The 144179-nt window shown below is 39.7% G+C and overlaps 3 protein-coding genes and 1 non-coding gene across 5 annotated transcripts; 3 read left to right on the forward strand and 1 right to left on the reverse strand.

The window, feature by feature from the left end:
- Positions 1–15207: 15207 nt before the first annotated feature.
- On the reverse strand, positions 15208–24049 carry LOC116661445 (collagen alpha-2(I) chain-like). Its single transcript, XM_032473579.1, has 3 exons — positions 23970–24049; positions 22405–23136; positions 15208–15351 (listed from the first exon to the last, which is right to left on the reverse strand). The coding sequence occupies exons 1-3, from the start codon at positions 24047–24049 to the stop codon at positions 15327–15329; spliced, it is 837 nt and encodes a 278-aa protein (XP_032329470.1). The 3' UTR covers positions 15208–15326.
- On the forward strand, positions 22945–97345 carry WAC (WW domain containing adaptor with coiled-coil). Its single transcript, XM_032473845.1, is given in 15 exon segments — positions 22945–23075; positions 24077–24113; positions 25632–25827; positions 66306–66412; positions 72352–72467; positions 73017–73129; positions 77371–77679; positions 87967–88212; positions 89631–89753; positions 90609–90757; positions 91719–91837; positions 93267–93369; positions 93371–93454; positions 94202–94329; positions 95888–97345. Coding segments are annotated over 13 exon segments (1806 nt in total). The 5' UTR covers positions 22945–23075; positions 24077–24113; positions 25632–25688; the 3' UTR covers positions 95958–97345.
- A 28036-nt stretch (positions 97346–125381) lies between these two features.
- Positions 125382–132477, forward strand: BAMBI (BMP and activin membrane bound inhibitor). 2 transcript variants are annotated; one of them, XM_032473619.1, is made up of 3 exons: positions 126050–126377; positions 129678–129965; positions 130391–132477. In XM_032473619.1, the coding sequence occupies exons 1-3, from the start codon at positions 126302–126304 to the stop codon at positions 130807–130809; spliced, it is 783 nt and encodes a 260-aa protein (XP_032329510.1). In that variant the 5' UTR covers positions 126050–126301; the 3' UTR covers positions 130810–132477. The 2 variants fall into 2 exon arrangements, with proteins under 2 accessions (XP_032329509.1, XP_032329510.1); XM_032473618.1 differs by lacking the exon at positions 130391–132477 and having other exon boundaries at positions 125382–126377; positions 129678–129886.
- On the forward strand, positions 131656–131727 carry TRNAA-GGC. The gene has a single exon. It is a non-coding gene; the product is annotated as a tRNA-Ala (tRNA).
- Positions 132478–144179: the final 11702 nt, after the last annotated feature.

Below are 144179 nucleotides of genomic sequence, written 5' to 3' on the forward strand. Positions count from 1 at the left end.
CAACATTCTTGTACTACAATATATTTTTCACAGAAGTATGTCTTATAATCCTACTGCAACCCCCCCTCCAAATCTGATCTATTAATTCATTCATTTCAGGCTTGTTCTACAAAAGATGCAAAGTGATTATATTTCAACTAGATCCTATATATTAAAGGGTTTAGCTAAAGGAGATATTATACAGAGAAAGTCTGATAACTTTCTGGAATTATCCTTAGTATGAACTACTGGATGGTTTTGACTAAAATAACACATATATTCAATAAAAATTTGTTAACCAAAGCAATACATTTGTACTGGGAAATTTACTAACAAAAATATGAATTTTATATTTTACATTTATTTTTGTCAAAAAACAAAATATTTGCTTCAAAACAAGTAAAAGGTGTATTTTTAGAAAAACCACCAAATTCACTTCTTTAATCCTCTATTATTATGAAATGTATAATACTGAAAAGTACATAAACATATGTACAGTTTAATGACTAATTATAAAGCAACTATATATGCAACCACCATCTAGGTCAAGCAATAAAATATTTTCAGCACTCTAGAAGCAGTTGTCTTCAACACAAAGTTCACTCACTATTAGTTCAACATTAATCTTCTGAAATCATAAGAATATGAATTTTCCACAATTGTATTGACTCAAGAATTGAAAATGAATATGGGGGGAGGGTAACAGCTCAAGTGGTTAGCACCTTCTTACCATGCATGAGGTCCTGGGTTCAATCCCCAGTACCTCCTTTAAGAATAAAGAAATAAACCTAATTAGTTCCTCCACTAAAAAAAAAAAAAAAAAAAAAAAAAAAAAAAGAGTGTGGCTGAGGGGCCAATTAAAAAAAAAGAAAATGAATATGGAATTTGTTTTTTAGCAGATTTAAACCCATAGCAAGTTATTTGCTTTTGATAATCTATTTCCACTTGTCAAGACGTTATTCTTCTGAAGGAAGTGAACATCATGTTGAAGGTACTGATGTCCTCAGAAGGAGAAACTGACGTGACCTGTATGATTATTAACTTTGTTTTTTTTACTACATGAACATCATTCAGGTTTGAATTGCTTCAGTAAAAGGAGATGCCACGATTAGCCCAAATTAAACAATTTAAAGCACAGTATGACGTATGTTCAAAAGAAGAGACTTTATTTCCGTATTTGAGAGCTGGATTAGACTTAGCTATGAGTAACAACAAATACAAAATGACAGTGGCTTACCAAAATAGCAGATTAGTTTCTCTCTCACATAAAAATTTGGAGGTCGTTTCTCTAGGGCCGCTATGCCTGTCCCCGGTGCCAGGAAACCATACTGCTAACTTTTGATCTATGATCCTCAGCACATGGCTTCCGCCTCACAGTGCAAGATGGCCATTCAAGCCCCAGCTGTCACATTCATGTTGTGGCAGAGGAAAGACAAAGGCAGAACGGCCCTTTCTGTTTAAGGATATTTCCTGGAAGTTCCGTGCACTATTTCTGCTAACATCCTAATAGACATGATCTGGTCACATGGCCACATCAAGCCACAGGGAAGTGAGGAAATACAGTCTTCTAGACAGAGATGAGCCCCACTAAAAACCAAGTGGTCTACTAAGAAAGAAAAGAAGAAAAGGTATTGGCAGAAAGTGTCTTTGCCACAGAGGGCTTTTATATTTGTAGTGTTGCATAAGTACATTTATTCACTACATAAACAAGTCAATATTCCTTTGAACAGGAAAATGACATTCATGTAGAAAAACATCAAGAATCTATTTTAGAATTTTGCAAATGAAATCTAATTTTTCTAGATGTTGACTTAAGATGGCCTTTTTTTTTGAAATCTTTATATTTCTGATGAATATTCCTTTTTCTAGAAGTATGCTTTGTGATGTAAGAAAGAATGAAAGCCAGGTGGAAAACAGCATTTTAAAAGGAGGGAACTCAGACCCCACAGTTGCATACTACCTGGCAAGCAGTCAACACTAAGGTAAGTTTGGAACCCTGTGGGTGGGGTCATATGTCCCTACTGGGCTGGGCTGCAAGGACACGTACCTGCTTGTCTGTGCGAAGGGTGCTCCCTACTGCAGTGTGTTTAATGCAGTGGCCTAAATGCACATAATACAGGTCAATGGTGAGCTTAAAAGAATATTCCTCCATAAGTCATATCATCTTGAAATGAATTAATTAAGAGATAATAGACATTTACATGAGTGAAATTATCATAACATTTCCTTAAACACTGCATGAAAAACTGGGTACCATGTTAATTCTATCAGAGGTTGGATTACATCACATATCTTATGACTTCCTTGATCTAACTTCCAGGGATTCAAAATCTGGACAAAATACCTGAAAATGCGTATTTGGAAGACTTTGCAGAAGTGGATCCTATGATGTTCTGATGGCGCCTTAGAATCTGTCAGGAGAGGGTGTTGACAAGGGGGTATTGGTTCCTAGCAGCAGGAGCCAGAGAAACCCTACTTTAACAAGAAATCATTGCAAAAAGTATTAGAAGTCCCTAGAGTTCACCACATTCTTATAAGCAAAGTTTGCTTTACCAAAGACCCCTGAATTATGTAATTGTTCTAAAATTTAGGAGACTGGGGGGAGGGTATAGCTCAGTGGCAGAGTACGTGGGTTCACACACAAGGTCCTGGGTTCAATTCTAGTACCTGCTTAAAATAAATAGATGGATAAGCAAACAAACAAACTAACCAACCAAACTAATTACCTCCCCCCCAAAAATAAAATAAAATTTAGGAGACTATAAAAGGGCCCCTGAAAAACCACTTAAAGGCTTTTCCTCTGCTTTGATTCAATAGCTGGAGGATAATACAGAAGCCTCTGAGATGGTGATAAACTTTCTTTTTTTTTTTTTTTTTGAGAAATGTTGCTATTTTCTGTAGTTCTTAACATTCTAAAAAATTTAAAAAAAAACCATTCATTCGCAAGAAAAGTGTAATGGGTAAGAAATAGACAAAATGATGAACAGTTTTCAAAATAAGAATCAGCTTTCCCATTAGAAAAAAGCTGCTTACCATTCTCTTAGTGTTTTATACTGTTTTGCAAAAAGAAGTTGGCAGAGGAAAGTTTGCATTGCAAAATAATCTGGGTAAACCAGAGATCTGAATAGGTAAAGCCTGGGCAAGTGTTACCACAGCACTTTCACTCCCTGGCCGAGGGGAGTTGCCTCATACATTCATTGGATAACTGGTTGCTTCTGTTTGAGGGGAGCTTCCTGGCACAACAGAATGCTTCATCTTGGATCCAGCCTCTATGGTAATATTACCAAGGTCGCAGAAGAAAGTAAAGCCTAAAATGCGGGCCTAGAAGCAATTGTCCATCAGACTAAGATTTTAATCTGTGTGTAAATGAGCATACACAGAAGTAGGCAGTGCGATGCAAATTGCACTGAGTATCGTGGTTTTGAGAGCAGGGATTGGTTAGTATCTTGGTACGTTAGTCATCTGTGCTGTATGTCTTATTATCCATTTCACACGAGACATATGGTATTATAATTCAGATTGTACTTTCAGTTATGTGGATAACAATTCCTCATGTAATGTTTTTTCCAATTGTGGTAAAATTTACATAACAAAATTTGTCATTCAAACCGCTTTTCAGTGTAGTTCTGGGGCACTAAGTGCATTCACATTGTTGTGCAACCGTCACCACCATCCACCTCCAGGTTTTCATCATCCCATACTGAAACTCTGTACCCATTAAAACACAACTCTCCATTACCCCCTCTCCTCAGCCACCGTTAACCTCTATTCTACTTTTGGCCTCCATGAATTTGACTATAATAGGTACCTCATATAGTGAAATCATACAAAATTTGCCCTTCTGTAACTGGCTTATCTCACTTAGCATAATGTCTTCAAGGTTCTTGCATGTTGTAGCCTGTGTCAGAATTTCCTTCCTCTTTAACACTGAATAATATTCCATTGTGTGTGTGTAGAAAATATATTCTTAATCCATGTATCAGAATAGACACTGAGTTGCTTCCATCTTTTGGCTTTGGGGATAATGCTTCTATGAATATTGGCGAACAAGTATGTTTCTTCTGGGCATAAACCCAGAAGTGGAATTGCTGGATCAGATGGTAATTCTATTTATAGTTTTTTGAGGAATCTCCATACTGTTCTTCACAGTGGCTGTACCATTTTACTTTCCTACCAGCGATGCACAAGTGCTCCAGTTTCTCCATATCCCCAACAATGTTGTTGTTTTTAAACAACAGCCATCCTAGTGGGTGTGAGGGAGTATTTTATTACAGTTTTGATTTGCATTTCTATAATGGTTAGTCACGTTGAGCACATTTCCATGTGCTTATTTGCAATTTGTACATCTTCTTTGGAGAAATGTCTATTCAAGTCCTTTGTCCATTTTTTAATCAGATTTCTTTTTTGTTGCTGAGTTGTAGGGAGTTCTTTATATATTTATTCTAGATATCAACCCCTTATCAGAGATATGACATCACGTAAGGTTTTCAGGGGTAATTAAGTCTGCAATAATGGCTGAGTAGCAGTAGAAGGCTCACTGGGGGTGAACAAAAGCTTTGTGTAAGTGAATGAAACAAACTAATAATCAGGTTTCATTGTGGGAAGAAATAGTACAGGTTAGAAATCTTCAAATGCCCAAGTAAAGTGGTTGGGTTTTTCACTTTTTTTAAAAAAAATTTTTCACTCTGTTTTGTTGTTGTTAGGGGAGGTAATAAATTAGATTTATTTATTATTATTATTTATTTAATGGAGGTACTGGGGATTGAACCCATGACCTCCTGCATGCTAATCATGTGCTCTACCACTGAGCTATACCCTCCCCTCTGGATTTTTCACTCTTAAAGCGGAGTTCTTTTCCCTTTTTTAGAGTACAGGTGTAAAGTTACCTCAGGTTTTGCCCTATTTTTCTCAGATATCGACAACCATATCAAAGACCCTCCTGAGACAGATCAGTGATTCGTAGTAGACCAGTGTTTCTCAAATTCCTTTACTCAAGAACTTCACCATATTCACATAATATCTAATTTTTCTTTATTGTCCTGTTCATATAATATGTAACTTTTTAAATTGCTTTTCTTTAAATCAATTCAATTTTTTAAATGAAATTGATCTTAAAAGGAAACTTTAAAAGTCAGTATTGTAAGTGGAAAACCAGAATCAGGTGCCCTTCTGGCCATGGCAGATTTCTGCTTTGTCGTCTGGGACATCCCTTGCTGGTGGCCCTAGGTGAGCCGCTCTCTCCCTGGCAGGGGGTCCAGTTACCACAGCCAGTGTGCTGAGGTGGGGCTCCTTGCTGAACACAAGGTGCTGCTCAGTGGATGGTTCACCCTTGTACACCTTAGTGCCCAGGGAGAAGAAATGGGCGATGGTGGAATAGTATTATCTCAAATGATTTTCTGTACCACACTTTGGTAAACATTGCCCTAGTCTAGAAAACAGTTCTTAAGATTTTATTCTTGAGGGAGAAGCCACAGATTCCCCCATGGAATCTCTTCTGTTTATGTGAGGGAAAGAGAAAGGGGGGTTAGAGGCCCAACTGACCCGGCTGTCTGTTGTCTGAAAGTAATTCTTTATTTTGGTAGTTTGCAAAGTTTGTGGTTTCAGGACTCCTTTACATCCCTAAAAATTATTGAGGGCTCCCAAGAGCTTTTGTTTATGTGGGCTTTATCTATTGATATTTACCATATTAGAAATTAAAACCGAGAAAATTTTAAAATGTTTATTAATTAAAATAATAATAAACATGTTTACATAAATACTTTTATGAAAAATAACTAAATTGTTCAAAACAGAGTGGCTTTGTTTGCTTTTTTGTAAATCTCCTTAATAGCCAGCTTAACAGAACTCAGCTGTATTCTCCTATCTGCTTCTGCAGTCTTTCGCAACATCACGCACCGTGTAGCCACAGGAAGACTGCGCTGTACACTCAGAAACGAGAGTGGAAAAGTCAAATGACGTTTTATTATTATGAAAGTTTTGACTTCACATATCTTTTGAAAGGATCTTGCCCACTCTCAGATCACACTTGAAAACTCTGCTTTAATTCATTTCAAGGTAGAGTGGTGGGCTGGTTGAGAGGGTAGATCCCAGAGTCAAAGTGCCCCAGCTCTGTCGCTTTTATTATCTGTGTGACTTTGGCCAACTAATTGAACTGCTTTGTGCCCTAGTTTTCTTATCTGTGAAATGAAGATAATAATAAGGTGATAAAGATAATGATGCAATTAGGAAAATAAAATGTAACCTTGAAAGAGACGTACACGTAGGTGCTCAGTCAAGAACTGGAAGTTCATTATTTTTATTTCTTAGTTTATATGTGAGATTGAACATTTTTAGTGTATCAGCCATTTGTATTTCTTCTGACTCATCTATTATTTACCTTTCTTGAGTTGTCACTCTTTTTACTAATATTAGTTCTTTACATTGTATACATGTATTGATTATTTTATGTATTGCAATTATTTTCTCCAATCCATAATTTCTTTTTTTATATTTTAAAATTTATTCATGTTTTTTTTTAACATTTTTTACTGATTTATAATCATTTTACAATGTTGTGTCAAATTCCAGTGTTCAGCACAAATTTTGAGTCATTCATGGACATATACACACTCATTGTCACATTTTTTTCTCTGTGAGTTATCATAACATTTTGTGTATATTTCCCTGTGCTATACAGTGTAATCTTGTTTATCTATTCTACAATTTTGAAATCCCAGTCTATCCCTTCCCACCCTCCACCCCCCTGGTAACCACAAGTCTGTATTCTCTGTCTGTGAGTCTATTTCAGTCCTGTATTTATGCTTTGTTTTTGTTTGTTTTTTTGTTTTTGTTTTTTAGATTCCACATATGAGTGATCTCATATGGTATTTTTCTTTCTCTTTCTGGCTTACTTCACTTAGAATGACATTCTCCAGGAGCATCCATGTTGCTGCAAAGGGCATTATGTTGTCGGTTTTTATGGCTGAGTAGTATTCCATTGTATAAATATACCACATCTTCTTTATTCAGTCACCTATTGATGGACATTTAGGCTGTTCCCACATAATTTCTTTTAACTTTATTTGTGATACATTTTTCATCATTAAGTTTTAAATACGTACTTGTCAAATCTATCAGTCTTTTTCTCCATAACTTCTGAGTTTCATATCCTGTTAATCCTAGGGGAAAACTATTCCATATTTTAGCAGTTTGTCCTTTAATTTTTAACATTCAGAGATGTAATACAGTAAGAATCCATTCTGGGGTAGGATATGAAGAGGGAATCTAATTTTCTTTCCTTCAAGATGTGTAACTAATTGTTTCAACATTTTTTGAATATTCCATCACTTCGCTATCGATTTCAAATGTCTCCTCTATAATACCATGATTTGTTACAACCACGTGGATCTACTTCTGGCTATTTCATTCCATATAGTATTTGTCTTTTCCAGTATCCATAATGTACATTTTAAAATTACTTTTGCTTTTTGGTAAATTTTAATGTATGTTATGAAATGCTCCCCCTAATCATTCTCCTTTCTCATGATTTTGAGTTTTTTATGAATTCATTTATTAAGATAAATTTTGCTATGAATTTGCCAAATACAACATTCACTTCCCCAAAGTTGTGATTGTGATTGAAATTGCATTACATTTATGTATTAATTTGGAAGCACCGTCTGACCCTATACAATATTAAGTTTTCCCATACAGGAAATTAAACAGCTTTCAATTTAGTCAGATTGTTTTATGTTCTTCAGTAAACCCTTAAGATGTTCTCAGTACAGGACTTGGTACTTCTTTTAAACATATTCTTGGGTATAAAATAGGATATTCTATAAAGATCTGTCTGTAATTACCAACCTCAATCAGAATAAAACTGTAAGACAGATGTAAGACTATGCTTGTGAATTTTCTTCTGTACAATATTTTCATCTTGCCTCATCTTGAAAAACAGAAGGTATTCAACATTTACATCCATCAAGAATTAGATCATTTTACATTGGTTAACATGGATGATAAACCTATCGGATCGATTAAATTTGTCTCCCTAAGCAAGATAAAGTATTTTAGTCAAAAGAAAACTTTACCCGAAAAAAAAAAAAAATTAATTAAAAAAAAAAAGGCTCTACCCACTCTCGCCACCTTTATTCAGCATACTTTTGGAAGTCCTTGCCACAGCAGTCAGAGAAGAAAAAGATATAAAAGAGAACCAAATAGGAAAAGAAGGAGTAAAACTGTCATTGTTTGCAGATGACATACTATACATAGAAAATCCTAAAGATGCTACCAGAAAACTACTAGAGCTCATCGATGAAGTTGGTAAAGTTGCAGGATACAAAATTAATACACAGAAATCTGTTGCATTTCTATACACTAGCAATGAAATATCAGAAAAAGAAATTAAGGAAACAATATCACTTACCATCGCATCAAAAAGAATAAAATACCTAGGAATAAACTTACCTAGGGAGGCAAAAAACCTGTACTCTGAAAACTGTGACAGTGATGAAAGAAACTGAACATGACACAAACAGATGGAAAGATACACTGTGTTTTTGGATTGGAAGAATCAATATTGTTAAAATGGCCATACTACCCAAGGCAATCCCCAGATTCAATGCAATCCCTATCAAATTACCAAGGGAATTTTTCACAGAACTGGAACAAAAATTGTTTTAATTTGTATGGAAACACAAAAGACCCCAAATAGCCAAAACAATCTTGAGAAAGAAGAATGAAACTAGAGGAATCAGGCTATACTGATCCCTGATTTCAGACTACAGTAAACAAAACAATATGGTATTGGCACAAAAAAACAGACATATAGATCAATGGAACAGGATAGAATGTCCAGAAATAAATCCATGCACTTATGGTCAATTAATCTATGACAAAGGAGGCAAGAATATACAATGGAGAAAAGACAGTCCCTTCAATAAGTGGTGCTGGGAACATTAGACAGCTACAGGTAAAAGAATGAAATGAGAACATTTTCTAACACCATATACAAAAGTAAACTCAAAATGGATTAAAGACCTAAATGTAAGACTAGATATTATAAAACTCCTAGAGGAAAACATAGGCAGAACACTCTCTAACATAAATCATAGCAATATTGTTTTAGATTCATCTCCTAGAAGAACAGAAATAAAAACAAAAAGAAATAAATGGGACCTAATTAAATTTAAAAGCTTTTGCACAGCAAAGAAAACCATAAACAAAATGAAAAGACAACCTATTGAATGGGAGAAAATATTTGCGAACAATGCAACCAACAAAGAATTAATTTCCAAAATATACAAAAGTTCATACAGCTCAATATCAAAAAAACAAACAATCCAATCAAAAAATGATCAGAAGATCTAAATAGACAGTTCTTCAAAGAAAACATACATGTGGCCAACAGGCACATGAAAAGATGCTCAACATCACTAATTATTAGAGAAATGCAAATCAAAACTACAATGAGGTGTCACCTCACACTAGTCAGAATAGCCATCATCAAAAAGTCTACAAACAATAAATGCTGGAGATATGTGGAGAAAAAGGAACCCTCCTACACTGTTGGTGAGAATGTAAATTGGTACAGCCACTATGGAGGTTACTTAAAAAACTAAAAATAGACTTAAAATATTATCCAGCAATCCCATTCTTGGGGATATATCTGGAGAAAAGTCTAATTTGAAAAGACACATGCACTCCAATGTTCATAGCAGGACTATTTACAGTAGCCAAGACATGGAAACAACCTAAATGTTCACTGACAGATGACTGGATAAAGAAGATGTGGTGCGTGCGTGCGTGCGTGCGTGCGTGTGTGTGTGTAAAATGGAATATTACTCAACCATAAAAAGGGATGAAATAATGTCATTTACAGCAACATGGATGGACCTAGAGACCATCATGCTAAATGAAGTAAGCCAGACAGACACAGACAAATACATGATATCATTTATATGTGGACTCCAAAAAGAAAAGATACAAATGAACTTATTTACAAAACAGAAACAGACTCACAGACATAGAAAACAAACTTACGGTTACCAAAGGGAAAAGGAGGAGGTGGGATAAATTAGGAGTTTGGGACTGACATATATAAATAGATAACCAACAAGGGCCTACTGTATAGCACAGTGAATTATATTCAGTATTTTGTAATAACCTATAATGGAAAAGAATCTAAGAAAAGAACAGATTTATACATAAGTATAATTGAATGACTTTGCTGTAACCTGAAATATTGTAGATCAACTATACATCAATTTAAAAAAATGAAAAAAAAAATTAGGCTCTAATCTTCTACCTGGATCTGGAAAGAAGTAAGAAATAAACTCCCTGATTCTAATACATTGAATCTCAACTGTGTGCATCATCAATCACTTGGAGGCCCTATTAAAACAGAATTTGCATTCTAACAAGTTCCCACGTGGTGCTGATGCTATTAGCCCAATGACTACACTTTGAGAACTATTGTTCTGATGCAATAACCTTGGGAGAGAAAGTCCAGTAGCCACACTGAGATGGACATAAGAAGTGATGGTAGAGAAGGCACAAGTCAGATCTCTGATCACAGTAAGATTTTTGTTTGGCCTTATATTCCTTTAAAGCTATGACATTTTCTTCTGCATTTAAGTTTTGTTCATATCTCATATATTTTCATATGAAGTGTTCTAGTTTTTCAATCTGTATACCATTTGTAATCTGTACAAAATTTGACTTCTGCTATGATCCAATAATTGTGCAGTAGATTGCTTGGAAAATTAGTAAGCAACTTAAAAAAATTATTTGTTCATCTACGTCAAATATTTATTGAGCATCAACTACAAGCCATATGCTTGGGATACATCAGTGAGCAATGGAGACAAAGCGGGCAAGAGATACGCAAAAAATATAGTAAGTAAATTGTATAGCATGCTGGGATGTGATAGGTGTTATAGGTAAAACAAAAACAGCACAGAAAGGGGAATGATAGGTGCAGGTAAGGCGGCTGTAATTTTAAATATGTTGATTAAATTAAGCTCCACTGAAATGAAATTTGAGCAACAACTTAGAGGAGGATATGGAGTGGAGTAGAAGAGCTTGTGCAAAAGCCCTTAGGTAGTAGTATGCCAGAGTATCTGAAGACTGAGGGGGGCACTGGAGCAAGTAGCGGTAGAGAATTGGAGATGAGGTTAGAGGGGTAAGGAGGGCATATTCATGTAGGGCCTTCAGAGGCCACTGTTATGACTTTAGGTTTCATTATGAGTGAAATGGGGAGCTACTGAAGAATTCTGAGTGACACAATATGGTATATATTTTTTAAAGCATCACTGGCTGTTATGTTGAGCATAGACTACAGGAATCAAGGGTAGAAACAGAAATCAAGAAGTAGGCAGCTGAGCAGCCATCCAGGCGAAGGATGATTGTTATCTTGCTTCGGGGGTGACAATGGAGAACTGAGAAGTAATTAAACTGGTTCTATTTCAAAGGTAAAGCCAACAGAATTTCTTGATAGAATGGACACGTAATGTAAAGGAGGGAAATCAAGAATGACTAAAATTGACACATGAAGGAGAGAATTAGCATCAGTGAAATGAGGATGACTACTGAATTAAGTTTAGGGTTGAAGATCAGGAATTTGGTTTTGGATATAAAGTTTCAGGTGTCCATTTGACTTCCAAATGGAAACATTGAGCAGGCAGTTAGATATAGGAAACTGGATCTCAGAAGTCAAGGTTAGTTATAAATTTGGGAGTTGTCAGCAAATAAATGGTTTTGAAAGCCGTGAAACAAGATAGGACTACCAAGACATACAAATGGAGAATGGACTGAGCCCTCTGGCACTCCAACGTGAGGATATCAGGGTGAAGCACCAGACCAGTAAAGGAGACACTGGTACTGCCGGGAGAAAACAGTGTGGTGTCCTGGAAATCAAGTGAAGAAAGTGTATCGTGGAGGGAGTGAGCCACTGTGGCAGATGTTGCTGTTAGGTCAAATAATATTAGGATTGAAGACTAACCACTGGAGTTGGCATATAGGGGGTATTAGGGACCTTGGCAAGAGCAGTTTTGGTGATGGGGTGAAAGCTTGGTTGGAGCAGGTTCAAGTGAGAATTAGAAGGGAGGAATCTGAGACCAGTGTAGACTATTATTTCAAGAAGCTGTGTCGCAGAGGAGAACAAAAAAATGGGACAGTAACTGGCAAGGGAAGTGGGGTCCAGTTTTGTACTTTTTTTTTTTTAAAGGAGAGAAATAACAGAATGCCTGAATAGTGGCGGAAATAATCTTGTATGGAAGCAAAAACTTGTTAATGTGGGAGTGAAAAGGGAGAATTTTTTAATCAGTGTTGCTGAGTAGGTGAGAGAGAATGGGATTTTTAGTACAGGAATCAGAAAACTCTTTCTATAAAGGACCAGTGAATTTTTTAGACTTTGTGAGCCACACATGATCTCTGTTGTATATTCTTTCCCACTTCCCAACCATTTAAAAATATAAAAACAAGGAACAGTATTTGGCTTAAAGGCTATAGTTTGCTTATCCCTGATCTAGTACCCAAAGATATTGATTTTAGATAAGAGTGGAGACAATGTGTAGTTTTTGTAGAGTAATAGGCTGGAAAGCAGAGTACATGAGTTCAAATGCTGATGGGTAGATATAGTGGCAGGAGTTCTTTTTTGACTGTTTCAATTTTCTCCAGGAAATAAACAGGAATAGTTATCACTGAGGACAATACTAGGAGTAGAAAGTACCAAATATCCAAAGAGGAGAATTGTATAAACTAGTTGTGCAAAAAAAAAGGGATAAGTGAATAAATTTTGGAGCAAATATAATTTGATTGCCTGGCAGCATTTTCGGATCACCTGCGGTTTGTGTTCACAAGTTAAAGTGAGAACTCTTAACATGCTTTCATTTTTCTTCAGTCATGTTCAGCTACATGGAGCCAGAATGAAGTAAATGAACATTGATTTGAGTTATGGTTTTGCCAGGTGAGTATGATGAATCAAGAAAAGAAAAGAAAAACCCAAGGGAGTGATCAATAACTATGGAATTTAAATGGGGTAAAGAAGGGAAAGAAGGGTGAGGGGCAGTGCAACAGCGATAGGATCAATATACTGGAATTCTCAATGAGTTTGAAGAATTGTTGAGAACCAGATATCTAGAGGGGGTGAGCTGGAAAAACAGGAGGTGATGGGTTAGAGAAGGGGATGTGTGATGTTGAGAACATGGAGGGTTTAGTTACTGGTAATAAAAAGCCCAACTAGGGAAACATCAAGGGAGTGACTTAGGTAGATGAAGAGAAGAGATGTTGAAAAAGAATGGAGCCAAAGTATTAGAAACAGCATCAATGTGCATATTAAAATCACCAAGAATTAAGGCAGGAGCATTGGAGATACTGACAACGAGCCAGAAGTTAAAATCAAGAAATGAAAGTAGCCTTGGTCAACTTCAAATTTTATTGCACTGAGATCTTAAGAAGAGCTTTTAAGATTACTAGCCTTTGAAGTTCACTGAGGTTTTCTATGTGGCCAAACTTGTTTCATATTTGGAAATGCTCCATGGGCATAAGATAATATGAATTCCCTACTTGGAAGATACAAAATTATATTTATAATTACGTTTCATTAGGTTGTTCTCAGTGAATATGGAGAGGTCAATTAGGAGGCCATTGTATAGACAAAAGATGGTGGCTTGGATGAGGCTGGTAGCAGCAGAGATAAAAGGAACAGGACAGAGTGAGAAATAGCTAGGAAATCAAATTACTAATGATGAATTGCATATAGCATATAACAGAAAAAAATGACAAGGATGCCTTCTAGGATTCTATACAAAATGTGGATGATGATCTAGCAGTATCATTAAGAACATAGACTTGACAGAAAACAAACTTATTGTTACCAGCTGGGACAGGGGGTGGGGAGGGATGAATTGGGAGTTTGGGATTTGTAGATACTACTGTATATGAGATAGATAAATAGCAAGGACCTAATGCATGGCACAGGGAAATATACTCAATACCTTGTAATGGCCTATAATGAAAAGGAATATGTAGGTATAAACGAATCACTATGCTGTAGACCAGAAATTAACACAACATTGTAAATTGACTATACTTCAATTGAAAAAAAACAAAACAAAACACAGATTTGAGAAGTCAGGACACCTTTGCTCAGAGTTAGCCTTACTTACATGGTATGTGATAGCCACGAGTTATTCGACCTCTCAATTTTCTCAGCATGAAAAGATAATATGTGAGGTTCTTATGAGGATTAAATGAGTTGATGAATGTAAGGCACTTATTTAGCCCTAATGGTGCTGAGCTCTCAGTGAGTGTGAGCTATTCTTAGCCTTTGTTGATAGGAAACATTCAAAGATGACCCAGTTTGAAAGGTGAGTGAACGAGCTGAGTTTTGTACATTTCAAAGATGCATTTGAGGCATTCACATGCAGGTGTGAGGTAAGTGAGCAGTTGGATATTCAGGTCTGGAACTCAGGAAAAATATCTGGGCTAGAGATACAATTTAGTGAGTCATTTGTGTATAGGTGGTAACTGTATACAGAAACCATAAGAGTAGATAAGAGTGCCTGGAAAAAAAATAGGAGAGAGACTGATTCTCTTTTTTGAATTGAGATAACATTTACAGCATAAAATTCACCATTTTAGTGTAGGATTTAGTGACTTCCAGTACATTCACAATGTTTAAATTTGAACATTTTCATCACGCAACAAAGAAACTCTATCAAGCAGTAACTCCCCAACTTTAACATCTCCCTAGTCCCTGGCAACTAATAATCCATCTCTATGGCTCACTTATTCTAGACATTTCACATAATTCCAATCAAAATGTTAATGTGATTGGTGTCTGGCTCCTTTCAATTGGCATGGTTTTCAAGGTTGATCCATGTTGTACCATGTATTTTTTGAGAAAAAAAATGGGTAGTCACCTCTCTGCCTTGGCAGAGTTCCAAGTTAAGCAAAATAAAGGCAAGCCCTTTGCACTAGTCCTTCAGGGAACCACCAGACAGGTCAAAATAAACTACCACAATAATTTGAGAACAAAATCCAATCTGCTCCCTCTGTGACCAAGAACCTACTCTAGAAATGCAGACTGTTGTCTTCAAAACTGCCACTGAGCTGGGGATGAGAAAACGGGACCAGGACAAGTTTAAACGACACAAATTTTTCTACTGAGATTAAATCACCTTTTTCTTGATTAAGTGTTTTCCTAGTTATTTCAAATGTTTGACTCGTTTCCATAGTTCACATAAATTTGATTCTGACAGGTTGTGCTAATTTATTTGCTGTTTATACGAAGGGATGGGTCCTTGGGAGTTCTGTATTCACCATTTTTGCTGATTCACCTCCAAGGGACTGATTCTTGAAGAACATCAACATCTGGTAGTGAAGATGAGTCTGTAACAAGGAATGAGAGGAGATGTCAGAGAAGAAGCAAACAAGAAATGTGATATACTACAGAAGCCAAGAGACAATGGTAATGCAGAGAGTAGCAGCTATCATTGTCAAATATTCTGAGATCAAGTAAGAAAAAGACCGAAAAATGTTCACTGGACACAGGTACACAGAAGTCATTTGTGACCTTAAGACTATTTTCCAATGGGGCGCTACTGGTATTTTGAGTAGGACAATTCTTAAATGTGAGGGATTGTCCTACACATTGCAGTGTGTTAGGCAACTCTGACAACTAAACACCAAAAGCACTCCTGGCCCCCGCCCCCAAGTCATAACCAAACATATACAAGTGAAAACCAAAAACCAAAAACAACTGCTCCAGGAATCCCGCTTCTGGGCTTATATCCAGAAGGAACCCTACTTCAAAAAGACACCTGCACCCCAATGTTCATAGCAGCACTATTTACAATAGCCAAGACATGGAAACAGCCTAAATGTCCATCAACAGATGACTGGATAAAGAAGATGTGGTATATTTATACAATGGAATACTATTCAGCCATAAAAACCGACAACATAATGCCATTTGCAGCAACATGGATGCTCCTGGAGAATGTCATTCTAAGTGAAGTAAGCCAGGAAGAGAAAGAAAAATACCATACGAGATGGCTCATATGTGGAATCTAAAAAATAAATAAATAAATAAAAACAAAACAGAAACAGAGTCATAGACATAGAATACAAAATTATGGTTGCCAAGAGAGCAGGGAATGGGAAGGGACAGACTGGGATTTCAAAATGTAGAATAGATAAACAAGATTATACTGTATAGCACAGGGAAATATATACAAGATCTTATGGTAGCTCACAGCGAAAAAAAATATGACAGTGAATGTATGTATGTTCATGTATAACTGAAAAATTGTGCTCTACAGTGGAATTTGACACAACATTGTAAAATGACTATAACTCAATAAAAAAAAGTTAAAAAACAACAACAACAACAACAACTGCCATACATTTCCAAGTGCCCCCTGGAGAATTAGCACTACCTGTTGATGAACCACTACATCAGGAAAATGTATTTCGGTGATGTTATGAGTGGAGACGTTAGACTGCCTGAAATACGAATAGAGGAATGACAAATGAAACCACTGAGGTGCCAGAGACAAGTCTCACTGGAAGTTTGGCTAAAGAGGTGTGAGAGAGCATTAAGTGGGATCAAGGAATGGTTTTTTTTTTTTTTTTGATATAGGATTGACATATTTAAAAAGCAATCAAACTAATCCAGATGAAAGGAAGAGTCTGAGTATACAAGAAAGGGACAATTGTTTAAGTATAAAGTAACTGCAAGGGTGAAAGGAAAGCCTATGCGAAGGAAATGGCCTTAGAGATAAGGCTTAACCCCTGTTTTGAAACGGTGACTTAAGGGCAATGCGGTGTATCCTAACTTGTTCTCTCCCTTCCTTGCCGTAGAGACTATTCCTAACACAGTAGCCAGTGTCACTTCTCTGCTCCTAACTCTCCAGTGTCTTCTCATCTGTCTCAGAGTAAAAGCCAGCCTTCTTAAAATGGCCTATTAGATCCTTCATGACCTGCTACCCCAGCCCGTCCTTTAACCTACTTGACTTCATTTCCTAATACTTTCCCCTTCAGTTGCTACGTTTCACCTGCACAGCTTTCCTTACCATTCTTGAACACAGCAGACATACTCTTGCCTCAGGGCATTTGCTTTCTACTGTTCCTTTGCCAGGAACACTCCTCTCCCTTATGACCTTTAAGTCTTTGCTTAAATGTCATCTCAAACACCACTCTATTTAAAATACTACTCCTAATCCAGTACTTCCAATCACCCTCCACTTCTCTCCATAGCACTTACTATTTTCTAAATTACCATATCACTTATTTATGTCTGTCTCTTCCCACTAGAATATAAGCTCCAGGACGGTAGATATTTTTGTTTGTACTGTTCAGTTACGTATCCCCAACACATAGTGGGTTCTCAATAAATTGCTGAGAAAATAGAAGGGTAAGTTGAGTGTATGTATATCTGCATATTTGGAGGCAGGAAAAAATTTCCATTTGGTGGCTTCAGTTTAGGAGGAAGGAGGTGTTATTTTCTGAAAGTGAAGGGGAGGTAGTAAAGTGAGAGGGACAGGTTTGAGGAGAGTGGAAGTTTGAGAAAAATTTTGGAGGAGATGAGAAAGCTGAAGAGAGAAATGTAAGACTGCCTGGCTGTACTAAGGGTCCATTTGATTTGGTGATCATGAGATTTTAGTGGAATCAGTGTATTCTGAAGTCCACTCAACAGTCTTCAGCAGAGTGCAATTGCTTCCAGGTACTGAAGAAAGTGAATTGTTGGGTAATCTCAGGCTGAAGTTTTGCCAGAGGCCAAGGGTTTAGGGTATAGTTTTCAATCTTGGCTGCATTTTATCATGTATCACTCAGAGAAATTAAAAAAAAAAAAAAAAGAAAAAGAAACAGACAGTCCAGTTTGTCAATCCAGATCTTAGCTCTACTGCCAATACACGAGTCAATAAGAATCCCAGGACCTGCTGATCATACTATTTACATTATTATCCCAGCTTACAAGGATACACCATACATTGAGATATGGTGCTCTCCTGAAGGTTTTTACTCCCCCTTTCTAAACCATAATTCTTGTTGCAGTTTTCCTATTTTTCCACATGGTTGAATGAAAGCCACACATCACAAATCTGAGAACACAAAGGGTCACCTTTTAGTTATGTGCTGCAGTTACCAAAAATTAAAACTCCATAGGAGCAGAGACCAAGTTAATTTGCTTAGTACTATGTTCCTAAGACATGATACACGGAAAGTCAGCAATGCTGTTTTTGAATGGATGAATGATATTCACCAGCAGTGGAGCACGTATGTGCCATGTACTGCTAAATTATTTACATAATTTCATTTGCTTTTTACAAACAGTCCTATACCCTATCAAGCCAATTTTAAGAGATAAGGAAGCATAATCTCTGAGATTTCAGTAAAATGCCCAAGTTCACACTGCTAGTCAGTCAATGATGTAGCCAGAGCTTTGTATTAGGTCATTCTGATTCCCAAACCCATGCTTTTAATTACTATTACTTTGCAAAGTTTAGAGAAAGGCAAGGACAGAGGGAAAAAAAAAAAAGATAGAAATGAAAAGAGGTTGATAAAATTTCAGGGAATACATTTTTATTTTGTGACCCCTTAAAAATTCCAGCAAAACCACTTGAGGATGCCACTTTTTGATTCTTCCTCCACCAATAGGATCACATTAAAATTAGTCACCTACAGCTTCCGGGCTGATAGTTCTCCCCTGTATTGGCTATGTTAATTTACTGGTTGAAATATGGGTCTTTTGCACATTTACAAACTTGAGGTCTCTCATTAGAAAGATGTAAAAGTCTGCATAAGATTTGCTATAATGCAAATTTATATAAAATTTCAAATGTTATATTTTACCTGTATTAGGAATAATCCAGTGTTTTGCCATTTCATTTCTGACAGCAGGACTGGATTTATAATTCTATTGTTCTTTTAGAGACCAAGCAAAAATGAACCCATATGCCTTTTCCTCTTGAGAATTACAGTATTTTGCTATTTTCTTTGTATATATTTTTGTAGGCAAACGTCCTTTCACTCAACAAATATTTATCTGATTGTCACATAGAGCTTTCATTCTAGTGGGAGACAACCAATAAACAAAACACATTATATGGCAAACAGTATGAGAAAAGTTTAGCAGGGTGAGAGAGATAGTGGTGAGGTGCTGTTTACATAGTTCTCACAGTAAAAACCCTTCTGATGAGACTTGAGAAGAAATGATAATATGAGCCAAGTAGGTATCCAGTGGAAGAGCAGTCAGGCAGAAGAGCACTAGTGCAAAGGTCCTGAGACAGACATGCTTGGTGTATTGGAGAAAAAGGGAGGACAGAGTGGTGGGAAAAGAATGAGTAAGAAAAAAGTCTCTGGATATGAAACCAGAGGTCATGTGGGTGGGAGCGGTTCACACAGGGCCTTGTAGACAACGCTAAGAACTCTGGCTTTCATTCTGAGTGAGATGGGATGCCATTACTGGGCTTTAAGACAGGAATGATTTTGACTAGCAAAGGGATCACTCTGACTGCTGTGTGACTGAGTAAACAAAGTGGAACAAAGTATATGAGTGGTAGATCCATTAGGAGGCCTTTGCTACAGTCTAGGTATAAGATGGGGGCCTGGACCAGAGTCAATCTGACAGAGGTGGTGAGCAGAGATTGGATTCTGGGTAGATTCTGAAGAGAGTATTGGTGGGATTTCCTGATGGAGTGGATGTGAGGTACAAAAGAATCAAGGAAGACTCCAAAGTTTTTAGTCTGGAAGAATGGAGTTGCCATTTCATGAAATAGGGAACACTCGATCAGGATTTGTTTGGGGAGAAAAATTAAGAGTTTGGTTTACCATATACTAAATTTGCAATGCTCACTAGACATTCAAACAGCGCTGTGAGTGAGTCCAGAGTTTCGGGGAAAGGTGTGGGCTGGAGATTCAAATATGTGTTTCATTTAGCCAGAGTTCTGGATGGGATTGCCTAGGGAGAAAGAACAGAGAGAAGCAATCCAGGTTGTGAGATTTGAATTCCGGGGTACTCTAGTGTTCAGAGCCTGGAAAACAAGGAACGAAAGTCATCAGCTGTGTCAAATGCAGGTTGAGCGAGATGAAGCCAAAATAAAACTAGATTTAAGAACACGGAGGCTATTGAAAGGCCTAAGCTTCAGTTTCAGTGGAGTATTGGGATCAAGTCTGATCTGTAGGTTCAAGACAGAGTAGAAGTGGAGATAAAGTTTTTCTGTACAGGGGGGCAGATCAGAGCAATGGGGTAGTATCTGCAGGGAAAAATGGTCTTTTTTTTTTTTAAACATGGTAGCTATTAAAATATGTTTGTAAGTTGACAAAAGTGATCAAATTGAGAGGGTGAAAATTTTATAAGGAAAGAGGACAATTCCAAGAGTAAAATGGATCTCAATGGAAAAGTGGCAATTTTGGTCTTAAAGAGGAATTTTGACAATCTAGCCCCAATTATTGGAGGCTAGCAGTGTACTCAGATGGAGGAAGGTTGATAGGTGCAAGGGTGGGAGTAGGCTGGACTTGGTACTGATTTCTGATTCCTTTTATTTTCTCAGAGAAACAAGAGCCAAAATAGGAGGACTGGGATGTACTGTCAGCTTTCGAAGATGGTAAACAGCTATTTAAAGGGGCAGGGTAAAGGGATCAGGGAAATCAGCCTCAGGGGGTGAGGACACCAGAAGCTCATTTCAGCGTTTAGCGTGGCTGTTATGTTTTTCTCAAGCATGCAGCGAATTGTGCAGGGTGTGGTTCTGTGAGATAATGGAGAAAGAGAGAAGGGAAGGATCAAAGGTATTTCCAAAGGATTCTTAAGGACAGAAAATGGAATCTGAGGCAATGAGATGAGATTTTAAAAATGGGTGTAGCCCTTAGACGTGACCTTTAGTAAATAGTCAATTCTCATTATCTGAAGCAGCTGTGTTCTACAAAGTTGCCTTCAACACAGAACTGCTCCTAGGTGGATAAACACAGGGTTAGTTTCCTAAGATACTGTGGTCACAGTTTCGTCAACTGATCAATACAGAACTTTATGTCTGTTTCTGTTTAGACATCTTATTTAATATATAGTTGATTCATTAGCCCTGAACTCATCATGGCCAAGAGCACTAATGAGAAACCTAAACGAACCTGAGGTAAGACATGTTTTCTCCACAAAGAACATCACAGCCTTCTTGTTCTTTGAGATACTATGTAACACTTCAGCACTATGCTTGAGGAGCACTTAAAACAGGAAAACCACCAATAAAAAGTATAAAGAAAAAAAAAAAGCTTAAAATATGACAGTGCATATGGTGAAAAGCACACTTGTTCACTGAGTTGAAATAATAACGCAGGGCTTTGCCTTCTTTAACCTCAGCAGGGCCTGTTAAATTTTTCAGTGCATGTCCATGAATGCTGTGGATATTGATTTTGGGATTACAAGTAAATTTCAGTGAGTAGGTGAATTCACAAATATGGAATCTGGAAATAAGGACTGGCTATAGGACAAGTTGAGCCGACATCTAATTATTAAACTCTAATTATTAAACAAGAAATTAGTAATACATTTTGCTGCTAGCTTTCAAAAAGTTTTGCATGAGACTTACATATTACTTTTTGTACTCTTTCAATCTGATGTTTTGTCCTCAATGTATTTGTTACAAAAGTGTTGGAAATTGCACTTAAAAGACTATAGGTGTTTGGGTTTTTTTTTCTTAGTTACTGACAGCTTCGGTAAGCCTTTGCTGGTTCTCGCCAACAGCAATCATCTTAACATTTGGTAGGTGGATGTGACAATTAAGGCTACACAATTTTTTTTTTTTTTAAATCTTTTTCAATCAGTTGTGATTTCACGGCCTTTCCCCCTCATCATTCCATCTCTTCAGTAGGGCAACAATAATGTAACTGGTTGGATACTAAATAAATCCGTTTTTATACTGTTTTTTTGGAGGCATCTTATTTCTTCTGATTTCTTTCCTATTTTGCCTTTTTCTCCTAAGTAAATGGCTATATACCTCATAGTTTATTACAATCCTTTTCATTCAGTGTTGCCTTACAAGGATTTTAGAGCAAAGAGAAAACCACCTGAATACCACCATCCTCAAGTAAAGCTGAATTCTGGGGGGTGTATTTGTCGTCCCCCCCCCCCCCAATGTGCCAGTGTTGCTGTCCCTGTAGTAATCTAGAAAACTGAACTGGCAGCAGTTTCCTTTAGCATTCCCTGTGCCTTTTTTCACATGCAGGGCCTCCAGATGACTGGATTTGAGCGAAGAGGAACCAGGAGACAGAAAGATGTGAAATAAAGGAGAGGGTGGGGAGGTCGCGGGTGGGGGTGAAAAACATTTAACGAGGATGAGGCGCTTCAACATTTTTTCCAAGTAACCCACCCCCTCCGTCTCCAGGCTCATCAGATGTTTTAAATCACTGGCCCAGGCGGCGCTCCCCCTTGAATCTAGGGCTCCCCACCTTGCGGGGGCGCAGGCACAGGGCCTGCTGGCATTCCGCACAACCAGCCTCCGACGCACACTCGTCCCTCCCCGCAGGGGAAGCTCGCGGTCCCGCGGCGACCGGCGGCGCGACTTACTTCTAAAGGCCGAGCCGAGCTCCGGGCAGCCCAGCCCGCCCGAGGCCGGCCGCGCGCTCAGCGTCCGGCTTGAGGCAGGCGCCGAGGCCCGGCTTCCGGCTCCTAGGAGCGGGCCTGAGGGGGCAGCTCCCATCGCGGCTCCCGGAGGAAGCTCCCTGGCCACCGCCTGCAGGCCCGTCGTCCAACGAGGGGGCTCCCGACCACCCGGCCCGAGCCCGCTGGAGCGGGGGCGGCGGCCGGCGAGCTTCCCCGAGGCCGCCAGCCCGTCCCCGCGCCTCCGGGCGCACGCGCAGCAGCCTCCGTCTTCCTTATTTAGCCCGCGATGGCTCCTCGCGCGCGCCGCCGTCCTGCTCCCGCAGACGCCTCCCTCCCCGCGCGTCCCGGGGCCCTTGGGACCAGCCTCGGGCGGTTGCCAGAGCCGGACTGTCCCTAAACTGGAACGGCGGCGACCGGACGCGCGCGTGAGGACCAGCAGCGGCAACCGGAAAGGGCTGCCGGGTCGCGAGGAGGCGAGGCAGGCCTCGGAGGAAGAGGAAGGCCGGGGCGAGTCGAGGTTTGCCGAAGGCGGCGTTCCGGAGCCGCGCGAGGGTGGGAGAGGAGGGGCGCGGCGGAAACTGCCGAGGGTTGCCGAAGGCCGCCGCGGCCGAGTAGCCCGGATGTAGTTGGTGGAGCGGCGGCATCAGCGGCGGCGGCGGCGGCAGGAGGAGGAGGAGAAGGACCCGGGGCGGCGGCGGCGGCGGCGGCGGCGGGGGGAGGAGGGGAGGCAGGGAGGAGGCGGCGGAGCAGGAGGAGAAGGAGGCCTAGGAAACAGTAGCTCTCCGCCGGGCTGAGCCGGACGCGTCTTCTTGCCCCCCTCCCCCCGTTTCGCCGCTGCCCGGGCTTGAGAGTGAGCGTGGTGTCGGCCGAGGGAGATGGCCCGGGAGCGCCGGCGCCAGTAACGGGGAGGTGCTGAGCGTCGCCGAGGGCGCGCTGGGCCCTGGTGCCGGTGCTGCCGCCCGCCCACCGCCTGCGCTCCCGCCGGCCCGCCCGCCCGCTCTAGCGGCCGCTCTCCCCCCTCCCCGACACACGCTCACAGGCCGGGCATTGATGGTAATGTATGCGAGGAAACAGCAGAGACTCAGTGATGGGTAAATTGTCTTTTCGTTTCGGGCCGGGCGGCGCGGGCGGGCGGGCGGGGGGCGGCGGCGGCGGGGTGGGGGGGCTGTTCCTCCTTATCGGGAGCTGGCCGCGCCGCCATTTTTGTTGTTAACCCTGATCCGGATCGCACTGGGGAGGAGCGGCGGCCGCGCAAGCCGGCGGCGGGCGGGCGAGCGAGGGGCCCGGAGCGGGGCCGGCGGCGGGGCGGCGGCCTCTCGGCGCGCCCGGGAGCCGGTGAGGCGGGCGCGGGCGTGTGTGTGTGTGTGTGTGTGTGTGTGTGTGTGTGTGTGTGTGGGCTCATGGCCGGGACGTTTGCTGGGGCTCCCGCGGGGAGGGGCGCTGGGGGGGGCGCCCGTAGGCTCCCTCGCCGCCCGCCGCGGGATGTCTCATGTCGCCGTCTCTCTTCCTGTTTTTCAGCTGTCACGACCGGAGGGGGGACTCGCAGCCTTACCAGGTACCAGCCGAGGCCGGGGCGGAGGGGCGGATGGGGGCCGGCGGGGGAAGGGAGGAACTGCTACTCGAGCGCAGGCTTCAGAAGTCGCTGCAGGCCCTTCGGTGCCACAGATCCGAAACTAGCACCGTGGGGCCGCGGCAGCCCCGGGATCGGGCTCCCGAGGCGCTCTCCAGCGAGGCTTAGTGACTTATTTTGACAGGTGATTGGAGGAGGTTCAGGATTTTGTTTGTTTTGTTTTGTTGTTTTTTGGAAAAAAGGCATTCTCAGCCAGAAAGGACCTGGCTCTATTATTTGGGTGCGAAGGGATCGTTGGGTGAGGTGGTAGGTGACTCTTGAACCATGTTTCTTTATCGTGTTGGGGAACCAGAAGTTAACGTAAAGGTATTAAAATGAGTTGGACGGCCTGGGAGGAAACCAGTAATTGATTTGCCATTCTCAAGCGTGTTGTAAGTCACTGTCCCTTCCCGATTTGTTTTTGGTGCAAATAATTGCCGTACTAGGGGGCTTTTTTTTTTCCTGTAGGAATTGAGATCTTTGGAAACTTGGCTAATTGAATCTCATGTAGATGGTTCTAGGTATGTGGGTTCCTTTTTTTGTTACTGCAGTGGCTGCCTGTAAAGTTTTAAGAAATTATGATAGAAGTGGCCCCTGTTTTCCAGAGGGGGAAAAGTCTCATAAATGGTTCGTTAACTTGCAGATAACACTAGAAGTAAGTACTTTATACAGCTAATCATTTAGAGGATAGGAGAGCAGGTTTCTAAGTTGATAGTTCCGTTACTGGCCAGCACCAGTTGTTAAAGCTCAAGTTAAAAACCCTAGGTCTTGGGATGTGTAAAAGGTTGTTCATTACGTTTGGGTAAGTCAAAAGATTAAAACCTATTGAATCACACCTTCTAAAACATGATTAATGCATTTTAAAAGAATACTATATCATGGTTCTCTTAAATGTGTTAAAATGTCTTTGTTAAATTATTTTGAGGGAGTTGCATTATGATAGGGTAGAAGCATCAGCCAACGTTTTTATACCAAAAATTTGTTTCCCGCATCTGCAGAAATAGTTGTTAGGTCTAAAATCCTTTATTTGAATCAAAGAATTGTAGAAGCTAGTGCTTTCCTTTTTTTTGTAGGTTTGCAGAATCATGTTTATGCTTACTTATAGTTTTATATAGCACATCAGTTGTAGAGCAGAAATGTAGACTAAACTCTTTAATTCTCAGAAAAATTTTTTGAGGAATTAATGTATTAACTGTTCGATTTCTTCTGTTTACAAGATTATTAATATAGGAAATTTTCTTAACATGATACTATGATTTGTACAAGGAGCCTTACAGTAACTTAAATGTTTGGGTTTTGTCTGAATGACTTAAAGGCAGAATTGAAAAAGGAAATTTTAATTTTATTGATAGAAATTCATAAAACTTAATGAAGTCAGTATACTGAGTTTTATGCTAAAATTAACTTTAGGAAGTTTAAAGTTTCAATTCTTTCTCTCTTTTTTGGGGGGGTGATGTTTTACAGGCACTTAAGTATTCATCGAAGAGTCACCCCAGTAGCGGTGATCACAGACATGAAAAAATGCGAGACGCCGCAGATCCTTCACCACCAAATAAAATGTTGCGGAGATCTGATAGTCCTGAAAACAAATATAGTGACAGCACAGGTCACAGTAAGGCCAAAAATGTGCATATTCACAGAGTTAGAGAGAGGGATGGTGGTGAGTAGCTTTTTTGTTGAAACTTTCACATGTTTATTTTAAACAATAATTCTGTATAAGAATAAAAGGTGGCAGTATTATTTCCAACTTGTGGAAATTACTATATGGTTGTCAACAGAATATTAGTTTATTTGATTCCTAAACAAATTACTATAGGAATAAGATGCTGATCTGAGCATCTAAAAATGGACTTCAGTGACTGATAGAGAATGCCTTTATGAATGTAGTTTGCCAGTGCTTTACTAATGTTGAGAGAAATCAGAACATTTTTCCAAGAAAGGAACTTCAGTCTTTTCAATTAGAGATTTCAGTTTATTTGGTTTTATTTTGAGAACCTTGTTTCTGCTTGAATTTTTTAAGGAGTTCAGATGTGTTTCCTAATGGTAAGTTATAGATTTAAAAACTTAGTAGGATTTTTGAGATAGTTTACAAGTTAAAAGAAGTCATATATTCTTCAAGACCATATCAATGTAATTTCTATATTATTTATTTAAATATTCACGTTTTTAAAAGTTTAGCCTCATTTCTTTTGCATTCCGCTGTTATCTTCAGCTGATAACTTACCTCAGGTTCTTTGTGGTGTGAGGCTGAGGAAGAGTAAACTCTTAATTTTTTTCGGGTTTAATGTGCCCAAAATTTTCCAAAATACTGGATTTCATGTCTGAAGCATGCATTGAGAGACAAACCAATCTCAGTAAGGTGATTAAGAATCTATATTTTTTCCCACTATAAGATCTTAAATTGCTAAATAAGTAACGTATCAACATAAGTGTACCATGATTGACTGTGCTCTTGTAAGCTTCTAAGGAAGTTCAGATTTTCTCAGGCTTTCTATCCCTGATTTTCAACTAGCTTCTGAATACTTTGATTACTTAAAAAAAAAAAAAATCCCACATCTTCTGGTTCTCTTTTCTGCCCCCTAGGATAGAAATCAGCTATATTAAGTATGACGAGATATTGAGAAACTTTGGTCTCCTTTGTATATAATTACTGGATTGAGGAAATTAATAGTGATCAGAAGATTGTATTGAGATGGAATAATTTAGATGGGTTATTGAATGGGAGCGAAATACAGTTCTATTGAATACAGCATAGCTTTGTCCTACTTATGCAGGTAAAACTATTTTTGTTTCTAAATAACAGCAGGTGGGTTTGGTTGTTAGAAGTTTTTTGGCAAAATTAAACTATTAGTATACTCAATTTTGTGGGTAAACTTTCCATAGTGTTATGATTCTATTACCAACCACTCTTGAAATGAAATGCACTACACAAATGTTACCTCTTAAAGGCAGGTACTGTTTGTACTGTATTGTGCCTTATTTTTAAGATTTTGGTGATTGTGACAAAATAGGATGTGACACTTCATCTTGTAGATAAGTATTTCAGATTCTCTTCGTAATTATGATCTGGTTACTCTTATCATCTGCACCCAAACCTGGGAAGAGGTCAGTTTAGGTACTCTAGGAAACTTCTGAAAGTGCTGTCATACATTTACAGGGAACCATGCCTGATAAATTCTTTTACAGGTGAGGTAATCTCAAGAACATTCTGTTGCTTATTCATTCAGCAAACATTGGGCATCTGCTCTGTGTTAACAGCCTTGTGGTATTCCTGGAAGTAATGCTAAAATGTCATCCTGGCCTTGAAGCTGTTCTTAAAGGCTTTGACTCTGGAGAGCTAGTGATGTTTTAGCTGCCTACTTTTTCTGTTCTGTTTTATCTTCCTTTTGATTTTAATTTTACTTCCTGTGTGTACATCAGATACCTTTTGTTGGCTTTTAGTTTCCTTTTTGTTTGCATCTGCTTGCTGATGTTTCTTTAGCTCCTTCTGTAAGAAACATTTTTCTGATCTGATCTAGTCATTTGCAATGTTAAGCCCCACTTTCTAGTTTGCTTTTTAGCTGCTTGCTTGTCTTCCCCTGGACCCTTTCAATGCTAATGCCATCCCTGTCTGTATCATCTCTAATATACCTGGCTGACGTGTTCCCTGACACTATGTAGGAATAGTAATGAATACCGTAAAAAATAAGGAGAATCTCCATTCTTGAGTTCAGAGTGCATCTTCGATGTTAATTCTTTTTAAAAATGTAAAGTGGTGATTCTTCCCTCAATTAACACATAGATATTTAGTCATTGTGCTTTTTGATTCCAGATGTTTTCTTGTATTGCTAATAAGTGTTTGCAACTAAGATTTTAAAGTGCATATGTATAATTTTATTACAGGCACTTGAATTCCTTAGAGTTTTATCTTTAAATAAATATGAATTCAGATACACGTATAGATATACATTCACCTAACGGTCAAACCCATTGTCCAAAGTCAAATGCAAGTGAATTGGATTATCTGTGTCCTCTCTGCGTGTGTAAGTAACAACTTAATGTAAGAACAAGTCACTATATTTTTGAACTAATTTCAAAATGATTTTTATTTTAGGATTTTAAAAAATATGGTTTAAATAAATTGAGGATCTATGTGCTATGATTCGTAACTTGCATTTTACAAAGCAAGTTAAACAACTGTGAGATGTGCTCCCCCCAACCCCTGCCCAGAATCGGTCTTTACTGGCATCTTTCCACATCACAGCATTTTTTTTTTCCAAATAAATTCTAGATTTTTTTCCATGGCATGTTGGATTTCCTTGAAAAGTGCCAATTCAGAGTAATACATAAAAGGACTTCAAGGTAATACTATAAGAAGTCAGAAAGCAGGGATTGAGAAGCATTGTCACTCCCAGAAATCTACAGTTAAGAAGGATTTATTCCAACATAGTATGTACAGTTTAGAGAATTAGAGATTTTATCCCTTAGGATTTATGGAAGGGAATGTAGATTATTGTAATTAAGGGAAATTATGTGATAGTATAACTCATTTAAAAGGTTCTTTAAGTTGGTGAAATAAGTTATTTTTATTTATTCAATGATCTGTGAAAAATAATCATTTGTTTAAAAATAACCAAAGCAAGAATCTTAAGGTACAATTGTTAGGTTTGTTTTTGTAGCTTAGACATGTTTTTAAAGGTACAGCTAACATCTACCCTGGAAGTGAGCATACAGTGCAGGTTGAATTTGTACTTTCATGGAATTTCAGACTCTTCCAGCTTGTTCAAGTATGTTTTTCTTGACTAGTTCTAATGATAATTTTACCAAGTAACTCTAAGAATGATAGTACAAATGAGTCTGGGAAGGAAGGATACCTTTACAGGGATTCTGAAAAGCTGTTGCACAAAACTTCAACCTCTTGGGGGTTGTCCCATTTTTCTCATCATACTTCTAAGAATTAACTCTGAGAAACTTAAGAGATATATTTGCAGTACTTATTAGAAACATCTTTTGAGAGGAGACAGCTTAGCTTAATTGGATAATTGAAAAATACTGCCCTTGATTGGCTCCCTGATCTGTGAGGCTTCACTGATTTTGCATAGCTTCTTAGTTAGCAATCCGGATATCTTTAAGTGCAAAGGTAAAATTGCCCTTCGTGGTTTTACAACCACTGTTTCTAAAGATTTAAAAGTTTGTAGCTGCATACTGAAGGTTTTTATTTTGTTTTGCTAGTAGCCATATCTGGAGAAATTTAGAAATGTATATTCATCTGATTTTCAAATGAAAATGTAACATTTGAAGGAGATTTTTCAGTAGGGAATATTTGGAGATAATTGGTGTTTTTATATTTTTAAAAGTAGCAATGATTTAATCTTGTCACATTGAATAATAGACTGATAATTGTACAATATGTCCTTTTAGTTATTCAAATAATATTTGGAATAAAACGAAACATGCTTTGCATTTGTAATGTTAGAAAGTACTAGAAAAATGAACAGTCTCATTTAATTCTCATGTTGACCTTGTAAGGTAGGTAGAACACATGGTATCCCTGTTTCACAGTCTACAAATGAGGGAAGATTTACTTGTATAAAATGAACCAAGAGTGACATTAGTTCTCTACTCTAGAAATTAGTTCTCTACTCTGGTGAATTGTGTACATTGTCAGAGATGAAACATTTAGGCATATTGGAAGCTTATTTGGTTAGTGTTTATTGTAGCACAAATTAGTATAAAGATTTTGCTTGTATCCTCTTAATGCTTTGGTTACATTGGTATAGTATAATATCAAACCCAGGGCATTGACTTGGTACAATGTATTTGTGCAGTCCTAGACTAAGTTAACATGTCAGTGTTCTACTTTTAAAAATCAGTTTTAACATGAAAGCTTGCTAAAATGTTATTAGGAAGAAGCCATTTTTTTCGAGTTAAGCCCACATAGACAGAGGCTTGTTTCAGAACAACTTAGAAATTTCATACAGAATCTAAAATTTACTGATGTTAAGTGTTTTCCTGTCTAGTGAAAATAGAAAAATATTACCTAGATTTGTCTAAGATAGAGTAAGATAATAAACTAGGCAGATGTGTTTGCATTGGGTTCCATAGGTCAGTTAAAAAAAGACCACAGAAAACAGGAATTCCATTTAAACAGAATAAGGTTGGCAGACTAGCCATCTTAATATTTCAGCTCTTCAGTTCTTCAGTATTTCTTCCTTAATTTTAGGAAATACAAATGCTCTAAACAGTTGTGCATATATTTGGACACATACCATGTCATTTGTCTTGTAGTCATCACATTTTAACATTTTGGTTGTTTTTAAACAGGTGGTTATATGTTGTTTATGATATAATGGATTTCTGTTTCACAACCAAAAATATTTTGGAATGGTTTACTTTGTTCTTTTAAGGCAGTCATAATTGAACTGTTTCAGTTATGCAAGATGTATTTAAAGTTCTTGGTGTAACATAGTTAGGATTTTTGGTCCGTAATACACAGAAAATTTATAAATTCTAGAATGTCTTTCTGTTAAGCATCTGTTTATTGTTTTATTCTGTTGTACAGAATGATTTTGGTGTATGTAGTGTGTAACTTTGTTACGATGCTGGAAGGAGTGGAGACAGCAATAAGCCAGGCTATCTTTCTAGGGGTTCTGTAACTGGGATCACAGCTACAATTGGATTCTGCTCTGGGACTCATACTAAGTACTGTAGGTGCTATTTGTCAGTCATTTCAAAACCAGTTAAATAAGGGCTTGAAAGTATATACTGTGAAGAGTCTTTTTAAGATTTATATGATGATTCATAATTTTCAAACCCCTTTTGAATTGTTTTTCCAACCCTTTGAATTAAGCTGATCAGGATTATTTCTGTTTTACTGATGGACGTATAATCCAATTAAAGTATTTAGCCTACTGTTAATTGTTGAAGCTAGAAAGCAAGTCTTTCCGTAAGCTTTTGATAAGCTATACACAAAACCTTTTCCTTACCCTAAAGTTACACTCCAGCTATAACCACTTCTCAGTACAGATATTTCCTGACTTAATGGGGGGGTTACATTCCGATAAGCTGTCTTAAGTTGAAAATGCATTTAATACACCTAACCTCCAGAACACCATAGCCTAGTCTAGCCGACCCTAAATGTGTTCAGAACACTTATATTAGCTTACTATTGTGCAAAATCATCTAATAAAACCCTGTTTTATAATGAAGTGTTGAATATCTCATGTAATTTATTGACTTTGGTACTGAAAGTAAAAAGCAGAATGGTTGTCAGGTCTGGAATGGCTGTAAGTGTATCGGTATTTCCTCTTCTCATCCTGTGGCTGGCAGGGAGCTCTGCTGCTTCCCGGCTGTAGCCCAGTCACCAGGGGGTGTCAGACTGTGGAACCACCAGCCTGGGAAAGCCTGAAACTTAGAAGTGTAGTTCCCGCTGCATGCCTATTGCTTCCGCGCACCATCATAAAGTCAACAAATCCTAGGTTGGACCATGGTAAGCCTGGGATTGTCTATAATTAAAATACAGCTATTGTAGTCCTGGCTACCTCCTTCTCTTACCTGGACTCTCCAAGCACCTCCTGCATGGTGTCCTTGCGTCCCTTTGGCTTTGAGCAGTTATCTCCCCACACAGGAAGTAGCCAGAGGGGTCCAGTTAAAGTGCCAGTCTGCTTACATCACTCGTGCTCAAAATCCTCCCTTGACTCTCTTACTTACCAACGCCTGTAATAGACCCTGTGTAACCTGGCATCTGGGGATTTCTTCAACTTCTTCACCTGCCACTCCTTGCCCTGTTTGTGCTCCTCTGTCCATACGGGCCCTGTAGGAGGTTCGTTCCTGTCTCGTTCTGCACGTTATGCTCCCCGTTCCTGGGATGTTTCTCTTTCTGTATGTGCACTTGGTGTAGTCTCACTTCAGTGTGTTTGCTTAAGTGCCTCCTCTCACAATGCCTCACCTGTCCTGATCACTCTGCAACGCCAGCCCTATCTTCTGTCCTCTCCACTGCTCGGTTTCTTCCTTGTACTTATAGTGACCTGATGTTACTTACAGTCACTCTGTTACGGTATGTGTTCCTGAAAGTTACCATGCCATGTAAAATTGCACCTCAGAATTTATGGGAAAATGGTTAGGGGCACAGCATTCAAAAACATTGTCAGTGACATTAAAAAATAGAGGAACCTTACTGAAATCTTATCATGACTTGTTAAATGGTATACAGGTACACAGGTTACATGTGAAGGAGTACATTAACAGTACAGTCAGTATGGGACTTTACCTTGACAAAGACCTGAAACTAGCTTGTGGAAGGGGGTTGCACCTTGTGAAGCGTTGTGGAGTGATGGAAGGAGGGTTACCTGAAAGCTGTAACCAGCTGTGGGAGGTGTGACTCATACCCATGAACTGAGGCAGCTGGCAGATGTTTGAGGCGTGTGTGTCTGCACTGTGAATTCCTGTGTAGCTTGGTTCAGCTGGTGCAGCTAGTGTTTGGCAACAGGTGAAATTGGTCGTAAGTGGGAAGTTTGTGTTAGTCTCAAACAGTTTCCTGATAAATCAGTATCACCCAAACATGTCTGCATTTTCAAAACAAGTGTTGAGCCGACAGCTTGCTTGTCCTCTGGAAGATGTTCCACCAGAACAGGGAGTAAGTTTGTTAATGATTTTACCCTCTTGTATTCCTGTTGCCTAGAACAATGCCTAACACCTTGGAGCATTTTAGCAAATGGGTGGATGAAAGAATGTTGGGTTTGTCATGATGATTTAAGGGAAATGAAACTGCAGTTTTCTAGAACAGTGTTTCTCAAACTTGAATGTGTGTCCTAATCATCTGGGGATCTTGCTAAAATGCACGTTCTAGTTCAGCAGCTCTGGGCTGGGACCCAAGGGTCTGTCTTATAACAAGATCCCAGATGGTGGCCGTGTTGCTGGCTGTACCTGAGTAACAGAGAGAAGCACTGCCCAGTAGAAGTACAGTGTGGCCGCAAATGCACAGCACAGCACATTTTCTAGTAGTCGTGTTGAAGTAAAACCAAAGTGAAATTGTAGTATATTTTATAAAACGTAATGTACCCCAAATGTTATCATTTCAGCACATGCTTGATATTTTAAAAACTCTTAATAAGATTCTTTACAATCCCTTTTTTGTTCAGAGTCTTTGAAATCTGGTCTTTTACCCTCATAGCATACTTCGTTGGGACTAGCCACATCTCACATGGCTGCTTGCCGTGTGTGATTAGTGGCTACTGAATTGGGTAGCACAGTTCTGGAGAATATGAGCACCCTGTGGGCCTACTTTACACGTGTTCCTGTTTTTCTAAAGAAGTATTTTATATGCTTGATTTCTGAAATACCTATTTATGCTAGGTACAATAGGAATTAACAGGCCCTTGACTTATGTAGTACTGCTTACACTAAAACTTTTCTGTGTTAGTACATATTTATTGAAAAATTAGGAAATGCAGGGAAAGGGGAAAAATGACCTCAGATCCTATCATTTGGAGTTAATCAGTAGTTACATAAGACCCATTCTTATGCTATGAAACACCAGAACGATTCTATAAATAGCTTTTGCAGAGTTTTTATTAAAAATGGTCTCATATTATGGTTTTATTTGTCTTGTTTTTAGTATATTTGCACAGTAGTTTCAACAGACACTTGGTATTGGCAGAAGCTATATGAGAGGACTAACCAGTGTACTTTTTTAGTGCTTAGAGAATGTTAATACTTAGCTCTTTAGCTGATGGGTGAAGCCGTCCTTCAGTTAGATTTGCATTTAAGTCCAGTCTCTGGTACTTGTAGCTGGGTGGTGACTTCAGGCATACTACTTAATCCATGTTTTTGTGTCTGCTTCCCTAGGATTGTTATAGGGTTAAATGAAAATTCTGTATCTGAAACACTTATAAAGCATTTAGCTAAGTACCTAATGCATCATTGGGTTTTTTATCCCTATGACTAATTCGAAGTCAATGTCAGATCAACAGCCCTAGGTCTCAAGCTACTGCTACCTTCTCCCTTCAGGAGTTAGGAAGGAAAATACTGAGTCTGTCAGTTGCCAATTGAGGAGTCTGGCCAGTGAGAGCCCGGTGAAAGAGGGCCGCAGGGCAGTTCTGACTAGCCACCTGCTCATGTCCAGAACTCTGCAGCTGAGAGCCTTCTTAGGCTAGATGGAAGAGCAAACCAAAACACACGTTTAGGGTTATTTCCCCAAATTTGGCTGTTAAATCAAATCACCTGAGAGGCTTTTAAAGCTGTAAGTTGTCTGACTCCCTCTGCAATTACCATGAATCAGAGCAATGGGGGATGGATCCTAGAAAACTGAAGTTTTCTGGTTTAATTTAGTTATTTGAACTGCAGGTCTAGGAAGAGTACACACAGGAGGAGGAACTCTTGAGTTGGACATTAAGGAATATGAATTTTATCATTAGGAATCTAGAAGTTAGAGGGGTGGTTTGCCAAGTCATATGTGTTTCCTGGAGTTTTAAAGAATTTTCTTCTTTCACTTCTTTCCTAATTCATAGATAATAGTATAATTTGTATACAGTTACACATTAAATAGTTAAATTAGTAACCATGGTATCTTATGTGGTATTTAATGCCCCAGAGTGGAACTAATGCTGAGCAGTAGAGAAGTTTCTAACCAGTATTAGCAACTGGACAGGCCAGTAGAATATATTTGGGTAGTGTCTGAAGCCTCCACTATGACTTCAGCTAAAATGTCTTTTACTCCATAGCTACATCCATCCCCCACATTCCCATGCCATCAGACTTTCTTGACAGTTCAGTGGTAAACGTTTTAGTTTTTCTCTCTTTGGAAATACCCTTCACTGGAGTCAGTACACTCAGGCTGGTGTTAGGTGTTGGCAGACGGTTTTGAAGTTGACCCTTAGGAGTACAACTGACCCTTGAACAACATGAGGGTCAGGAGTGCAAACTGACTCCCCGCACCCCCTACCCTGTTGGGATTCTGTACACTTGGCCCTCCTTACCCATGGTTCCACATTTCAAATTCACCCAACCTCAGGTCATGTAACTGTAAAATGTATTTATTGAAAAAAGTAATCTGCTTGTAAGTGAACCAGTGCAGTTCAAACCCGTGTTGGTCAAGGGCCATCTGTAATTGCATTTTAAAAGAAACTTAGGATTAGTGTGGTTGGTGTATGTAGATAGTGCTGGCCTTCTGGTTTAATCTTTGATTACTTCTGAATTGTATGACAGTAGCCAGAAGAGGATGGGATCCTGTTAGCATCTTCCAGAGGGTTTTGACCTGTACTCTACTCACAGAACTTGTCTTTTCTGGTAGCGAAAAAGCAATACTAGTAAGATGTTGTTTTGGAATATTTTGGCATAGATGAGAGGATCATAATAAATTATTTCTGCATTTAATAAGTGCATTTGTGAAGAATAAGTTCATTACATAGTACATGGAAAGACTTAAGGATGGTCTCTTTAGAGTGGGAGAACTATGGGGGGGTGTTATTCTTACGAGCTGTTTACTTGTTTTTTTGTTTTGATGTGTATTTATTGAAGTATAATCAGTTTACAATGTTGTATCAATTTCTGGTGTACAGCACAATACTGCAGTCATATAGGAACATACATATATTTGTTTTTATATTCTTTTTCACCATAAGTTTACTACAAGATATTGAATATAGTTCCCTGTGCGGTACAGTAGGAACTTGTTTATGTATTTTCTATATAGTAGTTAGTATCTGCAAGTCTTAAACTCCCAATTTATCCCTTCCCCCCTATTTTCTATGTGAGTTTGTTTCTGTTTCTGTTTTATAGATAAGTTCGTTTGTGTTTTTTTTTTTAAGATTCCACATATAAGTGATGCCATATGGTATTTTTCTTTCTCTTTCTGGCTTACTTCACTTAGCATGACATTCTCCAGGTTGCTGCAAATGGCATTATTTTATTTTTTATGGCTGAGTAGTATTCCACTGTATAAATATGCCACAGCTTCTTTATTCAGTCATCTGTCAGTGGACATCTAGCTGTTTACTTTGACCTCGTCAGCACCATGTTATTAGCACAGTTAGGGGAAGACACACTGTTCACTACTTTCCTCCCTTATATCCTTCTACGTGGGCACACTGTACATTTAGGCTTTGAGATTGTCCTTTTGTGTGCTGATTTGGGGTACATGAGCCAACTTTTGGTTATTTAAAGCCATTATTAGCACTGCTTGTTGTACTATAGATTTGGGGTGATTAGGATTTGGATTAAGATGGTAGAAGGACAATTTAAAGAGGATTGGAGTTGATATGATTATTTTGAGGGAAAAACAGATTCTGGTGTCACAGTGATTAGTTAGATATGCTGAAAAAGACCTCAAGCTTGAACCTGACATACTGGGAGAATCCAAGAGAAATGAGAAGATAGGGGTCTAGATCGATAGGTTTTGGACATGTATTTGTCATTGGGTTTCTTTTTTATTGCTGTTACAATCTTGTTTGGAATCTTGCTATATGGGAACCATATCAAAATTCACTAATAAGGAAATTTCTGATTCTTGCTCTGATACTAAAGAATGGGTTGATATGTGAGTTTTTTTTAACTTTGCTGCTTTATTTGTCTTGCATAGATTTTGATGCAGAGTTACAGAAATTTCATTTTAATTCAAGCCTAAATGTGATCAGTTTTGATTTTTCTTTTTTCGCCCAAGAGTATTTAGAAGTGTGGCATTCACATTTCTAAATGAATCTTGTAAATCAGTATTTTAAAAATTATTTTTACTTGGCTTTCTGTTAAATTCTAATTTTATTGGCTTTTTGGAATTAAGAATTTTTTCCTTGTCTTAAAATACTTAGTTAATTAGAACAAAATGTTTTAGATTTGTTTAGAAAAATGGTGTATTTATTCTATTTGGTACAAAGGACTCTGTTCAGATCAAGTTCTTGAATTACATAGTACCTTACTATGTGATATAAATCCTTTGCGTTTTTAGTTTTGATCTGTTTTCTGACACTTGATGAGAAAGTTTTCCAGTGTAATAGTTGATTTCACTTATTTATTAAAAGCATTTTTGCTATATGTGCTCTGCCTTTATGTTTACGTAAAGATTCATAACTGTTATTTTTTTATGAGTGGTAATCTGAGGTGTTGTATGCCCAGACATGTCTTCGTCTTGTTTCTGTACATGAACAATGATCTTTTGGCTAGATTAAAATCATTGTTCCTTGTATGTTTTTAAATTTTATTTTTTGATTACTTTATAATTGATGACCATTCATTGTTGCAGGTGAGAAGTCAGTAGCAAACATGGTGCTTATTTATAGATAGCTTTTCCATTGTAATGCTTGTATCTTTCCTCTACTCTCCCAGTCCCAGCTTGAGAGTCTTGAGGATTTTTCCTTCCCCAGTGTCTGAGTGTGGTCTTTTTGTACTTCTGCTTAGGGCTCTTTTAGCCTGAAGACCAAACTTTGAAAGAGTCATTTCCTCCTTCTTCCTCCTCCTCCTGCCACCCTCCCCCTCTTTGAAAAGTTATTTCTGACCCTTCCCCTTTTGGAATTTTTGTTAAGTCTTTTGGCTCTAACGTACTTATCTCTTGCTTGGTAAAAAGTAGGTGTTAGGATACTTTTTGAATGAGAGTACATTATACTCTGGGGGGAGGAGTCACATGGCAGATTCTTCTGGTGCTGCAATTATGCTTAAAGCTGTTTTCATTTTATCCATCTATTGAAGATTTTATTTTGGGCGATTTATTTTTAATTTTTTAATAGCTCCTTATAATTTGATGAATCTGATTCAACAGAAATACTTTGGAGATTTTAAATTAAATTTATTTTTCTCACGACAAATATGTGTCCCCAGAAGGTTTCCTGTTTGGGTTTGGTACATCTGCTCCACGTTGCTGGGTTCCTCAGATGTTTACTGTTTGTAGTTGTCTGTTTACATTTCGGAATGGAAGTCTGGGTCAGTTAGTCCCTGTCCAAAGGAACGTTTGTGTGGTTGAAAATGTCAGAATCTGAGCTGTCTGGTATGGTGGCCACTAGCCACATGTGCCTGTGGAATATTTGAAATGTAGCTAGTGCAACTAAGAAATGCAAGTTTCTGTGTTTTTAAATTTAGCCCACTGCAGTCCACCTGTCTTCTTCCTGCAGTATTGAGATTCTCTTTGCAGTTGCTGATAATCTCTTGGTTGCCAGGTCCACTGAAAACCTTCCAGTCCTCCTTTACTCAAGTCCTTTGAAGTGATTTCTCCTTCCTTATTCATAGTTTCTCCATTTTACATTATGTTGGCTTTCCTTTCTGGGCTGCTGTTTGGATCTCTTCCTGATCTCTGAGTCTCATTTACCTGCACTGAAAGTCGGTGTTCTGGCCTTGCCACACCCTGTTCTTTGATTTCCAGGCCCACGTGTCTTTTTGCTTATTAGGCATTTTTCATATAATGTTCATAAATTCTTAAAATCTATTTCTAAGTTGAATATTCCGTGTTCTGGGTCATACTTGGGAAGTTATCCTCGATTCCTTTTCCTTTGCTGTGTTAGGAGGAATTCTAGACCTCGTTGCCCCTTTCCTAACTATTGCAGTATCTTTTTGATAGATCTGTTGTCTCCTTCCTTATGCATCGCTATCTGACTAAAAATTTGAGAGTATAAATGTAAACATATTTCCTTCATTAAGCCTTAAAGCCTGAATGTTATAGGTCTTCATTATGTTGTTTTGATGGAATAATTGTCCCAGTAAATGAGTTTTCCTCCCTGCTGCTTTATACACTTACCTGGGAAATCTTCCTATCTGGTATTCACAGAGGACACTGAAATGGAAAGAAAACACTGTTATGTTCATGCTGGAAAGCTGGCATCTCAGAATAGGTTTTCTGCTTGTAAATATAGCTTGAAAATTTGAAGAATTAAGTCTTCTGAGTCAGCATTGTCAAGAGTCCAAACTTTTCTCAACCACCCTCTTTCCTCTCAGCTTCAGTCATGTAGAACTACTTGCCCAGGCCTGGAACATGAAACACTCTTGTCCCCTTTGTATGTGTTTTCACAGCCAAACTGTTCCCTCACCACTCCTCTCCACCCCCACCCCCCTTTCTTTTCCTTGGCAAACCTCGTAATTCTTCAGGATCCCAGTTCTTTATTGCATGAAACCTTTCTTGAACCTGTTTCTATTAACAGTGCCTTTATAGTGAGTGAATTGTAATTGTTAACATATGTAGTTTGCCTACTGTAAGCTCCTAGGAGGCAGAGATTATGGGTTTTTTTTTTTAAATTGTATCAGGGTCTGGCATATAAATGTAGGTGTTCAGTATTTTTAAACTAATGTCTTAAATGCCATTTGACATATCTGATACATGTGAGAAACAAGTGAACTTCAGAGTTGGTTTCAATTGAAAGTTAGTTTTTCAAGTGCATTTAAGAGTAAAATAATAAGAATTTTCTATTGTAGAGTGGTTGGATTAAAGTTGCTTTGGTACTGTTTATGAAGGAAGCAAATGGTTTCTTCACGTTTTTGGGAAACTAAACTTCAAAAAAATTGTGTGCAATACATAATTGGCATGTTAATTGAAACACATTATTACCAGTTCTTTAAGTGGCCTTGGTAGTTAGGCTAGTATCTGTTGCCTTATCTATAATATACTATATGTAATTTGAATAGTAAAATGACATTTAAAATTCTCCAGACTTTTTACTAATTTTTGACTGTTCCTTTTCTAAATCATTGTTTATCAGATCCTCTTAAATTCATGCCCTGCTAGTTAAGGAGATCTTAGTTTTACTTTCCCTGGTGTATTGGGCAGAATAATAGGCTGGGTTTTGGTTTTTTTGTGGGGTTTTTTTGTTGGTGGTGATGGTCTTTTTTTCAAATATAGCCCTATATTTGAATATTCAGTAGAGTTTTTCAAGCTTACTGAAATTAAGAATTTCCCTAGAAATTCTCACATGTGGTGCTCCATTTCCTGTACCCTTGGGAATTGCTGCTTAATTATTTTTAATTATAGTGATTCATTGTATTGTGATTTAATTCCTGAAAGTGACTAAAATGTTAACTGAAGATCATTTTGCATCAAGAAAAGAAGAATGCAGCTCTAACATGTTATACTTTAGCTCTTGAACTTGTGCGTTTTGACAGTAAAATTATCACTTTTAGAAGTAAGAAGTAAACTCATTTATAGACTGTTTCAGTCCAGCAATGGCTCAGTTGAAGTCTTTTGGGATTGAATGCATATGTTGTTGAAAATCAAGAGCCATGGTAACAGATCATTCTTAATTTCTCTTCAGTCCCAATCTGTTTTTGATCTGAAATAATAATAAACTTTCCTTCTACCTTATTTACCAGTATTTTCATTGAGTTACTCATTGTTTTTAATAGTTAAACCCATCTTCAGTGATTTAAGAATTAACATAATAAGATGCTTGAGTGGTACACTGTAGGCTCTCTCAGGAGGAGCAGCAGCATCCTTGGAAGACCCCTCAAGGTGAAGGCTTTGAAGCTTCCTGTCTACTTTGTTTTTGTAGTATGTGTATTTTAATGTTTGTTGTTTTTAAATCATCACAGTATTTGTCACCTTTAATTTTTTTCTCTCAGTGTTTATTTTTAAGGATATGTGTGGTTTCTAAAAAAGCTATCTTCTGGCTTAAACAAGCACTGTTTTTGTAAATGTTGAAATGGTGCATCATTTAATGCTTTTTCTTCTTATCTAGGCTCAGGATTGATCAAATCAGGTGGAGAAAGGCTTGTTGGTCAGAGTGGTGCTTCAGTTTTTTGGTTTGTGAGCCCTCTCTGGATGTAGTAGACACAACCGGTATCTAATCTTTTCAGCATCATTAAAATTGGTATCAGTGGAGGAAGGCAGGGAAGCAGAGAGCTTCTGTTTGATTTTCTGCAGTGTTACTTCAGAAAATCCTTATTGGTTGGCCTTTGAGTTTTTAATATACATGTCAAAGCATTATGTTAAAGAACTACTATCAAACAACATTTAAAGCCTAAAAAAATAAAACATTGAATCATAGAACCAGGACTCTATGAACGTTAACTGGATTCTAATTGTAAGAGAAATCCTTTTTGGATCTAGGTGTCTTTTAGGATGCTGTGCTGTTAGAGATGGAGCATTGTTAACTTGACAGCAGGGATTAAGGTGAGAAAAGGGAAAGTGAAAGAGCACCAGTCTTGAGATCTGGATGTTGTAGTTTTTGTTTGCTGGTTATTAGCTTTTTGACCATGGGCAAATTGTATGACTTCTGGCTGCTTTTTTTTTTCCTCCCCTCGTCCCCATTTTCAACAAGATTGAATTGTTAATCTCCAAGGTCCTTTCCAAATAAATGGCTTGAAATGTGTGCAGGAGAACCTTCTGATTCTTGAGCTTTAATTTGTGGTTTCAAATATTTGCTACGTGTCTGTCCTACCATTCCATCGTAACCAAGACTCTCTCCCTGCCAGAAGTGTAGCATGTATGGCTGCTTGTTTGCGTGGGGACCTTTGGAATATTTCCCTTCAGTGTTCACCTAGTATTTTCATCACTGCACAGAGGATAGAGCAGCATTATAGTTTCTTCTGTATTCATTAAGTTTAAATTGAGAAATAAGGTTGAAATTTTTCAGGATATTACGAACAGAACTCATAATGGTTTCACTGTATGTATTGTATATGCTGTAAAAATTAATTTTGTTCATATAAAAATGGTTTACTTTGTAACTTTGTCAATACAGTGCCTAATTTATTAAGTCTTAAGTTGCCCACCAATTGCAAATGTTTGCTTTGTCAGGAAATAATCGTTTTTGACTCAAAATACTGAGTATTAAATATTTTAGGCTTAACCTGTTGGTCAAATACCAGTTTCTGGTGGGTTTACTTTTAAAAATGAAAGAAATACTAATTTCATATTCCAGAAATTCTTGTGTAGTCTTTGTATTTTAAATATATAGCCTTTTCTGATTTTTACTTTAATAGATGAGGTACTTACAAATTATAAAACAGGTGTCATGCAGTTACAGAGTGCCAGTTAAGATGGAGGGAAGAGTCCTTACTGGTCTAAAGTTTAAAGTATATAACTAGAGTGTAAATGTTAGTACCTAAATTTGGCAATTTACTTTTGGTGAAAATGGATTTTTCAGAATGCAAATAGTCTAGCATGATTAAATATTTGTGGTGCTGTGTAGGTCTCTGTAGCTGTGTGATGGAAAAAGCATTGAGGTTTGGGTGAGATCCTGGTTGTCCATTTACTGGTTGTGTGAACTTAGATTCTTTTTGCATCTTGGTTTCCTTTAGTTTGCTTAACTTCTGACTTAATGCTGTTATTCTCCTGTATCCCCAGTATCTACTTACTGAGTCTTTTAGGTCTTGGCTCTGAAGTAGACCTCGAATCTGTTCATTTTTTTCTAGCTCAGACCATGATCCTATTTTGCATGAATTAAAGGGGTGGCATAACTGTCCCTTCCTCTCCCAAGCGTCATTATCTACACTGCAGTCAGAATTGCCTTCCAAGAAAAGCACATTTGCTCATTCTTTATGTAAATATCTTTCAGTGCCTTCCCATTGCCCTTAAGATAGAAACAAAAGTTTCAGTGGACAAGTTGCCACATCTCTATTTTTCTAGCTCTTCTGTATGTTTCAGTTCTTTGAAAATAGTAAGAGTTCTGTCCCACATGGATACTTCACACAGGCTTGCTTTCTAGATGACTCTCTCTCCTTCTGCCTCGTGGATTCCTTCCTGTTTTTCAGGCTTCAGTTTATAGGTTGCTTCTCTAACCTTCCAGTCCCCAGTCTGGGTTGGCTGGCACACATGTTATCCCATAAAACACTTTATTTAGGGTGATTATATTGTAGTGTCCAAAACTGAGCTGCCCTCATTTTCCCCTCCCCAGCCTGCTTTTCCCAGTCGTTGAATTTTGTGCAGTAGAAACTGTAGCTTCCCACTTGGTCAGACCAGTAATCTGGAGCCTCCTGACCGGTCTTTCTGCTTTCCTGTCTTCCAAGTCTTCAGTTTATTCTTGGTGCAGCAGTCATATCAAGTTCCTGCTTTGCTCAAAACGCTCTCAGATGTCCTTAACAGTGGCCCACAGGCCATGTGATTTGTAACTCCCTGCACTGTCACCACCCTGACCTTCTGTCTCTAGACGCTGCTCTGCTCTTGGTGAGCTTTCCCACACCAACTTCCTCGTCGTTCCTTGAGCATTGCAGGTACATTCCCGCCTCATGGTCTGTCTGCCTTCCTGCTGGTTACCTCACCTGCCTTCCATCCTTGAGCTAGTCTGAAAATGATAGGTAAAAATGTGCGATTAAGAATAATTGCTCGAGTGATAACATATTGAATGAATTGATACGGAGTAATCAGAAGGACATCTGTGGTTCTCTGTTCTTACCCAGGGCAGCACCAGATTGTTCGGATGCTTGGTTTCTCATGAATCTTGTCTCCCTTACGAGGACTAAATACCTAAACTACAGACTAAATCCACTGCAGTCATTTGAAGTCTACAGAGGGGTTATTTATTTTTTTTTTTTGAACACAAAGTGAGCATATAGTATAAAATATACTGCCCATAGTATTTGTCTTGTTAGAACGTACTTCAGTATATTTCACAGAAATCTATATTCATTATATTCTAGAGAAACATTCTGGCTTTTTTTTTTCTTTCATGGTCAGAAACATGTGCCGTTGTTTTGTAAATGTGGTTCATGGACCACTTGCCCCAGAATCACTTGGTGTTTAAAATGCCACTCAGCCCTACTTGAGTTGGAACCTCTGGGTGATGAGACTTGGATGTCTGCATACTTAACATGCTCCCAAAGTCATGTTGGTGCACATAAAAGCTTGACAACCACTGCTTTGTGCTCTATAAATGGAGTTATAGTGGAATCCTACGACATGGCTAGTGGCAGAAAGTCTAGGATAAGCTTACATTTTTTAAACCTTAAAAATATTTTAATTTAAATAAAAATTTAAGAAAACTGTAACTTAAAAAACTTTGATACTAAGAGAACACGGGCCCTTTAAGTGTACAGAAGTATCATTCATTTTTTTTTCTGGAAGCAAGTGTGACAAATTTTGTGACTGAATAGGATCCCATTGGAGCTGTCAGCACTCACACACCTTCTAATTCTTAGTGACATCATGTCTCTGGTGTCTCACACTTGAGAACTTTGAAAATACCCTTTGATTCAAACAACAGAAACATATATACAGTATTTAAAGATTTTTACAAACCCCTGCTTTCTAGGGAAATGTCTTTTATCTTAGTGTTTTGGTTGCATCAGAAAACTTGAAGTATTTGCTATGAACTGTTTTACATTAGCACTCAGCTTTTAACCTGGATTCGAATGGGTTATTTGGGGTTGAGGAAGACTGTTTCCTGCCTACTAGTAATAGTTTTGTTAAATGAAAACTTTGTCACTTTTATATATGTTTACTATGTAACAGTCTCAGGATGGAAGTTGTCCTAAACATTTGAGACTGGTAATTGCATACTTTGGTTATTATTGAAAAGGCTGCTTGCTTAAGTCAAGATTATTTAACTTGAAACAGTTTTTTTCTTATAAAAACAGGTGGTGACAGTATGGCCTGAGGTGTTTATAAATTGAGTCCCTGGATTATTGACTAATAAACTCTTAGGTATAATTTAATGCATTTTCAGTGTCCCTAAAAACTACATACAGAGGCAATATAACAACAGTATTATAAAACTGTATTAATGTCATACATTATCATTACGTACATAAAGTATGTGATATTTAGCAAGCTCTGCCTTTAGAGATAAAACTTTGCCTCTGTGAAATTATTTTTCATTTTTTTTCTGCTGTCACTTTGTTCTTCGATGTTATGTGTAACAATCTACTTTTATAAACATAAATTGTAAGAAGTTTTATGTAAGCAAACTAACCTAGATAAATTCATAATTTTCCATTCTTGTCCTTGGACATTGTTGCACTTTATTGTATCAAAGACTACAATTGCTGATATTAATGAAAGCAAGTAAAATAATACTGAATTTGCTTTAACATCAGTAAAATCCGGTGCACTCAAGGAGTTCAGGGAATCCCAAGATGAGGCTGTCCTGGGGAGTAAAGAGTGGAACATAATTTTTATACACCATAGGCTTTTTAGTTGATTTGATTGGCAGGAACCTAAAAAGTCAAAGGTTGTCTAGAAGTGAAAGGTTAGATGATGTCAGAAAATCATAGCATGAAGAATGTGTAACAGTGCATTGGTACAAATCAACCAAGATGAATTTGTTGATACAACAAATGGACTGTGTAAAAAACCATCAGGAGGAACTTGATATTTTCCTTGAGATACTGATAAGCCCACGTAAATGTATTGAGCACCTACTGTGTGCTAGGCTCTCTATATATTAAGGATAGTTAAATATGCCCTCAAGAAACTGACACTCTGGGGAGAGATAGATAATAAACTAATGAGTTAGAAAAGTGCTGCCTTACAGAAAAACAGAGACAAATAAGAGGAAATAAGATAATCTTGGGATGTAGGGGTTGCTATACAGAAATGTTGGGAGTAGGGAGAGGGTGTTATGTAGAAACGAGGAATGTAGGCATATGAATATAGGAGGAAGGAAGTATATTCCAGGACAGTAAGTGTTGAGGTCTTCTGGTGAGAGTGTGTTTGTGTGTTTGGAGAACAAGGTGTAGCTGTCGGTGTTTTTAGAGTGGGGATGTGATGAAAGATGACCTCAGAGAGGTAGCAAGTGCCGGATCATGTAGGACTCTGTAGGCTTTGGAAAGGATTTAGACTTCTACTTTGAGTAAGATGAAGAGCCATTATAAGATATGGAGTGACTTAATCTTTGTGACTAAGAGAAGCAGGATCACATGAGACACTATTGCATTAATTGAAAATGAGCTGCAGTGGTGGTTGGATTGGGGTGGTACAATACAAGTAGTGTTATTCTGGATGTGTTTTGAAAGAATCAACTGATGAACTGAAAGTTAAGAATGACTCCAGGATTTTTAGCATTAATGTTTATAAGCTGAAATTGTCATTTACTGAGATGTAGAAGACTGGAACAAAAGGTTTGGGGTGTGGGGAGAATTGAGAATTTTATGTTTTGTGGTTGTCTTATATCTGAGTCTGGTTTAGGCACCAGATGGGGATGTGGAGTAAGGTGGATGGGCTGTGAGTCTGAAATTTAAGGAAGAAGTTGGGCTGGAGTCATGAGCACACAGGGTGAATTTAAAACCATGAGGCTAGATTTCACTGACATGCTGTAGAAATGAGTCAAGACCAGTGGTCTGCAGACTTCCTGTTATAGGCTGGATAGTAAATAGTTTCAGCCATATAGTCTCTTGCCAATACTCAGTTCTACTGATGTAGTGCAAATGCAGCTGTAGACGTTGTGTAAAGAAATGTGGTCAGATTTGACCAGCCAGGAGTTTGCCCACCCCTGCTATAGACAGAGATACAGGGACGACTGCGGACTGGTCCCGTGATACTCATGCTCTTGAGGAATCAGGAACCTGAGGGACGAGCGAAGGAGATTGAGGAGGAGCAGCCAGTGGAGTAGAAGAGAATGGAGAGAGATTTTCTGGAAGCTAAATGAAGAAGGTGTTTCCAGAATGTGTGTGACCCCTTGTGTCTCAGTCAGCTGGCATGTTGGATATTGTGAGAACTGAGAATGAGCGCGGTGACCTTGTTGAGAGCAGTTTCCAGTAACTTGGGGAAACGAAGACCTGATGGAAGTGGCCTTAAGAGAATAGGGAGTGAAGAATGACCAACAAACTCTTTATAGAGGAATTTTGCTATAAGAGGGGAATGCAGAACAAAACTATGGCTGGATGTAGGTTAAAGGAAAGACTTCTTTTTTTTTCTGTTAAAAGATAAGAGGCACTGAAGCATATCGGTAAGGCTGATGGAACCATCCAGTAAAGGAAAAAATTGCTGAGGCGCAGTTGCTGGATCAGTGTTGAGATTTAGTGTGCAAATTAATGGGTGACATTATTAAGAGTTCATTGATGATAAATGTGTATATATACACACACACACTACTATAGTATATATACAGATTATTATTTGCCGTTTTTTTAAATTACAGCTGGAGAGATCACTGTGGTACCATTTTTTAAGTTAAACATAGGAGGGATTAGTTTCAGATAATTGTCCTTATTTTGATATTTGTTATTCCATGAGTTTGTTTTAGCTTGATTTTGTGTTTTTTAAAGACACCTTTATAGATTTTCTTTTCACAAAAACCATACCAGAAAAGAAAAGTTCACTTTTAAATGGTATTTTTAAAAAGAATAGTTTAAAACAATTTACATTAGGGTGTGTGGATGTGTGTATTTTAATGGGCTTTGACCTTAAGAGGGGAAAGGGGTTACGGAACTTAGCTTTTTTCATTCGGTGGGATGGTGGGTGAACTATTATGGCTTCAGTGGGGTAAGAGGGTTAAGGATGGGAGGTGGGGGTGGTGCAGAGAGCCAGGAACTGGGAGCTGATGGTGATAAAGGATGTGCTGTACACATTTGAGATAAGTTCTGTTTCTAACATTTTCTAAATGTTTTTTCTGCCAGTTTCTTAAGAGCAATGACATTAATTGAAAATAAGAGTAATCTGACCATTTACAGCATGCTTTTTGGTCTGGTACATGTTGTCCTGGAACAGAGTAGATGCTGAATAATACGATGATTTAATGAGTGAATATTGTTGTGGTTAATAGTTGTTTCTGAATTTGAAATAATTTAAGAATATACTTTCAGGAGATCAGAAAAATAGGAAAAATTAATAAAATTGGCAACAATTAGGCATTTCTATCTATCCCTTATTTGAGGGGGTTAATTTAAGCTAATTAAGTATTGGCTATCCTGTACCAAATGCCACTTACACGTAAATCATGGTGCATTAATGGCATTGTGGTACAATGAAAATAATATAAAATTAGCATTAGGGCAAGAATTCTAACCCATGTTTGTCTTCCACATATTACCTCTGTAGCCTTGGGCTCATTATTTAAAAATTTTTTTGTCTTTAGCACTATAAGATAGACATTTTTTCTATCCCCTCAAAGATTTGCTTGAGGACTAAATGGAATAACGAGCTTGAAATATGTAACAATTCCTGCCATGTACAAGGTAATCAAAAAATGTTATTTTGTGTCTTTTTTTCTGGTTGTATGATACTATTTGAGTAAAAACCTATTTGGATTTAGGCACAAAGAACCATATTTTTTCAGCATTGTTCTTTTCAAATAATCTGACTGTTTCCCTGTACTTGGGATGTTTAGTAATACGTAATAATTCTATCCTCAATTTTGACTTAAAGCCAAACCATAGTGATTGTGTTTTAGGAGATAAAACAAGTGAGCTTTTGCAGTTAAAAAGGGGGAGAAGGGTGTTAAATGTGGCACTCTTTTTTTCTTTTGAAAATATTTCTTAAAATTTAACTCTTAAAATGCTATATTTTACAGCAGTAAACAGGTTTGGGAATTGTACAGTGAGCCTTGACGTGAGTCTTTTTGGTTACTTTAACTTTTTCAAGCCTATGGCAATTTACTAATAGCAACCACAAGACTTGTATTTTTAAGGAGAATTTTAGTAAAACATTATTTGAATAGAGACTTTCTGAAATGGCATCAAATCTAGAAGTGTTTTGAAAACCTCAAAAGAAAACTTAAGGAACAAGAGCAATGGGAAAGAGAAGTGTTGTGTGGAGTTCATATTGACACGATTGGCTGATATTGGGGTTTTCTCCAGAAGGCAGAATGATACATTTGAAGAAAGTTTTGATGCTAACTGATTCTGTGGTGATGAAATGAGAGAAAAGCCATGGAGGTGAGACAAGTAAGTAGGAAGTGATGAAACATAGTAGGGAGAGTGAGGAGCAGTGACGAAAGAGCACCTCCAGCAGGAATGACTTTATGATTAGGGGCAATGAACACGGCCACGCCACCTGTCCTCACTGGCAGGCAGGAGAATAGGAGCAGTCACACTTGGGTTTAAATCCCAGCTATTTGGTTTTGGCTGGCTGCTTTAAAAAAAATATATATATATATATATATTGCGCAACTACCATATACTGTCACAACCAGGAACGTGATGTTAACACAATCTGCTGACTGTTCAGATTTCACCAATTTTACATGCACTCGTGTATGTGTGTTTTCCGTGCAGTTTTATCACGTGAGTAGATTACTGATGCCAGCGAGGAGGCGCAGAGCAGCAGCTGGACACGGTTCCTTGTGCTGCTCTTTTATACCACGGCCACCTCCCTCTTTCCACTCTTGCCTAACCCTTAGCAACCACCAGTCTGTTCTCAGTCTGTATAATTTTGTCATTTCAAGAATGTTCTATAAACAGAATCCCAGTATGTAAGTTTTTGAGATTGACTGTTTTTTCACTCAGCATGATTCCCTTGAGAACCGAGGGACTGTGTGTAGACACGTGTTTCTGTTCTCTTGCTGAGCAGCAGGCTGTGGTCAGATGCACCTCGCTCTGCTTAACCCTTCACTATTGAAGGACATTTGGGTTGTTTCCAGTTAGGGACTATTACTAATATGGTTGTATGTTCATGTACAGATTTGTGTGGAATAACTTTTCATTTCTGTTACAAATGCCTGAGTATAATCGCTGCTTAACTCTTTAATGACTATTGCTAGTAGAAATGTCTTCTTTTCATCCATCATGACTATTAACGTTGCCAGAATTTAATCTTCATCTGTTGTCCTCTCTCTAATCACATTCTTCTTTAAGTCACTACACAAATATCTGAATTTTTTTAAGGGGAGGTGTTTAGTTACTGGGGCTAATGTTTTAATATTTATCTCATGTGGAGTGATAGTCGGTGTACCAGATTGGCTTTGCTTTTGCTCAGATAATAATATAAGCAACTCTTCTAGGTAACCTGTACTTTCATATTTGGTCATTATATTCAGAGGAACAAATACGCTGTTTGTTCATTTTTGCTTATATTATACTTAATTTATATTTAAGTATATTTAAAGTAGTTCGTTATTTTTAATTGAAGTATAGTTTACAATGTTGTGTCAGTTTCTGGTGTACAGCATGTTTCATTCATATATTCCTTTTCATTATATTTTACACAAGATACTGAATATAGTTCCCTAAAGTAATTTATTTTTAACTTGTCAAACTCTTGAGCTCTTAGATATTTTCACAGAAGTCCATTTTGCTGCCACTTTATTTTTAAGACATTTAAAAATTATTCAAAAAGCAATGACACAATCTAGACTGACATTTATAGCAAAGTACTATGCCTGCTGTACTGCCATCGTCAAAACACGGAGTATGTTACATAAACAGAATCACAATATGTATAACTGTAATTTTTGAATTCTTGAATATTTGAGAATGTCCTCTTACTGTTGTTACTCAAATGGTTGGAAAAATAATTCTCTGGGTCACATCCATTTTTTTCTCTTAGCGTAAGACATGACTTCATTGTCTTCTGGCATGTAGTGTTTCTGTGAAGTCTGAGGTCAACCCCTCTTTATTTTATAAGTGACATGCTTCTGCTGCCTAGATGCTTTTAAGAATTCTGTCTTTATGCTTAAAATTCAGCAGCTTCACCAAGATGTGAGGATATGTGTCAGTTTTTATTGGTTCTTTGTTATTTTTTCTTGGTGCATGGTGAGCTGCCTTCAATCTCCAGATTGAGGTCTTCCTTTATTTCAGGAAAACTTTCTTTTATTATACTCTTGGGGGCCCTCCCTGTTTTCTGTTCTCTTCTTTAGGGTCTCTAGTTCTACATATGTTTGCTTCGTCTTTCATAATTGGCATCTAATCTCTAAATGCTGTCCTTTTGTCTCCAGTGTATTTTGTGATGTTTCTCAGGTTATGCTCCTTACGGATGATGTTGCTTTCAGCTGTGTTGATTCTTTTATTACTTCCATTGTGGTTTTTGTTTGAGTTCATTTTTTCACTGAGTTCCTCGTCTTATTTATTCCACCCTCCTCCTCTGTATCCTTTTATCTCTTTTGTTTTGTTTCATAGAATTTATGTTCTCTGAGATAGAACAGAATTTGTCTAAGAGGTTACTGGTTTCCTGAGACTTCCTGAAGTATTGGTCCATTTATTATATACTACCACTCTGGTCTCTGCACAGGCTCTCTGTGGGGTGGTCTCTGTGTACTTAGTTTGATGAAATCATACTGTTGAGTTTTAAGCATATATATATATATATATATATATATATATATATATATATATATATATATATATGTAATGTGTAATTAGATTCTTTGATTGTTGGACACTATTTTAATTGTATGTTTAGAAGTTGGTTATTCACAAACCGAGTCCAGATCAGGGGAAGAGGTAAGGGTGGTGTCTATTAGGAGGAGAGTGGTAATGTGGGAAAGTAGCAGTTCATTCTGTTTTCTCTGAGCTTCTCTATCTTTGATTATTTCTCTTTGCGGAGGTCTGTCTGTGGGTCCAGACGGTTAGGGCGGTGGGGCTCTCTTCTGATTCATGTGGTCCTCTCCTCTCAGCTGTCTGCCGTCGTTCTAAAGTACGTGTCCTGACAGACTTCAGAGGCACTGGATGTTGGCTTTTCATATTTTTCTGTACTTGAGTATGGATTTGATTGTGTTTTGAAATCATTTGTCAGGACCATTTTTTTGGATTGTGACTAGTCATTTGTTGGATTTTTTTTTAGTTAGTTTTGATAGGTTTTGTGGAGGGCACATGTAGAAACATTCTTAGGCTGTTATCTTTCTGAAAATCTGCTTTTAATGTGATTTCCATTATCAAATGTTTACAGTGTCTGAATCATTTAATTATTTGTTAAAATAGATTTTTCCAGTCACTTAATTAATGGCTTTTAAAATTTGGAAACAGTCTCTTAAGGTGACTTTTACATGGTTCTTCTTTGTTTAATATTTTACTTGATTTATTTTTCGGTTTTTTTTTTGGAGGCGGGGAGAGGTAATTAGGTTTATTTACTTATTTTTAATGGAGGTACTGGGGATTGAACCCAGGGTCTCTTGCATACTAAGCCATGTTCTCTACCACTGAGCTACACCTTCCCATCCCCCATGGTTCTTTTTCACTTTAGATATTGCTGGTTCCGTTTTGGTATGGGTGGGAATTCCAACACCTAGATAAATGGTAAATAGAGAACATAAATGTTCCTCTGATTTATTATGATATATGCATGCAATGTGGAGTATAAAGTTGCCATTAAAAATGATGATGTAGAACCACATGTAGTAAAGGTGTTACTGGATATTAAGTAGCAAAATCCACATGCAAAGTAGTATGATTCTATCTTGGGGTACATTATATCTGTACATGTAAAAAAAGAGTCTATGAGGATACAGTTTTCTTTCCTAATGGTTTTCTATAGCTGCTGATTTAGTAGAAGACTCAACTGGGATTGCTTGGTGATAAGATGATCATTATGTAAAGGTCGTTCCTAGTTGAAGCTTATCTTTTTCATGTTAAGGAAATACCCATCTGTTCCTACAGCTAGTTGTTAATGCTTTGTTAGAAGTCATTAAAATCAAATGTGCTCACTATCTGTTGACAGCGTATTTTATACAAATTAACATTCAAGATATATATTCATGCAAGACTATTAACATTCAAACTGTTGTACATTCCTGGACTGAGGTGTTTGTGTAGTTGCGGATCCTCTTAATTTTGCTATTGCTGTATGATTCTTGTGATCTTTGTCAGCATTTTCCAGTTGGTTACTTTTGTGATTGATTCTGGAACAGATGATATACTTTTTCTTTCAAAGTTTGAAACAGTTCCTCAGTAAACCTATATAAGTCTGGCTAGAGCTGTTATTGGCTAAGGAGGGTGGTGAGGAACAGGAAGATTGGGGCCGAGGGGAGAGTGAAGAGATAATGTAGTATTCTTCGTCCAGGGCATGTTGTTACGTAGGTTAAACATTATCAGCAAATCTCATCTATCTGTTGCAGCTTCTCCCTCTAATCATTCTGAGCTTCTGTTCCTATTTTTAAAATACTTCATAGTATTCTGCATATGCCACTTAAATGTTTCTAAAACTGATTTAGGCGGTATGGCAGTGTTTACTTTTCCTTGTAATAGACAACCGTTTCACAGTTGGGGAACACCTAGGCACAGGTTTCCAACGTTAGGTCACTGGCACATTATCTCAGGCTGCAGTCCTATTCTATACAAAGCAGGATGACTCAGCACAAAACCAGATAAGTTTAGAATAAATGCTATCCATGTGCACGTGTCTCTGGTAAGAGACACAAGAGCAGTACTAAAAATGACTTAGCTATGAGAGAAAACTTTGTTTTCCTTGAGGTAACTCTGCTGTAATATGCTGCCTTTTTACTTTCTGATACCTCATAATTTTGGGAAAAGCACTATTCCAGTTCTTTATGTTGTACAGGTAGTAAAGTCGAGGGTAAATTTTTAAATAAATATTAAGCTAAACATTTTCAGTGTGTGTTTCAGGTAATGAGTGTCTTAAACCTTCTTTGCTGTGTCATGTTAGTTAACAGACACATAGAATATGTTACTACTGCTAAGCCTTCTGACAACTAATCTCTACAGATTATCTCTGTCATTCCTTTTTAAATACTTTATGGATCCTAGAGTTTCCAAGAACGTGACCAGGCTAGTTAGCGTTCACCTCCCACTACCACCATTGCAAAAACAGCTCCTCCAGTTTTAGGTATTGGGCTTCCATTCATGTGTTTATTGTAGAGTCTGTTGACAAACTCAGGCACTGTTGTAGTTGCAGGAATTACTGCATGGAGGACAGGCAAGGTTCCTCTGCTTGGGGAGTTTCTCCCCTAGTACCAGAGACATAACAATATGAAGTAGACAAAAAGGATAATTTCATATTGTGATTTGTTCTCTAAAGGTAGTAAATGATGATTTGAAATGGTCATGACAGAGGGAGGGAGGCATATGTCCTAGGAGGTGGTCAGGGAGAGGCTTTTTTAGGGGTAACTTGTGAATTGGCGCCTGAAGGGTGAGGGCCAGCCATGTAAGGAAGAAATTCTGTGGCTTGAAGTTGGGGGGAAATACTAGATAACCATTTCTCTAGAAAGAATCCTCTTTAGTCTTTTATGTTATCCTTTCAGATACATACTTTTAATCTCCTTTTTCATGATGCACCCACTACTGTTGAAAAGCACCAAAAAAACCCCCAAAAACCTCAGAAGCAAAGAACAGTTTTTTAATTATTTATTGTGAGAATTCTTTGTCCTGAAGATAAAATCTATTTTTACCTTATGTGATTTCCAAGGCCCTTGATGCCTTTATCTTTGCACCCCTTTCATCTTATCCTGGGGAACCTAGTGTTCCTGTCAGACTGGCTGTACTCACTGCCCGCTGAACCCTTGTTGTTCTGTGCTTCCCTCCTGTGTGCACTGCTCGTGCTGTTTCTCTTGGCTGAAGTTTACTCTCCGTTTCATTGTACCCAGTTACATCTCCTAGATCTTTATAGTTTCTCTTACTATCTTAATGTAACTGAGAGTCTAAGTTTAATGAAACATACAGGACATTGCACATACTTGATTCCTTTGTTCATTTTTCATCCTTTGTTAGATTGAGGGGCACCATGAGTCTTCCAAAGTCGAACTCTGCCACTTGTTGCTCAGTTGATTAGAATCAGGAGAGAGACCTGTAGGCATGCCAGAGCCTGCCTCTTTCTCCTTGGCTGCTGAACTATATCTCTAAAGACATCAGCTTGGGAGAGGGATAGTCTTTCAGCTGCATTGTCTCCTGCTGACTCTTTTAGAATCTTAATGATAATTTGATAACTATAACTAAAACCACTTGTTATTTTTCATACTAACCTATATTCTGTTTCTCTCAAAGGAATGTGTTCTGTCCTTAGACTAGCCACTCAGCTAATTTAAAAACAAGAAAACAGGGAGCAGTGTGAGCTGTAGTCTGATTACACTGCATAAAAACAGCTGTTAAGGAGAAGGGTGCGCTGTGATATGGGGCTTGTTTTAGATCGTGAGGGGTCAGGGGTGGCTTTTCTGAGGACTAGGCATTTAAGGTGAAACCTGAAGGATGGCCAAGAAATGGGCAGACAGAGTGGGAGTTGGAGGTGAGGAGGTGGAATGTATGAAGGATCCAGAACTGGGCATGCATTCAGAGAACTGAAAGAGGCCAGTATAGCGGAAGTGTGGTGAGCAGGGCATTTGAATGGCTTCCCTCTGTACTCATTAAACTTCAAAATACAGGTCATAATCTGAGATACATGTTTAAAAGATACCTTTGACTATTCTGTAGAGTGTTTTGAAATGGAGGTAAGAATGAAGTGGGAGAGCAGTTAGAATATGGTGAGCTCAGCAAATTTCTCCTGGGGTCAGTAAGAACAAGGAGATCCTTCGTCCAGAATTAATTCTCCATAGCCCTGTAATGCTCATTGCCTGTTTACTCTTTGTGGTGTTAACCAAGGGCCTCAGATTACTGAAGAGTTGAGTCATGTGTTGATAACTTTTTTAGGCAAATAGAAGTGTAAGGCACTGAATTGAAGGCATATGCAATTTGATGTGAAAGCTCTAGGCTTTTATTGTTACTTTGTTAATTTAGCCCTCACCAAGAGCTAGTAGAAGGGAGGATAAAAATCTTACTCAAAAATCTCCGTTAATCTCCTGGTGAAAAGCCAGATGGCAGAGGTTAGGAGTTCGTAACACTCGTAAATACAGCATCTCAGGTATAGTTGGGATTTTTGCAGGGCCGCACAGTCAGCCAGCACCTGATTTGACAAGTGACGGTAACTGTAGAAATTAGATGACCTCCTCGTTTTTATTTGGTAAGGTAGAGGCAAAATCTAGACTGAAGCCCACATTGCCTGATTGAGTACTTTTCATGAATGAGTGGTTCTCATTAAGTGAAATGTGTGGAGGTTAAACCCAACCTCCCCACCTGTATGAAATATTTTAAAGGCTATTTTTAACAATTGAGATATAATTCACATACCATGCAGTTATCACCCTCCTCCCCCAAAGCCCCATGCCTCTTAGCAGTCACTCCCCATTTTCCTGCCCACTCCCAGACGGCTGATCTGCTTTCTGGTCTTGATAGATTGTCCCATTGTGGACATTTCATATAAATAGGTATGTTATTCATCCATGTTATATCATGTATCACTACTTAACCCCATCTCCCCCAGTTTGAAGTTGATTCACTAACAGTAATTCTGAGAGCCTTAATAGTACATTTAAATTTTCTGTATCAATATCAGGTACAGCTTTTTCCAGATTCACATGACCATGCAACATTTTTTATTCAAAGCTTCTCATAGGATTAGAGTTTGAGAAGTGATGAATTACGGACTTCTGTCCAACCTAGACAAGTTAAGAGTCACGCATAAGGTGTGGTAGACTTTGTTGGTAACGGTTTTATTGCTGTGTAATCGGTACATACCATACAGCTCGCCCATTCACAGTTGTGCAGCCATCACCAGAGTCAGATTTTGTGTATTTTTATCATCCAAATAGAAGCTCTATAGCTGGTACTGCTCCCCACCCCACCTTTGGCCCTAGCTCTAGGCAACCATTTTCTTTCCTTCTGTCTCTATAAATTGGCCTATTTAAGGATGTTTTATGTAAGTAGGATCCTACAGTATGTAGCTCTGTGTCTGGCTTATTTCACTTAGCGTAATATTTTCAGAGTTTGTCCTGTTACATGTAGCAATACTTGTTCCTTTTTATTGCTGAGTAACATTCTGTAGTTATAGGTATGCCATGTTTAATTCGTCTGTCAATCAGTTGTGGGACATTGGGTTTGTTTCCATCCATCGGCTGTTAAGAATAGGGTGTTATGAACATTCGTGGACACATGCTTTCATTTTCTCTTGGACGTACACCTGGGAGTAGAATTGCTGAATCATTCAGTAATTCTCTGTTTAACCTTTTTAGGAACTGCCAGGCTGTTTTCCAAAGCAGCTGAGTTTTACATTCACAGCAGCAGAGGTGGTTTCCAGTTTCTCTGCATCCTCATCAAACTTGCTATATAGTCTTTTTGACTATAACTGTCCTAATGGGTGTGACGTGGTATCTCATTGCAGGTTTAATTTGCATTTCTCCTCGTTGGCTAATGTTGTTGAGCATCTTTTCATGTGCCTTTTGGCCATTTGTATGTCTTTGGAAGAATGTTTGTTAGGATGTTTTGCTCTTTTAAAAATCTGTCTTTTGGGGGGGAGGGGTTGTAAGAGTTCATACTAGTAGAACCAGATAAAAGTCCTTTGATATGATTGGCAAATGTGTTCTCCCATCCTGTGGGTTGCTTTATTTCTTGATGGTGTCCTTTGAAGCACAAAGTTTTTCTGTTTTCTTGCTTGTACTTTTGGTGATGATTTATACCTATATTTTAAGAGTTTTATAGTTTTTACTCTTAAATTCAAATGATTCATTTTGAAGTTTTGTTTGTGATGTGAGGAAGGGATCCAGCTCAGCTCACCTTACTTGTTGCACGTGCACCTTCTCGAGTGTTTTGTAGACTCCCCACTTTTATCCTGTAGATAAACATAAATATTATACGCTACCTATGCACGTAAGGGTAGGAAAGAAAGGTAGCTCCAAAGGAAATAATGTTCTATGTAATTTTCAGAGTAGTTTTGCATCACTGTGCTGAAGATATTTAACATATTCATTTGGGATGGACGTACAGGATAGCAGTACTGGTCTTACAAGTCTTTATTCGTGAAAGTGAGAGCAGCATCTTTTATTTATCTCTACTAGTTTAATTATTTCTGGTCCTGTCTTAAAGGAATCGCCTTGATAGCATTTGTAACAGATACAAGTGCAGGTGTACTGTATGACATTGTTGGTGATGAGGTTTTCCTGAGTGGTAAACATCTTGGTGAAAGTTCGAAACAAAAATGAGTACAGTACAGTTTGTGCAACAGTTGTATTCCTAGAAAGTTGACCAGGTTGTATTAAGCAGAATCAGGCTCTAGGTGCTCAGCTAATTATAAGCTGATTTTTTTCAGATATGGAACAGTTTCTTGAGAAATGTCCTGTCCACAGTAGGCATGCCTGGCCCCCCTCGCTAGGTGTCAGTGTGCACCTTCACGTGGAGCACTGCTGTCCAGTGAGCCACATGTGCAGTTCTAAATTTTCTAGTAGCCAATATCTGGAATTAATTTTATTATACTATTTAACCCAGTATATATAAAAAGTAGTTCATTATGTAATCAATATAAAGATGTTAATGTGCTATTTTACACCCTTTTGTACTAAGTTTTTGAATCCAGTGTGTATTTTACACATACGACAAATCTTAATTCAGAGTCGCCACATTTCAGGTGCTCAGTAGCTCTATGTGGCTAGTGGCTGTCGTTCGGATACTGGGAGTAACTCAGCTACAGGGAACTGACTGGTGCAAGCCCATTGTTGACCCATCATCTTGCCAGTTCCCCTTCCCTGAGAGACAAAGTCTGGTTAGCTACAGCTTTTGCTTTTCACCACCAGGTAGCTCATGAGCAGTTGGTAAATTGGAGCATGGCATAGTATAAACTGAAGTTGTGTTGGTTCATATGTGAAATTTGTTTTTCTAGGCAAGGTGGATCAGAATAGCAGGAGCCAGGGTTGTAACCTGCAAATAGAAAGGAAAAAGCCCTCACCTAGCTGAACAGGCAAGACCCCTAAAGAAAATTCAGGCGTGCTCCCCTCGCCGTGTGTGGCTCCCTCTCTGTGGCAAGTTGCACTCTCTTCTCTGTCCGTTTTGATTGTATCTTCAGTGCTTAGAATTTCACATCCATGTTCTCAGCCCCAGCAAGCCACATTTCTACCCTAATGTCTTTTTTGCTTTTTAAATATCCTCTTAAGCAGTCTGCAACCATACTGAGCTGCTTGCCTGTGCTGTTCAAGTGTTTGTTATTGCTCTGGTTATGATAAAAGTTGCATAATTTTGAGTGATTTGTTCCTACCCTGTTATTTTTAGTGTGCAGTTTTGCAGAATTTAAGATTTTTCAGGAAGACATTTATTATGTTATGGCGGAAACACCCATTACAGATATATGACTTTCTTTGTGTGATTTCCTTATTTTTAAATGTTTGTGGTCTCTGATTTGAAGTGATGAGAGGAGGACCAAAGACAGTGGAAGGCAGTAAAACACTTGGAATAAAGTGTGGTCCGGATACTGACCACACCAAAACCATCTTGGGAGAGGGTGCCTGTTAAACATTCATGTCTTGGGGTCCCATCCCTTATAATATGAGTCACAATCTCTCTGAAATTCAGCTTTGAAGTTACATTTTTTTAGTATTCTGAAGTTTGAGGTCCACTGCTGAACCTTCTTCAGTCATACCTATTATCTGCTTGTATTAGTTTGGATAGCAGTTTGGGGGTGATAGATGTACTTGAAATCTTTGATGTATAGGTATTTCTTAACCTGTTCTTTCCAGTTTTTTGGAGAAGGCATTTTAAGATTTAATTTTGAAATATGAGGATTTGGTACGGAATTCTAGTGGTTGTCATGTTCTGAATAAGGACACAAATGCCATAATGTTTTGCCCTTGAATAGAGTGGAAACTTTGTTTCAGCTTTAGAAAAGCTGCATTTCCCAGGCTTGTTTGGTTATGTAGAATTATATATACTTCCCACTTTCCAAGTTTCCTTTCCTAAATGGGAGGGCAGTCTAATTTCTTAATGCTTATTTCTGGCTGAGCCAGGTGTGTTTTGCTACATTTTTGGCCCATTTCCCATAGTGCTCTCTTAGGGCTTCATCTATTTTCAGATTGTAGGTTACATCCTTCTTATTCTTAAGACCTAACTTCTGAAGTTTTAGAGGATGACAAAGGAGGGATTATTCTTTTAAATACTGAAGATTCTGTCAGGGAAAAGGTCAGCATCTTGCGTTGTTGTATTAACTGCCTGTCTTAGCCTAGTCCAGGAGTCAGCAGACTTTTTCTTTATTAAAGGGCTAGATAATAGATATTTTAGTCTTACAGGCCACACAGACATTGCCACAATTAAAAGAGCAAAGGTAGCTATAGATAATACTCAGATGGCTGGCTGCACCTGTGTCCTGGTAACGCTTCATTGGTAGAAAAGAAACAGGCACCGAGCAGGCTGTAGTTTGGCCGATCCTTGTATTCTGGTCTGATAACTAGCATCCAGTCATGTTGTCACATCTCCGTTTCATGTCTGCCTTGGGTTCATATTCTGGGCAGGAGAACTTGGCTCACTTTTTAGGTTGATCAGGTTGCAAGCATAAATGTAACATCCCCTTTTCCGCCCCCTTCAAAAAAAACAAAACAAAACAAAACCAAGTAATTCTCAGTAGTATCTCATTCTTAGAAGTCTTCCTTGAAAACTTGCTTCATCAGTCTTAACTTTAATTTCTTAAGGTTGATTTAAAAATATATTACTTAAAACCAGTTTTATCACACTTACCCACAAATTGTACTTTCTCAAAGAGGTATTTTCTTTTTCCTTCAAGTAGCAAGCCTCCTTCTTGATAATGTACAGAAAGCGTAAAGGGCACCAGACCACGGAAGCAGCTTTTGCATCTGTTACTTTGTTGTGCCAGACAGCATCTATGAGACTACTGAGCAGCAGCATAGATCTTACTTGTCTTTATGTACTTGAGTCATCTCTGGAGTTAGCTTTGAAAAGTCTGAGTTCAGGTTTTATGAATGGCTCTATTTTTCTTGGATATGTTACCATCTACACATCACTTACTGTTTCAGCCGCAGACTGTACACTGTATTACTAATTTAAAAAGTACTACTGTTCTTATCCCGAAATGTACAAATTCATCATCGGATAGGATATAAAAGTTTATGTGAGTTTTTAAGGTAAAATAGGCGATTTCAAAGAAAATACAAATAGGTGATTTCAAAGAAAATCTGTAAGATTTTCAGATATGGTGATGAAAAATCATAACCACAGTCATTGATTACTCTGACCTTGCTTTTCTGTTTACATGTTAACTTTAGTTTGGAAAGAACTACTTTGAGAAATTAAAGGCCTCAGTGAGATACCCTGCCCCCTCCCCAAATGCTTTGGAAGGTAATATAAATTGTAGCTTTTTAAGTAGAGAATTAGCCTGTTCAGGTTGTCACAGTCATGTTATGCAGAAGCAAGTAAGCCCTGCCTTCAGTTCTAAGTGCATCCCTCTGGCTGGAATCTAAGGATCTGTTGTCTACTTTATCATGCTTCCTGTTTTGCTTAGTTTAAGAATGTCAGTTTATTCTTAGTCTTTCACTAAAATATGTGTCTTAATCTTGCTTCTCACGCCTTTTAAGTTACTGTCACTAGTTTTGCTATGTTCTAGATACATCTGTTTCATAGAATGTGGAATCTAGTTCCTATTCATAAAGCTTCTGTTTCTGAAAATGACTTCTTAACAACTGATTCAGTTTTCTCTTGATTTTAAAGTCTTAGGCTAGTGTGCCTTGATACTTAAGATTTTTAATTATTAGGCTATGCCCTCTGAAAACACACATAGTAGACCTAAAGGTTACCTGATAACATCTATCAGGCTGGTAGAAGACATCACTTTCAGAGGTTAAGAGCTTAATTAATTGAGTGCTTGCTAACTTTTGAATTTTCATTGATATGAAGAATGACACTAAAGTGAAGTCTGTGTCTTTACCTCATGAGAGAGCAATAGACCTCATTTCTAATACACATCACGCTTACAGGGTACTCTCCTGTCATATCTTTGACAAATCTTTAGTGTGGCACTTTCATTTTATAGACTTACATCTTGCTCAAGAGTGTATGCAAATAAACGTCAGGACGTCTAACCCAGGCTTCTTAATGGATTACTCTGAGGATCATTTCAGTCAATGAGACGGGCCTTTTCTTTATTATTGCCAACAAAATTATGGATATTTCCATAGAAATCTCAACTTGTACTTTATAAATATGGTATTCTAGTAGTCCATATCAGTAGCTCCCTTTCTTTGTATTTTTCTGTAAAGCTGATTTTTAAAAACAGTGTTACGAGTTTCATCTGAAAGGTGCAAATTTTGGCATGGATCTGAGAGGAGTATTAATTTTTCTTTGTATCTAAGTGTGTTGGGGTCCTCAGACCACCCCCTACATTTGGTGATTCTCTTAAGAGGAGTCACAGGACCCAATGTATAGTCATTATCACGGCTGTAACTTAACCGGGAAAGAATACCAGGTACAGTCGGCAGCGGCAGAGGGCCTCTGGGGCGAGGTCTCGAGGACACCAGGTACAGGCCGCTGAGAGTCTTGCCCCAGTAGTCACACAGCACACGCTTTGTTCCTCCAGCGGTGAATTGTAACGCTTGTGAAATGCTGTCTACCAGGGAAGCTATTAGAGATTTAAGTACCCAAGATTTTAAGTGGATTTGAATTCTTAAGTAGGCACCTCTGCCTAGTTTGTACCAAAAAGTATGGATTCTCAGTAGGAAAGCAAGTGTTCAACATAAACCATATTGTCTGCACAAACTGCTTTGGCACAGTGAGCCACTCTTACCAGTTTTTGTTGTGCGAACCCTCCTGAACAGTAACTGTGCCAGCCAAGGATTACTTGTGCAAGCAGGCTTTGCTCAGGCAGTCACAGGCCTGCCGTGTTAACTTCCTTGCACACTGAGCTTTTCCTGATTTCTTCTGGATGGTGTTTATTCTTACCATGTTTACTGAAGAATTTATTACTACTGTATTAAAAACATGTTTAGGGTGTTCTACATAAATACATACCATCCAGCAAGATAAATTTAAAAGCAAACAGATGAAGAAACCAGGCATCTCAGATAGCAGCTTTGTTGGGAAATTTCCTCTCTCGTGTCACCTACATTTTGCTAGGTGCTTAGTAACCCTGTTTTGTCATATCATTAGCTTTATTGGGTCTCTGAATCTGCTTCTGGTGTCCCCTACAGGATGGATCCTATCCAAGGTTAAATCCTGGTCACTGCCGTCCCCCTTGCCATGCTGTCATTTTACTCTGAACTCATACTCCTTGTTTATTACGTGCATGGCAAAGGCAAGAGTACCCTCGCTTTCACCTCTAATGGAAGAGACCTCCAGCTCCTCTTCTGAATTCTCTGCTGACCATTTCCACTTGGATGTATAAAACCTTACACTCATCGTCTGTCCTGGTTCACCTTTCTCATCCACTTACAGGCATAGCTTGGAGAGATTGCAGGTTGGTCCCAGATCATTGCAATGAAGTGAATATTGATTGCAGTAGAGCAAGACCCAAGTTTCTTAGTTTTCCAGTGCACATGAAATCTCTTCACACTATATGTAGTCTGTTAAGTATGCGATAGCATTATGCCTAAAACACTGTACATACTGTAATTTTAAAATATTTTATTTCTAAAAAAAATAGCTGATCATTTGAGCCTTCAGGAGCCCTAATCTTTTTGCTGGTGGAAAGTCTTGCCTCGATGTTGCCGGCTGCTGACTGATCAGGGTGCTGAAGGTCGGATTGGCTACGGCAGTTTCTTAAAACAAGACAACAAGGAAGTTTGCTGCACTGGTTGGCTCTTCTTTCACAAACCATTTTTCTGTAGTAGCTTGCAGTGCTGTCTGATAGCATTTTACCCACAGTAAAACTTCTTTCAGAATTGGAATCATTTCTCTCAAACCCTGCTGCTGCCTTATCAGCTGAGTTTATGTGATATTCTGAATCCTTTGTTGTCATTTCAACAGTCTTCACAGCATCTTCACCAGGAGTAGCTTCCATCTCAGGAAACCTCTTTACTCATTTATGAGAAGCAGCTCCTCATCTATTAGTTTTACCATGGGTTTTCAGTGGTTTAGTCCCATCTTCAGGCTCCTGGTTCTCTTGCTGTGTCCACCACACCTGCACTTACTTCCTCTTCTGAAGTCTTAGACCCCTCAAAGTCACCCCTGAGTGTTGGAATCAACTTCTTCCAAACTCCTGTTAATGTTGGTATTTTGATCTCTTCCCATGAATCACAAGTGTTCTTAATGGCACCTAGAATGGTGAATCCTTCTCAGAAGGTTTTCAGTTCCCTTGACTGAGATCCATCAGAGGACACACTGTGTATGGCAGCTGTAAGCCTTATGAAGTGTATTTCTTAAAGATCTGAAAAGTTGACGCTGTTCTTCGATCCATGGGCTACAGAATAGACGTTGTATTAACAGACATGAAGACAACAGTCATCTTGTACATATATCTTCATCAGAGCTCTTGGGTGACCAGGTATATTGTCAGTGAGCTGTAATATTTTGAAAGGAATCTTTTTTCTTAGCAGTAGGCGTCAGTGGTGAGCTTTAAAAAATACTCAGTAAATCATGTTGTAAAGAGATATGCTGTCATCCAGACTTTGTTGTTTCGTTTTGAGAGCATAGGCAGAGTAGATTTAGCATCATTCTTAAGGGCCCTAGGATTTTCAGAATGGTGAATGAACATTGGCTTCAACTTCAAGTCACCAGCTGCATTAGCCCCTGAGAGAGTCAGCCTGTCTTTGGAAGCTTTGGCTTCCCCTCTCTCTGAAAGTGGCGGAAGGCTGCTTCCCCTGCATTGACAGTCTGTCGTCAGTGAGCACCTTTGTGAATGAGCCCAGCCGGATCCCCTGGGGAACCTGCTGCAGCTCCTGTGTCAGCTCTGGCTGTTTCGTGTCATGAGGACATTCTCTTTCCTTAAACCTCGTGAACCAGCCTCTGCTCACTTGAGGCTTGTCTTCCACAGTTTCCTCACTTCTCTCAGCCTTCATAGAAATGAAGAGAGTTAGGGGCTTCCTCTGAATCAGGCTTTGGCTTAGGGCAGTGTTGTTGCGGGTTTGTCTTCTGTCCAGCTCACTGGAACCTTCTTCGTGTCAGCAGTAAGGTGGTTTTGCTTGCTTACCGTCTGTGTGTTCACTGGAGTAGCGCTTTTCATTTTTCTTCGAGAACTTTTCCTTTGCATTCACAACTTGGCTAACTGCAGGAGACCTACCTTTCTGCCTACATGCCTTCCTCACGAAGCTTAATCATTTCTAGCCTTTTGTTTAAAATGAGAATCATGCAACTCTTCCTTTCCCTTGAGCACTTAGAGTAGGGTTATTGTAAGGTTATTAATTGGCCTGATTTCACTATTGCATCTCTTGGAAGAGGAAGGCCCGAGGAGAGGGAGAGAGATGGTAGAGCCATGGAACACACGCGTGCATCAGTTACACGTACTGTCTTACACGGCTGTGATTTGTAGCGCCTCTGAACAGTTACATTAGTAAATCAAAGATCACTCACCAAAGATCGCTAGAACAAATACAATAATAATGAAAAAGGTTGAAATATTGGAAGAATTATCAAAATATGACAGACACAAAGTGAGCAAATGCTGTTGAAAAAAATGGCATCAGTAGACTTGCTTAACTCAAGGTTGCCACAGACCTTCAATTGATAAACTCTTAACTGAAGTGCAGTAAAGCAAAGCCCAATAAAACAGAAGTAGGCCTGCAGTTTTTCCTGTTGATTAAAATAGTTAATTCTTGCTCATTTCTACTGTGACAGCTGTGGTTCTGACTGCTAATTAATGCCCGGGATCACCGTACCATCTAAATTGCTCTTCCCACTGTTGGTTTGTGTTCATTGTAGTGTAGCCTCCATACCACTGGCCAGCTCATTTTTGGGGGGTGGAAATGGAGTGGGGAGTTGAATTCTGCTACCTTCATGCTTAAAAATAAATACATAGAATGAAATTCAAATAACTAATAATTAGACTCTTGTGGTGGACCTTCTTGTATCATTAATGAAGTCTGGATTTTTGTATCTTGTCTTTTCTTAAGACAATAAAAACTATCATCTCTGGTCTCTGAGATGTGTAGATCACTCGTAAAACTTATGAGTTACTTTTAAGCAATTTCTAGAAAAGTTGGTCTTGTTAGGAGGTTTAATGTCACCTTCATAATCTTGAGAGCAAGCACCTTCCCTGAATCTTCTTGAAAATCTGACAGTTTTTGTTGAAATCTGGCAAAATTGTTCAAAAAAAAAAAAATCAAGTTGTGGAAACTAAGTTGAAAAATAATTGCTAAAATGTACTGGATAGTTGTGACTTAGTTTTCAGTTGAATTTTTTTGCCTTTTCTCTGTGTACGTTGTGTTTGTATTTCTCTAATAAAAATATATATATTTTTTAAACCTGACGTTGCCAGAAATGGTAAGGATGAGGGTTTGCTCATCTGTATATAAATAACATCGTTCCGTAGGCCATCAGCCGTGTATTTAGTGTGTGTTCTTTAAGCCATGTCTAGTGTATGTTCTTTAGGCTCACAAATACTTTTGTAGGAATGTGTATATATTCTTTTTCTTAGTAAAAGGTGAAAGATTTATTTGAACTTGTGTATGACTTATAATTTACTTTGCTTTTTATTTTTTTAAGGGACCAGTTACTCTCCACAAGAAAATTCACACAACCACAGTGCTCTTCATAGTTCAAATTCACATTCTTCTAATCCAAGCAATAATCCAAGCAAAACTTCAGATGCAGTAAGTATCCAAACATCCCTGATTGTTTTTTTGGAATATATTGCAAAAAACAATTTTTAATCAAAGTTGATCATTTCTTAAGGCTGGCTCATTAGTTCAAATGCATTATTAGTAGAACTGATAGTCAGAAGATGCCATCTTGTGATTATCAGCATTCCTGCATAGAACAAAATTTACCAGTGTGATAGTTGAGATATAAAGAACTTCAGATTGTGAAATTTGTGGTTTAACTTAAACAGTGCATGTTAATGTTGGTTTGGGAGCACGCAAGGGGGCCCTTCCAGCTTGGATGACGAAAGTATTAAAGTATATGTGATGCTAGCCAGCGGATTGAATATAACTCACCCAGTTGAAGAGGTCTGGAACTGTGTAGCCTAGAAAGGAATAGCACCTGCAAAGTGAAGCAGCATCGTGTGCTGGGAGAGTGTGGATTTTGAAAGTGAAAGAATGGCAGCAGCTCAGGTTACAGAGATAAGTGGGGCCAGATCAGAGTTCCGTAGCTTCCCGGGGAGTATGAATTTTATATAAAGACGGGAGAGCTACTGAAGGATATAATTGGTCAAGTGCCATATCTGTAATTTAAGAAACATAGGAGGGCAGTGTGGAAAACAGGAAGGAAGAGCACCAGAAGGCTGTAGAAGTGTAGGTTGAATCCAGCAGATACTGCCTTGGTTATTTGGGTGATCATCTTACCTTAGTCAGTATTGAAAGGCCTTTGGGATTTGTTATTTTTTGTCCCTTGTTGAGTCATTGTGGGTAGTACATTTCCATAGAAAATTGAGACATTGGTGATTTTCATAAAAATGAATTAGAATAGTTTCAAATATTGTATTAATGAGGGTTCATTTAGGAAAACAGAAATCATACTAGTTACTTTAGCACAGAGAGTTTCAAATACAGAATTGATTAAGCAGATATATTAACGGGTATTGTGGACTGAAAAAATGGGAAGAAACATTGAGGTAACACATGTATAGTGATGACCCCTGAGGTCTGGGGAGCAGAAGGAAGAGGTCGGGGTTATCAGAACCTAATAGCTCAGAAGAGAAGCCCTGCAGAGTTGGTGATAGTACCTCTAGAGGTTTGATGAAATAAGCTGGTTCTGATTCTGGGTGGAGAGCTAGAAATTGGAATCAGCTGTGGCTGCAAGGCTTCTCTTTTCTCCTGCCTCTTAGTCTTCCTCTAATGACCAGTATTGGCAGATTTTAACAGGAAGCCAGCTGGCTAAATAGAATATGATTTGCATTATCCCAGCAACACAGAACAGAGAGAGTATAGAAGAGTGGCGTTGAGACTGAGCAGCTTGATAAACCTTCACAGGTGTTATCATCACACTATTCGATGCTAAATTGTGTTCACTAAGACCTAAACTCAGAATTTTACAGTGAGCATCTCTATTTGTATGAAAAATAGCCCCATTAATTTAACAAAGTAGCACTTAATCACTGCAAATTCAGATTTGATATTTGCTATTAGGACAGAGGCAGGCCATGTGGACATTGTTTTGAAGAAAAAATTCCTTATTCAAGTAAAACAGTTTCTGATTATTTTGATTTTCAAGAAATGGATCAACATAATAAAATCGGAAAGAATGAATAATAGCCATCAGATAAAGCTTGAAAGATCCAAATTCTAAAGGGTGTCAGGGGATTTCACCATGTGAAGAGAATCTGAAGATGGATTAAATGTTATGTGTTTTCAGAATCAAGGTTACCCTTTATGTAGATTTCAACTCTAGGTATATAATTAACCTTCAAATAGTGATCTTTTTCATTATAATGTACCCAGTGGGCATGACATTTTTACAAACTGTAAATTTAATCTTACCAAGATGTTGGGTTTTGAACATTTCTGAAGGTTATTTATAAACTGACTTATTCTTTGTTTTAAAATCACTTCTAATGGAAGTTTTTGAGTAGTAGAGTAAAACAAAATATTTTTATCATGAAAAAAGAGATGAGTATTAGGTAACTCAGGTCAACGCATCTTAAAAACCAGGTTAAAATGGAATACAGTTTTTTTAAGTGGATTTTAATTTTCTCTTTGTGCTTTTGAAGTTTTAAATCTGTCTGAAAATCAGCAGTATTATTTGGAGTTCTGTACACAGACATTGGGTTATATGGATGATTTACATTTATCAAGTTAACTGTTGAAAGTCAAGTTGAAATTACCTTATTTTTTCTGTAGTAGATTAAGACATTCATATGTAGTTCCCTGCTAAGTTCTGTGGTGAACATTCATTGTGTGTTTAACACAGAACCTAGTTCATGGTAAATATCGAGGCCTTGTTGAATTTAGATATTTAGCCTTGTTGAATGCCTCCTCTTTCTGAATCTAAATCATGATAGGACTTAGAGACACCAGATAGGCTGCTTTAGATTATGTTATGCATATTTGTGATTTTAAGAGACCTCTTTATTCAAAGAAGCTCTTTATTTAGAAAAATGTTTTTATTTCCATTTAAAGACATGTTAATTAGAATCTTCCCTTGTAAGTACTGTTTACCAATTTATATTTGCTGGAAGTGCTTTAAATTCAGTCCTAGATTACTTTGCATTTATACTCCAACTCCTCTTGTTATTAAATATCTTCCAGAGGTTTTGAGACTCTTAGGATCTATTCTCTGTAACCAACCAATCTTACTTGAAGATACTCTGCTTAGTCAGAGAACTCTTAGAACTCCACAGAATTCTTTGTTACAGTGAATTCCATCTTTGTTGTTATTAAATGAACTATTCTTTATTAACAGTTCTTAATTAAATTCTGAGATTAACACTTTGTTTTTCATAGTTTAACTTTGAGAAGAAGTGTTGGGACTCTATTTTGGAGAGAAAGTAAATAGGAAGATGCTTTTTAATTTAAGAGAAGAAACCAGCATCATTCTAAGAGTCATAAAAGACATTTTGAATTGGAAGAGCAGACTGGTACTTCAGTAACTATTTATGCCGTTTTAGAGAGCCATTGTCATACTTTCTAGCCTCAATACCTCTCTAGTCATAAAAATTGAGAGCTTTTGTTTATGTGGACTCTATCATCAATGTTTACCATATTAAAACTGAAAACTGAAGGGGGAGGTATAGCTCAAGTAGTAGAGTGCATGCTTAGCATACACAAGGTCCTGGGTTCAATCCCCGGTAATTCCTCTAAAAAAAAAAAAGGAAACCTAATTACCTCCCTGCCCCCCAAAATGAAAATAAAATAAAACAAAAATTTTAAATTAAAACCCAAATTTGGGAAAAAATAATTTATTAAAAAATCATAAAGCTATTACATGTCGACATAGGTAATAATTTTATTAAACTTTCTGAAAAAGAAATAGACATCGAACATCTTTTTAATGCCTGCCTTTAATGGGAGAAGATGCCTAGAATTTCATAGCTGTTACACATTCAATCTTTCGGATCTCTTCTGTGGCCTCTGGGAAAACTCCACTGTGTTCTTGTGATGGACTGAGGAGGAAAAAGGCAAAATTGTCTTAGTATTATTATGAAAATAGTTTTGATTCTGTGAATGATCTCAGGGTCCCTCAGGGGTTCCTGGATGGCATTTATTGAACCTTAGAGCGCATGTTGGCAACTATAACAAGCCTAATTTAGAAAACTTGAAATGTTTGCAGGCCTTTTGTTTAATTCTTAATTTTAGATACTCTTTCTTTAAAGTCAAGAAACCTGAGAATCTAATATATAACATGGTAACATGGTTGATAACACTGTCTTGTTTAATTGAAATTTGCTGAGAGAGTAGAACTTAAATGTTCTCACAAAAAAGAAAACTGAGGTGACAGAGACGGTTGTGTTAATTAACTGGATGAGCAGATCCCTTTCACAGTGTATAGATCCCACATCATCACTGTGTGCTTGGGAGTAATAGCTCGGTGGTAAGGTGCATGCTGAGCACACACAAGGTTCTGGGTTCAATCCCCAATACCTCCATTAAGAATAGTAATAATAATAAAATAAAAAGTTTTAAGAAGATCATTACTGTGTGCACTTTAAATATCTTACAGTTTTGTCAGTTATCCCTCAGTAAAGCAGAGAAAAATGCAATGGGAAAAAAATTTAACACCTGCTGTTGAATATCAGCATTTTAAAAGTTATCCTGTGAAAGTTTCTTTTTTTCCTTAACTCTTTTCCTTTTGAGGATAGAGGTAGGGTGGAGAAGATAAAGTTGTTACTAGTATGTGGTTGTAAGGCTGTACTCTGGAGCACATTTTGTTAAGTAAGACATTAATTTGTCCTAACCTAGAATTCGGTAGACCCCATGATCTTCAAGGTTCTGGTCTGTGAACTTTTAACTGACCTGGAGGTTGTGCCAGAATGAAAGTTAACTGTCATGAAAGACACTGTTTAATTGAGCTGTGGTGTGTGTTTGTGTTTTAAAGCAAGACCTTTGGCTAGGGGAGCCGTGTGTTGATAGATACTCTGATGCAAGCTCCTTGTCTCCTCTAGGGCAGGGTTCACACAACCATCACTTTGAAGAGCACTGGTTTGGAGCACTCTGATCTACTCTGGTGTCTTCTGTCCACCTGCCTCAGATCTCCTTCTGCCTCTTCAGACCAAAGTAGTGATCCTGTGTAATCACTTGCCCAACAAACCAAATCTTCTAGATACATCCATAGAGGGGCTCAGCTTGCATAACAAGGAATAGGGGGTGGTTGGTGGTGAATAACCTTTTGAATTTGGCTTTTTGTGATTGGGTTCTTGTAGTTTGGTGAAGCCTCCTTCTGGAAGCTAGAGGAATTGAGAATTAACTCTCCACCAATTTTTTCTTTTGGAAAAAGAAGGTTTGGAAGCACAGGGCTGATTTCCGTTATCTTCATTATTTTGAAACATAAACCTGAGAGCAGAGTTTCTCATTCAACTATCCTCAATATTATTATGACATTCCCCCAAATTGGTGCTGATTTAATGCAAATAATAGATACCTGGAAATCTGGGGTTTGATCATTTTCTTCTACCATTAATTAGTTTTGTGACCTATGGACAACTAGTAAGTTCTCTCAGGGCGTTCCTGCGTGGTAAGATTAAAGCTGAGTTGGCAGTGCATCAGAGTTCCTTTCCTCAAGCTTTAAGATCGTGTCCCTGTGCACCATGGTGAACCCAGAAGAAGGATGGGCTGCCAGAGGATATCCTTATTTCATTTTAATCTCAAACCTCCTTTGAAAAAAGGGAAATTTATCTAGACGTATGCTTGGGGTTCTACCAGATTTCTTGGAGCTGGTGCAGGCACTTAAACATTATATTTACTGAGATTAGTTCCATGAGAATTGGGCCTTTCTGATTTCATTGTAATTTTACAGTGCCCTGTAAAATTCCCAGCAAGAAACTGTACCTGAGAACTTTTGGAAGCTAGACCAGTTTTAGTTACGGGAGAATGAGTGAAACTGCTGATCCAGTGTATTATGTGAGACAAGATTTAGTTAATACTTGACCATCTCATGGATTTTTGAAGGTGAAACAAGTTCATAACTTTTAATTAGCTTTGTGTTTACATTAAAGTTTTCCTGTGTGCTTGTTTTTCTTTTCTTTTTAACTGAGTAACAGTGAATACATGCAGGTTGTTGTCGGTTACACTATACGTGATTACTGTCGTGCCTTAAAGATGCGCTCTCATTCCATCAAACCAGTCAGCAGTTACAACTGTGATCATGGGGAGCTTCTGTAATGTTTTTCTGAAGTCAGGATGACATTAACTTCACATCTGTCTTCCTGTGTCTAATAAACTACTCATTAATATTTTATGAGGTTTTCCATTGTTATCCTTGAAGGTTTTCATAGACTTAAGTTCTCCCGAGATGTATATGCAGGTAATTAGATCTTTCTTCAGGGCACCTCTAAGTCTTTTTCCATATCTATGCTTTGAAAACCATTGACATTCTTGATATTTCATATCAAGTGATGGTATTAACATTTTCTAATTTCTAAAAATGTATTTTTAAGCCTTATGATTCTGCAGATGACTGGTCTGAGCATATTAGCTCTTCTGGGAAAAAATACTACTACAATTGTCGAACAGAAGTTTCACAATGGGAAAAACCAAAAGAGTGGCTTGAAAGGTATTTGCTCTTAATCTAATTGAACAGAATTTCTTTTGATTCTACATTTGGATTCTGCTTAACATTCTAATAAGTTTAAGTATTTTAGTGTGATGCTCATCACTCCTCTTTAATTGCAGTAGTTGACCCATTGTCTTTGTTTTCCATAATTTCCCTTTACCTTAAAAAACAAAAAAACTAGGACAGATAAGCAACTGTCCAGAAGGGCCTTGTGAACAGTCAGTATATTTAATTAAAAACTTTATATTGATCTACACTTATACATCTTACAGTTTGTACTTTATAATTCTTGTAGGAATATTTTTCCTTCATACATGTAGAATTATTATTAGGGTTTGGGTTGCAGGGTTAATGGTATATAAGTAATTGGTATAATACTGCCACCAGTGGGAAACATTAATGTTGTTTGCTGTATCCTATGTTCCACACCAGTTAAATGATACTGCTTTTATTTTCCATATACCATTTTTTTGAGTATTTGGCCAGAAGTGTTAAATGTAAATTCATTGCCCTTGTTGTAATTTTTATGGGTTTATTTTTTATTTTTAGAGAACAGAGACAAAAAGAAGCAAACAAGATGGCAGTTAATAGCTTCCCAAAAGATCGGGATTACAGAAGAGAGGTGATGCAAGCAACAGCCACTAGTGGGTTTGCCAGCGGAAGTAAGTGTTAATTTTTTCTTTGAACCAGTATAATGTTTGATTCATTTACTCTACGTATTTATGCGCATAGCCATTTATATATGTAAACTAAAATAAATAGAAGCAAAAGTTTCTATCACGTTGGATCTGTCCTCTTAACCTACGTTATTTTATTTCTTGAAAAGGGAAAGGGAGAGTACACAGTATGAATAGTACACAGGTATGTAGTCATGACTACATAAAATGGCTGTAATGCCACTGAGTTGGTTAAAAAATAAAATTTCATGTTGTGGATTGACTTCTTTTTAAAATAGCCCCCTCCTTACCCCCAGTTAAACTGGACACTGCAAAACTCCCTGGGTTTCAATCTAATAATTGAAGCACAGATATATACAGAAAGTGACATAAAGTACCTGTTGGTGTTTTGTGTTACCAGTGAGAAACTTATTTATCCTTCTGTTTGGAAGTGGATTTCACCATGATCATAGATCTGTGTATTATCTCCACCCTGTGGGCATACCTTAATGTTCTTTTGTGGTCAGATTTTGTTCAAGTGGGGCAATATGGGTAGCATACATTTATTTTTTAATTCAAGTAAAATTTAAACTTTGAAGATTTCACTAAACATTCTAGTCCCAGTGGCTTCCCTTGCTCAGCATAAAATTTAAATGCCACTTAGAGTTCTTAGACTATCAATTTTGAAATTTTGAGAATTTGATGATGTGTTTTGGGAATTCTTAGACTTAACTGTTTGAACTCTCCTTCTGTAGCTCAGAACAAAGAAGTAGAAGATATACTTGGTACCAGCAGAGGATACTGAATTTTTGATAGGAAAAATTAGTTCTGCAGGACTGAAAGTTTCAAATGTATTCCTTGGAACATTTTACTTTTTATATTAGTGAAATTGTACTTAATTCTTAGGAAATAATAATGATTTAAAGTATCAAAGTTAGGAAGTTAAGAATATTATATTTTGAGAAAGAAGACTTGGGTTGTAAGTTACTGTGCCTTTGGCAAATAACTAAAAAAATGAGAGATTTTCCTTTCCAGGTTTAAAAAAAAAAAAAAGTACCCAGCTTGTGGCCCTCCTGAACAAATTGTGGGTATCAAGAGTGACTAAATGGGTGTAAAAGTAATATTTTTAGTTATTAGATCAGACCTCTCTACATAGTGGCTGATGATTCCCAGAGAGGAAAAATTGTAGAGGCTAGTATGTACATTCTTTCCAAAATAACCTATCATTTAAGTCACTCGTCCTCTCTTGGAGTAATTAGGGATCTGATGGAAATGTCAATGGAAGTGAAAATACTGTTTTTGTCTGTTTAATAAACCATCTTTAAGGAAATAAAATCAGAGTTGTGTTTTTAAATTATCTGCGTGCATTTTTTTTTCTTTCAGAAGCGAAATCATTTCCCCCCCCTTTATGATTTCAGAAGTCAGGCATGTTATTAAAAGTAGAGGGGGAAGTATTTTCATCTCTGACTCAGGAGCACTTGGGAACATACACTTTTTTCTAGCTACATATAAATGTGTATAAAAGTTACGTATGTATGTATTTTACACCAAAAATCAGATTATCTTACTGTATTTAACCTTTTGTGTTCAATAATATTTCAAGGATATGTTTCCTTGTCATTTTATAATTCAACATTTGTTATATCATTGCATGGTGTTCCATTTTTTGAATGTGCCCTCATTTAAAAATAATCCTCTATCCATGGATACTGGGGTGGTTTTTAGCTTTTTCCTGCTGTAAACGGTGCTGTTACTCCTCTCTTTGCTCACTTATCTGATTACTTCCTTAGCTAATAAATTCCTGAAAGTGTAAATGAAGAGTCAGTGTCTGTGTTTGTGTTGAAATGTAATCATATATTATTACACTGTTTAAGTAATGTTGGAGAAAGGGCTTTAGCTGTAGCTGTATGGCTGCTGCTTTTAACTGGTCAGCTAAGCTGTATTTAGTGTGGTAGTAACGGTCAGTAAGCCATTTAAGTGCTTAACTCTGTCTATCCAGAAAATGCTGGCAGAGTTTTCCCTTATATGTCCAGTACATTGTGGTCGTGTAGGTTAGGGCTTAAAGCTTTCCTAACAGCCGATAAAGGAAGTATGTCTGTGTATGTGTGGAGGGGATGATTGGGAAGATATTATATATAAAGAGATAAAGGTAGAAAAACTTTGAGTGTTTTTGTGTGTTTGAGGTTTTTTTGGGGGGTGGGCAATGCAGCAAATAATTCATCCACAATATGACATTGAAATTGTATGGATAAATTTTAAATTTGATATTACTGGGCTGCTGTAATTGTGCTGAAATAATTGTACTGTTGATGATTTTTATTATCTTTAATCTGTGCCCCAGAGTGATTGCTCTATCGTTAGAAAAGCTTTAACTTGTGGTCCCTCAAGAGTGACACTAATGACAGTCTGGGTTAGTTAATTCTAGTGGGATTCTGTCCTGTGCTGTAGGATGTCGAGCACCATACCTGGCCTCTACGTACAGATCCCAGTAGCACACCCCTCCGCTCCCCAGTTGTGACAACCAGAAATGTCTCCAGACACTTGCTAAATGTTCTTGTTGTAAGGGGTGTGCAAATACTCACTGCTTTTGTTCACTGTATTCTGTCTCCAGTTGTGAGTAATAGAAGCTGTTGCGACTGTAGCTTCTCATTTGCTGTAATGCTCCTGCCGATTATTTTTTCCCCAAGGCTTGCACACGCTAGGAGTGTCTTTAATTTTCATCTGAACGCATTTACTTGATACATTTTGGCTGTAGTCATACAGAACTGGAAGGGAGTTTTCTTGGTGAGGAAATAAAAGTGCTAGGTAATGAAGTGACAGAGTTGGTGGATTGGGGGATTAGTATTGTTATCTATCTGTCCCTAAAAACTTCTATTGTGATAGTATTCCCTTTAGGAAGAAACTCTAGAAGAAATTTTTTTTTTCCAGTTTTATGTGCATGCAGGTTGATAGTTTAGTGGTAAGTTAGTATCACGTGGCACGTGTTTGTAACTGCTGTGATAGCTCAGCCTGTGTGTTCATTTTCTGTTAAGATAACATGTTCATTGTTTGTAGCACTGAATTTCATTAATTAAGTCATTAAGTCAAAAGAGGCCTTGTTTTGATTTGACTGAAAATTTTCAGCAGTACCCACCCAGTACCTTTCGTTTGGATGTAACATGTAGAAGTTGTGCATTGATGACTTGAAAACTGACTTGCAGTTTAAGCAATTGTCCTTCTTTGTGCTGTCATGGTCTCTAGACTTGGAGGAACCAGGAATTGGAATAAACGACACAGTATTCAACAGGGAGGGCATCCTCTGGTAATACTGCCATTATGTATCATATGCCTAAGATCTTAAGATGTTTTTCTCCTTGGAAGTTGCTTGAATCCTTTAGTTACTGATAAGACTATTTAATTTAGGCTAAAGATTTTTTTTGATAACTATAAATTTTGTTACTGTGATTGTTGAAATTTTCCTTCTCTTGTACTCTTTGCGTAAGCAAAAGTACTTTTGAATTTAAAATATTTTTGTGGCTTTAGATTGGAAGAGGATCTGTTTTTAATATAACTGATGATACCAGGTAGATTTTTCTGACTTTGCTGCAAATGTAGGGCTTCTGTTTTCAGATGGCATTATCTATAACTTGATTTTATAGCTAACCTCTGGTATTTGTTAGCATTATTAAAAATTTGAATTGATTTACTTATTGAATGCGGAGTTCCTTGTAAGTTTAGCCATCCCGAAGTAAGGTCATTTAAGCCCTTGTAGCAACTACTTCAGAGCCCACTAATTAGCTACTTTAGTATTTAAAAAAGTCAGGCTAATAAAGCTGTTTCTTTGCAGTTGAACCACTGTGGGTCAATTATTAGAACCGAGATCCGTATTTTAAAAGAATGGACCATCTACTTTTTCTAGTTAAAAAAAATTTTTTTTTGAGTAAAATGTTATAACTCCATATATTGATCTTTTAAAAAATGTTTCATTTGAACTATCGTGTGGTTCTAAAGAATCCCCCCAAACTAAGTAGCCCATTTGAAATCTGAGTATAGATTAATATTTATAGTTGAGCTAAAATTCATCTTCCAATATTTAGATATTTATATGCTAGCAGTAAAACTGCAGACACTAACTGGGCTTGCAGTTTTATAAAAAGATACAAGTATGTTGCTAAATTAGCTGATGTTAAAGACAGGATTCTAACGTAATCTTTTTTCTTCCCCCTTCCGTCATTCCAACATCTCTTTTTCCGAACTCTGAACTAAAGTGGAAGACAAGCATTCCAGTGATGCCAGTAGTTTGCTCCCACAGAATATTTTGTCTCAAACAAGCAGACACAATGACAGAGACTACAGACTGCCAAGAGCAGAGACTCACAGTAGTTCTACGCCAGTACAGCACCCCATCAAACCAGTGGTTCATCCAACTGCTACCCCAAGCACTGTTCCTTCTAGTCCATTTACGCTACAGTCTGATCACCAGCCAAAGAAATCATTTGATGCTAATGGAGCATCTACTTTATCAAAACTGCCTACACCCACATCTTCTGTCCCTGCACAGAAAACAGAAAGAAAAGGTATGCCTTGTTACTAGATGCTGCACGTTGAACTGTAGTTTCTGAGTTTCTGATGATATTACATTATTTCCGTTAGCTTAAATAAGACTCTTACTTATAAATTCTTTTTAAAAGCCTTTCAGAATGTTACTGCATAGATTTAGATCTAGAATTAGCCATATTTAGTTTTTTCTTTTAATTTTTAATTTTGAAGCCTCAGAACTGTTTTTTTGCCTTTGACACTTTGAAGTCAAGTGCTTAATAATATAACAGTAATGGTTTAAATAACTTATTAAATGACTATCCCATCATGTTTGTATAAGGTAATTTTTGGTTTTTGTGATAATTGTCTTAATGGTTTAGTTTAGAAAATTGTCTCAATTTTCTATTAAAAATTAATATGAACGGAGACATTTTAAAACTTGTTATTTCCACATAACATGCAACTGTTGGTTTCAGTTTGTGAATTAGAAAATTGAGTTATGGACCACAAGATAAGGAGTCTTTATGTCTGAATTAGGACTTGAGTCTGAAGAGCAGAAGTTAAACACAATTTGGGTTACAAAATTTATCCTGCTTTGTGCTAATAACCATAGAATGTTTAAAAATGTTAAAAGAAAAATTGTGACAACAACTACTTCAGAGATGAAGCTGGGTGATGGGAGAAGTGTATTTGCATAGACTACTCCCAGTCTCAGACTTACACTGTTTTAAGAAACTAGAGAAATCAAAAGGCAATAAATAAATACATTTTTATATACCCATTAGCAGACTAATTAGCAAAGTAGCATCAGTAAATATTGAGGAATTTTATGTCCTCTGGGTTTTAGGAGATGTTTCATGGACCTGATGAGTCCTTAAATTTTGGGGCTATTGTCTGACTAGTTCATATTGATTTAATTTGTTGACAGAGGATTTTTTTTTTTTTTTTTTTTTTTTGCTTCTAATTTCCTCTCCTTTTATGCATGTCATTTGAATTTCCCCGATGGCAGTTGTTACACATTAGTAAACCATATTTTTATCATATAGTGCAGGTTATCCCAAATGTCAAAGTCCTCAAAGATGGTTTGTGTCAAAATTCATATGTACAAGTCATCTTTACCATGATGCAGAATTAAATTTACAAAAGAGAATACTTGAGAGAGAAAATGCATTGTTAGTGTAGTAGTACTTTCTAAAGGGTGTTACGGTTTTTCAGTTCTGCTAATTTTGATTATTTGGTTACAGAAAAATTTATTTTAAAAAGCCATGTCAGTTTCAAAAACATTCTTCAGCCTTTTAAAAGGTCTTTGGTCTTTATCTCATTTCACCTCTTGCTCATTTAACAAACGCCTTTTAGCTCTTACCTCCTTTCTGGAGTCTTCCTCCCTAACCTCTGGGATGCTGCTGCTCTTCTGTTTTCCTGGTTCTCGTCTCTTCCTGCCCTTCAGATAGCAGTAGAGTTCAGTCTTCACTGTGTTTTGTTCCTTTTTCTTGCTCAGCGTGTTCTCTTTTGCTGGACAGTGATTCTTGTGACTACCTTGTCTACATAAGTGACTCCCAAATCTTTATTTCTGTCTCACATGTATCTGTTTCCCTCTCTAAGCAATTTGGTATTTTGTTACATCTCCCTAGAGTACAGTGTGTCCTTTCCCCACAGTTCTTAGGTTCTCAGTGACAACACTGTCCCCATAATTCTTCCATGCTCTTCAGCATTCTTGGCCACCTACGTCTCCCCATCCATCAGCAAACCTTGGTTTCTTCCTCATCAGTCTTACTTGTGTGTATCCTTTCTCTTGTTACTGAGACTCAGGCCATCTCTCTTGAAACACTCTTGTGATTACTGCTCCGCTGCCTTCCAGCCAGTCTGTCCCCTTAGTGCGGAATCATAATGAAATTAAGATGTGATTGTTATATTTCCTTGCTTAAAATTTTCTCATGGGTTTCTGTTGTCCATTGACACTTGACAGTCTAGTTGCAGTCAGTCTTACTAGCTTGATATTTCACCCTTAACATTCCCAATAATTCATCTGCTGCCAATTTGTACATTTTTTAGGTCATGTTATGCTCTTTCATTTTTTTAGCCTTTGCTGAAAAGGACATATTCTTTCCTCCATTCCCATCCTGTTGAACTCAGTACTCTTTAAGACTCAGCTTTGATCTCTTGAGTTCTCAGTGTCAGTTAACCTCTCCTAATCTGTGTTTCTCAAACACTTGTGTTTGTCTGTTGTAGTACTTACCACTTGATAATTTTAGTTCCTTCAGTTAGACTATCCTGTATAGTGTTAGACATTGTATTTATTGCATTTGGTACTTTGTTCATATCCCCCACCCCCTTGCAAGCTTGAAGCACCGTTCCTGACAGACTCCACATAATTAAAAATTAACTGTGTACCAGGTTTGATGCAAAGTGTTTTGCATACATTTTCAGTTTATTCCTTAAAACAAGATTGTGAAGGCAAGTATTGTCTATTAGATATGACTAGCCTGAACATTGCTAAAGCTTGAACACATGGTTTAAGATGGAGCTTCTCCAAAATCCATGTTCTATCCATAAAACTGTACACAATGAAAGACGGCACATATCATGGGGTGATTCAAGTCTAAATTCTGCAAAGTATGTTTGCTGGTCACAAACTTTATGTGAAAATTTTATATATAATAATTTTAAACTTACAGGAAGAAACTCTGTTACCTTAGAATTACCTTATGTATATATATGGGAAATAGTAAGCATTTCCCCTTACATGTGAATTGAAGTTAAGTAAATTGTATAACAATTTGGATCTTTTCAGATTGTTTTCCAGTTAGTCTAAATTTGTGAATCATCCATTAATTTAAAATACATTTTTTTCATCAGTGGAGAATCTGTATTTAAATTAAGCTGCCTATTGACTCTTCTTATCAACATAGTGATTTCCTTGTTGGCTTTTCCTTCAATAATTTATATTAAGAGGTTGATGGTTCAAATAAGAGAGGTCTCTTGGTCTAAAGTGCTGATAGTAGCTAAGCTGCGCTTAAGGATCTCAGCAGTATGATGCTGTGTTAAATAATGCAAGAGCAGGATGTTCGTCTTAACCACTGCTTTATTCCTGGTACTTTACAAATAACAGGCAGTCAGTAAGTAATTGTCATTAGTGGATAAATAACTGAAAGAATGATAACGAGTGTGTTGAGGATTGGAGAAGCACCTGCATTGGTCATGGTTTAAAAAATATATTTGGAGAAAAAGAAGAATGTTACATGTGTTGTGCATCTAATTAAAGGATAGCAGCAATAGATTTATGTCTGTTTGATGCCAGTTTGTCTTTTGATGAAAGGAACCTAAGGTCAGTCAGTCTGGGCTTGCTTGAGGGACAGAAGTGTGGAGAAGCTATGGCGCTCTGTGGTCTTGGAGGAGATAGTCCTGATGTTAGTAAGGCTGAAACAAGGGTGTTAGGTACCTCCTTTCACATTTATATCTGTTTGTTATGGTAGCATTTGAACATCTGTTGGCAAGATTTCTTCCTTGGACAGCTGTATAACAAAGTACAGAGAAACTGATGTGCTAGAAAATAAAAATCTAAAACTGGTTTTTGTCAGTTGCCACCTCATTGACCATTCTAAACTGGTTCTCACTCTGCCCTCTTTTCCAGATTTGGGAAATGACAGAATAGACAGGAGATGTGGGTCCTTGTTTTTTGCTTTGGCCAAATAAGTGCCAGAGTTAGAAGAGTTAAATGACTTTAAGTTTCTTATTTAATATTTAAGAGTTATGATTTATTAGCATAAGTTACTTTGAAAAGTAAATCAAGTAGCCACAGAAGCAGGCCTGTCAGTGACCTCAGGCCAGGGCTCAGAAAATTAGCATGCCTAAAGCGTCACTTAGTTACGTGCGGGTTTTAAAGTCTTAATCTAATGGGAGGGAGGATTAGTCACTCACATGAGGTATGAGTTCCTCACTTGGAACAAACTTCCTTTTTGTGTTTTGATGGCATTTGTAGCCGGGGTGGAATATAAGTGAACCTGAAGACTTTCCCATGTGTGTTGAGACAGTAGCGGTGGTCTGTTATAGCCCACGTAGAAGCTGGCTGTAAGTGGGCCGCATTCAGTCCTCTGCTGCTTTAAAACTACTTTTAGGATTACTCAACATTCATGTACAGTTAGACCAATTGGCCGTAAAGGTACTCAAATATTTGTTGACTAACTGAAAACATTAGTGGAGGAATTGAGTCTGATTTGGTCAATTACACTTCAACTTAATAAAGATGGCGTTTTGAACAGTGGGGCACGGGGAATACTGATGAAAGAACATTAGAAAATATTGTTTATAACTTGAGGAGTGAGGAGGACTTTTTTAATCAGGACCAAAACACATTGCCTTTAAAAAAAAAAAAAAACAAGGTTGGCAAATCTGGCCGCCTAAGACATTTAAAACTTCTGTATGACAGATACAGTAAACAAAGGTTGAAAAATACATCAAATTGGGAGAAAGCATTTGCAACATACATAAATAATAGTGTATTAAGGGTACATTAAGAATTCATCAAAGCAATATGAAAAAGACAATCCAGTAGAAAAATGAGCAAAGGATGTGAACAGGCAGTTACAGAAGAGGAATTTCACATTGCCAGCCTTGCCTTAAAACAGTTAGAAAAATTAACTCAAAATGGAACGAAGGCCTTAACTTAGGAGCTAGAAACTAGAAAACTCGAAAAAGAGCTAAAAAATAAAACAAGTGAAAATCTTCATGACATTGGATTTGTTTAGTGATTTCTTCGATGTGACACCAAAAGCACAGGTAACAGAAGAAAAAAATGAATTGGACTTCATCAAAATTGAGAACTTCGGTGCATCCAAGGACACTCTAGAGTGAAGAGACAACCCATGAATGGGAAGAAATATTTCTGTGATAATCTGATAAGGGATTAATATCCAGACTATACAGAGTCCTGTATATAACTCCACAACAAAATGAGACAGCCAAGTTCAAAAATGAGCAATGGAATTGAATAGACGTTTTTCCAGAGAACGCATTCTCATGGCAAATAAGCACATGAAAAGGTGTTGAACGCCACTAGTCATCAAATCAGAACCACAGTTGAAATATCACTCCACACTTAGTAGGATGACTATTATTTAAAAAAAAAAAAAACAAAAAAGTGTTTTTGAGGCCATGGAGAAATTGGAACCCTTGCACGTTGCTGGTAGGAATGTGAAATAACACAGCTGCTGTGGAACACTTTGGCAGTTCCTCAAAAAGTGAAGCATAAAATTAACCATAGAATCCAGCAGTTCCATGCCTAAGTATATAGTCAAAAGAATTAAAAGCCAGAGAATCAAACAAGTATTTATATACCAGTGTTCACAGCAGCACTATTCACAGTAGCCAAATGGCGGAAACAGTCCCCATGTCCAGCAGCAGATAAAGAATAAAGTGTGGTACATATCATGCAGCAGTACTCAGCCTTAGAAAGGAACGATGTTCTGATACGTGCTGCAGCGTGGGTGGGGCTTGAAAATTTTATGCTAAGTGAAACAAAAGTTATGCTAAGTGACATAGAAGGACAAATAGTGTACAATTCCACTTACAGGAGGTACCTAGAATGAGCCAATTCAGAGACGCAAACTAGTGCTTACTGAGGGGCTTGGGAGATGGGGAGCTATTGTTTAATAATGCGATGGAGAGTTTCTGTTTGGAAAGATGAGAAAGTTCTGGAGGTGGATGGTGGTGATGGTTGAATGTACTTACTGCTACTGAACTGTACACCAGTGGTCAAAATGGTAAATTTTATATATTTTACAATTCAAAAGAAAGACTACTGAGACAGTACTGAAAATTAAAATGAGGTTTGTTTTTGCTCTTAAGGTTAGTGACAGTTTCCAGTGGAATGCAGAGCAGCACGGTTGGTAGGAAGGTGTAAGCTGGTTATTGCAGAGCTTGCTCCAGTGAGATCTGTTGTGTTTTTAAATAGGCTTATGCTTTGTATGTGTTAGCATGAAGGTTTTCCCAGGTAAAAAAGCAAGTTGCAAAAATATAACTTCTTTATGTTATGGAACATCAAAGCTGTATTTACTTTTAAGTACATTTTAAATGCATAGGAAAAGTTCTAGACACATGATTTAAAAGCATGAATTATAAAATAAATAAAATGAAAGCCCTAGATTCCATACCAGGTGTTGTCACTTGGCTGTCTTAGGGTTGTTCTTTTTTTTTTTTTTTCTTTTCCTACTACACTTGTATATTTTGTTTTCCTTTCTGATTTCTCCATGGGCCTTCCTGTGTTAGGTCACTAGTACAAAATGGAACAAGCAGGCTACTGATACTGTTGCATCAGTGCTTTGAGCATTTTTCACATGTCCTGTTGGCAGTGTTATTACAGCAACTGTCAGAACACTGTAGGAAATTAATGTTTAGAAATGCAATGAGTACCGTTTACTCTGAAAGTGCAGTATCTTTTTAGATCTTACTGCAGGTGAGGAGGAGTCATTTGGTGTACAGAAAAGTGTAGGTCAGAAATTTTTGACTTTGGTTTATGCTGTCTTGGGTATTTGGAAAGGTTGCCTATAATTAGAAGAGGTGAGTGGTATTAAGTCCTGAAAAATTAGTTTATAGTAACATTTCTATGAGAGGTCTAGTCTTTGGTAGGTTACTCCCCCTACTGGTTAAAATTGAAAATACAAATGAATAATTCATAATTACAAGCATAAAGGGAGAGAAAAGGGTTTTATCAAAGTTAATAAACACAATTTAAATTAAAACTGGAAGATAACATACTTGATGCCTTAAAAGAACTGGTTAGAGATCTGTGAGTCATGGAAATGTCAGGTAGGAAAGTGACTTGGTTCAGTTCAGTTTAAAATTCCTCAGGAAGAGATCACCAGATCTCCTTTAAAAATCATAGGTGCACACACACAAAGTAACTAGAGCTAAAGTTACACAGCGTTTTTTTTTTGTTTGTTTGTTTGTTTGCCAAAAACTGAAAAAATACGCTTTAAAGTGACCTAGGTTTCTTGAATGCTCGGGAAAGTTTGCACTTAAAAGAGTGAGACTAGAGGCTGATACTAAAAAAGCAAAAGAGCCTTTTGAAATGGCTTTGTAATGCAAAACACTACATCAGTCCTCTTACTCAAATTTATTGTCTTTATTTTCAAAGATCCAGATTTTGCTTTTGAGTTTATTTTATTCTCTTAAACACCTCAGACATTTACAGACAAAATCTGAGTTTAAATAATTCTTTATCTGATTGGATCAGACTTAAGAATTGAATGATCACATTCTCCTAAACATATCAAACCTTTTGAGAGAGAAAGTCTAGCCTTTAGAGATGTTACTTGCTCCAGGTCCCCATAAGTATTAAGTAGTATCAGCTGGTTTCCTTACTGTTCATCACTCTCCTCTCACAAAACTGCCAAAGAAGCCTATCATCAGGGTGAATAAGCAGATTTATTTGCATTGTTGTTTTATTTCTTTATGGTGATACGTGTTAGTGTTCTGTTATGGAGTGCTTTCCTTTTCTTGAATTTAAAGGGCAACACTGAACAATTTTCAAGCCTGTGTTAGTTTTTTAAATCTCTGGATAGATTTAGCAGCACCAAAACAAATTTGAAAACAAGTTAAACTTTCTCCAACTCCTGTCATTAAAGACAGAAAACCACAGTAAAAGTAACAAAAGGGTCATTTCAGAGGGATAAAAGTACTAATTTAATTGTTCCTGCAGGGGGCTGTTTCATTCTAAACATCATTAAGATGCCCCTAAACCGTTTATTCCCTAAACTGAACCTTAAGGAGTGTGTGATCAGGAGAAGACTGCTACTTTCGTCTATAATTGCCTCATAAATGTAATAACTGACAGCAGGTGTTCACAAGGAAAATCTTAACTTCCTTCACGTTTCTTTATACTGGTCCATGGATCCAAAACAGCAGAGCTGAGTGTGATAGACAGTCTGCTAGACTGACAGGCCCTCCTTTAAAATGCGTGTCTTGCACAATTGAAGTATCTGCCTTACAAAAATGGAAATGTCTTAGACCTTCTGAGTGGATCATAAGAGATCAACCCATCCTTGAAATGTACTTAAAGCAGCTGTGAGGTCTGTATTTTAGAGAGCTGTTGCCCCTAACTGACCATCGCAGTAGCATTGTGAAAAGGCCGGCAGAGGAGTTCCTCTGCACTGAGCTTGCTAGTAATTCCCGGGTTCTCTGGGGCTGAGGAGATTATGAATGTTTAGTTCCTAGAACTGGAAGTGAAGATATACAGTTCTTTGGAAGCAATATAATATTTAGATGTGGTGTTCCTGAAACTTTCCTACATCATAGTAGCAGTCTTATTTCAGTTATATAAACATGTATGTGAGCTTGAAAGTCTTCAAGAAATGGGTACGTACGGGAAATTAAACATACTTTAGCAAGTGTTCATGCTTAGTCTTACAATCTTGGCTGAATGACTATAAATATCTTGAATTAAAAAACAAGTGTAATACTATTATAAGAATTACATCTTGAAGGTTTCTCCTAATTTACGTACATCAGAGTTTCTCTGAGGGTATACACCTAAGGAGAATGACTGGGTTGTGAAGTGTGTGTATATCCACTTTTTCTAGGTAATGCCAAATTATTTTCCATTGTGGTTATAAGTTTAGTCTCTACCTGAGATGTTTTAAGTGCTTCCATTACTCCTTATCAACATTTAGCATGGTTAGACTGAAATTTTTGTCAATCAGGTGATCATAAAAGCATACTCTGTTGATTTTAGTTTGCATTTTCCTGATTGTCAGTGAAGTTGAGCATAACTTTTATCTTTTCTAAGGCATTAATGTTTCTTCTGTGAATTCTTTTCATTTCATGGTTTTTGTTCATTTTTCTATTGTATAGTTTGTGTTTTTTGATTTATAGGAGTTCCTTAAAATGTTTGGTTACTGATTCCCTGAGTGTAGTCGTTTTACTCTGTAATTTTCTGCATCCTCATGTCAAGCTTATTTTCTTATGTTTCCATTAGTTCTAAAGACTTAACATATATATATGTAAAAGTTTAATCTGCCTTAAATCGGTTTTACTTAAAATGTTAAATTTTTATATCTGGCACAGCACTAACTGTTCTTTTTCTTTAAGAATTTCTTGGGTCTTACTAGCTCATACCACTTCGAAATAAGTTATAGAATCGGTTTGTCAAATGCTACCAAAAATGCTCTTGGGACTTTAATTTGAATTACATTAAGTCTATATAAATAATTAGCAATAACAACTTTCAAATAATATTTTCACGCATGTTTTACATTTTTTAATTTTTAAACACTGAGGGTGGAATTTTGTGGAATTTTTTTTTACTATTAAAAAGATCCATTTTAGTGCTAATAATCTTTAAATAATAGGAATATAGTTTATTGCCTTATATTAAATTTAATTCCAGAATGGAAGTATGTTAATTCTAAAACCCAGCTGTTGAGTATAAAAGTTCAGAATAGGAGTTTCCTCTTATTTATCACATTTAGTCAATTCTGGGGTTGCTCACCATGGTGCTTATCCTGATTGTGTTAAGGCCTTTGTCATATTTAAGTAGACTGTTAACTGTGGCCTTAACTTCACCGTAAGTTATTTTATGATACATAGAAACTCAGTTTTGTGCTGTTTATCCTAATGGAATGTTACTTGAACATGTAGTTAATACAGGCACACCTTGGAGATACTGTGGGTTCAGGTCCATCCAAACCACCACAATAAAGCGATTATAGCAATCAAACGGGGTGGTATGAATGTTTTGGTTTTCCAGTGCATATAAAAGTTATGTTTATACTATATAGTAGTCTTTTAAGTGTCCAGTAGCATTATGAGTAAAACAACCATGTGTATACTTCAATTAAAAAATAATGCTGTTGGAAAACTAGCATGGATAGACTTGCCCAATAAAGGGTTGCGGCAAACCTTCAGCTTGTTGGTGGGGAAAACAAGGCTGTAACTGAGAAATGTAATAAAGGTGAACTGCAGTAAACAAGGAATGCCTGTACATGTGTTTGAGGCAGAGTGTGGTAAATAAATAAATAAGAGTATGGTACTTTGAGACTCAGACATGGATGGTTGAATCACTGCTTTATTACCAGGTTTTGTGACCTCAGGCAATTTATATGAATCTTTTTTGTTCAGTTTTCCAATCTGTAAAATCAGGGTTTAAATTATCTGCCTTGTTACTGTGGTCAGCCAGGTGCTTCCCGAGTCTCTCTGTGCACTGCTGTGTAAACATGAGGTGGGATGGCTTGAGTTAGGTGCTTGCACGTGGATGTTGCTTATTTGACATTGGTTCCAGTTTCCTCAATACAAGTAATGTTTTTCAGCCTTATTATCTCGTTTTTATTTAGAATCTACATCAGGAGACAAATCTGTATCACACTCTTGCACAACTCCTTCCACATCTTCTGCCTCTGGACTGAACCCCACATCTGCACCTCCAACATCTGCTTCAGCAATCCCTGTTTCTCCTGTTCCACAGTCACCAATACCTCCATTACTTCAGGACCCAAATCTTCTTAGACAGTTGCTTCCTGCTTTGCAAGCCACACTGCAACTTAATAATTCTAATGTGGACATATCCAAAATAAATGAAGGTAAATTTTTATGGTAACAACTTCAAAACAGTTCATTTGCATTGTGCAAAATTGTGTAATTAGTAAAAACCCCAACTTAGGAATGGTCTTTGTTTCATTTTAAAAAGTCAAATTTGAACTTCATGCTTTGGAATTTATATCCCCTGTAGCTTAGGGCCTTTGGTATTGTAATCGAATTAGCGGTACTTGGATTTCCTGTATGTTTTTCAAGACTTGCTGCATGCGTGGTAGTTCCTGGAGATAACTGTTCTGTCAGCTTAATGTGTATGGTGAATTATTTTTTTTTTCAAGTAAGAACAGAAAAAAGGATATTTGCTTAAACTGATACAAAAACACTTGATTTCTAGCATATTTCAAAAAACTTCCTGTCTGTTGCTAAATAATTATTTGGAATATTAAAATATGCTAATTACTAAGAATAGGAATTGAGATTGTTCTTAAAATACTTAAAAATTTTTGAGAAGGGATAACATTATGCTGTTTTTCCTAGTTAATTGTGTTGTTGATTCCAACTTTGCTTTTCAGTATGCTACTGAAGTATGTAGGCAGCTACCTCAGAGAAGTCTGAGTAAAGTGGATGTAGTTATAATTTGTAAACCATCCAGATCCAAACATTAGCTCTCATGAACATGGAAAAGTTTTCTATTTTTGTGCATTTTCACATCATGTATTTAATAGTAGTGTCATGAGGTTAAGTCCTTCCTTTATGCTAAAAATGGAGCTATCTCAGGCTAGTTGGTCATTACCCTTCCATTCTTCTTATTCTCATCATTTCTGTATTTTTATTTAATTCTTTAAAATAACCATGCTGTTCTCTTGTTTGATAGGTAAACATTTTACTAGAAAAAAATGGGGCTTTTACAGTTTGAAGAAACAGTAGCCTAAGAAAGTCTCAATAGTAAAAGAGCTTATGTTTCAGAAATACATGGTATTCCAGAGTACCCAGCTTTTTAATACCCGCATTTGGAAGATTGTTGGGGGTGGGTGTTGATGTAGGGTGTGAGTGTTGAGCTTGCAGAATAAAGCAGTAGGCTGAAATGGCTGCTCCTAATCCAGTTACTTCCAAGTAGTGTGCTGAACACCTTCCCTGTACATGGGTAGGTTTGTGATGTAATCAGAAATTCAAGTGAATACTCTTTGCTGTGTTAAAAGTCATAGAGGAGTATTCTTTAACTGAACACCTAAATTTTAGCTTAAGGGAAACTACTGTTTTATTATAAGCCTATTAAATTTCTGTTCCTCTGCCTTGTGAGGGCATTTCACAGGTCTAGACTCACTGTATTACTCCTGTCTTCTAGACTTTTTTGAGAGTTCTAGTTTGAAACACTCCAGTTTTTTTCTGGGTTCTTTCTGAATTTTCAAATTGTTACTTAAGCTACTGTGTTTTCATTTGAATTTAAGATCTAATGTGTTTACAGTTCTTACAGCAGCTGTGACACAAGCCTCGTTGCAGTCTATAATTCATAAGTTTCTCACTGCTGGACCATCTGCTTTCAACTTAACTTCTCTGATTTCTCAGGCTGCTCAGCTCTCTACACAAGGTATTTATTTTCTTAGATAACTCTAGAATGGTATTGATGGGGGGGGCGGGTGGGATCCAGAGCAAATTTTGTTAGTCTTTGAAGAGATTAGCTATAATAATGATTTTATTTTGTTCGATTCTGTAACACTGCTGTACACAGGAGTATTTGTCTTTATCTTTTTAGATGAAGCAAGCTTTGGACATTTATCTTTCACCATTGCCATCAAATCTATACTGTAGTATAGATGTAATTCAGCATTTAAGTTGTTAATGAGACATTTTACTCCAAAGCTGAAGTAAACTATGACATGCCCTCAATCTTTGTGAATTATTGGATATCTTTTAAGAGTTGAAGTTTGATTCAAGTTGGTGTCAGATGGTTTTTGGCTTGAGGCTGTAGAAATGCTCGAGTCCTTCCTTGAGTTAGCACTCTTCCCCGTGACAGTATCCAATGGGGAAGGATACACCTCGGAGCAAAAGGGAAATGAAAGGGCCACTTGACTTCTCCGCCAGCCCCAGTTCAGCAGGCTGATCGGTTGAGCCAGCAGTACCTGGTCTCCCTCTGAAGTGCGGAGTGAAAAGACGCTGCCAGCCCTTGGTTAGTCTCATGAGGCATATTACAAGAATAAGAAAGAGGAAGTAAGCATGGTGAGAGGATGCCCCCCATGTGAGAATATGTTCAGACTTGGGGGGACAGGGGGCCGCACTGAGCGTGCTTATCTCTGACGGCGCGTCTAGTCAGCGCGGACCCACTGAGCAGCTTGGTTAGAACTTTCAGACAAGCACTCTCTTTGGGGTGTGGGGCACGTGGAGAGATGCAGAGGTCTCCCTACATATGTTACCAAGGCTTTTTATTTCTTTTACTCATTTACAGCCCAGCCATCTAATCAGTCTCCAATGTCTTTAACGTCTGATGCGTCATCCCCAAGATCGTATGTGTCTCCAAGAATAAGCACACCTCAGACCAACACAGTCCCCATCAAACCTCTGATCAGTACTCCTCCTGTTTCATCACAGCCAAAGGTACGCCCCTTTGAGGAAAGCTACTTTTGGGTAACACAGATTTCATGATGTTTTAGAGTATGTACTGGAGAGAAAGCCCTCTTTTGAGAATGAGGTAGTGGTGGAGTGAATGACAGGTAAGTGAGATTAGATGCATGTTCATTGAGGGAATAGAGGAGGGAATTGCATTTGAGCCACTTCTGTGCATTGACTCTGTTCTCTATTGGCCTGTGGATAGAGAAGGGTATACTAATTGAGTCTTACTAATTGTAGAATTTTCAGACTCTGAAAGATGTGAGAGAACATGTTTTCCAGTTTCCCTGTACTTTTATTATAGAAATGAGTCAATTGCCGTGCTAAGAGCTTTATATAAATTATATTAACTTTCACATCAACTACCCTTTGCCTCATTTAATAGATACAGAAAATAAAACCTCCTATTAAATCTGATTTTGGTGATAGAGTCAATATTTGAGACCTAGGTCTTTCTGAATGCAGAACCCATTTTATTATGGTTATGTTGCCTGTGTTTGTCCAAGCAAAATCTTAACATGGGTGGCTCATCAGAGCACAGAAAATTGATGGCCTCTATTCTTATTGGACTATGAACAGGACCTTACAATGTTGCTGTTATATTTTGTATTACAACCTTTGAGTCTTGCTTGCAAATTCATAAATCTCAGTCATATGTGTTCTTTGTTTTGTAGCATGCTGCCAGTGAAACTTGAGTAATTTGGAAGTTGATACGGACAAGTAGTAAATTTTTTTTTAACTCTAAACATACATAGTTTACACGATTAAATGTGACTGTGTCACTAACACTAATCTTACTATGGAGCAGTTAGGACGACTCGTGTTATCTTAAAAATCACCAAATAGAAATAATCGAAAAGTTTCATTGGTAGAACTTTTGCTTCTGTCTAGTTCCCGTGCTTCTTTCCTGTGTGGTAGGAGCCTGTCTTACCGGATTTTGACATTTCAGGCTAGTACTCCGGTAGTTAAGCAAGGACCAGTGTCGCAGTCGGCCACACAGCAGCCCGTCACTGCTGACAAGCAGCAAGGTCATGAACCTGTCTCTCCTCGAAGTCTTCAGCGTTCAAAGTAAGTACAGGCTGTATGTTGAGACAGCATTGTTTTTTCCTTAATGTGGCATGTTGCCATAGTGTTTGCATATTATAAATAAAATAATGTGTGTAGTAGAACTTGATCTTGGGAAGAATCCATGGATAGCCTTAGCTTTCTGTATTATAAAATTTACAAAGGCAGATCTTACTACAATAAGTGGACTGTCTCTAATAGTGAATCCTGGGTTATTTTGGAAAAGGTAGCTCTTTCTGTAGAATTTTACTTGGTGGAATGTGATGAGAGTAACAATGTGTGATACTTGTCTTACACTACTTCATTATTGTTAACTTTCTCATAGCAGTTTTAGATTTGAGTGTATTGATGAAGCCGAAAATCTCACGGCTAAAACCTAGGCCAGTATTTTCCAGCTGGTGTGTGTGTCCGTGTGTGTCTGTGTCTGTCAGGCTCTCCTGATAGCTTCAGCTCTGGCCCTGTACAGTTTACCTGTCAGACAAAGCTCTATTATGTTGTGACTTTTCTTTGTGAATTAACAAATACAACTTTAAATGATTTTCATTGATTGATTTTTGTTTCTTGCTGTGAGGTGGCAAAATAATTCAACTGTTGTTTTTATTGTTTTTTAAACAAGCATTTCAGAACATACACATCCAAATGAGAGTTGTTCCCTTCAAAATAATCACTTTGGGAAGCTGTCTGCCTAACTTCAGCAATGTTGCCATTGCTCAGAACACTTTTGGGAAAGTCTTCTTTTAAACTGTCTTTAGAGGCTGCAGTATTACTTTAAATATCCTCAGTGACGAAAGCTTCATCCTTTGGGAGACTTAGTTTTTGGAAATAACTGAAATTCATTCAGAGCCAAGTCTGGTGTGAAGCAGGTAGGAAATCAACTTGGGTGATTAAGTTTTGGTTCTCACCACCAAGTCCTGAAACCCCAGCCCAGAGCACACAGCTTTAGGAGAAGATACCCAGTCTCTAGAGTGTTGCTTTTTTGGTCTTATTTTGCTTCGCATCATTTCACCCTCTGATTCAAGTACTTTGTTCTGGTATTAGAGAGTCAAAGGCAATGTATTTCTTCCCCTCCATATCTTCATGTATTTAAGATAAAATAGATGCACCTTATGTCCACAGCTGTTAAAAATGTGACCATTTCTTCTTAGTGTTTGTAGCATACAAAGTCAGCAAGTTCTGCTGTCAGATTTGGGAGAGCACTGATACTTTAAATTCAACTCTGACATTTGTGTTAAAGGGCTCTTAACCCCCAAAGTGTGCTAGGAGTACATTGGTATAAATATACTTTGGGTTTTAGGTTCTGTTTGTTTGATGTTAAAGTAACAAATTTTTCTTAGGAATTTGGATATCTTTAATAAAAGGTATCGGACATTTTCTAGGATACCTGGAAACCACTTTTTAAACATACCACTCATTCAGTTGTTTTCTCTTCTAGTAGCCAGAGAAGTCCGTCACCTGGTCCAAATCATACTTCTAGTAGTAATGCATCAAATGCTGCAGTGGTGCCCCAGAATTCATCCGCCCGGCCTGCGTGCGCAGTTAACACCCACGCTCGCAGCACACTTCAATGAGAATCTCATAAAACATGTCCAAGGATGGCCTGCGGATCATGCGGAGAAGCAGGTGTGTTACGTGATCTCAGCAGATGTCTCACCTTTGAATGACTGGCGGCTTAATTCTGCTTTGAGAAAAATCTCATCTGGACCATTGAACTCAAGCTATATTTAAAACACCTAATTTCTGATTAGATTGTCTGTAGTCAGTTTGGGTGCTCACGGGGTATTTATGAGGTGACTTTTTGTGGTTTCACATAGAGCCCCCGTTGTCAGGTCCTCAGCGCTGAGCTCCATGCTGAGTGCTTTATTTTCCCCGCTTCCTAGAACTTGTGACCAGTGCAGACTGCGTTTTCCCCCTCCACTAATGAGGCCCTTAAGACCAAGTAGGCTATACCAGGTCACCCAGCTGCAGTGATGATGGCTCAGAGCCCGTGTCTTTTCCTCTCAGCAGCCACTCTGGTAGCTGTGGCCATGCTAGTGCAGTTGCCCTTGAACACCTGAGGGGCTGGGAGGCCCGGCCCTCTGCACAATTGAAAATCCATACCCACACTTCTCATCCTTGAATTCAGCCAGCTGTGGATCGTGTAGTGTGGTAATATTTATTATTGAAAAAAGTGTGTGTAAGTGGGCCTGGCACAGTTCAAACCTGTGTTGTTCAGGGGTCAGCAGCACTAGTCATCTTACGACTCTCGCACTAGACTAGCTACTAAAAGTTAGGAAACATTTTTGCTTTGGGATAAGGGACCTTAGGACATTTCCAGCTACTGCCATTGGTTCTACGACTTCGATGTGATTTTCATTTCTTTAATTATAGGCATCAAGATTGCGAGAAGAAGCCCATAACATGGGAAGCGTTCATATGTCAGAAATTTGTACTGAATTAAAAAACTTAAGATCTTTAGTCCGAGTATGTGAAATTCAAGCAACTTTGCGAGAACAAAGGTACGTTTTCCACTGAAATAAAATTTGTAATGTCTTTTAGTGTTATATATCTTAAATTGGACTGAAGAACATCAATCAGATTTCATTTCTGAAATTGAAAGTTCTCTTTGCTGTATTATATCAGATTACATAGTAGTGTAAACTGTGTTTTCATAATTTAATAACATTCCTGGTGAATGGTAATGACACCTAGATTTTATTTCTCTTCACCCGTGGTAAATGCTTCATTAGACTTGCTTTCTTACATTATGACACTTTAAGGTACCAGTAACGTTTTATTTAAAAAGTGAGATGTTGATGACAACAGATTACAGAGAGTCCCCCTTCAGCTGAGAGTGGCCCCTGGTGCTGAGACACACTTCAGTTGGAATTTCAGGTCACCGTTTGCGTTGTCCTGCGTCTGCAGTAGATCCCTTGGAAGTTACATTTAGAACTGAGTACAGGAAGTTTAATGATGTATATCCGCTCTCTTGAGTTGTTTCCGCCTAAGCTCTGTCTCTTGTTTCTTTATGTAGGGTCCTACTAGTGTCCTACTGGACTGGGACGTCTGCATCGTGACAAATAGTGCCTGTCACAGACCCAGGGACAGGAGGGCAGCGCTTCACGTCCTGCCTGTATTGACATATAGTGACATCTCATGTCTAGTTATGAAACCACAGACATTTAGCAAATACCAAGTTGGGCTTTATATTAAACTAGGAAAACTGAGTTTTCATCTAACCTTTCAACTGCTAAAATACCTGGAGGTACTTTCTGAATATCAACTGGGAATATTTTTTTTACTCTAGGATTGCTCTGAAAGTAGTTCTAACATACACCAAACTTGATTTTGGCTTGCTAGACAGATGGTTTGACTTTCAGGGAATTTCACTGTTCTTTACTGCCACTTACTGAAACAGTCATGTATCCCACACACCACAGTCACATGTCACATGTGACTACCTGCAGTCGAATGTCAAGCTGTTATAAGATTATGCCTCATTCACCAGTATGGGCAATAAATGTCATAGGTCACAGGAGAGGATCGAATATAGGAAGTTAGCTGTGGGGTTTGTTTTATTTATTTTAAACACACATGCCAATTTGACTTTGATTCTGCTTTGTTTTTTGTTTGTTTGTGTTTGTTTTGAACCTATTTGTGTTGAGAATTGTTCTTCAGAAATGACTGGCCTCTTGCACCTAGTTAGCTCTAGGCTAGTTAATTCTGTGTTGTGATCCAGAAAGCATGCAGTGTGAGCTTATCCTGTTTAATAACTGCTGCTTTCGCGTGTGTGATGGTACAGTCACCAGCTACATTTTAAGTCAGTCATTACACTGAGATTTCTGGGAGTTGTTAGAAAGCTGGGAAGCACTCTGACTTCTGTCATCCTGATAGTAACACATGTTATGTATTCCCGTGGTTATTTTGTCTTGGCTGTAGACTAACCAGTCAACTTACTTCATCTTAACGAGTAGTTACTCATTTTCTTTGTAAAGAGATTTTTATAGTTAAAAGTTTGGTTTTTCCATAACATTTGTAACGACCACATGGGTTCTAATGCCCTCTTTTATTTTTCAGGATACTATTTTTGAGACAACAAATTAAGGAACTCGAAAAGCTAAAAAATCAGAATTCCTTCATGGTGTGAAGATGTGAATAATTGCACATGGTGTTGAGTACAGGAACTGTAAATCTATTGCCCAATCTTAACATTTTTGAGCTGCATTTAAGTAGACTTTGGACCGTTAAGCTGGGCAAAAGAAATGACAAGGGGACGGGAGTCTTGTGAGATTCAATTCAGGGGAAAGATACAAGGTTGATTTGTAAAACCCTTGAAATGTAGATTTCTTGTAGATGTATTCTTCACGTTGTAAATATGTTTTGTAGAGTGAAGCCATGGGAAGCCATGTGTAACAGAGCTTAGACATCCGAAACTAATCAATGCTGAGGTGGCTAAATACCTAGCCTTTTACATGTAAACCTGTCTGCAAAATTAGCTTTTTTTAAAAAAAAAATTTGGGGGGTTAATTTATCATTCAGAAATCTTGCATTTTCAAAAATTCAGTGCAAGCGCCAGGCAATCTGTGTCTGAGGATACGATTGTGAACCATACGGGCAGTGGACACAATATCATGAAACACCTGTTCCCACACTTGCACCTGATGATCAGAGCAGTGCTTCTCCATTTGTTTTGCAGAGAAATGTTTTTCATTTCCCGTGTGTTCCATTTCCCTCTGAAATCCTTGATCTGATTTTATCCATTTTTTAAGGCTCCTCTTTTCCTCCTTTCTGAAGGCACTGTTGCTATGGCACTTTTCTATAACCTTTCCATTCCTGTGTACAGTAGCTTAAAATTGCAGTGATTGAGCATAACCCACTTGTTTGTATAAATTATTGAAATCCATTTGCACCCTGTAAGAATGGACTTAAAAGTACTGCTGGGCATGTGTGCTGAAAGTACATGGATTGCTCAAATATAAGGAAATGGCCCAATGAACATGGTTGTGGGAGGGGAAAGAGGAAACAAAGCTAGTCGGATGTGAATTGTATCTGTTGTAATAAACATGTTAAAACAAACAAAAATTGTTATTTTTCTTTTCCTTTGGTCAGTGCATATTAGAATTTGAACTACCTGGGTTTTCTTTATCAGAACTATTCTTGTTGAACATTTATACTTAATTGAAATAATTCCTTAAGGGAGGTTTTGTTTAAAACCTATAAACAGGAAATTGTGTATAAGAATATTTAATGAAGTACGAAATTCAACAAGAATGATTAAGTCACTTCCCAAGTGGTTGTCATTTGTTAAACCCTGGTTTACCTGTCTTGCTATTATGACATTTCATTTTGAAGGATGTTTGTGTTGTAGCTAACTGTTCAAGTCTGGTGCTGACTGCTGTTCTTAGCCATCACAAAACGCTCAATTTGTGTAATTGGAGCTACCTGCTGTTATCTGGAATGGTGGGAAAGCTCAGCTTTGTATATTGTTTCCTAAAGTATATTAAAATAAAAAAAGAAACTATTGCTACTATAAAATTACCTTGGCTTTTTTTTTTTCCCCTTTGCTAAAATATTGATCACATGGCCTTAGCATGACACTGCCAGTTTATTAAGTCAAATCACAAGGGTTTCTTTATGCAGAAAAATCTTGTAATTTCAAAATCTTACCAATTTAGAGCCTTTTTTTCCCTGTGGAGGCAGATGTATTCATGTGCTTTCAGAACTGCCAGCACCAAGGGCTTATGTTGTGATGTTTGACGTTGTTACCACATCCTGGGATGCTAACATTCTGAGAATTGCTCTTGTGCTTTAAGCATATTTAAAATATAGAAGATAACGCTCAAAGTTTTCAATAAGTTAAAAAAGATAAACTGTAAGTGATAGTGTGGGTGATATTTTCTAAAATACAAAAATGTTCCAGCGTAATTAAGAATGAAAATCATACTGGAAACTGGTTTATATTGTAACTTGAGGATACTTCTAAAATGTAAGAAAAGACAAATGTCATAAATTATATCGTCATGAAATGTTAACACCTGTGAGATTGTTGATACTTGCTGGACTTGATTAGCGCGTGTAAATGAAACTGCGAAGAACTGTGTTACATTAGGAATGCTGGTCAATGTAGTCCTGTATCTTTTCTGGAAAGAAGTGAGCAATTGTTGATGTAGTGGGCAGTCTCCTGATCAGATGGCAACTGGACTTGTGATTTTAAGGTAAATGATTTGAGTTGCTAATTGTTGATTGACTACCACCTTATTCTTTTGACTTTAAAAAATGTCTACATCCCTAAATGCTCACATACATATATAATATAGAAGATGCCTAATTTGAAATTTCCTGGTGAATTTTTAAACAAAATTAAAAATTTGGTGAAATGATTTTTTAAAATATTTGATTCACTTATTCTGTAGTGAATTATTTTAAATACTGCACTTTAGTACAGACATGGTGTCCAGCTACCAGCCTTCTTGAGGTAGCCAAAATAGGCATAATATTCAAAAATACTATTTGTCTAGTTGTCCTGTTGCCATTATCTCATTTTGGTGGGCACCTTGGTTCAGATAGTTTGAAAACAGAAGTATAAAAAGCCCCTAGGAAACCTCAGGGTTTTTACTTCTGTGTTTTAGAAGGGACAATAGTAGTGTTACATGCAAACCTTAAAAACTCTTACTGTGATGAAGTTTTTTGTGAAGGTGGGTCTGTTAGGAAGTCTTAACCCTGCAGAGCCAGCTACCTTTTTCCCCTTTGTTTTCTGTTTAACTAGTGTGGCTAACTTCTAATTTTAAAACTTGGACTATAACTCCAGATGTTAAGCACACTGAAAACTCCATAGGTCAGCTCTTTTTAAAGACATCATGCTGCTTTTAATAGCCCAAATGAATGATTTTATCTTCGAAATTTTATATATCTGCTTCACACTTGTAAAATATTAGAAAGGAGGTGCTTAAAACTTTGCAAAGAATTGTTAACCCATTTCAGAAACAATCTGTTCTGTTTAAACACAACCTTACAAGGGAGTATTTCAAAGGGGAGGAGACAGGGTGCGAAATAATTCACTGCAAACCAGAACTGTTGTAGTTCAGGACTTAAAGCTACTGTATTTAGATGTGGGGTTTGAATATACGGATTTCTTTTCAATACCTGTAAATATGGTTATATTCTTGTATTTGTACTGGAGTGTACAAATGACACTAAAAAGTAATAAATACTTTTTGTCTATTTTGTGCAGTTATTTCAGAACAGTCTGTTTTGAACGAGTGCATAGTTTTCTGCATTTGAGGAAGAAAACTTAAAATGCCAGGTTTTGCTCCAGAAATTTTAATAGCAGTCGCATCCTGTCATGTTTCACATAATTTCTTAATTGTGATTTTAATGAAAAAATTTGGCTTAAAGTCAGGATTCTGAGATCCTGTTCTAATTTGCTGTGCCCTTTCCTCCTGACCCTGCCCGCTGGCAGCGCCCTAGAGTGCAGCCTGCCCAGCTCGCTGGTCAGGCCCTGGGCTTCGAGGACCCCACTCTGAGGTCGGTTTCACCCGGACTGCCTCCGGCCCTGACCTCTTCCTTGAGCTCCCAACGGCTTAGTGTAACTTGCCTCAGCACGGCAGGTCCTCTGAAGAAGAGGACTCCGATCGTGCTTGAGACCTCTTCTCCCACACTCCCATTTTCAGTAGCTGGTGCCGTGGTTCCCCCAGTCGCTCAAGCCCCAACCATTTTTTCTGTAACACCCTGTGTTTGATCCATTATCAAGACCCCCGAGCTCTGCCTTCACAACGTTTTGGGCCTGAGAGCTCTGTACCACCACGTTTCCCGCTCCAGCCCCACCTTCAGTCCTCGAACCCCGTGCTGCCACTGCCTTCTGACCTTTCTCTTTGCTTCTGCTCTGATCTGCCCCTGCCCCCGCCCCACATGGCACATGCATAACCTGTTCAGTGGTTTCACACTCAGAACAAAACCCAGAGCTCCTGCCGTGGCTTTGTGCGTTCAAGGCTCTGAACATCACCACGGTCTCATCTCGTCCGCTGGTTTCTCCCTTGCTCACTGCCGTCCGTTTTCGGGGTTTTTGCGTTTTCTCTGCCTGGAAAGCTCTTCCAAGAGACTGTCCAGCTTGCTGGCCATTCATTCTCAGAGGCCTTTTCCCATAAATGTGACCTCCCATAAATGAGAGCATCACTTTTCCTGTACTCAAGTTTTCTTCACAAGAACAGTATGTGATACGTAGTGAGTACTCCATAAGTATTTGTTTAATGAATTATGAACGTTAAAGGGCTGTGGACAGAATATAAGACAATTTACAAGGGTTCCTGAAAGTGTTTTCTTCCAAGTTTTGGTTTTAGTCTTCCCTTGGAAAGATAGGAAAGAAACAGCAACTAGCTTTTTTTTCTTCTTTTTTTCTTAAAAAATTGTTGCAATTGACTATTGGTTTCCAAAACCTAACTCCAAACACATTTTCATTGGTAACGTTATGAAATGTGATCTCTCTAAGCAAGATTAATCAACAACCAGTAGTAATTAGAGCCTCCTCTGACTATATGTTAGTAGTGAGGAGCAAGATGCTACACTGATGGGATGAGCTTGGGGTGATGGCAGCAGGAGCTGGCCCTGTTTCTGCAGGGCGTGACGCGGAGGCGTGGGGGTTGGGGTCTGGATCCTGGTTTCATGAGGTAGGAAGCTTTGGTAGGCCTGTATCTTTGGTTCAGATGATGCCTTGACATCCAACCAGATCGTTCTGACCTTTAGGACCAGTGTGGGCAGAAAAGATGTCATGTTCTAAGATGTGTCGCGCGATAAAGAACTTAATACACATCCATTCTGAAAGGAAAATGGCTGGGATGTGAGAATTCCCTGCTTTTGTGACCAGGTAGGAAGACTGAAGATTGGACAGGCACTCGATGCTCCTGTGTGTACTTCATAAACAGGCATCTTGTTCCTTTTCTAACATGCATTCTGTCTAATTGCCCACTTTGATCAGTCTATGCGGGTGTGTTAAGATCACAAGTGTCCTTACTCTGTTTAGGTAGTCCAGGGTTATTACCTTGGATGAAAAGGGCAGAATGCAAGGACAGTAATTTTTGTTTCTTTTGTGTATTGTGGCTTCCTGTCACCTAGAAAAACCAGCACCTAGTGTGTGCTCAACATAGTTTTGCATGAACAAGTGAAGTTACATTTTAAATATCTGCTCTGAGGATTGCCCAATTTAGTATTTAAGCATAATGTGTTCATTTTTCTTTAAAAAAATTAGTGATTAAAGAAGAGAACTTGAAGAGAGTCACTGAAATTTCAAGTCAACAGGCCATTTAATTTCACTTTTTTTTCCATTTGGATGCCTTGACATTTTATCGTCTTTATGAGCTCAAACTGTTAGTGATAAGCAGGAAAAATTACCATGGTTGAAGAAGCTCTAATTTTTAAAATGCCAGTGCAGGGTCTCGGGCTGCATCTCTACCTGTTTCACATGCACAAGTGTTTCAGAGACACTGTAAAATACTGACAGTGGCGCTACAGGGTAAGAGAGCTGAAATAACCCCCAGTGCCTAATGAAACCCGAGCATTTGAAGAACCAAAACATTCCTCCACAAACATCAATGAAAAAAGCACAAACCTGTTCTATAACCTTTAAAAGTTGATGGCTGGGGAGAAAAGAAGATAGAAGATTTTGATGTCATTTAGTACATCTAATCAGCCCTGAATTAGGGGCCAGTCAGAAAGTGGAAGTCACCCAAGGTATCTCAAAAGGAGAGAATTTGAAACTGGTGGAGGGTAAAGCCAGGCAGGCTGATAAAACAGCCAGGCAGGGAGTCTGGGGAACAGACAGAGGGGCAGCTTCCCTCCAGGGAGCAGCTTCCCTCCAGGGAGCTGGGTCCAAGGAAAAGACGACCCACCCATTAAGGTGCCAACTGAGGCAGAGGGAGAAACGCAGGCCCCACCACCTCCACTTCCAGGCCTGCGCACACGGGCAGAGTGTCCCCGGGAGCAGGAGGGCAGGAGAGCTTGGCACGTTCTCTGCCACCCTGAGCCGCCAAGTGAGGGGGAAACTGACCTGAGAGCTAACCAGCAAATAACCAGCACGGCCTCTGAGCTCACCAGCAGAACAAGCAACCAGAAAGTCTGCCAACTTAGCAACATTCCCTGATGAAAGTTTACTGCACTGTCTCTGAAGTTCTAAAAAATGTCTAAGAGATTGTGTCCCAATGTTATATTTAGTCATTCAAATACAAAGACAGTAGACACTCCCAAACACACAAGTGCCTGAGACCTTGAAGAAAACAGTAATGGACCAAATGCAACCAAGAGATGAAGGGAGAAGGCGGGGGATGCACTGCTGACGGCAGGGAAGCAATTTAGCCACGCGGCTCCAGCGGGGGGCTGTGGGGCACTCGAGGCAGTGAGACGGGAGGTGGTGAGGCGGTGGGAGGAAATAGAAACGCATTCTTTTTTTTTTTTTTTTTTCCCCAGCAGGGAGATAACAGGAAGCGGGTCAAATAGAAAGTGCTACATACCAGGCAGGTCAGTGCTCCTGGGAAGCACATGTTGAAGTGCAGGCAAAACGATCACAAACATTTTGAAAAAGTAAATGCACAGAAAATTCAGAATTCGACGCAAAATGCATAATCAATACAGAAATAATTGCTATGACGAAAACAAAACAAGGTAATAAATTAGAGACCCACAAGGGAGGGAGGTGAGGGGTTTAGATCCCTTAAGACATGACCGTTGAGCTGAGACATGAGGAAAGAACAGGAAAGCATATCACGTTCAGCACCACATCATGCTCAATGACAAAACACCAGGCGTGGCCCGTACTATGTCAGCAACAATAAAAGACATCTCTGTTACCTTCAGTACTGACAGGGAAATACTGGCCAATGGAACTAGACAGGAAAAGAAGTGACCTGTAAATTTGGGTTAGGAGGCGGGCAAATTTTGATTATTTTCAGTGATGTGCATCTGGAAAACAAAAAACTTAAAGAAAAAATTCAGTGAGAGCTAATTATAAATTTAATATGCAAACATTAAAAACTTTGTTACTTTGAAATTAAAATAGAAATAAAGATTTTAACATCCTATGGCAATTAAATTAATAAGATATAAATGATGCCTTCAATAAATGGTATTGGGAAAACTGGATATTCACAAGCAAAATAATGAAATTGGACCCCTATTTTTACCCCGCCCACAAAAATGAACTTGAAATAGATTTAAAATGTAAACGTAAGACCTGAAACCATAAAACTCCTAGAAGAAAATGTAGAGGAAAAACGCCTTGACGTTGGTCTTGGCAATGATTTTTTTTTGGATATAACACCAAAAGCACAGGCAACCAAAGCAAAAATCAACAAGTGAAAGAAACTACATGGAACTAAAAAGCTTCTGCACAGCAAAGGAAACAAAATGAAAAGACAACTGTGGAATGGGAGAAAATATTTGCAAATCATATCTGACAAGAAGTTAATATACAAAGTGTATGAGCCTACAACTCAGGGAGAAAAAATACAATAAAAAAATGAGCAAAGCGGTGGGGAGGGTAGAGCTCAGTGGTAGAGAGCATGCCTAGCATGCATGAGGTCCTGGGTTCAACCTCAAGTACCTCCGTTAAAAAAAAAAAAAAAAAAAGAAAGAAACCTAATTACTTCCCCCTCAAACAAATAAACAAAAACAATAAATAAATAAAAAAAATTTTTTAAATGAGCAAAGGACCTGAATAGACATTTTTCCAAAGAAGACCTGCAAATAACTAACAAGTGCATGAAAAGGTGTTCAATGTCACTAATTACCAGGGAAATGCAAATCAAAAAAACCACAGTGAGCTATCACCTCACACCTGTTAGAATGACTGTCATCAAAAAGACAGATGATAAGTTTTGGCAAGGATGTGCAAAAAAGGGACTCTGCCGCTGTTGAGGGGAATGTAAATTGGTGCAGCCATGATGGAAAACAGGATGGAGATTCCTCAAAAAATTAAAACTAGAACTACCCTACGACCCAGCAATCCCAGTTGTGGAAATATATCTGAAGGAAAGGAAGTCACTATTTTGAAGATTACTCTCTGAACTCCCCTATTCACTGCAGCATTATTCACAACAGCCAAAACGTGGAATAAACCTGAGTGTCCATCCATAGATGAATGGATAAGGAAAATGTGGTATATTGTGGAATATTATCCAGCCATAAAAAACAAGGAAATCTTGCCACTTGTGACAACGTGAATGAATCTTGAGGCTGTTACGCTAAGTGAAATTAGTCAGACAGAGAAAGACAAAGACCATATGAGATCACTTATATGTGGAATCTAGAAAAGCTGAACTTGTAGAAACAGTAGATTGGTGGTTGCCAGGGGCTGGCGGGTGGGAGAAACGGGGAGATGTTGATCCAAGGGTACAAACTTCAAGTTACAAGATGAATGAATCCTGGGATCTAATGTGCAGCCTGGTGACTAAAGCGAATGATCTGGGAATAAATCTAACCAAGGAGGTGAAAGAATTATACACAGAAAACTATAAACCATTGATGAAGGAAATTAAACAAGACTTTAAAAAATGGAAAGATATCCCATGTTCTTGGATTGGAAGAATCAATATTGTTAAAATGGTCACACTGCCCAAGGCAATCTACAGATTTAATGCAATCCCTATCAAATTACCCAGGACATATTTCACAGAACTAGAACAAATCATAATAAAATTTATATGGAACCATCAAAGACCTAGAATTGCCAAAGCATTACTGAAGAGAAAGAAAGGAGCTGGAGGAATAACTCTCCCAGACTTCAGACAATACTAGAGAGCTGCAGTCATCAAGACAGCATGGTATTGGTACAAAAACAGACATATAGACCAATGGAACAGAATAGAGAGCCCAGAAATGAACCCACAAACTTTTGGTCAACTAATCTTCGACAAAGGAGGCAAGAATATACAATGGAATAAAGACAGTCTCTTCAGCAAATGGTGTTGGGAAAACTGGACAGCAGCATGTAAAACAATGAAGCTAGAACACTCCCTTACACCATATACAAAAATCAACTCAAAATGGATCAAAGACTTAAACATAAGACAAGATACAATAAACCTCCTAGAGGAAAACATAGGCAAAACATTATCTGACATACATTTCAAAACTTTTCTCCTAGTAGAAATAAAAGCAAGAATAAACAAATGGGACCTAATGAAACTTACAAGCTTCTGCATAGCAAAGGAAACCATAAGTAAAACAAAAAGACAACCTACGGAATGGGAGAAAATTTTTGCAGATGAAACTGACAAAGGCTTGATCTCCAGAATATATAAGCAGCTCATATGACTCAATAAGAAAAAAATAAACAACCCAATCCAAAAATGGGCAGAAGACCTAAACAAGCAGTTCTCCAAGGAAGCCATACAAATGATCAAAAGGCACATGAAAAAATGCTCAATATCACTAATTATCAGAGAAATGCAAATCAAAACTACAATGAGGTATCACCTCACACCAGTCAGAATGGCCATCATTCAAAAATCCACAAATGACAAATGCTGGAGAGGCTGTGGAGAAAGGGGAACCCTCCTACACTGCTGGTGGGAATGCAGTTTGGTGCAGCCACTATGGAAAACAGTGTGGAGATTCCTCAAAAGACTAGGAATAGACTTACCGTATGACACAGGAATCCCACTCCTGGGCTTGTATCCAGAAGGAACCCTACTTCATGATGACACCTGCACCCCAATGTTCATAGCAGTACTATTTACAATAGCCAAAACATGGAAACAGCCTAAATGTCCATCAATAGGTGACTGGATAAAGACGATGTGGTATATTTATACAATGGAATACTACTCAGCCATAAAAACTGACAACATAATGCCATTTGCAGCAACATGGATGCTCCTGGAGAATGTCATTCTAAGCGAAGTAAGCCAGAAAGAGAAAGAAAAATACCATATGAGATTGCTCATATGTGGAATCTAAAAAACAAACAAACAAACAAACAAAAACAAAGCATAAATACAGGACAGAAATAGACTCATAGACAGAGAATACAGACTTGTGGTTGCCAGGGGGGGCAGAAGGTGAGAAGGGATAGACTGGGATTTCAAAATTGTAGAATAGATAAACAAGATTATACTGTATAGCACAGGGAAATATACACAAAAAGTTATGGTAGCTCACAGAGAAAAAAATGTGACAATGAGTGTGTATATGTCCATGTATGACTGAAAAATTGTGCTGAACACTGGAATTTGACATAATATTGTAATATGATTATAAATCAATAAAAAAAGTTAAAAAATAAAAAATAAAAAAGCTGAACTCATAGAAACAGTAGATTGGTGGCTGCCAGGGGCTGGCGGGTGGGAGAAACGGGGAGATGTTGATCCAAGGGTACAAACTTCCAGTTACAAGATGAATGAATCCTGGGATCTAATGTGCAGCCCGGTGACTAAAGCGAATGATAGTTTAGACTTTAAAGTTGCTAAGAAAACGTTCTAACTACAAAAAATTTAATCACGTGAGATGATGAATATGTTAATTAATCTTAGTCTGATGATCATTTTGCAGTACATCATCAATGCAACATATCACATCACGTTGTGTGCCTTAAACTCACGCAGTCATGTCTGCCGATCGCTTCTCAGTAAAGCTGGAAAAACTGGTTCCTCTGCTGCAAACCAGCTGCGCTGTCTCTCCAGCCACGCATCAGGGGACCACATCCTCTCTGCTTCCAAATAACACTCGTGTTGACCATGTCAATCATCTTCTGTTGAGTGCTGTGTTTTGTTTGGTTGGAGCCTCTGAACTTATCAAGCAGGGGAAAGTTACTTATCTCCAAGGAGGTTCAGGGCTACTTCTGAGGTTGTTGGCTGGGATCCAGTCCCACAGGATCGATTTGCCCACAAGAAACACACAGGCCCCTAGAAGTCCCACGTGAGGGCACACCTGGTCCACATTCCTGAGTCTGGATTTCGACCTTGGGACCATGCTTGTCCTCTCTCCTCAAACACCCGGGGATGCTTGTGACTTCTGATTTTGAAAACTATCAAATGTACTAAACATTAAAAGAACTGTCCAGTGAATGTCTGTGCACCACCCATCTGGAGTCAGTCATTAACTCTCATATTCCCACGCCCCCTCACTTTCCCATGAGCCGTTTGAAAGTCAGTTGTAGACATTGTGGCACTTACCCCTTCATACTTCAGTGTGCCTCTCCTATGAATAAGAAAGTTTTAGAAAGAAAGAGAGAAAGAAAGAAAGAAGGAAGGAAAGAGAAAGAAAGAAAGAAAGAAAGAAAGAAAGAAAGAAAGAAAGAAAGAAAGAAAGAAAGAAAGAAAGAAAGAAAGAAAAGAAAAGAAAAGAAAAGAAAAGAAAAGAAAAGAAAAGAAGGAAGGAAAGAAGGAAGGAAGAAAGAAAGAAAGAAAGAGAATGTTCCCTTACATAAACCAGTAAGACTGTTATCACAAAAGCAGGTACAATTTGATGGACTTTGGAAGTTAAGAAAAATTAGAGAAATTTCCATATAGGGGTCAAAGCAGAGATGCTCTGGCGTTTCTCTGTGTAAGTGGGCTCTTAGAATAATTCTCTACAAGCTAACTTGAAAGTCTTACAATAAACATCTTCCTTTGCAGTCGGGGGAAGGAAGGTGTTTGAAGCTGCACCAGGACCGGGCCATCCCGCTGCTGACGCTGGGTGGCAGTGTTGAGCTACATTCAGCCAGCTCATCCAAACTGGCGAGGAGGACACGTTAAGGGTGGAGAGAATGGTTCCGCTTTCAAAGTCAGTGTTAGAGCTGTGAGCAGACCCTGCAAAGACAGGAAGTGAAAAAGAACTTATTTTAATGAATACACTTATTGGGGAGGATATTGAGCGGTGTCTTGGAGTCTGACCTACTGAATTCAAACCCAGGCTGTTCAGAGCAGGACCACACAACCCCATAGAGCCTGTCCTATAGTGTAAGTGACTTGATGGACAATGGTACTGATTTGAGGGTCAGAAAACAGTGGCACAAAATGACCCTGGGAGGAACTGAGGAGAGTCAAGCCCTCTGCCTGCCTCACCAGCTACTTTGCCCCATGTGGGAGTGCTAGCCTCTTCTAAGCTGGGTGGTGGAGGCAGCAGGGGCAGATGGAAAGGATGTGGAGGTCACTGGGTGACTTGTCCAGCCAGAGAGCTGTCCCAAGAGCCCTCCCCCGAGCTCACACTCCTGCCTCCTCCAACCCCCCTTCCCAGCCGGTTTATTCTGCCTGCTCCTGACATGTCCCAGACCTCCCTGCTTTTTAGGGCTCTCTCCTGGGGCTGGGGGTGCCCTCCCTTCCCCCCATGCATCTGCACCCAGCATCCTTCGGTAGCCGTGCAGATTACCCCAGATCCACTCTGCTGTCTCTAGCTGTCTCCTCTGCCTGGAATTTGTTTGCCCCAGATTCTCAGGTGTCTGGTCCTCCACAAAGTAGAATGTGCTCCGGGACTTTAAAAAAAAAACAAAAACAAAACAAAACCCTGACACTTTCCGATTCAAAGGAGAAGTGAGAAATACTACTTTTGCGATGATACTGTAATTAGAAACTATTTGTGCCTCGGCCAATCATTTTTACTGGTGCCGCTTGAGCAGAACTGTCCATGGGAGCCTGATCTTTCGTCCAGAGGCTCGCAGGCACCTGATTAAATACGAGTTCGAGCCTCAGCTGTGAAGACCTTGCTCTGGGCACCTTCCGCTGACGTCAGACGAGTTCTGCTCAAGCACAGCTACAGGATCAGGTCTTGGGAGGGTTTATTTATCTAGAGAACTGAATCAGGGTTGGATCTAAAACCAAAAAACCGTGACGTCTCTAGACCAGAGCTGGGGAAATATCTATAAAGTGTTCAGAGCCTTCTTGTGGCATCTCCACATGTCGAGTTTATTTAGGATGGTGATGTTTAAAGTTCCTGGACTTTGCAGAATCCTACTGTATTTCATGGCCTTACTCACCAACCCTGCAGAAATCTGCATCAAAGCGAGCCTGTCCCTGCGGTACTGGAGGGTTGCCTTCCTCTCTGAGTTCTCCTGTAGCCCAAGCAGCTTGCCCGGGGAAACCTGGGCTTCAGGGAGTTCGGGACAGGACCCTGGGATAAGCTTGCAGACCTTCGGTCATTCAGTGAGATCTTCTCCCTTGTTGAGACAGGATTAAAAGATCAGAAGTACTCAAAACAGAGAATCGGGTGAGCTGTGCCAGGCATCTTGGTTCTAAATTAAAAGATCATATTCTGTATATTTCTCTATAAGCATCGCTTTCACTTCACTTCACAAATTCTGGTATGTTGCATTTTTATTATTCTTCAGTTCGAAACCTTTTCTAAATTCCCTTATAATTTCTTCTTCGACCTATGGATTGTTCAGAAGTGTGTTGTTTAATTTTCAAATATTTGGGGTTTTCCAAGTTATCTTATTGTTACTGATTTCCAATTTAATTTCATTGTAGTCAGAGAGGATATTTTGTATGATTTCAATATTTTCAAGTTTACTGAGAGTTTTTTCTAGCCCAGTGTACAGTCTGTCCTGGTAGATGGACCGTAAGTCCTTGTAAAGAACAGTGTTCTGTCCTATCAGGCACCTAAAAAGGTAGGTGACAGTGTTCAGATCTGGTTTTTCCTGATCTTTGCCTACTTACTCTATTAGCAATCTTGTCTGTTGCTAAGAGCTGGGGGGCATGTGAAACTCTCACACCAGCACTGTGGGCATGTCTCCTTCTCCCTGTAATTGTATCAATATTTGCTTCACGTATTTTGAATCTCTGTAGACACATACACATTTATGGTTGTTATGCCTTCTTGATGAATTGATCATTTTATCATAATGAAGTGTCCCCTTATATCTCTGGAGATACCTTCTGCCTGGAAGCTGATTTCCCCTGGTATTAAGACAGCCACTCCAGCCTTCTCATGCCTTCTGCTTGCATCATGTATCCATCTCCACCCATTTACTTTCAGTTTACGTGTTTTTCTATATTTAAACTGCATTTCTTTTGGACAGTGAATGTGCATAAAATCTCCATTCTGACAGTCTCTGCCTATTAGCTGGAGCAGTTAATCCAGCAATATTTAATGTAATTACTGACATATTTGGGTTTGGCTCCATCCTTGTATTTGTTTTCTCTTTGTCTACTCTGTTTTTGTTCCTACTCTTCCCTCAACCCTACAACCTTCTTAATATCACTGCCAGTTCTCATGAACGGCTCCCAGATTCATAGCTCCAGCCTGAGTCTCCCCACCGAGCTCCAGACTTTGAAATTCCATTGTCTACTCAACACCTGTCTTTGGAGATCTAATAGACACCTCAAACTCAAGCTCCTGACAGTCCCCTCTGCCCTGCTTTTAGTGGTCCTCCTCTAAGACAACAGCAACTCTTCCTGGGCATCCCTCCTCATCCTCATCCTCCTGGTCACTGTACATCCATCCTCTGAACAAAACTTGGAGTCATACTTGACTCTTCTCTTTCCTTCACACCCCACACTCACTCCATGCATAACCTGCCAGTCTTATCTTCAAAATATATACTGAATCCACTACTTGTCACCCCCTCCACCTCCACTACCCTAGGTGGAGCAAACACCATCATCCGTCACCTGGGCCATAGCAATAACCCCCAACTGGTCCCCTCCACAGTCCACTCTCAATGCTGCTGCTGCGGATTCTTTTAAAAGCTAAGTCACATCACTCCTCCTCTGTTGACAACCTACAGTGTCTCTCATTTTCTCAGAGTAAAAGCCAAAGGGTTTACAGTGACCTATCACACCATCCCTCATGTTTCTGTCCTCTTCTCCTGCTCAATCCATTCTGGCCTTCTTGGCCTCTTCATTGCTCCTCAAATTTTGTTTAACTTTTTTTCATTATTGCCCCCAAGAGAGGCCAAAGGGAAATGCCTAGTTAGACCTTTTTTTCCTTAACGACCCTCTTCTGCCACCCCGTGAAACTTTAATGCCGTAAATTTATTACAGAGGATTATGTACTGTCTCTACATTTGTGCTTTACACAGTAAAAGAGTAAGATTTTCTTCATCCTCCAAGAATGAATTTTGTCCCCTAAGATGCTGTCTCCCCTGTTGAGAATGTATGCTTTCATTATTTCCACAGAATTCTACCCCAGGGCCTTTACATTTACTGTACCTTTTGCACAGGACAGTCTCCCTGCAGAGAGCCATCTAACTTTGCAGAGAGGCGTCCCTTGGTCACTCTGCGACTCCCCGTTTCCTTGGCATTAACTACCACCTGGCATCTCTACATGTGCCTCAGCTATTTTCTGTTTTCTGTCTCCTTTCACAAGAAGGTACGTTTCAGGAGACATTCGTGTTCGCGGACGTGCCCCTGTTTCGCCCGGTTCCCGGACACAGCACACGCTCTACTGACAGGCGTTGAGCGCGCGAGCATGCGCACTTACCTGTGCAGACCTGCCTTCATCGTGAGGCATGTCCTCTTTTCTCCTTTCATCCACCAAGTCCTGTCCTTGTTTTAAAGCCCAAGTCAGAACCAACTTCTCCCTGGTCCCTTTCCTGGTTTTATATCCTCAAGAATATTACAAAGTTCTGATACTCCACACTCCTGGTGAGAGTTACAGAACTAGAATTCATTATTGAAGGTGGAACTTTTCCTCTTAGCCTAATCTGCCTTAAAACTATTCAGTGACACCACCTTTTATCTCCAAGAGATGCTTGGTTATATATAGGTCTATTTGCCATCAAAAGACTGGGTGGAGGTGGGGGGGGGCAGTCTTCTGAGTTGAATGCGTGGACATAAAGGAAGGCGAGAAAACCATTTGGCCTTTAGGCTGATTAACACTTTAAGTATGCTTTGAGTAGACTCAATTGGCCTTTTGCTACTGGAAGCAAAGAATATCTTTTTCTTTTCTTTCTTTCTTTTTTTTTTTTTTTTTTTTTTGCTGGTTTTCATTGCATTAGATCATGTTGTTTTAACCCAAGGGCCTCAGGAAGTGCAGAGTAAATTGGAACACTCAATCAAATAAAAAAAAAAAGTCTGCTTAAGCTGAGTTATAGTTGGTTGTGCCACAAATGCTAAAGTTCAAGTTGACATTCCAGCCTGAGCGCGTAATGTTATTACTGAAGAGCCTGGGGCCGGGGGGGGGGGGGGGGGGGGAGGGGAGGGACAGAGAGGGTATCAGACTTCAACACACATGTCGTGACTTTTGTTACTTTAGGAGAAAATGAACCTTGTGATAACCTAACTCTTCTGTGTTTATCCATTTTCTCGTGGGTTCGAAGGTCAGCTGGGGCATGCCGGCAAGTGTCCATAGATTTTGCCAAATACACCATCTGCTCGGTGGGTCTCACCTGGTGGAATAGACATGCCATAGGGGAAATCGCAGTCAAGCCCCCCTTGTCATCTGGTCTCTCCTGTGGGATGGACGGTCCTGCAGCAGGAGGAGGGGGCCCTGTTGTGTCTGAGATGCTGGTAGCATTTGGTGTTATCTGCGTGCTGTTCACCAGGGACCATGAACAGTGAGTCTGGAACAGCTCAGTCTGAAGAGCGAGTAAGACTAACCTGTTGCCTGTGGAACAAGCCAGTCCCAGCAACGCAACTGGATTTGGGGAGCCAGGCTTTTCAAAGACAGCAAGGGTGGCCTTTGGGCGTGATTATGAGCAGGAGGAATCTGTATTCAGCATCTTTTTCATTCTTCACCCTTCATCCTCCTTCTCCTGTTTGCGTTCCCGCCTCAGTGATCAGTCCCTCAGAATGCCAGTAACAGATCTTCACAGTTTACAAAGCGGTTTCTCGTGTGATGTTTTAGTTGACCCTCACAACGTTCCTGGGTGGCAGGAAGCATCACCATGCCCTCCGTTTGGTAGATGAGAAAACGGAGGGAGACACTGAAGCAGGAAACACATTTTGGCATCCCTTCTCCGATCGTATAATCTGGGCAACATGTAGCTCCTGGCCCAAACCCTCAGATTCCATGGTTTTCCCTAATCAGGTAATCAAAATAACAAGGGAAGCCAAATGGAGCGAGGGCTTCCTCTGTGATGGGCACCGTGCCCCTTGCCTTACATAGAATGTTTCTCTTTTTCCCTCCCAGGAACCATATGAAATCGTTATTTTATTCTCATTTTTAAAAATGAGAACATAGAGACTTAGGAAGATGTGAGGCTGCAGCCAAATATATAACAAACAGCTCCATGAAATCCATCTTTATTCAGAAAAAAAGATTTCAAGAATCACAGACGTGGTCATGCCGTTGCCAGGGTGCAGGTGGAGAATGGAGCCCAAGTGCACCTGCCTCACAGCAGCCCACCGCCTCCCAGGGCCCTAGAGGAGGAGCACTTTGGGTGGATGTGGGGCCAGGAGATTTACAGGGAGAAAAGCTTCCTGGTTGAACCATTAACTCGGAAGCCAGTGATTTGTATCCCAAACCAACGTAGCTGAAGAAGAGATGTAACTGCTACCGAATTGAAGTGACAAGGTGGTTGGCAGAGGGTGTAAAATCCAAGCTAGGAAGATGTCAAGGGAGCGACCAGTTGACATCTCTGGATGGCTCTCAGTTTGCTAAAAATCTTTTTGCTGAAATTTTAATGAGTTTTTAGCCAGGAGGGACTTGAGAAGCTGTTTCCCACGTTGGCTCACTTTCTAGGTGAGGATGCTGCTTCCCCCAGGGGCTGAGTGAGATCTGCTCCAAACCCAGGCCAAGAGCTGGTGTCACGGTGGCTCTCGGTCCAGTGCTCTTCCCCTCCACCCCACTGCCTCTCGCGCATCCAGATCACAAACCTCCATGCAACTGCTACTCAAAGGAGGTGGTACCTCGCGGAGGAGCAAGATCAAGTGGGGAAGCTGGGTCCCCAGAGGGCAGGACCCCCGGGGAAGTCACAGCTACCTTCCTTGTGGTTCTGGAAAATCAGGTTATCTCCAGGAGTGACTGGTGGGTGTCCCACCATCCTCCTCAAAATGGAAATCAGGTAAGGACCTCAGTCTGGAGCCCTGAGGTGTCCAGGAGCCCTGGAAACCGCTTCCCTGACTAGTGCGAGGCGCCTGGCTGGTGTGAAGGCTGTGATTCATTGTCACTTCTGTTTATGTACCTAATGAGCGCTGCGGGTCAGGGTCTGGGATTCCCAGGGAACACCTTCTGCAGGAGAAGGCCAAGCTCGGAGCAGAGGGAGACTGCAAATAAAACCCAGCATCAGGGGAAACAGTCCCTGACAGCTGCTGAGGCAGGCTGCTTCCTACAACGAGAGCTGAAATCCAAGAATGGCCCCAAAACAAATTCCCAGAAATCCTTACTTCAGGCTTGTAGGAACCGAGGAAGGTTTAGGGGTAAAGGTGATTCAATCAACTCATAAACAGCCCTATTCTCAGCGGCCAAATCTCTCTCCTCTCCTCCCCCTCAAATTACTCCATTTGCCAAGAGGTAATTTTACCGTTTCCTATTGCAAAGGTGTTTCTATGGAATCTCAGAAAGACTCACAATTTCTTCCCATACCCTTGTCCAGGGAGAAGCAGGCCACTCTTCAACAGTGAATCTGATGCTTCATTTGAAATCGGCCGGAGGGTGATGCCCTGAGCCCAGTGTCTCCGTGCAACTGGTCTGACCCTTGAGGAGGCAGGGGCATGTAATCTCCTCTTGGTTTCCTCAGCTCTAAAGTCAGAGACAGACGTGATCATTTCCATGATTTAATTTAAAAAGTGGCTGGTATGGCCTCACGTAGCTCTCAGTACATAGAGGAACCGTTTGATTGATTTGATCAGTCTAGACTGGCAACTCACGTGGAGTTAGAGGCTGAATTATCCTGTTAGCCTCCTGGCTTTGATCTCAACCCAAATGAGAGTCAGATTTTCAAGTCACGTGGGGGATGACAGGGGCGTCACCCAAGGTCCACTCTGAACAGCACTGCCACACTCAGTCACCCTCCTCTGGTGTCATGTGGATCAGAAAAGGAGGGGAACTTTGTTGAATTCCTCTGGAGGTGTTCTGTTTGCTTTTTAAAGTTGAAGTCAGCCAAAACAGTTTGTGGATTTGTGAGAACAATGCGCACGTTTAGGACACAGAGATTAGGGGCAATGCCTCTTGGTGGTTCTGTTCCTTGGACAGATTTCCATTCAAAATGAATCAAAACTGGCAGCAGGTGGGGGAGGGCTGAGTGGTAGAGCGCGTGCTCAGCATTCGAGGAGTCCTGGGTTCAATACTCCGGTACCTCCAATGAAAAATAAATACATAAATTAAAACCTAATTACCCCCTACAAAAATTTTTTTTAGTTTTTTTTTTTAATTCAAGAATAACCAAGGAGTGAAGCAGAGCCACCCAGAATATGAACTCCTCCTTGGAAGGAGCCCTTGCCTGCTGACGGGGACCACAGACCCTGGCTGGCCAACATGTTCTATTCAGGACAATAACGGTGTACCTGGACCTGCCGCCCCTACCTTCTCCAGGCCTCAAGCATAGAGAGAAGCTTGTTCATTATCGTCCAAAGCCCTAAGAATCTGTGGGAAACAGGACTCACAGCCCTCTTACTGAGGTCACCGCGTGACATTGAGACACCATGGTTAAAAGATTGAGTCTAATTTTCCCCTAGAATGACCTGGCTTCTTGTATCAACAGCAAACAGCAGCTGCTCCATCCTCCTCCCAGCTGGGGGCTCCTTCCCTCTGGCCACTAGAGGGCGAGAAAGACCCAGGCTCAGGCCCACAGCCTCCAGACCCCAAGGATGCACACCGTCCAAGAGGCGACAGAGCTGGGCTGCAAAGACAGCGCATCTCATTCTCCGGAAAATTAAAGTGTTAGTAGATGTGAACGTTCCAGCATTGGCTTAGGAAAAAAAGAGTGACCCTGGTTTCTTTCCAGTTTTATTAGGTAGAATTGTTACACTTTGACTACACATATACAATATATTGCATATAAATACATATACACAATATACTGCACATATTTTAAAATTTACACATATGTACTGTTCATTGTTTCTAAGAACATTTAGAGCTTTAGCTTTTTAAACTAACACAGTTATCAAAGGAATAAAGCCAACCACAAAATAAGAATTAATTCAAAAAGCTTCATACACCCTGCTATTAACAGCAACATTCTTTATAACTGCCAAGATATGGTAGCATCCTAAGTGCACATCAATAGATGAATGGATAAAGAAGATGCAGCACATATATGTAACGGAACACAACTCACCCATAAGAAAGAAGGATATTTTGCCATTTGCAGCCCTTCATTCATTTTTTTTCCACTTCAAGCTTTTTAACTTTTTTAAACTTTTTTTTTTTTTAACATGTTTTACATTCTTTAGAGAGTGAGCACATTATTTTAAATAGCTTGACTGATACACGGGTAAGACTTCAAACGTGTGATAAAAGAGTAGTTGACGGTTTGGGGCAGAGGCCCTGTTTCCAGCGTCGATGCTTCAGGGCCCTGTGATGCGCAGGGAAGAAAAGCCACAGGCTGGGTTACGTGATTCTGCTCCTGGTCTGGCAGTCTAGTCCCAGGCGCGTCTCAAGGGGGACTTATCAAGAATTTATGATAACATGTTAGCAAGAGCTGGGAAAATAAATTCCCACGACACCAGGAGGAAAGATATGGGATCCACGTGGACCGTCCTCTCCCTCCGTCCCTGCCTCTTCTCTGTGTTTGGTGCTTCCAAGGGAACTGGGCTGGGAACAGAACCCTGCTATCTGTCCCAGCCACAGAAGGGTCACACGTTCTTTTCTGTGTTTTCCAAGTTTTCTACAATGATGCACTACTTTTGTAACCAAAATATCTATCTATCTATCTATCTATCTATCTATCTATCTATCTATCTATCTATCTATCTATCTATCTATGGATTTTACAAACATCCTCACTCCCAGCCCCTAAAAAAACCCTGGCCTTGTCTCTACCCCTGTAGGATGCCTGTCAGGAACGGATATTCCATCACCCCTGACCTCCTATAATTAAATGATCCCCAGATCCCATTTTGATCAGAAGTTAAACAGCAAGAAATCCCTTTCCCATCTCATCCGCCACCTCCTCTCACTCCCCTGCTCCCACGAGTTTTATTCTGAAGACCCCACTTAAGTTCCCTGAATTAAGGGGGAAAGGGAAAGAGGTTTTGTGGGGGAAAGGCTGAGAACTATAGCCTGAACGGGGACGCGAGGGCACCAGGATGGGGTCGGCGTCCTCTCCCACCCCTACAGACTCTAGCCTGGAGGGATTGGTCCAGACCAGAAGGGCCGGCCCCCTTGTTTTCTTTGGGACAAATCAGGGTCCCTCAACTAGTGACAAGTGAGGCAGGCAGCAGAGAGGAGCTGGGAGGAGCGGGGCAGGTGAGCGGGCGGCACCTGAACTTGACGGCGCGGATGTGGGTGCGTCCGGGTCTCGGCTGAGTGATGCGAAGAGGAGGAGCCGCTCGGCGCCTCGGAACCATTACCTTCAATTAGGGTAATTGGGGCCGCTCCCCGGCGTTCGCGTCCCCCGAGGGATCTCTCGCTCGCTCCCCTCGTCCCTGCCTCCCTCGCCGCCCTCTCCCTCGCTCCCTCCTCCGGCCCCGACTCGCCCGTCCGCCTCAGTCCCCCAGCCTCGCCCTCTCCTCTTGGATCTTGTCTTCGGAGACGAGTGTCCCATTGGCTGGCCCGAAATGGCACTGCCGCCGCCGCCTTTTCTATTTGCAGTGGGAACGTAAAGAAACTCGCATTCGCATTTATTTTCTACCCAAACGAAGATCTCCAGGTGCGTCTCTGCTTCCACTCTAATTAACTGGGAACCAGGAGAAAGGGGTGGCGCCTGCAGTTAACTTTCCCGAAACTTCCTGGCTCTGTCGAGTTGGAAGAGTCACCCTTGGCCACCACCCATCACCTCGCCAGCTCTCCTAGCTCCCTTCTCTTGCTGGGCTCCTGGGATGCGTGATGCAGAAACACTTCAGACCTGAAGAGCCTCTGGTTAGCCCTCCACGCACTCCCTCTGACAAAAACAGAAAAATGCAGACTTTTGGCTCTGGTTCTCTGCATCCAGCTGTCAGGGGCCTGAACTCACCTATTTTCAGAAAAATTGCAGGTCTTCACGGGATGACTTGAAGGATTAGGGAAAAGGTAACCTCAGTACCATTTCTCACCCCACCCCCACCCCCATTTCTACAAACTTGTTAAATTGAGGCAGTCACCAAAAAGAGGGATGGCAGGATTGTAAGCATTTTGAGGGCAGGAGGCCCTTCTGTAATCTTATTGATCACCCGTAAAAAAAAAAAAAAGAGTGCAGGTCATGGCAGGCACATCCATAATTAATCGTGACTTTATTGGGAAATGGTTCTCTCTGACAGCAGACTTCTTTGAAAAACGCTATTGAATTGCACGTGGACAGTCCAAAGAAGTCTCATTGCAAGATGGAAGATACTTCTTGTGTTTCCCAGAAGACTAGAGGCATGAATTATGGCTCTGATGAGCAGCTAAATTTCTTGCGTAATGATAAGTTAGCCGACCAATTTGTCTCGGCTGATTCTTGGACTATCACCAGTCATGGGAGGTAACCTTTGTTGGCAAGATGTGCGCTGTGTTTAGAGAGCAGCATCACCCTGCCAGCCTGGCTTGGCCGTGGCATCGTTCGTGCTTCAGATCCTCAGCTCCAGGGAGAAGAAAATCCTGAAACCAGCTGGGAAGTCCTGAAGCTATCATAAATATATCCAGATGACTGAAAAATGGACTTGAACCAACTCTTTGATTCTAAAGAAAATCATCTAACAATTCTACAGGGTTTCACACTTGAGACTTGATGAGATGGTCTCATGTTACCCTTGCGGTCCTCACAGGGAGGGGAAAGTGAGGCACAAAGGGGACACTTCATGTCTCATGAAAACACACTGAGTGATGGAGCATGGAGACAAATTCAGGTCTTCTATCTCCCAGTTACTGCTGTCTCCTCATATCCAAAGTTGAATCATTTCCATTTAAAATTCACTCGCCAGCATTCACTTATTAAAAATAAGATGTATTCCAGACTATGCTGTGAAAGACATTAAAGGGAATAAATGGATGATAGACAGTTTTCTGCTCATTAAGGGTTTATAATCTCCTTGAGGAGCCAGATAGAAAAAGAAAGTTGAGTAGCCACATAAACAATGCTGCTTCTTTAGCAAACTCTTTCCATAAGCCCGTGAGTTTATGAGGAACAGCTGAGTGGTGTGGGGTGGACTCCAAAGAGGGAAGTGCTTGTTTTGGCTTTTCGGTTGTAAAGTTGATGCATTTGGCTCACGTATTCCCTACAGACTGGCAAGCAAGGTCATTTGCTCTGATGCTCAGGCACCTTGGCCTCCCGTATCCAGAGGACATATGTGGAAAGAGCCAGGTGGTTATTCACCCCAAATACCCATCTTTCTCAGGAGATTGATAAACTCTTTTAGTCACCATAGTCAACTGAAAAGACAGGATATTCAAGATTGTTGTCTATTGAAATTAATCCCTGTACAAAGTGGTTTTTCAGTCTTGGATCCTGGAAGGGTTCTGAGTCTTTCATCCATAGGAGATGGGCTATCTTCATTTGGATATGTTAAGTTTATTTTTGATGATGGCAAACGCTCAAGTGATAAGCTCACACTAAGTTAAGCATTTAAAGGAATGATCTTAATTCTACTCATAGCAGGGAGGGTATAGCTCAGTGGTAGAGTGTGTGTTTAGCATACATGGGGTCCTGGATTCAATCCCCAGTACCTCCATCAAAAAAAAAAAAAAAAAAAACACAAACATTAATTCTACTCACTAATACTTTTTGTATTGAAAAGGAGAGTTAAATGATAACATATATATATATATATACACACACACACATTATATATATAATATCATGCTTATATAGATAAAAGCATATGTATATATATCATGTTTTATGGTGCTGGTCTACCCACACCTTCTGGTTTTCCTGGCCCATGACCTTGATAAGGGGCAGCAGCCATGTTTTCTATCAGCCCTCACAGAAGGGACCACACACTGTGCGTTTTGAGATGGTCTTTCCATGAGAGGAACAGCAACCTATGTGAAGGAGGCTTATGATTGTATAAAAGCAAGCAGAAGGGATGAAGAGGAAAAACTAGAAATAGGGAAAGGATGCCGGCTCACGGGTAGAGAGGTAAGAAGCAAAGACAACCCTGGGAAAAAGAGACCCAAATGTTCCAGTGTCCAGTCTCAGGGATGCTGGCTCCCCGGGAAGATAAGTAATGCTTGTACCTCACCGGTTAGCTGAATCCTTACAATAAGGCCATTGTATCTGCACGAGAAACCCCTCCAAAATTAACTAATCTTAAGTGGGTCTCTCATTCTTTTAATTAAACAAATTTGACTGAACTATAAACGTGCACATTTTAAATGATATCTTTGAAATGATAGGCTAAAAATGTAGGCAAGTGACACCAAACTATGAACGGGAAAGTGGAGGGTTATTGTGTTTAAACAAATTCCCAGCAGAATAGGAGCTTTTGTGTTAGGGGACTTAATGGAACAAAGAAAGATTATTGAATATGGGGGAAAATGCATTGTGTTCTTCCCTTAAGATCAAAGGATAAGAACAAGAATTTCGTTCACTGATGATCTCAGTGCAACCCTGCAGCCCTCTTCATAACCTCTGCCCATCGGATACATTTCATGGAAATGCATTAAATATTAGAAGATGTGCTCATTTGGATGGCATTGCATTCCCTGGGTTGAACACATACATCAAATTTAATGTATAGCTTGATACTTTGTAAATGGCAAAACAAATACTGTATAGCTGGTTATTTCATCAGAAAATTGTTATGAAATAAAAACAGTGGCAGGGCCAGAAACATGAGGGCAAATATCAATAATTTCAGAGTTCCACTGCAAAAGACCTCTTTCTGTTCTGTCAATGAGATTTCAGCTTGGAAGAGGCAGTATTAGAAGAGAATGCACAACACTGTAAACTGACTGTACTTCAATAAAAATATATTTTAAAAAAGAAAAATGAATGGAGGAAGTTAAAAAAAAAAGAGAGAGAATGGCTTTATGAGAAGTCATTACAGTGGTTCCCCCCTTTTCCAAGGTTCCAATACCAGAGGTTTTAGTGACCTGCTGAATTGTCCACAAATATTAAGTGGAAAATTCCAGAAATAAACAATCCCTGAGTTTTAAATTGTGTGCCGTTCTGAGCTGCGTGATGAAACCTCGTGATGTCCAGTTCCATCCCACCCAGGATGTGACTCATCCCCTTGTTCAGGGTGCCCCGTCCTTCAGTCACTTAGTAGCCCTCTCAGTTATCAGCTGGACCATTCCAGCCACAGTGCCTGTGTTCAAGTGACCCTTGTTTTACTTAATAATGGCCCCAAAGTGCAAAAGGAGTGACCCTGGCAATGTGGATATTCTCTTACTGTGCCTAATTTACACATTAAGCTCTATTGTAGGTGCATGTATGTAAAGGAAAAAAAATAGTATATATTGAGCTTGGTACTGTTGGCGGTTTCAGGTATTCGTGGGAGGTCTTGGAACACAACCCCACGGATAAGCATGGATAAAGGCAGAACAGTGGAAACACAGGCGGGTTTGGGGCTGTGGGGAAGGGTACAAGGTTTCAGCCAGTGTCAAGCAAGAGTGTAAATGGCTGGCTGCCTAATGAAAATATCAAAGCTTCTGCATGTCTGTGGTTTGTACACAAACACTAAAAAAAAAAACCCTAAAAAACACAAGTGAAGTATTTTCAGCCTAGGAGGTAGAACCCCAAAAAGACTATTCATGGCATTAATCTGAACAGCATTCTGGGTCAGGAGTGTTCCTTTAAGCAGGAATTTAAGGTAATTTCTCTGCTTTCAAGGATGCATGTGCCATTTTAGTTAAAAGAATAAAAGAACTCAACCTGGCTATTTGGCATCAGGTTGGCAAAACCAGCAGGAATTACTGAATAATTTCTAGAAGTTCTACTGGCTTAATTGGAGATTATATTAACATGACTAAATAGAAAAAAGGCTACGCCAAGGATCCACAGAATGTATTTGATACTACTTGATTGTAAATAATGTCCATGGTTACGTTCATAAAGTAAAGTTCTTTTAATCTGCTTCTTATTGTATCTCAACTTAGTTGCCTTAAAAATTCTTAAGAAAACCTCAACCCAATCGATATTCTATGGTATTTGTAAGACTCCGTAGGCTTTTTGCTAGTTTGTGGGAGGATGGGCATTTGGGAATGTGGGCTCCAGTTTTCTCCTTTTTTTTCTAGGTCCTATTATCCTATACCCTGGACTTTGCACTCCATCCTTTATCTCCTTTTCCATTTTGGAGGAAAAAAGAAAAGAAAAAAACTTCACTAGACAGTCAGTCATTCCTTTGGGCTGGGCTAATCTCTCACCTTTGACCATATTCCAAAGAAAGTACATTTTTAGCTCTGCACTCCTAACTTCTACTAAGAACAAATAACTTAAAAAAAAAAACAAACCTGCTACTGGGAATTCAAAGTGTTATCTAACCTCCGTGGATTGTTGGTTGGTAGACGATTTGTATAACAGGCAGAAATGTTAGATTCTATCTCTAGATTGCAGTAGTTTTTTTGTACGCTAGCCAGGAACTCGAACACCCCTGCTTCTCTCTGAACAAAATGTATGGAGTTCTTTTTCATCTGCATTGTGAAGAGAGGGACACTGCTGAAAATGGGGAATCACATCTAACGTTGGGAAACAATGGCATTATTTGGGTAAGCAGAGATGGCTAGAGTATTTACAGCTTTGTTAACAAAATGGATCTGGATATAAAAACCCTTGAGTTTTTTTTTTCCCCCTATTTATAAGAAAAATAAAATTTAGAGTTTTTCTGTGGTGTAAGACAACCATGAAAATGTGTCAGAGTGGCGTGCTGTGATTATGTAGTACATATGTCCATGGATACATCATATCTAGAATATTATTTGAAGGTAATAAGACTATCATGATGTTTAAGTGGAAAATTCCAGAAATAAACAATTCCTGAGTTTTAAATTGTGTGCCATTCTGAGCTGCATGATGAAATCTTGTGATGTGTAATTATTTTTTTGTTTTAGGTCTAGAGTCAGCTTTTGGTCCTTGGGTATAGATAGTTGGTTCCCAGTTTATATTTTCAGAATGCCCTTCATCAGAGTGAAAAGAATTTTGCTCATTGATTTCATTTCTTGCTTTAAATTTTTAAAAAAATTGCTAGATTTTACTACTTTCCTCTCTAGTTATCAACCTACATGTAGGAAAGTAGTGAACAAATTATGTACAAAACACAAGTAAAATTCTGTAGAGAAGCCATTTTCCTTGAGTCTTAAATTGAATTAAAAGTGTTGCCTCTTCTCTCAACAATTGATGTAGCCTTGTAATTGACATATTATCCCTAAACCAATTTTGATTTTCCATATTGATTCAAACACTCTTGTTCACTTAGTTGAAAAGTCCATGTCTGCTCCAACACCATTAGACAGAGTGCAGACTTGTTTCTCTTAAAACTAATTTCTAGCCATTTAAAAAGTCTGCCCATTAAAATATAATAAAAATAAAAGAGGTGAAATGATTGTCTGAGCACAACGTTCTTATTCTGAATTGTATTTGGAGCAAAAAAAAAAAAAAGGATACATCCTGGAATAACAAAAATCCATATTAATTCAATAAAATGTATGGACTATAGATTGAATCCTTTGGGTTGAAAGTAATAAAAGAAAGTTAAATGAAAAGGGGATCTCATGAGGGAGTTAATCTTGAGTTGAAACCTAAGGTCAGGAAGTTAAACCAATGATGGGGAATCCTTTGGGACTAATGTTTTTGCCACTCTGCACATCTTTGTCATTTTTTTCTTGCTTTGCAGACAAGTGGACTCTGAATTTGTTTCCAATGAAGTGACTCCTAGAGATTGACCAGCATCTCTGGCTAAAGACCTGGAAGAGAGAACCTAATTGGTCCAACTGGGGTTATGTGACTTGCTACAGCCAGAGGGGCAGAGTGCCCTAGTCTGGCTGCCAATGCCCACTCCAGAGAAAGGGGACACTCTCTGAAGTGGTCTCGGAAGGCACTCAGAAAGTGTTTACTACAATACAACTTTCACCAGCACGTCCCCCTAGGCCCTCTCTCATCAAATAGGTATTTTTATCTTCATCACAGCTAAATATAGTCCATTTCTGGTGCATCTCTGCTCACTCCTTGCTTCACACTTTATGCTTCAGCAACAAAGAAATGCTTGTGGTCACATCCACCCTTCCTCTACTTACCACCCACATCTCCCAGTGCAGTCAGTGAACTTCATGCCTAAGTTCCTGTGGTCCCCGGTGCCTGTAACGGTCCCCTTCCAATTCTCTTTATTCTTTAGGCATCGTGCCCAAGGCCATTGCTTCCAGCAGATCTCCTTCTTTCTTTACCTTCCTAGGCTGGCCACTGCATCTCTGTGCATCACAGCTGTGCCCACATCTCTGTCACCCTCTAACTCCATTGTTTGTGATTTTCTATTCAGGTTCTGACATCTTTTTAACCCCACAAGCAGTGAGCCTGTCCTACAGTGGGTGTTCCAAAATAGTTGAATGAATATATTCTAAAAGTTTCCTGTTAGCTAATAATTGACTCTCTAGAGTAAAACCAGAGTGTGTCATTACAAGAAAAGTATTGTCTGCATAAACCCCTTAGAATCGTTAACTTGTCAAAGAATTAGATGTCAGGAAGTACTAATTAAACCCCCCTCCGGACTGCCCGTCAGCCCACCACTTCACAAGAGCCTGCTTTTTACCTGGCGCTCTAACCAGTTTAATTTCCTCTTAAAACTTCCAAAACAAAACAAAACAAAACAAAACTTCTGCTGGGCTAGCCCGCCCCTCCTTTTAGAGGCAATTTTGATCTAGTGAAGTCATGGTCAGAGCATCAGTTTATGAAATTACTTTTTCTGCATGTAAACATTAGTTTTCAAAGGCAATTTCATTAACTACATCTGCAGCTCTGTGGACTTTCAACAGTTTTAATTTACAAGGTTCACGTTGATTTTTCAGTCCTCGAGACATATATATATATTTTTTCTTAGTCTTAAACCTTATTTCTGCACACTAGTCCTCCACGATTTGACTTTACATGTCCCACCTTAGCATTAAATGCTCCTTTCTTTCTTCCTCCCTCCATCCTTCTTTCTCTCTCCCTCTCTTTCCCTTTCCCTCTTAACATTTTATCAGGTCGTGAAACGTTGGCTGATCTTAAAAGGAAATTTTGCAAATGGTTGACTTTTGTTAATCCCAGGTTTAGGGGGTGGGGGAGGGGAAGGGAGAAAGGAGCTTCTCTCAGATAAGAGCTTTAAGCTGCATTTCCCTTCAACAAAATAAAAAAAACAACAGCAACCCCCCACCCCCACCCCTACGCCCGGCCGCCTTTGGGTACTTTGGGGCCGGCAGCCCCCCAAGTCTTAGTAAATGAATTAGCATCTCAGAAAGGAGATCTCTGCGGGGCTGATATTGATCAGGGTCAGCCGGTGTGTTTGCCTGCGATTGTTTGGGGGGTGGTTAATTGAGTGTCAGTCTCGGCCTGTGTCGTCTCGCTGGCGCCGGGTGCTTTTGGATTTGCTAATTTTCGTTAAGTGTCTGTAGCGGCTACTCGTCCCCAGTCTACCCAGGAGAACTGAGCGGCTCCTACTGATCCACAGTCTGTCTGTCTGGGCTTTATTGATCACAGGGCGGGCGGTCGAGGCGGATGCGCGGAGGGGGGGGGGGGAGGCTGAAAGCACCCCAGGGCTCCGCCGCCCCGCTTCCTGCCTCCCGCCTGGACGCCCTCTTCGGGCGCACGCGACCCGGCGGGGCACGCCTGGGGTCCGCCACTGGTCCCAGGCTCCCGCGGCGCGGCGGGGAGGGGTCTGAAGGCGGCCACGCGGGTCCCTCACGAGTTTCAGGGGACCAGAAAGGAAGCCACGCGCTGGAGGACGCCGGCCAGAGGCCGAGTTGTGAGGATCACGGAGGCGGGAGCCAGAGGCAGAGGCTGGCTCGACCCGCTGCTCCCGAAGGTCACGGACGCACAGGCCTCCGCGAGGGGGAGCGCGGGAGACGGCGGGCGCCGGCCCGCAGCCCCAGACGCCGGCGCCGATCGGAGCCGCGGGGCAGAGCCCGCCTCACCAGCGTCTGGGCCCGCTCCCCGGCGGCGGGGCTGAGTGACCGGAGCTTGGCGGCCAATCGAGCGGCGCCGGCGCTGCCGGGGCGGGACTGGGGCGGGGCCGGGGCGGGGCGGGGCCAGGCAGGCTCCCCGCGCGGGGCGCTATTTACGGCGCGGAGCCAGGCAGACCTAGGCCGGCGCAGGCTGGAGTTCGCGGCGGGCAGTTTCTTTGCGCTCGGGGTTTGCGCCTTCGAGGACTGGCGGGCCGAGGGGGAGCGGAGCGGAGCCTGGAGCCCACCCGCCCGCCCGCGGCGCCGAGCGGAGCGGAGGAGCCGGGACTGCAGAGTCGGACGGTGCTCGGCGCGCCCACCAGCCGCACTCCATGCTCCGGCCGCGGCCCGGTCCCGCGCCCCGGGCAGCACCCATGCACTGCACGCGCCGGGAGCCGTAGGCTGCAGCTGCGCCGCGGCTCCGGGAGCCAGCGGGGCCACCGCGGCCGTGGGGGGGCGTCAATGGATCGCCACTCCAGCTACATCTTCATCTGGCTGCAGCTCGAACTCTGCGCCATGGCCGTGCTGCTCACCAAAGGTGGGTGTCCGCCGGCCGGCCGGCGGGGCGCGCGCGGGCTCCCCGGGGAGGGCCGCGGAGTCCTGGGGCGGCTGCCTTCGCGGATCTCTGATTCCCGCTGCCAAGGCTTTGTTGTTAGCGGCGGGTGAAGCTTCCTCCCGCGCGGGAGCCCGCAGGTCGCGACAAGTTGCCTGTTCTTAGAAGTCGCGGCGGTGGCTTCGCGGCCGCCCCTTCGGGTGTCCCGGGCCCGGCGCGGGGAGGTGGAGTCAGACCTCAGGGCAAGTGGTTGTCAAAATGTTTGTGCAAGTCTGTCGTGAACTTGGGAACGTTTGCAGCCGCGGAGCGGGGCCGGAGTGTGGGGCGGCAGCGGCCAGGAGGGACCGCAGACCCCGGCCCCTTTGCGCTGTGTCCGAGTGCGCGCGCGTGTCTGAGTGTCTCGGCTGTGTGTGCGTCTCTGCTGTGTGTGTATCTGTATTTGAGTGTGTCTTTGTCCATGAGTGTATGTGAGTCTCTCCTGAGTGTCTGGTGTGTGTGTGTGGGGGGGGGGTATCTGAGTGTCTTTCTATTTAAATGTGTCTCTGTCCCTGAGTGTCTTTGCGCGCGTCTCTGAGTCAGTGTCTTTGTGAGCCGGCGAGTGTGTGCCTCCCCGGGAGTGTAGGTGTCCAGGTGTGTGTGTCTGTGCAGAAGCATGGACCGTGTTGCTTCTCAGTGGCCGGGAGGAGTAGGCTCTGTCAGCGGCCCCATTTCCCACTCACCTCGTATTTTATAAACACTACTTAAAAAAAAAAAAAAAGGCAGCGGTCAGTTTTTTTTTCTCTGCAGGCTTTCACCTTTTAGGTCGAAATAACCCAAACAACTCCCTCTAGTTTTCAAGGTTCTCCCACCTCCCTCGCCATGAACTCTACCTACTGTTTGTTCTGTGAACAGATAATTTTTTTTAAAATAGGAAGCGTTGTTTTAGCTTTTGCAACCCCCCCCCCCTCCATTTTTCTCTAATTGCCATGTAGCAGGCCTGAGGTTAAGGGATAAGCTAGCCCAGCGAGGATGATGGGCTACAGTATTTATTTATTTTGGAAGGAAGGGTGTAATTAACCCTAAATAACAGCCCTGGCAGGCTGCAGAGGGGAGCCTCCTGGCCCTATCAAAGGCCGGCCGAACAGGGACGGACTGAGGCTGACATGAAGTCACAGATACCGAAACTATGCGCCTGATAATGATATAATTAGGGGAGCAGAGATTTCTGACTGCTGCGGACTTCAAAAGCTTTAAAAGAAGCCAGCAGCCTCTCCTGTAGCCATCTTGACTAAAGCAGACATTTCTGTTTAATCACTACATACAGTAACAAGAGAGGGGCCAACAGAGGAGCATTGTTCCCCGTTTCAAAATACCAGTCCCCTTCTGGACCTTCGCATGCCACAGGAAGAAACTTTATGAAATGGCAGAAATATAGTTTTAATACAGTAACACAAAAGTCTATTCAACTTGCTCAAATGTGGCTCCAATTAAAAAAAAAGTTGTTAGAGCTTTTCCTAGTTACCTGTCAAAATTTTATTAGACTGTTTTAGGTCACTGAAAATATAGGACTTTAAATAGGCTCTCATAAACATTTAAGCAGCATTTTACTTGTGTTCAGTTTTCTTTTTTTCTGCACGAAGTCTAAGGTGAATGGGATCAAAATTGACTTTTAATCCACTTTATTTCCACTTTAAATCTCTACGTGGAATTTGTCAGACTTAGCGATGTGTAGTCATCACCATTTAAGACCGGTGAGCTTTATGCAAAAAATCAAGTAAGCTTGAAAAGAGCGTCTACAAAGCAGGATTCTAAAGGGAAGGTCTGAGTTACTGGAGAAAGGGACCTGGGCCCAGACCCAGGACAGCAGCACAGTTAGGACAGGAGCAAGACCTCCGGCTTTGCTCGGGCCAAGTCACGTTGCCAAAGATCTGCATTTAGTTGGCTGGGTTTTTTTTTTTTTCTTTTTCTTTTTTTTTTTTTTTTTAAGAACTGAAGCATTAGCAGCCTCTGGTGAAAAGCTGAGCATACCATACGGTGGCCTGGAATTTGGACAGATAATTAAATGAGACGTCTTACTCAGGCATTCATGAGAGGAGGAGGAAGAGAGGTGAGGGTGGGAAGAAGTTTATAAAGCACAAGTGCCCGGTGTTTAGTTTCAGAGGGGAGGTTTCTGTAACCAGACAGAACTTCAGACGGGGAAGCTGGGGAGAGATGTGTGCATTAAATTGATTCACAGTATCTTCAGCTGTGACACGTGACAGTGGCGGGGGTCCACGGGGTCAGCCATGGTAGGAGTGATAACTCCCAGATCCAGATTATTTCAACTAGAAGTGAGCATAAAAGCCTCAGATCCTGCCTTGTGGTAAGATGTTAATGTGACTTGCAACTCACAAACTAAGTTTTATAAAGGAGACTTTTAATCACTTCCTGTAGAAAAATTTGAGGTTTCCTCAAGGATTTTTCATTCAACCAGCAGAGGATTTTCAGTTTCAGTGTTTCCCCTTTTAGATCCCATGTTGAATTACACGTAAAACTGGGGAGTTACGGGGAGGAGAAGGGAGCCTTGCAGTTTTACCCCCTCCTCCCTGCCCTTGGTTTTATGACTTTCCATTTGGGCTGAAAGAAATTGACTTTGGCAAGCAAACCACTAATTGTAAACTGCCTAGTTCCTGTTTTACAATATACTGACTAAAAGCTCCCCTGCATGAACAGATCTTTATAGGCAAAGTTTGCCTTTTCTAGAGAGGTTGCAAATAGCTGCCCAGTTTCATAGTTTTAAAACCTCCTGACCGGAGCAATTTCTAGATTGTTGTGTTTCTAGTTAATAACTTTATAAGGTGTTAGCTAAAGCTCTTAAATCTTGGCACTGCCCTTCAAGGTAGTAAACAATTAAGCAGTTCCGATCAAATATTTATACTGACAAAATCAAAAAGCCTAGCATTTTATGTTGTACAGTCACGTAGGATTAAAATGAATAAATAATGTAATTTGCCTTCCAGGAGGAGAAATTATTGATGATTTTTTTCCTTTCAAAAACAAGTGTTTTTAATTACTTGTTAACTTATCTGAAACCTAAATGCAGCCTTGATTCTCTACTCCTGGGGTTAATACATTTCTAAAATGATATTCACCTGGATTGGGGTTTAAACACTGGCTTGCACAAAGAGCTTTTCCAGTCTGCATGGACCATCCTTCTCAGCCCTCAGCTGACTATTCTGTGAAGTGAGTGCCTTTGAAATTTGCAGTGGCTGGAGTAGATGCTGTAGTGGGTCTCTGAAGCAGTTTGATGCAATTTCCTGTTTTCAGGTGAAATCAGATGCTACTGTGATGCCGCCCACTGCGTGGCTACTGGTTATATGTGTAAATCTGAGCTGAGCGCCTGCTTCTCCAGACTCCTTGATCCTCAGAACACGAATTCCCCACTCACCCATGGCTGCCTGGACTTTCTCGCGAGCACAGCAGATGCCTGCCAAGCCAAACAGGCACGAAACCACTCCGGCACCACGGTACCCACGTTGGGGTGCTGTCACGAAGATATGTGCAATTACAGAGGGCTGCAGGATGTGCTTGCCCCTCCCAGGGGGGACGCCTCAGGTAGGTAGAAGCCCTCCCAGACCAAACTCTGGCCCGATCTATAAGCTTGTGACAGCCACGACTTTGTCTGCTATTGATTTTGTTGTTAATGTAATTAGAGAGGGAGAAGCCTGGCTGGGTGCGTATCTGGAGTAGCTTTCATGTCTCCCTGAGCATTAGATGTCTGTCTGCAGAATAGGCTTTGCCTGTTTTTTTGACATTTTGCGGCCACTAAAAGACCATAACTAATCAGTAATGACAGTCTGTAAACACGTCTTTGGAAGCTTCTCCTGCTTCGTCTTGCAACGTTTCTGTTCTGAATATTGATCGAATTGGAAACTTCTTTTTAACGGGGTGCCTTGATGAATGAGGAGACTGGAGAGAGGCGCATGGCTGTCTCCAGGAGGGGTTCCCACGGACTGACCACTTTGCTTGTCCTCCTCTAGGCCAAGGGAACAGGTATCAGCCTGATGGCAGCCGGAACCTCATCACCAAAGTGCAGGAGCTGACCTCCTCCAAGGAGCTGTGGTTCCGGGCAGCGGTGATCGCCGTTCCCATCGCTGGGGGGCTGATCCTGGTGCTGCTGATCATGCTGGCGCTGAGGATGCTCCGGAGTGAGAACAGGAGGCTGCGGGACCAGCGGCAGCAGATGCTGTCCCGCCTGCACTATAGCTTCCACGGACACCACTCCAGGAAGGGGCAGGTGGCCAAGCTTGACCTGGAGTGCATGGTGCCTGCCAGTGGCCACGAGAACTGCTGTCTGAGCTGCGACAAGATGAGACAAGCCGACCTCGGCCACGAGAGGATTCTGTCCCTCGTGCACTGGGGCATGTACAGCGGGCATGGGAAGCTGGAGTTCGTATGACGGAGCCTCCCCCCGAACTGACCTGCTGGGACCCTTGAAGGCCTCTGAGTTCTGCTGGACAGGAGCACTTTATCTGAAGAAAAATAAACTCCATGGAATCACCTTGGAGGGACAGGATGACCTCTGCAAACAGAATCTTGGATGTTTCTTCTGAAGGATTATTTGCACAGACGTACAGTCGAAATGAATTATTTGCTTTAAAATGACAAAAAGCAAAGGGCAGACTCTGTACACTGTTACCAGGGTTATTCTCATCCAGAGGGAGCTGGAATTGAGTACCTTAAATAAACAAAAATGTGCTCTGTGTAAGCTCCTACATCTTGATTTATTGTAAAGATTTAAAATATATATATATACATATATATATATATATATGTATATATATATATTTTGTCTGAACTTTAGCGGTGTCTTGTCATAAATTAAAAACTAAGTGGGAAGGATAAGGACCTACATGTTAATTATACAGATGAAGATCTGTCATTGTTCAGAGTAGAGTCTCAACTATAGATTTTGGCTTGATTTTTTTTTTTTTTTTAAACAAGACCAAGGTCTTGTTTATTCTTCCGTGGTGCGTAGGTAATTTTCTTACAGTGCGGAGAATTTCTAAATGTATACTGCCCATCAGTCAGTGTCTTACCCACGGTTTTTTGTTAGGATAATTCTGGTGTTTTCGCTTTCATATAAGAGAAATCTGAAACTTACTTAGACCAGGTCAGATATAATTGATCCATTTCTGAAGTTGCCTTAGCAAAGGGTAATAATAATTGTCACCTTGGTCCTGTGGCTCTGGAATACATTTTTAAATGTGTCTACCTCCAATCAAAACAGAAAAACAAAGGGAGTGGGGTTGTAGCTCAGTGGTAGAGCACATGCTTGGCATGCATGAGGTCCTGGGTTCAATCCCCAGTACCTCCATTAAAAAAAAAAACAAAAACTTTTTTTGGTAAAGTTAGTCACTGTCTACTTTTGTTAATTCTTTCATTGTTTATTCTGTCTCAAACCTAATTAAACGTTTTGGACCCCAAAGTAACCAAATGTTATGGTACCAAACACCCAGTTTGTGAACCTTCCTTCCACACAGTGTTATAATAATTTTTTTTTTTTTACTTCTCAATCTTTAGAAAGATTTTCAATAGTGAACATTATTTATCAATTAAGATTTTAAATAAGTTTCCTCCACAAATGATTCTTTTATTAACATAACCAAATAGACCATTGATGTTAGCCTAATCACAGTGTTTCCACTCCTGTAGGACTTTGGCAATACTGCCCAGCCTGAGTTTAAACCCATGCCATATTTGTGTACTTTTCCCCCAAAGTGGGTCTTTGTTATCTTAAATGTGAGACTAATTTGTAGGGTTTTTTTCCTCTCAATTATTTTGTATATTTGAAACTTTTGCTTAAAAATTAACTTACAGCCTGCATATTTGAGTATATAGGGGGTTTTCTTCTATGACTGTTAAAGCGTTTTTTTGCATATTTCCTGGAATATTTTATGAGCTGCATAACGTGGGTCCCTTAAGACAGACGCAGTGGCCCAGTCATGGAGGAATCTGAGTTGAAATGACTGGTCTAAAAATGAATATCTAGATTATTTAATAAATAGACCACAGCCCCAGACAAATTAGGCTATGGAATAAATACATGTTTTAATAAATGACAGCATTCCTATTGTGCTTTTTGAGATCTGACAGTTCTTCTTGCCTGCGTGACTGACAATTTATAAAGGTGTTAAGTTTTAGGTGTGTCGATTTTTGAGGGAGCCAAAGAAGTATTGGGCCTAATTCTCCAAATCTAAGAGAAGAGAATGGATCAAAGTGACCAACTGGTGAAATTTCCACCCTCATCACCTCCTTGGCGCTTGAGGTCAAAGGACAATAGTTTTGTAGCTTGAAGATGGAATGACGTCTTCTTCTGCTTTCTCATGTCAGGCGGCCCATCCTGCAAGTTCTGTGACTCTGAAGTGGCCTTTCATCAGTTCTGGGGAGTTCACTTTTCCTCCCTTGCCTGCTCTGCTGTTCCTTGTTCACCCCATTTCCTCCACATACTAGTTAACTAGGAACTCAGGAATTCATCAGGAGATAAAACAACGAAGGATTGAAATTCATACACTTTGAAACATTTTGAAATCGGTGCACTCCATCCTTCAGGAAAGGCCAGGGTCTGGACTGGCGCTCAGATCACAGAAATTTAATGGCTGATGAGCACAATGTTGTCTCCACTTGGTTCTGTTTTGACTGACCTGCCTTTTCTTTCTCATGGAAGTTCATAAGGCTGTTTACACCATCTCTCCCATGGGATGGTGGCTCTGCCCAGGCTCTCAGACTGGGGGTTCTGGGGCTCAAGTTGTAGCCATGCAATAGACCGGCCCTGTCTCTTTTCCTAATATCAAATCCTCTCCCTTTGATACCTCCTCATTCATTTTGTATTTGTTGATGTTCTTGCCACCAGTTTTAAGGCCAGATCTGGCCTTTCGATGAAAATATTGCAGGCTTCTCAACTTTGATTTTTTTTCTAAGAACTAAATATAGAATTTCCTTTTGCTTCTTTACGGGAGCGTAGAGGTTGCCAAGAGCAGAGATAAAGGACCCTTCATGAAATAACGACCTACCTGATTCGGTGATGTAAGAATGGTGATGACTGGTTTGTTTGTTTTTCCCTTGTAGAGATGTTTGCCGTTACTTTGAGGTGTCAGTACAAGGCTGGGCTGACCAGAACAGTCCTTGTTTAATATTGACATAGAACTCCCCCCAAAAAGGAATTTTCCCTTTCTAAGTGGAAATTTGCCCAAACCAGAGACAAATGGAACCAAATTTGCCATGATGTTTCTGTATCTACACCCCTTACATCCTGCCCGTTTTGAAAAAATTGATCTGCCCGTGGTTACATCTTTCATGTTGTTTTCCCCCCTTATTTTGAATGGCTCAGAGGCGTCCGAGAAATTGACTGGTGTGTCTCTAATTTCTGCTGAACTGATTTTATTAAAAACACTGCACCATAGGGGGTTTGACCTTCTAAAATACCAAACATGTCTGCTTTAGAAAATCACAAAGCTCTCCTCTGAAGAGCTTGTAAATCTGGTTTCAATATGGCTTGATTATAGACTAAAAGCTTGAAAGCAGTGGCGTCTAGTATCACGTGTCTGGAACTAGCCTTTTTTGGGGCCAGGACAGCTTTTTTCCCTTACAGCCTCTAATTGGTCCTCTTGTCCGTTTCTGAGCCTGAATAAATACAAACCTCCAAAAGCTACGTGGTATGATAAGGTTGAACTCATCCAAGGTAGCGACTTGTCAAGGGCACTCAGGAGTCTCACAGGCTGGGTTCATGTGCTCCCTCAGTAACTACTGGCCGTGTGAACTTGGGCACATGACTTGGGCTCTTTGGATCCTCAGTTTGGTTACCTATACACTGGGGGCAATCAAGTCGCTTTGTATGATTACTGTGAGGAGATATAGTAGCTGTTCCTGTTAATACACACAAGAGTCTTGGATGAACTAGAGTGGCCCCCAAATCCTCAAAATTGGAGTATTTGTACCTGTTATTTATATATACAGTGAATATTTTAATTTGACTTTTTAGTATTTCAGATCTTTGCCTATTTGAGGTTTGTAAGCCCTCCTGTCACCTGCAGGCTGGATTTACTGTTTTAAATATTTGCTTTCAATTTACTGCTTTTGGCCTCTTTTGTCTACAAATTATGTTGCTTTGTAATTGCTTCCTTTTGGAATAGCTGGATGGCTATGGATAAGAACATTTTAGCTGAATGTACTATTCCGTTTTTTGGTATTCGACAGAATGGAGTTCTCTTAGAGTTGCAGCTGCTCCAGATGGTTGATCCATGGGGAAAATCGCGAGTCAAGTTTAAGAACTGCTTGAACAGTTTGTGTCTGACTGATGCATTCTAAACAAATAAATTACAATTTGCCCTATAAGTGCAATCAACAACATATGACAGTCCCACTGGTTTGGGGGACTTTGTGAATCTTTTAGGGGAGGCACCTTCTTAGTGAACAGTCTGTTTAATTTCCCTGGAAGGAGTGCATCTAGTTAGTCACTTTATGGGTCACAGTTATCAAGAAAAAAATAACTGCTCCAGCACCAACTGTCCCCAGTTCATTCTGGTGATGCCGTCCTTACGCTGCAACAAAAAACAGATTGTTGATCTGAAATTTGAGAGTCAATGAAATAATGAAATGAAACATTCTTTCCGATTTTGACAGCCTTTCCTCTGAGGTACGGTTTAGACTCTAAACACATCGCTGTTAATTTGCAAACACTGCCCTGTTCTGCAGCGTGGTGGTGGTGGTGACATTCACTTGTCTGCCATTCCAGAAATTTGGAGGTAGAATTGGGGAGGTGGCAGAGCTGAGTTTAACCAGATTACAGCAAGGCAGTGATTTTTTCCAATGGATCTGCTTTGTGGAGCTTAGATGTATATATTACTAGAGGGGGCTACCAACCATATATCTGCAAGCTTTCCCCAGTCTATGAATATGAATGAGGGTGACAGGAAAGGCATTGATGAGCAGTCTTGGGAGATACTTTGGATAAGAGGTTAGATAGTATCTCAAGGCATTTGTCATTCCTTAAGACTTAAAGGAGATTCACTCTACCTAGTAGCCTGTGGCCTCCCCGGGGGCTAATTCAAATTGTATTTAGCTTCCTGTATCTTGCAGATTAGATTGATATTAGATTCAGCCTGAGCGGGAACCCTGGGAAGGTGAATATTTATTGCATGCCACATGTATACACATAGGCCATACTAGCCAGATTGTCTTTGTAATCCTGGAATGGTTTTACATTGAACAATTTCAGGACGGTGTGTAAGTAAATGTTGGAACTTGTGAGACATCAGCAGTGGGTTTTTAGACACGCGATGACTATGTTAGTGGTGATGAATGAATAGTCAGAGGCTGTTGTGTGGATTTACTCTGAAAGATCTTGCATAACAAGCCTAATGGAACAAAAACTGTTTTAGCAGTCAAAACCAAGAGAAAGACAGAAAGCCTTTTATCCCTGGTCTTGTCCCCTTGGAATTTCCTTGGGGAGCTAACGAGGACACTGGAAAAACACCACCCTTCCTCAAGCAGTGTCTGACTTGCCAAGTGTTGGAAGTTCAGGTGGGAATGACTTTTACTAAATGGAGTGAATGTGATCTTGATACCACAGCCTTGAATTTGCAGTTGCCTTCGCAAATGCGGTGTTTCTCACCTGGATTTAGGGCTTAAAACTGTGAACTCCCAGTGGGGAGGAGCCAGGACCTTTGTAGGTTTCCGTCATCCAACCCAAGGAGGGGTGCTGACGGGCAGATTAAGGCTTCCTGTCAACAGGCATCTGAATTTAGATTGTCAGTAAATAAACAAACACTGTCTTTGTTTGTTTCTCCACCCTAAACTATTGTTTCACAGATTTATAATTTTTTCTATGGGAAGCCTAAAGATAAACAAACTGTAGTGAAGGAAGTTGATGAGAAACGGTTCAAAGGGCTCTGAAAATTAATGAGGCATTGCTAAGATCTAAGATTGAATGGTTCAGCCCCCCTTTTAAAGTTAGTGCAGCCTCCAAGCTCATTGAAGGAAACCAGTGCTCCCCAAGAATTATACCATCCGTCCCCATTTCACCAAGAGCTGTGCTTTCATTTTAGTATTTTAAAATAGCCAGTTTCCATCAAATATGGCTTCTCTAAGGAGTTAAGAACAAGCCACTGAGAGTTGTGTTGGTCAGAAAGGGAGAGAGTCTGGAATCTGCAGACGAAGGCACTATTTTATCTTCCATATCTTGTCTCAGCCCCACTGGGGCAACTTGAGCAATTTCTTCTTTCTTCTCCTGGAAATGAACCTCTGACCAGAGGCTATTAAAAAAAAAAAACAAAAAAAACAGGATACTTGGTTGTGTCTTTTATTGAAGGACACACCAAAAGTTATAAATTACCTCCCCCTCCCTCAAACACTCCGCATTTTTGTTAGTTTACCTTTCACTTCAAAACTCAACTGGTTCCAATGTATCCACTTACAATTTTATAATTTAGACTTTTATATAGCTTTCTTCTATTATATAGTGTTCTCTTAAGAAACTTAGTTATGTGTACATTAAATAACCAAAGGTAAATGTTTTTAAAATGTGAGGGGGGAGGGTAGAGCTCAGTGGCAGAGTGTGTGCTCAGCATGCACGAGGTCCTAGGTGCTATCCCCAGCGCTTCCATAATAAATAAATAAACCCAATTACCACCCCCAAACAAACAAGCTAACAAACAAAAGCATGTGTGTGTAGGGTGATCATTCATGCCTTTCCAATCCTTATATTGTTTCTAGTTTCTCATATTCCTTATATTTACTTAAAAATATTTTATATATACATATAATGATATTTTCTATGAATGCTGGCTCAAACCAACGTCAACCTGCTTCCAGCAGTGTTTGTTAAAAATACGAATAAAGTGTGGGAAAGAGAAGCTTCCTTTCTTCAAAAGCAGCACTGTTGTGGTTCAACACTTTGAAAGGCTAACTTCTCTGCATACCTGGTGCTGGAATCAAGCTGGGTCTCCCCAGGGATTTGCCGCCTCCAGCCACGGCGTCACAGGCTGACAAAGCACTGAGGAGGCGGTCTGAAGGGGGACTGTCCATCCATCTGGGATGCAGAATGTCAAAGGTCATTTCCCCGGCCTGACACTTGATCGTGAAGCGGGTTAGGAGGTAAACCTTTCAAGGCGCTGGTTGGTGACAGACACTGGAAGTGGACAATAATCCCCCAACACCCCGTCCTTACCCATCTTGTTCAACAATAGGAGGCTGTCGGTTGGCATTTGTATGCAAATTGGGGGGAGTACCTAAGAGGTTGCCTTGAAATCTTCAATTTGTTGATCCCAACTTGGGAAGGCCGGCCTTTTCTTCTGGGGTGGCTGGGACCGTGGCTCTCAGCGGTGCATGAAGGCCAGCAGGGCCCCCACCTTTGCAGTCCCTCACACTGGGCTCTGGGAGCGAAGTGTCCGCTGGTCCCCGGACCCACCCAGGCAGAGGTGTGCTGCAGAGAGGCTGTGGGCTCTCAGCCAGGTCTGTGTGCTCCAGCAGGGCCTGGGCCACCAACACAGGGGACAACCGAAAAGGGGTGGGGGGAGAAGCTCCTGTCTTCCGAATATCCATCACATAAATACCTCGTCTGGAAAAAAATAAAGCGGCCATTTCCTTTGGCCTCTTTTCCATTCCTATCCTGGAAAACGCACCTCCTTACCAGGCTGGAGGAAGGTCTGTCTGCCATGAAATCTCTCACTAGGTGGGGGCTCTGTATGAGCTTGTTTTAGTCAAAAGCACAGGGAACTATTTTCAATATCTAGTAATAACCTATAATGGGAAAGAATCAGAAAAAGAATGTAGGAAATTAACACAACATTGTAAGTCGACTATACTTCAAATTAAAAAAAAAAAACTAATTACTATATATAAAAGAGATAAACAACAAGGTCCTACTATACAGCACAGGGAACTATATTCAATACGTTTTCATGGCCTATAATGAAGAAGCATATGAAAAAGAATATATATATGTGTGTGTGTGTGTGTGTGTGTGTGTGTGTATAACTGAATCACTATGCTGTATATCAGAAATTAACACAACATTGTAAATCGACTCCACTCCAATTAAAAAAAAGAGCAATTGTTCAAAGTACTCATCCTAAAGTGTTGATAGTCTTTGCAGAGGGTATGGGTGTGTCTGGTTTGGGCTTTTGAGGGCCTTGGGTTTAAATTCCGACTTGGCTTGCTCCTGGTGGTGTGACCTCGACCTAATTAACCTCTCTGTTTCCTCACTGACACAACAAAGATGATAATATTATCAGCACTTTGGGTTGTTGGGAGGATTAAATAAGATAAAGAAAATAGAGATTTAGTTCAATCCCTTGCAAAGCTGTCGATGTTAGCCATTACTACGAGGTGTTGTTCCTTCGTAAACCCTCTCAATGCTTAAAATTGACACACAGGGGTCCCCACGCCTACTTTACAAAGAACCAGACTGGATGGGTGCAAAGATCCAGTGATGTTTAATCATTTTTATTTGTGAGTGGCTTTAATTTGTCTAATTTAACCTTCCATGTTTATATTTTGCTCAAGACAGTAGGAAAGTACTTAATTTTGATGTAAAAATATTGAAACCACAATATCCCTTGTAGGAAAAGCTTCCCTGTTAGGAACCAGGACGGTGTCCAGCATCAGTGCAGAGCAGTGTGTGTTAACACTCCCCACAGTCAGGAAGCACATGTCACCTGCTGCCTGTGACAACAGGTGCCTGGCTCTGCACCTTCTGTTCATGAATACACACCTGTCGGGGGTGTTAGTTTGCTCTGCTGACTCGATGAGAGAGGGCCATGCCACCGTTCACTGCTTCCAGCCCAGGCAGCACAAGCATTTGGCCCTGCCTTTTGTTTTGCCCCTTGGGGGTCCATGTGCAGGGCTGGTGAGGATCCCCCCAGCCAGGAAGGCAAGAGGTATATTAAAATTCTGTTCCAGCTCATGCCTGTAATCCACAAACTGAATGAGGATGGTTCTCATGCAAATCCACGCTTCTAAAAAATCTGTTGGATGAAAACCACACTGCAGCTTGGATCACTGGAGAACCAATCATAAGTCGACCAGTTTGTCATGTATCTTTCCTTATGAAGAAGGTGATAGACCTGATTGTGAGTTGTTTAGTGGTCCTGGAGGTCAGCCTCATAGGCATGTTTCTTAAGAAGCTGACTGATCAGTGGGGCTTTCCCAGTGCAGGGATCCAGCTGTGTGTCCCTCATCCACATAGCATCTTTAAGCTGCACCGGCCACTTCCTGGGGGCATGTGCTGAGGGAGATGCAGAAGGCAGTGTGAGCATTTTTCTCACAAGCTGAGCACCTTTGGAACATTTCTACCCACACCGGTCTTTCATTCTATTACTCTTTCAACACAGGTTTTGGGTCACTTCTCCTGTCTCTAATGTTTATAATTACACCGTAAAGTTGGCTTAAATAGAATGAAAATGGTGTATACCACAGTTATAGGGTCAAGTCTGTCTTTACTTTTTTCAACCAATACAAGCACGACCTGTTTGGAATATTGTTTGTAATTGAATTTACATTTACAAAAAAGCCTCAGGCTAAGAATTTGAGCTGGGGTGGGTAGAAAGGGATGAGAGAAAAGTCCGAACAGGAGAATGATCAAAAGTGGCCACAGCACTGTTGAGCACAGTTTGAAACAAACATGCTGATTTTAATTAGTGTCTTGAGTAAAAATTAAATGAAACAAAGTTTAACAACAATAAAAAAAAAGGAAGATGACACAACAAAACACCTTAGAATTCTGCTTTAAAATGACCTTAACTTTTCCACTACTGAAGACAAACATAGAGCAATGAAATTGTCTGTTTTTGAAAATTGTTTACAATTAGCTGAAATGTTAAGACTAGTAGACTGTGTCATGGTTAGGAACAACCAAAAGTAATATTTTTGCTTCTCGTTCACCTGCACGTGTGTTGAATACTTAAATGGTGCTTAAATATTGCACATGTGGGTTTTCTTCTGCCTACCCCACTGTTGGAAGAAACTGGTAAGTGACTTGTCCAGGGCCATGCTGTGAACAGTGGTTTCTGCCTAGACCCTGTTCCTGGGCCACATTCTCCCCAGCAGGGTCCTGAAAGCTTGTGAGAAAAATAAAATTAAGTTCACAAATCTTCATTTCTGAGTGGGAACTTGACAATGGTGCTTTGATGGAAATAGAGGGTCTCTATCTTTTAGGGATGGCGTGCCATTCCCGCCAAGTCTCACCTCATCCCTCCCAGGGAGCCAGGAAAGGACTGTCTGCCTGGCTTCTTTCAGGGTTTTGGGGGATGAGAAGAAATTTCTTCTCTTCCTTCCAGGTTGAATTCCTTGGGGGAAGATCCCAGTTTTCTATGTTGTTTTGACAGCTAGAGGGAAGTTATTCTGATTCTTTTCTCTGATGAACCATTTATTCTGAAGATAAGGAGAGGTCACTGTTAACTTTGCTTTTTCTGGCTTTTGGGAGGAACGGAGGAATGGAGTAAAAGCAGAATCTCATCCTCTCTCTTACTTCTAGTTGCCTCTCACCTTCTTAGAAATGACCTTTCTCACCAAAAGAAGCAGAAATCAATTGATTTGTGTGACCTTTTGTGGTTTATATTAGTGAACCTTTCTGAAAGATTTTTTTTTTTTTTTTGTGAGGTAGAGTAATTTTCCCCTTGGAAACATAGATGTGCTTGTAGGGAAAAAAAAAATGGTGTGTTGAATTTGCTCTTTTACTAGCCTTGATTTTTAATTCTTAGCTAAAAGCAGGGAGTTCCTGGTGCAATTTCAGTGAATAGTATCTGGGTATATTTTGCAAAGTCATAAAATGTCAAACTTCATGTAAATTGTATTTCTAAAGCCGCCCTCGCAGTTAGACACTGTAATTCTATCCAGACAATGTCTTTTTCGGTGAAAGAGACTCAAACAACTTTCTTCACAGACATGCTTTGACAATTTCATTGACTTTACTCATAACACTATCTGAAAAGAACTTTGTTTCAGAAAGTAGTCAATAGAACACAATGTCGTGGGAATTCTTTGCACAATTGAACTCATGGAAGAATAGCATTCTATTTCCAGAAGAAGCAGAAAGTCCAGGGACATTTAGCCTCCCACAGAAAGATGAAGACTTGATATTTCAGAACTAAAGTTAAACAGTGTGATGGGAATTGTCAGGTGCTGATAATATGCTAGAATCAGAAAGTTAAGACATCAGGTTACATGGAGTCTAGCAGGCAAAGGGTCACCAGCATGACTAGCATAGAAAAGGTCAATGTTTAACTTTCCCAAGTTTCGCTTAAATTCAATGTACAAGAGAGAGGGAGAGAGAGAGAGATGGAGAGAGAGAGAATTCTTGGTTGGTTATATCAATGCATTAAAAAGTGCTCTGGATAGAGAATGAGAAGAATGTTTTAACTATTTTCAAAAAGACTTCATGTGCTATGTACACAGACCGGACTTGTCTTGATTTTCTGTGTTCCGTGGTTGCATATATGCAGAGAGAGAGAGGGAGAGAGAGATGAAATGAAAACAAACAAACAAAAAGAATGAGGGGGAAGAAAGAAAACATGCAGGAATATTAGAAGACTAGGAGGAAATTAAATTTTTTTCCCTGGGTGAGGAAAAGGGAAACAAAAGGAAAAGGTTAACATTTAATAAAACAAACCCCAGGGTCACACATGGGCTCCGAAGTAGTAATTAAGTCTGGCATCTAGACCCTTGAGAGAGCAGACCTCGGTATAAAGAGAAGCAGGGGTGCCCGCAAGGGCTCTCTTCCCAGGGTTTGTACTGATTTGCAGTGAATTTAGACCCTGGCCCTTCTAGAATACTGGGTTTCTTGTCACTTTTTCATAGTTCCTTCCATTGTCCTTGGCCCTGCTGGCAAAGCTCTAGGAACGCATGACTTGAAGTGTGGTGCATGGTTGGGGCTGGTCCACAAAGTGTTTTGCACTTGTTCATGATGAGATGAACACTAAATGAGAGAAAGCTTCTAGAAACTTCTGTAACAATTGGATGGAGTCATTTTATGTCGTTGAATCTAATTTAAAAAATGAGGCTTCCTTTTGTATACCTTTGGTTTTCATTTAATTTCAGCTAGTAATTTATTTTTATTGTATATTGACAGAATATCAGTCTGTGATAGATTGGGGGGAAAATGATCTTATTTCACAGATGGTTTGAGAAGCACTGCTCTGGAGAACCAGGAGATACTGTCTTTGGGAAAAGGTCTCACCTTCTTCCAAATGTGGATAGAATTTATGAAGTGGAGGAGGGTCAGATATTTCTCATCTTGGAAAACACAGCAGCAATCACCCCTAGTTAGTGGCATTCTTTAGAGCAGTGTTTCTCAAAGATATTTATTTTAGGACTCCTCATACACTTAAAAAATTCAATTTCCAATTGTTCATTATAAGTTGATAGAAACATATTTGGTTTTGTAAAATATTATCTTTGTATGCTGTGACCTTACTAATCTCATGTATTTGGTCTAGTAGGGTTTTTTGTTTGTTTGTTTGTTTGTTTGTTTTTGTAGATTCCTTGTGACTTTCTACATAGATAGTCATATCACCAGAGAGTGGATTTGGTTCACGTGATTATGGAGGCTGAGAAGTCCCCCAGTATGCCACCTGTAAGCTGGAGACCCAGGAGCACTGAGGGTGTAAGTCCAAATGCAGGAAAAGACTGATGTCCCCAGCTCAGAAGTCAGGCAGAGACTGCAAATTCGCCTTCCTTATGCCTTTTTATTCCATTTGGACCCCCCAGAGGTTGGACGTGTCCACCTGTGTTGTGGAGGATGATCTACTTAATCAGTTCACTGATTCAAATGCTAATCTCATCTGGAAATATCCTCACAGACACACCTGGAAATAATGTTTAACCAAGTAGCTTGGCACTCTGAGACCCAGTCAAATTGACACATAAAACTGACCATCACAAGGGAAAAATAAATTCCACATTCTAACTGCTGCCCGATGGGGCTCCTAAGAGGGACCTTGTTCTGGTCAGACCTGGTGCAGGTGTGGCAAGAGGCCAGCAGAGCGAGCCCCAGCCAGACCATCCAGGATTGATGTGGGACACAAGGTGTGTTTCAGATTCAGTTTAGTTCTCCCCCAAATCATCTGGATCATATAAAAGTCAGAAAAGAAAGACATTTGGGCATGGGGGCTTCACAGGTGGCCAAAGGGTACACAATTCTTCAAGCAGAGAAGTGGCCTGAGAAAGAGAGAAGAAAACCTTAGGAAAGAGCAAATGAATCAGATGGTTGACTGTGAGCTTGAAAGGAAGGTAGCTCTCTTCCTCTCCTTTACAAGCCTGGGGTGGAGAAAGCAGTCAGGATGGGAACAAATAATCCCTCACTGGAGCTGCCCAGGAGGAGGTAGTTGGGGAGGGGAGAAAGCGCAAAGCCAGATGCCTCAATGCAAACACTACGATGTTTGCCTGTGCTATCTTTGCAATGATATTAGCCAACGTGCTTCTTCAGCCTCTTGTAAAGATATCTCAGCTTCTGACTATTTTACTTTTTATTTTCCTTCCAGGAGTGAAGCCCTAACTGGTAGGGATTTGGGTGAGTGAATAACGTGGGGTCCATTTGGAGTTCTGACCATGGTTTTAAATCTTGTTCTGTATCGGATCCACAGTGGTAGCGATGTACTGTTCTGATAAAAAAGCCAAGAAGCCTGGTGCCTTCCATGAAAGGAGACAGGCATTAACTTTCTTCCCCAGCCTGGTTACTCGGGACATTAATCAGCCCATAAAAATGGGATTAGGTCAACTCTCCATGCAGTTTTGTAGTTCACCTTTAAAATGCAACCATTCTTTGTGTTTTAA

Source organism: Camelus ferus, chromosome 35 (genome assembly GCF_009834535.1).
Source record: "Camelus ferus isolate YT-003-E chromosome 35, BCGSAC_Cfer_1.0, whole genome shotgun sequence".
Taxonomy (NCBI): domain Eukaryota; kingdom Metazoa; phylum Chordata; class Mammalia; order Artiodactyla; family Camelidae; genus Camelus; species Camelus ferus.

Coding starts and splice junctions, on each gene's coding strand:
- LOC116661445 (XM_032473579.1), bottom strand. CDS start 24,049: ATGAGACATCCCGCGGCGGGCGGCGAGGGAGCCTACGGGCGCCCCCCC. Junction 23,137..23,969: donor CCGCGGGAGCCCCAGCAAAC/GTCCCGGCCATG, acceptor AACCCTCGGCAG/TTTCCGCCGCGCCCCTCCTC. Junction 15,352..22,404: donor TGTGCCTGCGCCCCCGCAAG/GTGGGGAGCCCT, acceptor TCCTTGTTACAG/ACTCATCTTCACTACCAGAT.
- BAMBI (XM_032473618.1), top strand. CDS start 125,397: ATGCGCGGAGGGGGGGGGGGGAGGCTGAAAGCACCCCAGGGCTCCGCC. Junction 126,378..129,677: donor GGCCGTGCTGCTCACCAAAG/GTGGGTGTCCGC, acceptor TCCTGTTTTCAG/GTGAAATCAGATGCTACTGT.